This window comes from Schistocerca serialis, chromosome 7 (assembly GCF_023864345.2).
Source record: "Schistocerca serialis cubense isolate TAMUIC-IGC-003099 chromosome 7, iqSchSeri2.2, whole genome shotgun sequence".
Lineage (NCBI taxonomy): Eukaryota > Metazoa > Arthropoda > Insecta > Orthoptera > Acrididae > Schistocerca > Schistocerca serialis.
Window position 1 is genome coordinate 505,943,106 of NC_064644.1, and position 144,179 is coordinate 506,087,284.

General features: G+C 41.3%; 2 protein-coding genes and 1 non-coding gene across 4 annotated transcripts in view; 2 read left to right on the plus strand and 1 right to left on the minus strand.

The window, feature by feature from the left end:
* Positions 1 to 5,111: 5,111 nt before the first annotated feature.
* LOC126412409 (secretory carrier-associated membrane protein 1) lies at positions 5,112 to 69,920 on the plus strand. Its single transcript, XM_050081993.1, has 9 exons — positions 5,112 to 5,533; positions 5,644 to 5,745; positions 11,513 to 11,680; positions 21,416 to 21,494; positions 30,773 to 30,901; positions 65,757 to 65,913; positions 68,561 to 68,662; positions 68,744 to 68,870; positions 68,959 to 69,920. Exons 1-9 carry the CDS (start codon positions 5,480 to 5,482, stop codon positions 69,118 to 69,120), a joined length of 1,080 nt encoding a protein of 359 aa, XP_049937950.1. The 5' UTR covers positions 5,112 to 5,479; the 3' UTR covers positions 69,121 to 69,920.
* A 15,534-nt stretch (positions 69,921 to 85,454) lies between these two features.
* Positions 85,455 to 144,179, minus strand: part of LOC126412256 (tumor necrosis factor alpha-induced protein 8-like protein) — a 951,546-nt gene continuing 892,821 nt past the window's right edge. For both annotated transcript variants that reach the window (XM_050081759.1, XM_050081758.1), the window contains 3 exons: positions 120,401 to 120,555; positions 97,813 to 97,983; positions 85,455 to 91,023 (listed from right to left, as the gene is read on the minus strand). In XM_050081759.1, the coding sequence (XP_049937716.1) occupies positions 90,781 to 91,023; positions 97,813 to 97,983; positions 120,401 to 120,553 (567 nt within the window). In that variant the 5' untranslated portion in view covers positions 120,554 to 120,555 and the 3' untranslated portion in view covers positions 85,455 to 90,780. The remainder of the gene's footprint in view (positions 91,024 to 97,812; positions 97,984 to 120,400; positions 120,556 to 144,179) is intronic.
* On the plus strand, positions 101,685 to 101,756 carry Trnat-agu (transfer RNA threonine (anticodon AGU)). The gene has a single exon. It is a non-coding gene; the product is annotated as a tRNA-Thr (tRNA).

Here is a 144,179-nt window from a genome sequence, read left to right on the forward strand (position 1 = left end):
GCGAAATTTATTACATGATTGAGGATCTTGTGGTAGGGAGCATGGAGCATGTTACCTTGGATGGAAAGTCATCAACAGATGTAGAAGTTACGTCAGGTATGCCCATGGAAGTGTGTTAGGATCCCTGCTGTTCTCACTGTGTTCTCATGATCTTCCAGACAATATCTAGAGGAAACACAGTCTTTAAGCAGATCATGCAGTTAAATGTAATGGAGTACTGTTAGAGAAAGTCTGCAGAAATATTTAGTTAGCCCTTGATAAGGTTTCAAAGAGGTTCAAAGATTGGTAACTTGTTCTAAATCTTAAGAATTGTAAAATTTTACACTTCACAAAACAAAAATTATTGTCTCCTATGACTACAATATCAGTGAGTCAGTTGAAATCGGTCAACTCATACAAATACCCAGATGTATCAATTCATAGGGATATGAAATGGAACTATTATATGGGCTCAGTGGTATGTAATGCAGCTGGTAGACTCTGGTCGGTTTTAAAAGACTGGAGACATGCAGTCTACAAATGTGATTGCTTACAAAACACTCATGAGACCCATCTAACAATATTGTTCAAATATTGCTGTACCAAATAGGACTAAGAGGGGACACTGAATATAAGCAATGAAGGGTAGCAAAAATGATCATATGTTTCTTTGACTTATGGCAGAATGACACAGAAATGCTGAAAGAAGTGAATTGTCAGACGCTTAAAGGTAGATGCAAACTATCTCATGAAAGCCAACCAAAAACGTTTCAAGAAACAGCTTTAAGTGATGAATCTAGGATTACACTACAGCTCCTACGTATTGCTTCTGAAGGGATTGTGAAGACAAGATTAGACCATTTGCTGTGAGCAAGTAGGCCATTAATCAATCATTCTGCCCACACTTAATCTTGGATGGAAGTATGAAGTACGAGGAGCGCGTACTGCTCGATGGTCACATAATACCTTGTTGCAGCGTGACCTCAAAGTCAGCCTTTGCTACCACGACCCTACCGGGTGCAAGGCAATGTGGGCAGCACGAAATGGGAGAACCAGGCATGGTAATAATGTGTTCAAGTGTTATATTCTGAACTTCCCTCGGTGCTTCTGATAGGCAAGCAAATTCTGCTAATATCTTCAGGATGTTTGTGTACAGTATGGAGCAGGCCACAGATTTTATACTAAAGAACACTGCCTGCTGTCATTGTCCTGTTATCTTCAAACTCATTATGGAGCCGATCAGTTGGGCATTTGTGATGGCAGCAAGCAGCTTGTAGTGGCTGAAGAAATCCATGCCCAGGATCGGGTAATTGACATCGACCACAGTGGACCTCCACTTGAATGTGTGGTACAGTCCAAGGTCCACATTTCAGTGATGAGTACCATACGTTTTTATGGTGGAGTTGTTTGCTGTCATGAGACACAGAGTTTTCACGATCCTGCTGTATCTTAACATCGTCTGAGGGAAAATGGACAAATCTGGACCAATGTCGACGAGGTACCTTACACCCCCCCCCCACACCCTCACATTCCTGCTTTGATACTGTACTGCAACTAGGTAGGTCTAAGCCCACCCACGATTGGCTTTTAGGTGTGAACACGGTGAATGACACCTGGTCGCTTCATTGTCAAAACTGGTATGGTACCAACAGTAACCACTTGGAGGTGCTTCCATTGTCAGGAGAGACATGTTAGAATGTCTGTCGCTGTGTCACCGATTGCACAAGCTGTGTCACCTGTAGTCAGATCCGCTATTGCCCTCTGGCAATGAGGGTGCCAACTGATCAACCTGTACGGTGAGAGCCACCAATTAGGCAGCCAGGTCCTGTACTACTTGGTGTAAGCTGGAGTATGGGGCAGTGGATGCAGTAAATGTATGTCACTGTTGAGGTGTGGTGCACAGTGTCATACATGGCTGCGGCTATGGTACCAGGCGCCGTTATCAGCGCAACATGTACCTGGCTGGCCAAGTTTGCGATGGCGTCCAGCTGCATATCTGTCTACTCTGTCGCTGCTGCTTGCACCTTTGAGGATAGGCTGCACACCCAGATAGTGCACAATAGTGAGTCAGGATCACGTCAGACTGCACAAGGCTTCACAGGCAGTACAGGAACTGAAAAGGTCTCCAGTCACCACATTCCTCTTGGCTTAGCAATTTGTGCACCTGTTGTTCCTCTGAAGACAAAATCCTTCAGATTAATTCCTCCTTCAGCCGTTTATATGAGGAGTGTGTCAGTGGGGCAGTAATTATATCCTGCGGTTTGGCCAGGTAGTTCTGATTGAGCTGGCTCACTATGCATCCATATTTGGTGAGCTTGAAAGTAACGTTTTTACTTAGGAAAACCACCTGCACTTGACTAAATCACATGAATGGGTCAAGGGGCCAAAAGGAAGGCAGCCTAACCAGCATGCATCCTGTGCTACATGTCACCCCAGTGGCGATGTGGCACTGTTTCGCATGTACAAATTCTCATGAGCTGGCTCCAGGTGGGCAGTTCCCTGCATGCAGAGCATGTCTGTAGCTCGCTCTCCAGGAGCAGAATACATGCCAACAGCTCTTCTCTTCCCTTTTGGAGTTCACCATTAGTTGTCATAATGCAATAGCAAAGTTCTCAAGCACACGGAAAAACACTCACAAAGAAAACATGCACACAAAAAGAATAAATGTTCAATGTTCAAATCACGAACACATGTGGCTATGGAAAACACAGAAATGTTTGTGTGGGAATCGACTCATGGTTCAGCATCACTTCCACTGATCTAGTCCATCACCACTTGTTTGCCTACAGATCACGTCAGGGTGAAGCGGGAAACGGGTTATTTTCACTGCTTCCATGTCCGTTGCATGGTGAACTGACTTTTATTGCTACACCCACGTACTAAGTTAAGAATTTAGGCTCAGGTGACAGTAACTGATTAAACATTTGATTACGTAATAACACATTTATTTGCAAAGGTCGGTACACTAACAAACTCGCGAAGTATTGTCTGAATGTTCTCACACAGTTAACACTTGACTGCAGTAAATAGCTCAACCAGTGATCTCGGAGCATGCACTCTTTCAGTGATCAAGCACATAGTATGATCTTGCAGTCATGGAGAGACATGTGCCCAGCCAAATGCGCAAATTACCTCTCATCTCTAGGGCTCTGTGGCACAGAGCAAACGATCAGCACCTGATCAAACTTGTGAATGCATTGGGGGGAGTGGGTGTTGCACTCGTCCAACATGGTCCACAGTTGACATAATCTAGGTCTAGCTTGCACTGGCTTTCGCTTTGTCTCTTCCATGCCCACAGGTGTTACACCACGTTGGCCTAAGAATAAAATCTGTGATCAGGTGTGAATAATGGCGCGCCGCTGTACACATGGTTCTGTGGTATGGCTGCCACAAAATTATTTCTTTGTGGAAACTAATACTTTCTAGCAAACTTGTAAGTTTTCATAAAACTCATCTTTGATTTCTCTGTCAGCGTCATTTGCAGCCGCATAAGCCCCTATTTCTCTTCTCCTTGTCAAAATCACTTCATTGCTGGTCAAAGAAAAATGTCTAAAATAAATCTTTAAAACTGTTTGGGCAATTTAAATTTAAAGTCTTTTTCCTGTACTGGACATGTATAGGATTTTGCAGCCATAAATTATTTGAATCTGTCATTGTCACTTACTCTTCTCTGATCACTGGAGTCAATTACAATTTTCATCTGAAACTAAAATTGCATAGTGTTGTAGACAATTTTACATCATAATCTTTGTTTGAAATACATAATTTTTTGATGAATAACGTCAAACTGACTCTAGGGGTTATTTTCTATAAACCCATAAGCACATGCGTGGGTTAAAATATACGACCTGTGGCTTCAACATGTTAACAGCATTGTTAGATAAATACTACAACTACAATCTTCTACATAACTTTCAACCAACAGTCCCTCCTTGCAACAGTTTGTGAGATCCCGTTTCTCACATTGCCTTGTAGTGTCTGGGTAAAAGATACCCCAAGCCTGGGATAACTCAGACACTTAACTTTAGGAATAAGTTGCGGTTTCGAACATGATAACGACATGGCATCCTGTGTAAAAAATTGTGCAAACATTATAAGAATAATGAGCCTGAGAGCGAAAATGTCCACATTTCAGGGAAGTAGCATAGTTCACATACTGAGCAAGAGGTAGATAGTGATGATTCAGAGGATGTCTCTGCAATATCTCAAGCAAAATATAAGGGAAAGTATGGCAGTCGGTGAAAAAAATGCGCACTACCAAGAAAAACTTTCCCTAACTAATCAAATCTGCTGCGAGAGTGGAGCAGAAGAGCCAAGACAGAATACAGCTGGATTTTCTTCTGGGGGATGCAAAATGCGTCCATGGGAAAAGGACCAGAAAGCCGAAACTACCACCAACACTTGTTTCAGGTTAACATGTAAGGTACATTAATTTTCATTTTGTGAAGAATGTTCCGGCAACGGTTCTAATTAGATATAAAAGACAGACTCTTCAGAACGCACAGTCTTCCTGAGATTCATTTTTTGTCATTATGAGAAGTGAGTGTTTAAATCTTAAAAATCATTAATTACATCTTTAAAATACTCTAATGTTGTGATGTGTACATGTACATTCAAATTCCCTGAATAGTATAGTGCAATTTTTTTCTAATGGATAAAAAAATACCCCACGCTTGTAGCAACGTAACAGGAGTTAATGAAGTGAACAACGAGGCATGCTCATGTGATTCAGTTATGAGACTGTTGCCTGTAAAAGAGTAACACCCTATTTCGATTTCCAATTTTGCATACATTTTTGATCTATCACATTGAATTACAGAAGGATTTTTGTTAACTGTAGATGTTTTCAAATGAATTTCAGCTCCAGGTATCGCGACAGAACTCGACTTTTTTTGAGAATAAGTATATCTTTCCGCATAGTTAGTGTGGTCACTTGCTATCTGGACAAAACTCGCCCTAAGAATATTACTCTACACTCACGTTGTTCGCCATAGACAACCTAAACCCAGCTTATCATTTTATGAGGTGATCAGATATTATATGGACCATTGCTACTGGCTTCACCTAAAACCACACATAACTTGGAAATATATCAGTAAATTCAAATGTGGTAATACTGCGCCGTTGAAGTGCTCTGGAAGATAAGTTCTGACATGTAGGAGCAGTGAGCATTGCATAAGAAGTTGTTAGTTAACTGTCATACGGAGAGATATATATATTTACTTTAAAACTCCAGTTCTCTATGATAAACGTGCTTATGTGAAATGAGATTTGTGCTATATCTGGCATAGCCCAATTGTGTTGTTACTGCAATTTAAAGAAACCGCTCCATCAATCCCATTCGATACGTGATTGGAGTGTCGCTGTGACGACATAATCTTGCGCAGTGGTGTCTCGACATCATCTGATAATGGATTAAAACAGGATAAGCATATTATAGTATCGCGTTATTTGTAGTGAACACCACATTAAGTGTAGGGGCAAGTAAACAAAATTAAAAATGTCAGCTGGTTTTGATGAAAATCCCTTTGGGGAGCCAACAGAACCTTTTGCGGTAAGCAATGTGTATGGGCTGACTTTGTTTAGACGAATGTTTGACATACGTGTGCGAGAGTCATATGATCTAGTAACACTTTAACGTGTTTTCTTATTTTTCTTCTGTAGGATCCAGCAATTCAACAAGTGACCAGTAATACAAGCAGTGTACAGAGAGGTCTTGAAGATTATAATCCATTCGCCGACCAGGGAGATCAGAGATTTCCTGCAGTATGTTAATTTTTATCATCTGTGTTAGACTATGTTCAGATGTGTGCCACGTAGCATTATAATTGCCCATATTGTACGGTTGTTGAACAATGATATAAGCCTGTTGTGTCTCAGTGCCATCGTGTTAACAATAGGGGCGTTATTATTTCCGGAGAGGTAACGTCAGTGTTGATCTGTCACGTACGAAGTGCTATTTGTTGCAGACAGTTTACCATTGTTGATTTTAAGGATTATGGTCACTCCGCCACACAGTTTTTGATTTGGATGTCAATTTGTGTTAGACATGATATGCACGTATTGACAGCGTTAAAATATGGTATATGCGGTATTTTTTGACGATATAACACTCGTTGCATTAGACGTAATTAGCAGTAGATTGTCAGACTGGCCTTTCGATTGGGATCCAAACACAAGCATGAAAGTTGTGCCTTGCCCAATTGCATCACTTGAATTGCTGTATTGTGCTGTTAAATCCAGCTCGTGTGTTTTCTGTGTCGTGGGCACTACATGGTGGATATTGGCTGGAAGAAAAATCAGTATAAATGTAGTTATATCTCCCTTGAAGGGAAATAACTGATTTTAATTATGAAGGAATAATATAAGTTGTGTAGAGGCTGAGATTATTTTCCCTGCCAAACTGTATACTGGTATATACTAGGCTAGTGGTTTAGTATATCGGGTTTAATATTTGACATTGTATGTGGTAATTTCACCCTGGATTGTTAAATTTGACAAAGTGAAGCATGAAATGTCAGCTTAAGACAGAACTATAGCCATAACATTCAGGTATATTACTTGTTATTATGACACGAAATACTCAGTATTGAGTAAAGGTATAAAATCTGCTTGCACTGTAGAGCAGACATTTTTATATATCCTATACAGTGATTACTCCCACCCTGTGCTTAATGTTTTCGTTGGGTGTTGATTTATTTTAGTTTTTTTTGTAACCATAGAATATGGAAAAGGACTTTATGGTGTGTGTAAACCTCATGGGTTGCCAACATAGCAGTATACATAGTTGGGGTATTAAGTTTTTAAATGAAGCAATGGATGAGGCTGTAAGAGTGAGTAAAGGCATTAAAACAAAACAAGTGACTTTTATTGCATTGTGCAAAGTAATGAGAAATTGACATATAGGCTGCAAGCAATCTTGTTTACATTTATACACCAGATGCCTGAAGAAATTTATGTTGGAGGCATTTACTGAGTGAAAGTGATCCATAGTAGAGGGAAAAATGGCCTAATGATCAGTGTTCCTAATGTAGACTGGATTTCATGAGTGGCAAATAATATAATTATATTAGATATATTAGTCCATGACCAGAAGTGTGGAATTATAGTTGAACAATTCTTCTGTTGGAACAGTGCTTCCAATCAATTCTCCTCATATCATTGCTGCACCAAGCATATATTCAGTTCAGTTGTGATGAACAAGTCGGTTATGTTGCCCTGCTTGTTTATTGCTGCTCAGTGGGCAACAGTGCCTTTTGCCAGTGGTAATAACCTTCTCTCTTTGACAAAGGAGTAACGGACATGATGCAGCAAAGATGGTCCCCGTTATAGATATTGACTAACAAGAATTAGACATATACTATTGTGGCAGATAACAGAGTTGAGTAATGGACATAGTAAACTAAGAATGAGATGTGTGATTTCTGACTGTGTACAACAGTGATGATAATTATTTCAGTGGATGAAGTGCACGTCTGGTGGTGGACTGAAATTGCTCGTGTTTTCTGTGTGGTGTTGCATTTTACTAACAGACACAGTCATTTGGCACAAATGAAGTAGATGCTGTGTACGTCAATCAAGCAGTCATACTGTGTATGGTGAAGCAATTAATGTGACGGTGAAAAAGCAGTTGCGAAAGCTCTACAATATATCAGTATTATGTCTGTTAATAACATACAGCAACTCATAACAATAACATTCATATTACTTGGAAATTTAATGTAATGGTTTTAGGTGGGATGGGAAATTTGTTTTGAACTATGGTTGTGTAAGAAATTGCTAGAGATGGAGTTCGATCTACGAAGTTCATGACCCTGCCAATCTAAGCAAGCAGTTACTCAGTAGCCATTCCCAAATGCTTCGGGTTGTGTTGCTCATTATTTCTCTTCCTTCGGAAAGAGTGAAGAGGCTAATCCAGGTCCATCATATGTTTTGAATACAATACGAAGGAATCATTAAGCCCTATGACAGTGTGTCATTTCTGCTCTCATTGAAGCACTAAGCACAGGTGTCGAATGCCAGTCCTTGAGACGGAGGCAAGGTCTATGCTCCCATACTGCTTCTCTCACCACTGGTTGTCTAAATTCTCATTCGTTTATACTAGTCCCAAACTATTGTTAATGCCCACATTCTGTCTGTAAAATTTTTCTTGAACACACTGAAAATTATCTTCTTAATGTTTAGGACAGATGTTGACTATGCTACAAAAATCATAATGGATGTTCACATTGTTTGGTGACTAATGGCTTTGTGGTAGTTTGAAAGAAACTAATTATTGGAGTCCGATTCAAGTGCTCAACCAATTTGGTTTATTAGCGTTGTTGTATTATTTAGGATTTATCGTAGAGAGTAGTACATGAAACAGTTTTCCAATTGTGTTGGTTATTGATATGTTCTTATGTACAACATAAAGCCAGAAATAAGTCGGAATGTAAATTAGTATAGTCAAGTTTTCTTACAAGGGACAGTCAAATCAAAACGAGAAGGGTAAGAAAAAGTAAGTAAACTATTTATTATTTCAGAAGTATTCATCATATCTGTTACCAGAAATACATTCATCTCACTGTGACAAACCAGTTGTTTCCTCCATGGAAAAATGTCTGCAGTTGCATACAGAACTATGGTTGTACAGAGATGTGCACCTCTGTCCGGAACAAATCAATGGCTACATGTTACCAAGTTTGACTGTGAAGTCCCAAACTTTCCTCAAACAATTTCTATATTCTTGGAGTCCTAAGAAAGACATTTGTGGCAGTCGATTTGCTTTGTATGAAGTGCACCTCTGAGTACAGTTGTGGTTCCATAGGTAACCACACACATTTTTCCATAAGACAATGGCGAGTTTGTCTCAGAGCGATATAAATTATACTTTTAATTATTTCAAAAGTTTTCTTACTTTTCTATCTCATTTTCATTTGACTGCCCCCTTATATAAGTGTGCGAATACAATTATTATTTTAAAAAATAAGTATTTCAGTTATCTACAATGAAGGAAGTAGCTGCTATATTGTTATCACTGATATGTATTCTCCAATACTATGGAAATTTTGCTAACTAACATTTTTTAGTTCTTATTTTAAAAATGTCATTCTGCTGTTCTTTAACTTTGTTTGGCATTGAACTGACAAGAATTTTCTCTTACAGCACTTTTTTGTGTCACTTGGTGTATACTTAAGAAAACTGTTTCTAGTTCCTATTTCCTATCTTTGCGCTTGATTGTTTAACACTAACAATTCATGAGAATTCCTGGTGTACCTTTAGAAAACGTAATTCCATAAACGTAGATACATGGTAGGATCAAGATTTCAAGTACCGTGAAAAAGTACTTACCTGATTCTTGATGTGAGATTCATTTGATTATTTTTATTGTCCCCATTTGAAGAATAAATGAATGGTTTGCCAGACTGGAATTTCCTCATAACATTAGACCATATCTTTTAGGCTCTGTAATAGTGCAAAGTAGGTTCATGGCACTGCTCCAATATTATAGGCAGTTTTAATTATTCTTTGAACATGATATAACTGAATTGAGTGTTTTAACAATTTTGTATGTTCTTTCCACCTTTAATTTAAGAGCAAACGAGGCCATTATCACTCTGCATTTTGAGTGCTATTATTTACCTCCATCAGAAACATACGGCAATTATTGTTGCCAAAACCTCTTCACAAGTGTATAAAACGCCCGTAGACTTGCGTGGTAACTGTTGTAGAAGTGTAGGAGAAGTGGCTTAGCCATTACCTCATGTTTCCACAATGGTTCTGAGACTTAACAGTAGGTTGTTAGCACTGCACAAGGTATAAACAGCCATTGCCAAACTGTGATCAGAAACAAGCTTAGCCACCTGGTTGCAGATCATACTGCTAGAAACCACGTCATTACCCCCCCCCCCCCCCCCCCCCACACACACACACACACACACACACACACACACACACACACACACACACACACACCTCAAAAAAAGGGGGCAGCTGTGCCGACCCACTTTATCCAAACAGGCTCACTACCATTATAGTTTTTAATTACATTTTGAGTCTCAGCTAGGTTGTTTCCACACTAATTGTACTTATCTCCTACTCTTATTTTCTCACTATCCTAGCTTCGTGTTATGCTATGTGCATAACTGGCAACATTCAGGGTCAACCGAAGTGTCAGATTCCACCTGTCGGCTTTGACCTGTGACATAAGGTTGTTGTGGTGTGTGATGACATGACGGCACAGAGTTTAGTTTGTGGGAGTGGTGTGTTTGTAGGTGTTATTTTGATGTGATCGGTGGTGCTCTATGGTGGTGTTACGTGATGTTTTTGGTTTAGTTTGTATGTGTGGCGTGTTTATAGGTGGCGTATTGTTGCGGTCAGTGGTTCTCTTTGGTGGTGTGTTTATAGTTACGTCGACATTATTGTAGTTTTTTTTCTGTTCGTAGTATGTGAATTTTGGTAAATCACTTTGTTTATGTCTTTCGAAGGTATTGATATGACTGACAAGGTCAACAGTTTTCGTTTGCCGGCGATGATGGGGGACAGTGCGTTGTCTCTAATAAAATTTCTTCAGCTTATCGGCCTGTTGGCTGAAGTCGTGAAGTGTTCAATGTGCCGTGAAGAAATCAGGCTTATTAAAGTTCCGCCATCTCTGATCAGGGACGGCTACATGTGGAGATGTCGTAAGGATAACAGGTCGAGGAAAAGTGTTAGATTCCAATTTTGATTTTCTAGGTTTTTTAGGGGATTGTGGTGGTGGTGGTGGTGGTGGTGAAAGTTTTGAGACTTATAGTGTGGTATCGGTAGTTGTTGTTGACCTATATAGGTCAACGGAAGTGTTAGATTCCAATTTTGTTAGTTTGTTGCGCTTTTTGAAGTAGTGATGATTGTGGACGTGGTTGTAGTTTTGGGTTTCATGATTTGGTATTGGTAGTTTCTGTTGACCTATGTAGATCAAGGGAACTGTTATATTCCAGTGGATATTGTTTTTAGTAGATTTTGGGAAGGTTGTGGTCGTTTTATTTTATCGTTTTTGTCGTTTGGTTTAATGGCGTGTGTTTATTTTTAGTTTGTCCCCACCCAAAAAAAAAACCAGTTTCCACCGCTTGTCCCATTAGTGTCATTATATTTTTGGAGGAATATGTGTTTGATGGTTTTTAGATTTATTTTTGTGTTTGTTATGTTTACATAATGACGTCATAGTCGCGATATGGGAGTTGTTGTGAATGGTCGTTTCCACCATATTGGTGACGTCATTGGTCAAAGCAGACGGGTGGAATCGGATGTTTCCATTAACCTCTAGAACTGTGGGAACCATTGTCACTTCATCTCTCTCTCTCTCTCTCTCTCTCTCTCTCTCTCTCTCTCTCTCTCTCTCTCTCTCTCCCTCCCCCCCCCCCCCCCCCCCTACAGTAATAAGATCAATGTTTGTCACTCAGTGCATCTCAGTGGCTCTTGTTCCATGACATTTATTAACTCCCCTGCTAATTAGAAATAAGTATCTCCTTTGACAATTGCTGGAAGAAATTGTGTAATTTCATCTGTCATTTGGCAGGTACGAGGTGCAGCGAACCCTCCGCCATACCTAAATGCCAGTGCAACACAACCAGCAGCTCAGCCAGCCATCATGCAGCCAACGCATGAGGCTCCACCCCCGCCATATACTCGAAGTGGTCAGCAAACTCAGCAGCAACAGCCACAGATAACAACAGCAGAATTCCAGGTTTGGTTGTGTGTTGAGTGAATATTCTCATTAGTTACAGATGACTTGGATAAATGTGTGGTATTTGTCTGATTGATGAATTATCAGAAATAAATCTTTTCTGGAATGTTCAGAAGTTTAAGATTAAGTGATGTTAAAGATAGTTAGCTTTACTTCAAGAAATCTTATTTTTACATGCTTCTGTGCAGGAACTCAAGGTATGTATGTACTAAAATCACAGAATTTTATGGCATAATCATAAATCTTTGGAAGGCTGTTTAGACTAGCAATATATCTGATTACATGAAGATGATTTATTTGCTTCACAGCCCTGACATTGCAAATCTTGTAGATACTTAGTTTCTGTACCAGTTACAGTAGCTGTATTGTTTGTCACAAAGTACATTAGGTTAGCTCTTACTACACACTGTCAGCAAGATTAAACATTTATCCATTGAACTTAAATGTGTAAAGCAGCCTTCCAAAAACTTTGTAGTGTGTAGCTGCCATATTCAAAGAAGGTTAAAGCCATAATTGTTTTCCTGATCACGAAAATGATACAGCAAATTCTTTTGAGTTGCTCGCCAAAAATGCATGTGAAATTTCTATGCCAGACTGCGAACTTAAGAAATAACTGAAAGGTGATTGCTAAATTCTCACAACGGTTGTATTTGGACATCTCACAGAAAGCTCTCAGTACCATAACTGAATGATTGAGAAGTATTTCCAGTAATGTTGGTGAAGTTTCATTTCTTTCACTAATGGAGACAACGTTTCACTCACCAGTAAATTACCATAACACTCTAAATGGCAATTCAGTTTTACCATAGTCTGTTTGCTTTGTCAGTTGGCTGGATTGGAGGTTGCATTACACAAATTGTACACAGATTAAATGGGAAAAGAAAACAGAATGCTTTTTAGAATTTATTCTAATATTCGATCTTGGGCAGTCAAATAAATTAACAATTATAAACATCCAGTTAGAAATAAAACAAAAAAATCAAAGATAGAAGTCCAGGTTTTCCAGCCACTCAAATACTTTGGACCCAGTTTGACATAGCTTTTACAGGCAGTCAGTGAAAGTGCTCAAGGGGCAGACTTGTAGGGTATTGTGGCACTGCCTGTGCAGTCGCAGCTGTGGAGACTCATCACCAGCTGTATAAAATATCATATAATTAGATGGCTCCTAAAGGTGGCACATTTCTTTTCCTTAATGTCTATGTATTTTCTCCTGCCACTGCTTGGTGAGTAGATTTGTTATCAGCCAAGTTATATTTTCAGAAATGGATTATTTTCATTTATGTATAAAATATCAGTTGTTATCCCTGGCTTGCACCTGATTGGGTTCAGCTTTTACCATGTGACATGATGGAGTTTGATGGTTGTGTTTTTGACACTCAAGAATCTTGATATGGTGAAGATGCCCACTGAAATTTCTTATACCCATGGAATTGAAAGTGCTGGTTAATGGGCTCATGGCAATTATAAAAGTTGTTTTATGACATTTCAGTTTGCTAATAAATCCTTGCTGAAGGGTATAGTGTAAGACGACTGGTAGTTCTGCATTCGTGTCCATATTAGAATGATTACTTGCTTTCTTCTTACGTGAGGCGGAGTGATGCTGCTAAGTACTGAGAGCCACTGAGCTGGCTTATGCAGAGGTGTACTGGGTATAACGCACCCTGGTTGTCAAAGCTGAACATCTGGGTGTGTGTAGGAACTGTTGAGCCATACAACTGAACACGTTCCACATCATAAGTTTCTCCATGATATTGATCAATGGAACACGTAACTAACTAACTTCTCAAAATGTTTGTCAGTGTCCCACATAGTTACAGTTAACTTTTGTTATAAATTATTGCAGCTCTTCACCACTTTTGCAGCTGTGTTCTGAAGATGGTGTCGGTCTGCAAGTGGTCTAGTCAAAGTGATATCCCAGAGTCTTTGGATTACTGTTGTATTCAAATACACTGTCTCTGAATATTACATACGGACGGTAGTTTGCATATGTGTTACTAAGATGGAGTTCTGAAACTTCTGTCTTCAGTGATTTGGTTTTAGCTTTCATGTCCATCCAATACATGTGTATCCTCTATCATCATTTCTTCTGTCCCAGAGACAGCTCTTTTAGGTCACTTGACTGATATTGTCGGCTTACTTTCTTAAAGTGGATCTTCATCTAGAGAACTACTACTGTAGTTGCCTTTTATTGCTTTTTTTCTTAATAGTAGGAAGAGAAGTTGCAGGCTTCTTATAAATATTAAGCAATTAAATGACTGTACAATTAATCAAAATTTGAATATTCAGAAAATTCTGTGGTGTATGATTTCAAATAAGGTAGAACATACAAGCCAACTTCATTGTTTACAGTAGTAATTGGTAGTTTTTATGCATTACTCCTTACAGGTTTTAGTATTGAACAGTACTGGAGGAGTTCCTTCCTGAAGTTGTAAAGGTTTTTCTGCTTCATTTAACATTACCCTCAGGATTTTCTTAATTCATGGAGGGCAAGCACTCCTAGATTTTTTATATTATGAGTTTTGTTGCACTTACGTCCATTTAACAAGTCTTCCCATTGCTTCTTTATTTGTACTAAAACGTGTGTTTTGGTTTAAATGTCTCCACGTTGGTTTAGTAGTCTCCCCAGCTGATTCCATATCAGAATATGAAATGTAATCATATACATGTCTTCTTCATTGTTATTGTGACTGTTGTTAGAGATACTTCTGCTATCTTTAAGGGAAACGCACTCTAATTATCTAACCCATGTTAATTTAGGCAAGTATTTGACCCATTTCTGAAAAAAAAAACTATTTGATGCAGGACCTTAATATTTTTACTGTATGTTACTTGATGCTAATAGTCAACTGTACTAAAATCCACTTTATCCATATTATAGTTTTAAAGAAATACTTTTTAAATTTATTAACAAAAAAATATTAAGTTTTTTCTGCAGAAAATATTTTTTTGTGAACTTCCTAATGAGGAAATATTAATGAATATAGTAGCAGAGGTGGCTTTTTATGTTATGCAGAGTCTCTGAAAATTTCATTCATTTATCTATGATAGTTTCTGATGTAATGGGGCATATGTACTGAAAATTTTAGTTTGTGGGAAATTGGCTTTAAAGAAAAAACTTTTGAAATTTGTTACTTACAGTTAATTAAAACTGTCCTGCTGCATATGATGGCCCTTCTTTGGCCTCTAGAAGGTCTTCCAGCTTCTTTTTCACTTTCCTGGATGTTTGTGTTACTTCCATGGCCATATTAGATGGAGACCTGTCTGCATCAGCTATCCTCATTTTACCACAATGTTGCAGCCCTGTGATCACATTTTCACCAGGATTAATTCCCAGCTTTTTCAGTACCCAACACTTCCCAATATTAACACAATTGAATGTAATAACAGCATCAGGAACTCCTAGTTTCATTGTATGCATGCCTACAAATACAGTTTTAGGAAGGTGGTTCCAAATTATGCTGTTGAAACATTCATTTGGGTTCTGTGTCCGCCCATGCAAACATTTCCTTAGGTCAGGATGAGCTAAATCTCTGAAAATAGGTTTAATTGCTGTAATAACAGCAGCAGGAAGAGAATGCTGGTGAGAATAAGATTCTCCAGTTGCCTGTGCCCTATTGTATTTGCACCATGAATTTTCTCCTGATGGACACAATCCATGATATAGCATATTATCAGCAGAGGACTTATGGAAGAATATGGCCCAAACATCTCTCTTCATTGCCTTCAGATTTTCTTTATTTCTCCTATTTGCCTGCCCATAGTACACCTGCAAGTTTTCTATTTCAGTTTTAGTTAACCAACTCTGTCCAGTCAACAGTTTTTCATCTTCTAATTTTTTCCCTCTCATATCAACAGTTAGTTTTCTCAGCCTTGTTCCCAAACTTTTTAAACATGGCCTACACATTCTATTTTGCGATGTGTTCTTTATGTTCATTGACTTTACAACATTTAGACATTATCTCCACATCTAACACTTTACCGGTGTCTACACTCGTGGCAGTCACTACTCCATTCAGAGGAGTATGTCCTCTTTTCTGCCTACTTCCATCAAGTGCAACTGCAATATCTGAACATCCATCATTTTCTTCCACTGCTTCCCTAGCAGCCAGTTTCATGTTTTCCTTGCTGACTTCACATACAGCTTTCTCTAATATTGCAGTCAGTTGTTCAAATTCATTTGGTGGTTGATGTAAGTTAATCACTGAAGATGATGTTCTCCCTGCAGCCATGCCCTTGCCAATGGATCGTAAGGCATAAATTAATCTAGTATTGATTTCATAAGGGCCACTTGCATCTAGTTTTGAGGAACTCATAAATGAAATCACAGCTGAGCATTTAGTGCAAATTAAATCCAAAGCAATTGCTAGGCCTTTTCTCCCACTGGCACTCTCACAAATTTTCACACTCTGTGTCTCACCACACTGCCTACATTGTACAAATTTAGAAATTACATCTGAAAATATTCTCAAATTTGTGATGTTACTGCACCCCTTATCACTTATAGTAAATTCGTTGTAACTCCCTTGAAATGTTGAGAGCTTCTTTGATGATGCACTTGTAATTCTTCAACAATTAGAAACATCGTTGCCAGGTGACATTACCTCTTGTACAGAAAGCTTTGTAAATTTGTTTCCTCTAAACTGTCATTTCTTGAAAATGCCTTTACGTTTCGTCATTTTCAATAAACACATGTAAACAAGCACTGCAAACGTGAGTGTAACAACTACTTGCAATCACTTGAACAAAACTAACCGTGAGTTTGAAAGAGTGTTTTTTACAAACAGCAGAAGCAAAAGAATACCGGCTGTTGCATTCCAAGGATAGCCAACACACTCGGGAGTTGCTTGAAAAAAATTTTTCGGGAAGATCCTTTTCAGAGTACTTAAATAAAACCTTACTCATATTGAAATATGATGAAAACTAAAAAGCGTTGTATTACGGTGTGGTCCCCCTTACTTGGTGTGGTTTTGGATTATTTTTTTAAATTTAAAAAAAAAATTTTTTTTTTGTCTGGCATATATTCTTAATGTTCTAGTTCCTTAGTCATGCAAATATTGGCTGAAATAGTGATTTTGCTGCCAGTTCTCAGCATAAGTTTGTTCTCTCACCAGCTAAGAATTGGTCCTTCAAAATTTCCCTTTTTTTCCTATAAGACAAATGAAAACAAATTTTTAAAAAGGTCTTACTGTGAAAAAAGGTGATTTTTATCACAAAATGTCTCTTGTGCACTCTGTAAAGCCAAAGTACCTTTAAAAATGTGAAGTTTGACATTGCGGTTAATTTAAAAGGGTGTTGTAGACAGAGCACAGTGGAGTCTCCGTGACAGTATAATGCCATCTTCTAGTAGTTTACTGAATCTTCATTCTTGAACCTGCACTCATTCTTCAGCAAAAAATGTGAAAGAAATGAGGCATTGCAAAAAATTTCTAGTGTGTTGAAGCTACTGAAGTGTAGAATTTGTACTAGAATTGACAAATTTAATTCATGGGTTCTTGGACTCGACTCTGTTATCTTCTACAGGAAAGTGTCCACAGCCTCCCCTGCCCCCTTCTTTTATGCTATTAGTCTCTCTCTTCTTAGTCATCGGTTTTTACTTCTAATAAGTCATGAGTGAAACCTGTATGCCTTTAGTGTGCCCAGTTGAATATGAACTGAAATTTTCCATAAAAGTAGTTTCTTATTCTTAAATTGTCATAGCACATTTAAGAAACCTAAAACAGTTCAGTCACCACAAAATGCCATATTAAAAAAATCCTTGCCCTTGGATTTGCATTACTGAAGCTATGAGTGCCATTAGCAATTTCATGGAGTGCTTTGGCACATTTGTTAGTATCCCAAATAAAAATCAGTACATTAGTACTCATTGTGGATATGTCTTAAGTACTTTTACAAGATAAATGCATATAATTTATTCAAACTGTAATTACATCAGGAGGAATCTATATAGGAACAACAGCCCAGTGTATGTCGTCTTTAATGATGATGGCCTAACTGGAAAGTTTCTTGCTTCTCTCCCTTTTTCATTTTTTATTTTTCAAATTCTTTACTAATTGGGGTGGCACATACATCTAGGATGTCCTTATGATATTACTGTAGATAGGAATATGCAGGGCTTCAGCTCCAGTAACATCGAAGCTTAGAACTCCAATTTGTTCATTTCTCATCGAATTCACTGCTTTAGATCATCATGTGAAATTACTGTTCTCAAATTCTGCAGACTAGCAGGCATGAGCAATTGTCTTGAATAGAACATTGATGAACCAAATGTGGAAGAGCCATAAGGTATAGAGAATTTTTTACAGCTAGCAAAAGGAGTTGGAGGCTAGGAACATGTGGTCAGATAAAGCATGCTTGAAGGTATGTGGTGACAGTTGGATGTTGTGCTCCATGATTTAAGGAATTGAGTGGGGGGAGGGGGAGGGGAGATGGGAGTTACAAGATTCTTAGAAATGGTAAGAAAAATCTCTCACAAGGGGAGGGTCTGACAGGTGGGTCACAAATTCTGATGAAGTTTTGCAAGCGCATTCTACATTTAAAATAGACATGTTTTGGCTTTTAGACACTCCCTAGTTTTTGAAAAAAATGAGGTCAAAGCTGATGATGAAAACTGTATTTTCAATGTTGTACATTGAAATAGCATCTAAAAACAAACCTTTTTAGTGATATAATATGGAGTCCAAAGTTAATAATGTTAGTTATTAACCTTTTTTGCGTTTACCATTTCAGTTTGGGTATCAAATTGTTCTAAGTGTTCAGCAGTGTGATGTTGGTGGTAAAGGCGTTAGACAGTCAAAATGCTCGTCCATGTTCAGTTCTTGGTTGTTATTTTCATTTTATATTTCAGTGTAACTGTTAATCTACTGATAATCTGAATACTTTTCTTTGTCCCTTCCTTTTTTTTAGATAAAACATTGGGAGCTGTGATTAATAAAAAGTTAAGTCTGTATACGGTACTGACAGTAATTTTCATTCTGATACATAAAACTTGTCATAGAAGCAGGCAAAACAAATACTTCTTGCACCATGTGCAACACGTGAATGAAATATTACCCCATTGGTGTATTTTGCTTTACAGTGTTCATGGAAACGTATGATTCACATTGCTAAAAGCAGATCTTTCAGATATCAATTTGGATTTTGTACCAAGTGTATGAAAGCATATTTTGAAAGACAGTTGTGGACAACTGGTCATGGACCAGTCCATAAATTTTGATAGCATCCACCCTATCTTTTAATTCTGCACTCTGCTGTGAAATTTTGAAATGGCACAATAAAATTCTTTCTGTTGGAAAAGTAAATGTGACCCTGTTGACAAAAAGGGGTACATTTTGGTAGTATCACTCACAGTACAGGTCAGTTGAGCGTTGTCACCTAGCAAAGTCCTATTGTAGAGCTTCTTGTATTGCAATGAAAATAACTCTCAGTACATTATATACAGGGCTATTACAAATGACTGAAGCGATTTCATAAATTCACTGTAGCTCCATTCATTGACATATGGTCATGACACACTACAGATATGTAGAAAAACTCATAAAGTGTTGTTCGGCTGAAACCGCACTTCAGGTTTCTGCCGCCAGAGCGCTCGAGAGCGCAGTGAGACAAAATGGCGACAGGAACCGAGAAAGCGTATGTCGTGCTTGAAATGCACTCACATCAGTCAGTCATAACAGTGCAATGACACTTCAGGACGAAGTTCAACAAAGATCCACCAACTGCTAACTCCATTCGGCGATGGTATGCGCAGTTTAAAGCTTCTGGATGCCTCTGTAAGGGGAAAACCGATGGATCAGTCGTGGTGGAGATCATGATCAGCAATTCATGTCATGGCCTCCACGCTCTCCCGACTTAACCCCATGCGATTTCTTTCTGTGGGGTTATGTGAAAGATTCAGTGTTTAAACCTCCTCTACCAAGAAACGTGCCAGAACTGCGAGCTCGCATCAACGATGCTTTCGAATTCATTGATGGGGACATGCTGTGCCGAGTGTGGGAGGAACTTGATTATCGGCTTGATGTCTGCCGAATCACTAAAGGGACACATATCGAACATCTGTGAATGCCTAAAAAAAAACTTTTTGAGTTTTTGTATATTTGTGCAAAGCATTGTGAAAATATCTCAAATAATAAAGTTATTGTAGAGCTGTGAAATCGCTTCAATCATTTGTAATAACCCTGTATACTTATTTGACTATCGGACACACCTGATTTTTTTGCTTAAAAAAAAAAGGAAAGATAGGTACTCCCATTATCACATACACTGAAAAAATTATTGAATGGAAAAAGCCACTACCAAGAACTGAACAGGGACCAGTAGTTTGGTAGCCTAATGCCTTGATCACTTGACTGCCAATCTCTCTCTGGCAACATGTTGAATTATGGGTATTGAGTCCGTCCCGGTAGCTGAGTGGTCAGCGTGACAGACTGTCAATCCTAAGGGCCCGGGTTCGATTCCCGGCTGGGTCGGAAATTTTCTCCGCTCAGGGACTGGGTGTTGTGTTGTCCTAATCATCATCATTTCATCCCCATCGACACGCAGGTCGCCGAAGTGGCGTCAAATCGAAAGACCTGCACCAGGTGAACGGTCTACCCGACGGGAGGCCCTAGCCACATGACATTTCCATTTTTTCCATGGGTATTGAAGCTACAGCATGAAAACTTCAAAACATTAGTAACACAGACTTTACAAACTTTGGACCATATGATACATTCATAAATAAATTTTGTTTCTAGACAATATTGTGATGTATAACATTGAAAATACCATTTTCTGTCATTGACTGTGACCTCGATTTATTTATTTTTCAGAGATAAGGGAGTGTCTAGCAAAAAGCTGTGGAACATCCTTGCAAAACTTCATCAAAATCGGTGGCCCAAATTTCAGACACCCCCCACCCCCCTGTCAGCACTCTGCACCTTGAATACAATTTCTTGAGATGCAATGCTCAAAATAGTTCATGTGGCAGTACTACTTTTTTAGTATTTTGTGGCCTACATATCAGACCAACTTCACTTTTTTCTTGGAATTGGTTTTATGGCTGTTGGGGGCAGGGAAGGAATTATTTTTTGCCATTGATCATCCTTCCATCAATAACACTCACATTTTTATTTAGAGACATCAGTGAACCATTATTATCTTTTGTTATTGGATAGATGACACTCTTCTGCAATTAAGATGGAGAGTAGAAAATCAGGTGTTACATGTCCCTAACTTGGAAGTCTTCATAAGTGGGTACAAGTAATTTACGCCTACAATTAAGTGCACAAGTTAATGATTTTCCAAAGTTACAATCCGCTGTGAATTGTTCACATATAATAGCAAGGTTGCTGACAAGGACTGTTTTATGAAAAGTTGACAGGTGTAGTCTTCAAAATTCATTGTAACAGTTGGCGAGTTGCCACTTCCATGTGTGGCAAAATTTGAAATAGATTGTGAATATATGCCTAGAAAGTGAAATAAAAATGTTTACCACAATATTCCTTAGAATCATTTCTAAGACTTATGCCGTGCATCAGAACATTAGTATGAGCATAGTTTATCTTATTAATAGCATAGTTTATTCTTCTTATTTAGCAAAAATTTAGAAAATGCTTTTCATTTACGCATGAATGTCTGACAGTATTCATGTTAAGAAAATTATTGGCAAGTTCAAATTTTGTTTGCTATTAGGATGTTCGAGGAAATAGTTACTTTCTTTCCAATAGTAATTTAATATTTTTTCTGATTTTTCCACAGCGAAGACAGGAAGAACTTGAAAGAAAAGCCCAGGAGTTGGCACGCAGAGAAGAGGAGTTGAAGAATGCACCATATAATGGTAAATTGCTTTAATAATTTTAATTCTGATGGAACATTTATCTAATCTGATGAAGTTATGTAGTGGTTGTTACATGTATTACTTGTAGAAAATGTAAGGGAATTGTGGAGCATTCGCCTGGAGCTGTCCAAAAGTGGGTGAAAATGCTGTTCACCGAAATTACTGACATTCTTAAGGCAGGTACACAGTAGAATTAAAATTTGTTCATGAATATCCATTTCATTACTGTGCTACAATTAAAGTTATTGGTAATGAGTGACAAAGGAGATGGACTCAGCATGAAGGCCATGGGGATGGGCCCCAAGTAAATTAAGTGGTGCGTCTTGGATTAAATCAGTATACATTGTTTATAGGTGAGAGTCTGACAGCTTACCTTCTGCCACGTAATCTTGGCAATGGTGGAACCTTTGTTCACTAGAAAGATGATTGAGGCCTGTTTAAAGTTGTGGATGGCTGTTTTCTGTGCTGGTAAGTTAGTTTTTAGGAAGAGTTCGGGGAAGTGAGGATGAGAGGACACAGGCAAACTACCAAGAGCAGTGTGGATGTGCATAGCTGAAAGACTGTAGTGCATGTAAAATCTCTATAGGAGGCTTTGATTCAGAAATTGGGTCCAGGTATGAACTGTGAGAGGCTAGGTTCAATTTGGATTTTGGCTGGTTTTGGTCAAAGGAGTTGGTGCCAAAAAATTGGATGAATGAGAGATCATGGTAGAGGTCAGCATGATTGAATTTTGGTGTACGACTGCAGGTGAGACATTAGGAAAAGACTGAAATATCAGTGGGATATAGGTTTTTGGCAGGTGGCGCACCGACATTTTTCTAGGTTTGGTTGCATGTGGGGTTTTAAAGTAAGTTGGGATGGTGTTCTGGGGGGATGCTGCAATTAGTAAGTTGACAGCAAAGTACGGTATTAAATGCCTCATGTGCACAGTCAGTTCTGTTATTTATACAGTATCTTACAGATGGGATGAAGCAGAGCAGTGTGTGTAAAGCACCAACTTACCTCCATACAGTGGAGAAGTTGGAAGGTTGTCAAAAGCGCTGTAGTTGCATAAATGCTTTTAAAACAGATGCCTGTATAAGAATGCAAGGAAATTCATGGTAAAATTTAAATAATTCAGATGTAAATGAAACCACTCACCAAATAGTAGCGTCGAGGCATCGACAGGCACACGCAGAAGGGAAAGAAAACTAGCTAGCTTTACCTACATTTATACGCTGCAACCACTGTGACGTGTACAAATTGTTGGGGGTTTTTTCCTGTTCTGTTCACATATGGAGGGCAGAAATAATGATTAAATGAATGCTTCTGGGCATGCTGTAATTACTCTAATCTTGCACTCACAATCCCTATATGAGTGATCTGTAGGGGGTTGTAGTATATTCGTAGAGTCGTCACTTAAAGGCAGTTCTTGAAACTAGGTTAGAAGATGTTCTCGGATTAGTTTATGCCTGTCTTCAAGAGTCTGTCAGTGCAGCTTCTTCAGCATCTTGGTAACATACTCCCATCACTGACAAACCTGTGACTATACATGCTGCCTTTCTCTATATACATTCAATATCCCCTGTTAGTCCTACGTGGTACAAATAGCACACACTTGAGCAATATGCTACATTGATTTCACAAGCGATGTGTAAGCAATCTCCTTAGTAGACTGATCGCAATTCCCCAGTATTCTACCAATAAACCAAAGTCAGCCACCTGCTTTACCCACAGCTGAGCCTGTGTGATCATTCCTTTTCATATCCCTGCAAAGTGTTACTCTCAGGTATTTGTATGAGTTGGTAGATTCCATCTGTGACTCACTGATATTAGTCGCAGGATACTATGTTTTTTTGTTTCATGAAGTGCATAGTTTTACATTTCTGAACATCTAAAGTAAGTTGACAGATTTGCACCAGATAGAAATCTTTTCGAGATCTGACTGTACATTTAAGCAGCTTCTTTTGGACTGTACTTTATTATTAGATAACTGCATAATCTGCAAAAAAAGTCTCGCGTTACTATTAATATAGTCTACAAGGTCATTAACATAGAGCATGAACAGCAAAGATCCAAACACACTTCACTGGGGCACACCTTAAGCTACTTCTACAGCTGATGATGATTCTCCATCCAAAATAACATGCTGTGTCCTCTCTACCAAAAAGTCCTCAATCCAGTCACCGATTTCACTTGACACCCCCATGTGATCATACTTCAGCATAGGTGTGGTACTGTATCAAATGTTTTTTGGAAATCAAGAAATATAGCATCCGCCAAGTTGCCTGGAACCAAGGCTTTCGGTGTATCATGTGAGAAAAGTGTGTTGGGTTTAACATGATCGATATTTACAGTATCCATGCTGTTTTGCATGGTGGAGGTCATTCTGTTAAGGATATCTCATTGCATTTGAGCTCTACAACAAATTGATGTCGAGGACATTGGACGTAGTTTTGTGGATCACTTCTATTACCCTTCTTGTAACCAGCTGTGACCCACACTTTATTCTCACTAATTAGCATAGTTTTTTGTTAGAAGGCTCTGCAATAGAGTATAGTTAGAAGAGGGGGCTAGCTCAGCTGCATGTTGGGTGTAGATTCTGATTGGATTCCATTGACCCTGGAGCTTTGTTCAGATTTAACACTTTCAGCTGTTTCTCAACACCATTGACACTAACACTTATTTCATCCATGTTTGCAGTGGTACAAGGATTAAACTGGGGCAGTTCTCCTGGGTTTTCCTTTGTAAAAGGGATGTTTGAAAATTGAGTAAGCATTTCAGCTTTTGCTTTGCTGCCCTTAATTTCAGTTGTCTCCTTCACTAGTGACTGATAGTAACTTCGGTGCCACCAACAGCCCGTACTTGTATACAACCAGAATTTCTTTTGGGTTTTGTTTCATTTGACAGTATTTATCTGCATAAACTTGAGCTGTAGTTCTTCTACATGCTCCTGCCCTGTATTGAAAGTTTAAAGTTCCTTGTTGAGATATGACACTACTGATTTTTATCTAGTTCACTGAACATACATATCTTTTTGCTTATTTTAGTTGTCACACTGATCTCAGTTTCAATGTGGACATCCTCAAAGACATAAGGTCTATTTGTTGCTGTTAGGTCTGGTATACACTGAAGGGGAAAAAAAAATCACAACACCAAAAAATTTTTAGTGCAGAGTAATGAAATTTCGGGAATACATTTGTCTATTTAACATATTTAAGACCATTGGTTAATTTAAGCAAGAGATAAGCCATTGAAAATGTGAAATGCTGGTATATTGATAACAGGTATAACAGCCAGGATGTGGAATGTGAGCATGCAAATGTGCATGCATTGTGTTGTACAGGTGCCGGATGTCAGTTTTGTGGGATGGAGTTCCGTGCATGTTGGACTTGGTGGTTAGTTAATACAGGGACAGTTAACTGTCTGTGGATGACACTGGAGTTGTTGTCTGATGGTGTACCATATGTGTTGTTAATTAACTTTTTATACCTGGGATTCACAGTCGTGTAGAACTTTATAAAAGACATCATATTTATGCCAGTGACTGTAACACTTTCTTTATTTCACGATTGCAATTTTAACCTTTGGCCATTATCAAGTGAACATGTTATGGCTATTGGGCCATGTCAACCTAAAATGGGCTAACACATATGTCATCATCATTACTATTAAATACATTGGTGACACTGTTACATATTGCAAGCACACACATCCATATGTCATAAGACAACATAGTCTGTAGACACTAAGGTTCGTTAGCCTGTCACTAGTCACCTAGTTCACCAAAACAGTAATCTGCCACTGCAGTTTAGAGCATATGTGACTAGTGGTGGGCTGACGAACATGAGTGTCTACAGATTATGTTGTTTCATGACATATGGATATGTGTATTCACAATATGTAACGGTGTCAGCAATGTGTTTTATGGTAATGACGACATATAAATGTCTCAGCTCATTTTAGGTTGACATGGCCTAATAGCCATAACATCTTCACTTGATAACGGCCTAAGGCCAAAATTGCAATCGTGAAATAAAGAAAGTGTTACAGTCGCTGGCATAAATATGTCTTTCATATGTGTTGTATTAGAGATAGACCTGGTGATAGTGACTCAAGGCAGCATGTAGACACGCTGTAGAGCATGTTGGGTTACAACAGTGGTATATGGGGGACTGTTATCCTTTCGGAAAAGACCCTCTGGAATGCTGTTCAGGAATGGCAACGTAACAGGCCAGATCAGTATAATGTTGTACAAATTTCTAGCCATGCTGCATGGGATAACCACGAGAGTACTCCGGGTGTCATAAGAAGTCACATCCCGACCATAACTCCAGGTGTAGGCCCAGTGTGTCTAGCACACAGACAGGTTGGTTGCAAGTCCTCAACTGGCCTAATCCTAACACACACACACACACAGCCATCACTGGCACCAACGCAGAACCAGCTTTCATCAGAGAACAGAACAGACCTCTACCCTACTCTCCAATGAGCTCTCACTTGATACCAGCTGAAGTCGCAAATGGCAGCGATTAGGAGTCAGTTTAATGCATGCTACAGGGCATCTGTCTCATAGCTGTCCTAAAAGTAACTGACTGGTAACAGTTTGTTATGTCACGGTGGTGCCAACTGCTGCTCCCATTGCTGCTGCAGATGCAGCCATATGCTGAATATGACAAGTCTTATCTTTCGGTAGTGCCACATGGTCATCGGAACCTGGATTTCTTGCAACTATACATTCTTGTGACCACTGCTGCCAGCAGTCATGTACAGTGGCTACAGTCTTGCCAAGACTTTGTGCAATATTGCAAAAGGAACATCCACCTTCTCATAGCCCTATTACACTACTTCGTTCACTCATTGAGGTGTTGATAACGACGTCTTTGTCACCTTACAGGCATTCTTGACAAGCGTCAACTCACCATGTCCAGTCTCAAAGGTAACTAATGCTCACGACTGTTGCAGTGTGTATTTAAAGCAAACCTTATTTACATCCTCATAGTGGTGCTACTAGCACCACTCTTACGTGACTGGCACAAAATTTGAAAAGACATCATCTTTCAGATGTAGAAACACTCTTAGCAATTTTCGTTTGTCGCAGAACTACTTCTTGGTGTTTGAAATTTTTTTCTGATCAGTGTATTTCCAATATAAGTAGGGTTCCAAACTATCTGTTCTAGGTGGTTTTCAGAGAAGGCATTTAATTATGTTCCACAGGATGCCTTATTGTATCCATCACTAACAAAACTGTTCTTTTCGCAATTTCATCTACATCTATACTCCGCAAGCCACCCAACGGTATGTGGCAGAGGGCACTTTACGTGCCACTGTCATTACTTCCCTTTCCTGTGCCAGTCGCGTATGGTTCGCGGGAAGAACGACTGTCTGAAAGCCTCCGTGCGCGCTCTAATCTCTCTAATTTTACATTAGTGATCTCCTCAGGAGGTATAAATAGGGGGAAGCAATATATTCGATACCTCATCCAGAAACGCACCCTCTCGAAACCTGGCGAGCAAGCTACACCGCGATGCAGAGCGCCTCTCTTGCAGAGTCTGCCACTCGAGTTTGCTAAACATCTCCGTAACGCTATCACGGTTACCAAATAACCCTGTGACGAAACGCGCTGCTCTTCTTTGGATCTTCTCTATCTCCTCCATCAACCCGACCTGGTACGGATCCCACACTGATGAGCAATACTCAAGTATAGGTCGAACGAGTGTTTTGTAAGCCACCTCCTTTGTTGATGGGCTACATTTTCTAAGGACTCTCCCAATGAATCTCAACCTGGTACCCGCCTTACCAACAATTAATTTTATATGATCATTCCACTTCAAATCATTCCGCACGCTTACTCCCAGATATTTTACAGAAGTAACTGCTACCAGTGTTCGTTCCGCTATCATATAATCATACAATAAAGGATCCTTCTTTCTATGTATTCGCAATACATTACATTTGTCTGTGTTAAGGGTCAGTTACCACTCCCTGCACCAAGTGCCTATCTGCTGCAGATCTTCCTGCATTTCGCTACAATTTTCTAATGCTGCAACTTCTCTGTATACTACAGCATCATCCGCGAAAAGCCGCATGGAACTTCAGACACTATCTACTAGGTCATTTATATATATTGTGAAAAGCAATGGTCCCATAACACTCCCCTGTGGCACGCCAGAGGTTACTTTGTCTGTAGACGTCTCCATTGATAACAACATGCTGTGTTCTGTTTGCTAAAAACTCTTCAATCCAGCCGCACAGCTGGTCTAATATTCCGTAGGCTCTTACTTTATCAGGCGACAGTGCGGAACTGTATCGAACGCCTTCCGGAAATCAAGGAAAATAGCATCTACCTGGGAGCCTGTATCTAATATTTTCTGGGTCTCATGAACAAATAAAGCGAGTTGGGTCTCATACGATCACTGTTTCCGGAATCCATGTTGATTCCTACAGAGTAGATTTTGGGTTTCCAAAAACGACATGACGCTCAAGCAAAAAACGTGTTCTAAAATTCTACAACAGATAGACGTCAGAGATATAGGTCTATAGTTTTACACATCTGCTCGACGACCCTTCTTGAAGACTGGGACTACCTGTGCTCTTTTCCAATCATTTGGAACCTTCCGTTCCTCTAGAGATTTGTAGTACACAGCTGTTAGAAGGGGGGCAAGTTCTTTCGCGTACTCTGTGTAGAATCGAATTGGTATCCTGTCAGGTCCAGTGGACTTTCCTCTGTTGAGTGATTAAAGTCCCCAGTGGTGATTATGGTTTTACTGGGGAAATTATGTACAAAAGAACTGTTGTTTTCTCTAAAGTTTTTGATCACATCAGGGGATGTGTGGTGGGTGATAGAAGGATCCAATTACCGTTTTATGCTAACCCTTGATACTGAGTCTTGCACAAACAGTCTCAGATGCGGCTTCAATTTCTATCTCTAAGGATTCAAATTTATTGTGTACTGCGACAAATACATCAGCTCCATTTCCCACCTGCTTATCCTTCCGATACACACATTAATTTTCACCAAAAATCTCACTATCAGTTTCAGGTTCCAACCAGTTTTCTGAACCTAGTATTATGTAAGCTTCACTGCTTTCCAGGAGCACTTCAAACTCAGGCACTTTGTTGTGAATGCTTTGGCAGTTAACCAATAGGATTTTAATGTTTCTACTTGTGGGAGACATTTCTTTAAATTTTACACTGATACCTCTGGGTTATGTACAGCTGTCTTTACCTGGATGGGATACAGCTATTTTTACCTGGATGGGATGGAGAGTCACCTAATCTAAAAAACCATTGTGTGCACCCCACACACAAGTCAGCTGCTGATGTGTAGTGTGCAGCTGACCCACTTAAGGGGACCCTACAGTTCTTAATGCTATGGCGCAATTCCAGTAAGTTGTAACCTAGCTCATCACACAACCTTTGAAGTCTCTGGTCCATTCAGAACCAAGGGGCCAGGATCACTTCTGTGGACAGTGCTGCAGATAGTGAGCTTTGTTGAAATTCGGTGCGCACAGCTGATCTTCTCGACCTTCTCTCCCAGTTGCTGGAATTACCCAAGTATGACTTCAGAGCCTAGATGGCGGGCATCTTTTGTTCCGAAGTGCGGCAAAACCTTCAGTTGTTTGTATCCTATTCCCTCAGTGGCTGCCAGAATAGCCTCTTCGGCATGTTGAATGAGTCCCCAAGGCATACACACAGTCCATCCAGTGTCCTTTCCTGTCCCTTGATGCCATTTCTCTCTGTAAGAGGTACCACCATTTGCTGTTCGTTTGAACTGCCAACAGTTAATAGACCATACCCTTTCACATTTGCCACCTCTTGACACCGGACAAAACAGGATTGCCCAAAACAGGTGAAATGAGTCCCACTGGCTCACTTTCAGAGACACTGTACCTCAAACTTGTTGATTACAGGAATTGGTATAACACCTCGAGTCGTCCTATTCTCTGTTCACATTGTACAGGAACGCCCTGATCTACCATTGAAGCATCACTCACAGTTAAGTGGAAAAGTAATGAGAGATCCTGCACCTTCTGCAGAGCGTCAGGCTCCACAGGAGGGGTTAGTACTGGAGGTGCCTTTGGTACCAGTACCACAGGTACCAGTCTCCTGGGAGCTCTTCCAACACACAGATATGCCAATCATTTGGCAGTAATCAGGGCATTTTCCAGCAGCTTACGAATGTTGACCAACTCGTCCTGCATTTAAGAACAGCATTTTCACTGGTGCATTGTATTACAGGATAGTGAACAAATAACTTTAAACCTGCTAATTATCTTTTACTCTGTTGAGCTAAAAAACACTAATTCCTATAAGAATTTAAGCAAATAAACAAAATAGATTTCTGTTAAGACAACAGGAAAACCTTTGGTGAAAATTACTAGTTTGCTAAAACTTTTTTAGGTTAGTTACAGTTGTTGGTAAACTTGAAAATAGAGTTAATTTATGATAAATATAGATACTCATCCTTCAGGTGAAACTAAATGTAACACAGTATGTTAGTTACAATATTTGCTGCAAATTAGATTACGCACATTCTCAGAAATGCACATTTATTTATTTGGGGTGAGTTATTCTTTGGCAGTAACTGTGAATCGCAAACGCTTATTTGCTACAAAATAAGTTATCCAAAACACTCATACCAGTAACTTACGAAAATATGGTTTTTTAAGCATCCAAAAATTTTCAAAAGTGCTTCTCACATAATTATACAATGAAGTTAGAGAAAGATTGTTTTGAAAGAGGACAGGCCTAAGATAAGTTTATAAGCTGCTACAAGCATACAGTTAATAACAGTAAGAGTTCTTGGTGGCACTGGCGAATGTTCAAAATTTCACAATGTATCACAATACAAAGGAGTAATGATACAACAGTGAAAGATTATGTAAAAGTTATACAAACAGTAAAATATGTGAATCTACAATTTCCAGTCAGCACATGAATCTTTTACATGTGGTCTCACTCAAAGGAATATTCAGACATCGGCTTTTACATATAAATAAATGTGCAAATTGTACATAATTTTTACTTAGATGTTTCTGTGTCAATTCTACACTCGCGTGCCAAATAAAAACATTACAGTGTGAATTTGTCAGCTGAAATCATGAAAATGTGCAGCGCCAACAAAGCAAGTCTTCTGCCTGTTGCACCTAACAATGCAGCAATGCAGTGTGTGTGTGTGTGTGTGTGTGTGTGTGTGTGTGTGTGTGTGTGTGCGTGTGTGTGTGTGTGAGGGGGGGGGGGGGGAGGGTTGAATATAGGAATGTAGATTTCAATTAACTCTTGTTTCTCTTCCACAGCTCGTCGTAACAATTGGCCACCTCTACCAGAGAAGTGCTGTTTCCAACCATGTTTCTACCAAGATATTAATGTTGACATACCACTAGAGTTCCAGAAGATTGTTCGTTACCTGTATTATCTTTGGATGTGTAAGTTTCCTCAGATCTTTTTATTCATTTTAAACTGTTATGTGTTAGCTGTAATTATCCTCCCTTCCTCACCTCTTCCTGAACTTCTTGGCATGTTTGAGCATCCCATTATGCCTGTTCAGTTTATATGAATTTCTTAGTTTCTTTCACTTATTTTATGGATTAGCATTGGATGTTAATTGAAGACAACAACAACCTACACTGATGACCCAAAATATTATGACCACCATAAGATTGAATGCTCTTTTGTGGAGTTGTGGGCACATGACACAGAAAGTAGTAGCACATAAACAGAATAGTGGTGAATGGGGAATCACTAGCTGCAATACAACCTTCAAATGAGGAAATAAACTGGAATAAGTGACTGTGAGAAATATTAGACTGTTAAGGCTTGTACCCTTGGAATGATCATTTTGGAAATGGTGAAGCTAGTTAACTGTTCGCGTTGTCATTAGCGTCTATGGGAAAGTCAGTGAGTGCCAGTGAAACCATGGGTAGGACACAAGGTATTAGATGTAAACACTTCATCACAGAACATACAGATCAAAGGTTTTCCTGCTCCATACGGCAGGGTAGGTGGTGACCTATGACAGATCTGATGACGAGTACAGTGCTACTACAGGCGCAAATGTTCCAGAGCACAATGTTCAGCATACATTGTTGATCATGTGGTTATTCAGCAGACAACCTGTACATGTTCCTTAATTGACATAGTGACAGTCAATTACAAATGCAGTGGGCACTGGGTCATAGGAATTTGACCAAGGACAAGTAAAAATTTGCTCTGGATTCCATGAATCACATTTCCTGTTACACCAGGTCGCAAGTCGTAGCCGGATACACCATAAAGACGAGTAGCTGCTTGAAACATGCACATAATCCCAGATGCAGACCAATGGATGCAGTATTATGCTGTGGAGGGGGAAGGGGGGCGGGGTTAGATCCACATGGATTGCTACAGGATCTGTGGTAGTAATCAAAGGCAGCATGACAACTGAGGATTACATGAACTGTATTCACACACACACTAGCGTGTGTTCGTGCCAGGCTTGGGCAAGATTAAATTCATCTGAACCTGATGGAACAAATGAGGGACACTGTTGGGTGTCAACACCATACCTATAAACCACTGGCTCATAATTTATGGGAACTGCTTGACCTGTGCGTTGACACGTAGTGCCACAAACCTCCAAAATTTACCAAGGACTTGATGAATTGATGCCATGCAGAATCACTTCTGTAGAGTATTCTCAAGCTGGACCAGCACACTAGTAAGCACTTTTAATGTACTGGCTTGTCATTATACAAAAGTGCAGGTCCAGATTCACGTGACATTCAGTTGAAATAAGTTTTACATGCAGATACCACTTTTACGCTCTGTGTGAACTGCTACTGGCAGTGCAGTAAATAGTTGTAATAACTGAAACTGAATTTTTTAATGGAACACTCTGCACAGCATGAGGAAGCATGTTTAAATAAAAAATGTGCAAAACTAAATTGAAAAATAAGGAATACATTTCATTTTTTGCAATCCATCATATAGTTATTCTACTTTAGTATAGTTATTCTATTTGTCTTTAAGAGCACGATGCAATTTCAAGAAATTTCACATTTTCAGGAGTATTGATCCTCCCTAGGATCTCTTAGAATGATGCCTTTTCTTGCTCTCCTAACCCCTGATGTTATTAGACATTCTCAAAAAAGTGTCAATAATTTTGTGTGATGTAATAGTAATTTTGCTTGTAAGGAAATTGTGTTTGTTCATTTCTCTAAATGAACATGCTCATATTCGGAAAGGTGCTAATAACCTTTTTATTGAGCACCCTCAAGCCAGAGTCATCAAGAAATCTCAAGCATCATCAGTTTCATAAGCATGTGGTCTCTTTAGTAACATGTTTATTGGATAAATCACTTAGAGTGTAATAAAAATGTCATTTAGCAATTAAAAATTATGTCATGTTTATTTCTAAGGACTTAATGACATTTGAGTACCTCAGCTAAGCTGCCTGCTCTGTCTTCTGTTAAGACACACTGTCTAAGGCTGGCCACCCCTTGACAGGGCTTATTCCTGAGTATGCCACCAGATTCAAGATTCCTCCAGGCCACTGGACACACTCCCCACGAACTGCCCCATATAGTCCCAATTTGACATGCTTCTAAATTGTTCATGATGAAGTAACTGCCATATCATTGAATTTTCCACCATTGCAGCTATAGAATCTTCTGGGTGAAAGCTTCATGGTGTTTTGGAGATGGTTATATCATTTTGATGTGTAGTCATGGTGCTTTCCAAGGAAATGATAGTCATGAGCTGTTCTCAAGTGTTCAGCTGAGTGTCATTTTACAAATGGTGCAAAATTTCAGCAACCTGTTTTTTTGCCATACTCAGTAGTTGTGACAACTGAAAGTTATAGTGTGGGTGGCCTGGAATTGTTACTTTGTTTAGATGGAAGGGAAACTATTGAGGCATCAGCTTCAGCCCTCAATTGCCTTGCCATGCTGCTATGTTCTTGATATTTCTTGAGTGGTGGAGGTGGTGTGTAATTATGGTATTCTCTTCATTTGTCATAGTGTGAACCAGTCTTCAAGTGGCTGTTGTACTTTGAGTAGGTTCAAAGCTGCGTTCTACCTTATATTAAACTGGAAAGCGTTGTCATTACCACAGGTATTTTCCCCGCAAATGGTATATAATTTGGTTCTACCCTAGACATTAGTAGCCTTCCTTAGGCTCTTGGTAAGGCCTCTGAAAATGTAATGGGCAGTCAGATGAAACTGAGATATATGGGGGAAAAAGTAAGTAAACCGTTCATTATTTACGGTATGGATACTCCTCATTGGAAATCAGTTGGAATAATTAATAACTCAAGACAAATGTTTTAAGAATAGTTTGCAGATAGAATGAAATTTATAATGAACCAAATGCTAACATAAAATTTAATCTATTCCATGGTAAATTCATATAATTACTTGAAAATAGCTTTCCACACAAGCTGGTTGGGGGAGACACTAAACAGCCAGATAAAAAGCTGTGGATCACTAGAGGGATTGATGTATCTCGTGAAAGGAAAAGGGAAATGTATCTTTTGGCAAGAACAAGTAGGAATCCTGCAGTAGTTGCACACTACAAAAAATACTCAGTTACTGAGAAAGGTTATTAAAAATCAAAGAACATGCACGTAATGTTGGAAATTAGTATATCCAATAACAGACTTGAGGCAATATGGAATGTAGTGAAGCAAGAGACAGGATAACCAGTCAGAGAACTCCACAGCAGTGCTATTAAACTGAATGGAAAGGCTATAAAAGACTAATCAGAGGTAGCAAATGCAGTTCATAACACGTCTTAAATATTGTAGAAAGCATAGGGACAGACAGTTAAAGAGCAGTATATTGAAAGTGTAACCTTCATAAAATTCAATCATATGAATGTATCACCAACTTCTTCTGTAATTCAAAAAAATATACATTCTCTGAAAAATAAAAGCTCACGTGTTTAGATGGTATTTTCAATAGAATAGTAAAAATTTATTCCTTCGTTATAACGGGGTGTATACGACCCGGGACAACCGGGAAAAGCCCGGGATCTTTTCCGAATTCCAGGAATTTTTCATTGTTTTAGCTTTCAGTTAAATTTTTGTAATTTTGACTGGTAAGAATTTATTTCCTAGCAAAGAATATTAATGTAGCCTGCTACTGGAGAATTTTACTGCAGCAGTAAAGTATGAATGAGAGGGGAAAAAAATAAAACTTGCGGGCAAAGGAAATGCGCCATTTACAACAAAACACTGTGCATGCACGAGAGTCAGCAAATAGCAAAAATATGCCCAAGGCCGTAGGGCGAAGACTATGTAATACTTCGTAACAATAAACTGCTTTTTATGAGCGTGACGTGACAACTGTTTACATTAGTCTCATGTGACCAGTTGCCAGCGGGCTCATGTGCATGCACAGTTGACTCGTATATGATCGCTTTTTGAAGTGTGGCTGCACGTGTCCTATGCTCTGAGTATATGCTGTCATTGGTTGACGAAGTGATGTGGCATGAGATACAACTGGCTTACAAAAGGACATCGCAATCTCGATTTCAACACTCCAGAAACTAACGCACTGTTTGGTGCAATTCTAATTTATACTTCTGTAATACGAACAGCATATATGTTGCTGCAAATCAAAGGTCATTTCAAAACTTCTCTACCCATTTGTTTGGTTAGTTGGTTGGTATTTTTATGCCCCTGGGAAGTTCTATGCCAGTGTATAAAACATTAGCCATTCAAAGGAATGACAAGTTTTACAGTTCCGAGGGAAAACCTGACACTTAGCACAGAAAAAGTGTATTTTTGCCCTGGAAAAAGTATATTTTTTAAATGGGATACCTGGGAATTTTTTCCTTGTCCCTCTATACACCCTGTATAAGCTCAGTCTTACCTGAAATATGTAATGCATCACTAAATTGAGACATTTTTCCAGAGAGACTGAATTAGTCATTGTTAAAACCCTTGTTTAAGAATAGAGGTAAGAGAGGTGTCAGTAATTCTCAAACATTTTTGAGGAGATAATGTATTCGATAATAGTATTTCACTTTAGCAACAATAGTATCCTTAGCAAATCACAGTTTGGGTTTTAGAAGGGTTGCTCTACTGAGAATGCTATTTACATGTTCACTCATCAGATTTTACAAGCATTAAATAATGAAATCGCACCAGAGGGTATTTTCTGTGTCCTGTTTAAGGCATTTGACTGTGCGAATCACAGTATTATAGATACATTTTTATGGGGTTGATAGTATAGGCAACCAGTAGATAATGTCATACCTAACCACAACCAAGAGAATGCAGAAAGCTGTACTTAGTCATTCAAGCAATAGTGTCTAGGGATAAAATTCTGACTGGGGAGAAATCACGTATGGGGTTCTCCAAGGTTCAATGTTAGATCCATTACTGTTTCCCATATACGGGAACGATCCTCCATCTTGTATACAATAAACAAAATTAGTTCTTTTTGTAATCAATCCAAGCATTCATACAGAAACAGAGGAAATGATAAATAAAGTTCTTAAAAGTATCATTGACTGGTTTTCTTTGAATGGTCTCATCCTCAGCTTAAGACCCAACATACTCAGTTCTGCACATCTAGAGGTACTACACCAATTATGCGTGTAGCACATGGTGAGAAATTAATAATTAGGATGAAACTTCAAAATTCTTAGGTGTTCATATTGATGAGAATTTAAATTTGGAAAAACACATTTTGGAACTCCTAAAACAACTCAGTTCAGCCACAGTCACACTAGAATCATTGCAAATCTTGGGGAGAGAAAAAACAGTAAATTGACATATTTCGTATATATTCATTCAGGTCATATGGACTAATGTTTTGGGGTAACTCATCTTCAAGAAAATGAGTTTTCGTTGTGCAAAAATATGCTGTGAAAATGATATGTGGTGCTCACCCTCGATCATCTTGCAGACATACGTTTAAGGAGTTGGGCATTTTGACTACTGCTTCACAGTATATTTGTTCCCTCATGAAGTTAGTTGTAAATAATCGATTACAATTCCAGAGGAACAATGAGGTACATAAATAAAATATCAGAAAGAAAAAGCAACATCATGGCTCCACATTCAGGTTGTCTTTAGCACAAAAAGCTGCGCATACACTGCTGCAAAAAAAATTTGGATCATTTACCCAGTGATATAAAATGTCTGACAGACAGCAAAGTAAAATTTGAAAACAAACTGAGAAAGATTCTCCTTCACAACTCCTTTCATACCATAGAATAATTTCTATTATTGCAATGTGTGAAAGGTGGCAGATAGGAATTACTGACCTTCTTTTACAAAAAATGTTCAGAATGTAACTGTACGTACAAATTAATGTGTGATGTTGAATATATAATGATTTGTTCCACATCATTACAATCTATTGTGCAAAATGACCCATGGAACGTGTTACTGACTAACTCGTAAGTGAGCAGGCCCCCATGTTGCCAAGGTTGTTCAGACCATATTGCAGAAGTTTCATGGGGAACCCCTTACATATCCTCCTTACAGTCCCATTCTCTACCCATGTGATTTCTGTATTTTTGGAGCCTTGGAGAGAGACATTCATAGCCATTGATTTGCTCTGGATGAAGAGGTGCATGCCTTGGTACAGTCACGGTTCCGTAGGCAACTGCAAACATTTTTCTGTGAAAGGGTTGACCGTCTTGTCTCGCTGTGGGATAAATGTATTAACAGTTATGGCAATTACTTTTGAAATAATACACAATTTACTTGTTGTCCATCTGTTTCATTTTCCTTGACTGCCACTTATAAATCTAAATCCAATGACCATGGAAATGGGTTGTTTTCTCTTTCAAAATAACAGAAATTAAATTGACTCATATTCCAGCATTAAATATCAAAAAAAACATTTCATTTCCATTTAAGGTAATTCATGAGACCTTTAAAAGTTTTCGGTGAGAGCAGATAAAGCTAGACTTGTCATATTGTTCTAGCTTAAAAAAAAAAAAAATGCTCTCTATTAAACTGAGAGGGGGAAGAATGAAAATATGGAAGTAAAAAGTTTCATTTGAAACTAAAGGACTAACAGTCTATAATTCACAAATTACATAACAACTATTGGAAAAGTGGGACAGAAATACAAAATATAATGTAATTTTATATTGACATGTTAAACGTGAGGCACTGTATAACTGCATAAATTGTATATAATAGAGGAAAACATTCCACGTGGGAAAAATATATCTAAAAACACAGATGATGTGACTTACCGAACGAAAGTGCTGGCAGGTCGATAGACACACAAACAAACACAAACATACACACAAAATTCAAGCTTTCGCAACAAACTTGCCTCATCAGGAAAGAGGGAAGGAGAGGGAAAGACGAAAGGATGTGGGTTTTAAGGGAGAGGGTAAGGAGTCATTCCAATCCCAGGAGCGGAAAGACTTACCTTAGGGGGGGAAAAAGGACATGTATACACTCTCTCTCGCTCGTGCGCACACACACACACACACACACACACACACACACACACACACACACACACACACACACACACACACCCATCTGCACATACACAGACACAAGCAGACATATGTAAAGGCAAAGAGTTTGGGCAGAGATCAAACTCTTTGCCTTCACAAATGTCTGCTTGTGTCTGTGTATGTGCGGATGGATATATATATGTGTGTGTGCGTGCGTGCGTGCGTGTGCGCGCGCGCGCTCGCGCTAGTGTATACCTGTCCTTTTTTTCCCCTAAGGTAAGTCTTTCCGCTCCTGGGATTGGAATGACTCCTTACCCTCTCCCTTAAAACCCACATCCTTTTGTCTTTCCCTCTCCTTCCCTCTTTCCTGATGAGTGAACAGTTTGTTGCGAAAGCTTGAATTTTGTGTGTATGTTTGTGTTTGTCTGTGTGTCTATCGACCTGCCAACACTTTCGTTCGGTAAGTCACATCATCTGTGTTTTTAGATGCATAAATTGTATGTTTTATTTGAAGATGTAAGAAGTTAAATTATAGGAAATCTACCATAGAAATAATTAAGAATTGAAAACATGATCAGAATTTTTATTTATGCAACTGAAAAGAGAGCCACAGATCTTTCTGATAATGTACGGGAGTTCTGGACAAGAATAAGGAATTATTTAGGAGTAAAGGAGGTTGTTGTTGTTGTTGTTGTTGTTGTTGTTGTTGTGGTCTTCAGTCCTGAGACTGGTTTGATGCAGCTCTCCATGCTACCCTAACTTGTGCAAGTTTCTTCATTTCCCAGTATCTACTGCAACCTACATCCTCCTGAATCTGCTTAGTGTATTCATCTCTTGGTCTCCCTCTACGATTTTTACCCTCCACGCTGCCCTCCAATGCTAAATTTGTGATCCCTTGATGCCTCGGAACATGTCCTACCAACTGATCCCTTCTTCTACTCAAGTTGTGCCACAAACTTCTCTTCTCCCCAATCCTATTCAATACTTCCTCATTAGTTATGTGATCTACCCATCTAATCTTCAGCATTCTTCTGTAGCACCACATTTCGAAAGCTTCTATTCTCTTCTTGTCTAAGCTATTTATCATCCACGTTTCACTTCCATACATGGCTACACTCCCTACAAATACTCTCAGAAACGACTTCCTGACACTTAAATCTATACTCGATGTTAACAAATTTTTCTTCTTCAGAAACGCTTTCCTTGCCATTGCCAGTCTACATTTTATATCCTCTCTACTTCGACCATCATCAGTTATTTTGCTCCCCAAATAGCAAAACTCCTTTACTACTTTGTCTCATTTCCTAATCTAATTCCCTCAGCATCACCCGACTTAATTCGACTACATTCCATTATCCTCGTTTTACTTTTGTTGATGTTCGTATTATTTCCTCCTTTCAAGACACTGTCCATTCCGTTCAACTGTTCTTCCAAGTCCTTTGCTGTCTCTAACAGAATTACAATGTCATCGGCAAACCTCAAAGTTTTTATTTCTTCTTCATGTATTTTAATACCTACTCCGAATTTTTCTTTTGTTTCCTTTACTGCTTGCTCAATGTACAGATTGAATAACATTGGGGATAGGCTACAACCCTGTCTCACTCCCTTCCCAACCACTGCTTCCCTTTTGTGTCCCTCGACTCTTATAACTGCCATCTGGTTTCTGTACAAATTGTAAATAGCCTTTCGCTCCCTGTATTTTACCCCTGCCACCTTTAGAATTTGAAAGAGAGTGTTCCAGTCAACATTGTCAAAAGCTTTCTCTAAGTCTACAAATGCTAGAAACATAGGTTTGCCTTTCCTAAATCTTTCTTCGAAGATAAGTCGTAAGGTCAGTATTGCCTCACGTGTTCCAATATTTCTACGGAATCCAAACTGATCTTCCCCGATGTCGGCTTCTACCAGTTTTCCATTTATCTGTAAAAAATTCGTGTTAGTATTTTGCAGCTGTGGCTTATTAAACTGATAGTTCGGTAATTTTCACATCTGTCAACACCTGCTTTCTTTGGGATTGCAATTATTATATTCTTCTTTAAGTCTGAGGGTACTTCGCCTGTCTCATACATCTTGCTCACCAGATGGTAGAGTTTTGTCAGGACTGGCTCTCCCAAGGCCGTCAGTAGTTCTAATGGAATGTTGTCTACTCCCGGGGCCTTGTTTCGGCTCAGGTCTTTCAGTGCTCTGTCAAACTCTTCACGCAGTATCGTATCTCCCATTTCATCATCATCTACATTCTCTTCCATTTCTATAATATTGTCCTCAAGTACATCGCCCTTGTATAGACCCTCTATATACTCCTTCCATCTTTCTGCTTTCCCTTCTTTGGTTAGAACTGGGTTTCCATCTGAGCTCTTGATATTCATACAAGTGGTTCTCCTTTCTCCAAAGGTCTCTATAATTTTCCTGTAGGCAGTATCTATCTTACCCCTAATGAGATAAACCTCTACATCCTTACATTTGTCCTCTAGCCATCCCTTCTTAGCCATTTAGCACTTCCTGTCGACCTCATTTTTAATACTTTTGTATTCCTTTTTGCCTGCTTCATTTACTGCATTTTTATATTTTCTCCTTTCATCAATTAAACTCAATATTTCTTCTGTTACCCAAGGATTTCTACTAGCCCTTGTCTTTTTACCTACTTGATCCTCTGCTGCCTTCACTACTTCATCCCTCAGAGCTACCCATTCTTCTTCTACTGTACTTCTTTTCCCCACTGCTGTCAATTGTTCCCTTATGCTCTCCCTGAAACTCTGTACAACCTCTGGTTCTTTCAGTTTATCCAGGTCCCATCTCCTTAAATTCCCACCTTTTTGGAGATGACTCACCTGAAGGCAGAAGTGCTGCATCATCGATGGGTGCATTAACAAAAGGTACAGACTCGGCTAGCTTTCAGAATGAAATTCCTTTTTCATGCTTGTAGGAGAAGTATGCTCACGTGCAACCCCCCCCCCCCCCTCCACGCATGCATGCGTCTCCCTACATTCCCTCCCTGTTGCTCCTGCACCACCTACTCACCTACTTCTGGAGCAACCCCCCCCCTTCCCCCCCCCCAACCATTAGGGATATCAGTCCCCACTTCTGAGCCGGAGAATCGTAAGTCTTCTTCAGCTCCTCTCACCAGGAAGTAGTCCCTTGGGTCACTCCCTTCCCAGGTTTCTGCTAGTGGGGAAGATGAAACTTACCAGTGGCTGAAGAGCCCAAAAGTAGCTGGTCATAAGGCTCCACGCTCATCCTCAGTTCTGGAGACTGAATCAATGAAGTCCTCCCAGCCAGGGAAACCGAAGGAGCAGCAAGAGAAATCCAAAAGTAAGGTCCCCAAGGCCAAGGGAATTGTGGTGGCACCCACACCACCGCTACTTAGCTCTGCAGGTGAGATGGAAATTCCGGGGTCCGCTGAGGACCTAGATCTCGCCGGACTCTCAGACCCAATGTATATAGAGTGCCCAGTCAAAAAGTCGGTGGCAACAGGTCACCCTGAGGTGTAAACTGCCCCATTGAATGTTCCATGCCTTCTCAGTCTTACGATGACATCATCCCTCAGTGGAATTGCGGCGGTCTTTTCCACTACCTGGCTGAGCTACGGCAGCTGTTCAGCTTTACACCTGCTTTCTACATTGCCCTCCAGGAAACCTGGTTCCCCTCAATGCGGACCCCTGCCCTCCGCAGATATAAGGGATACTACAGGAACCTAGTGACTATAATAGTGTGTCAGGTGGAGTTTGTGTTTATGTCCTAAACTCAGTCTGTAGTGAACCTGTGCCCCTTCAAACCCCTCTTGAAGCTGTGACTGTCAGAATAACGACAATACAGGAAATAACTGTGTGCAATGTAATCTTTCTCCAGATGGTGCAGTATCCCTGAATTTTTAAGCTGCACTGATTGATCAACTCCCTAAACTTTTCCTACCTTTGGGAGATTTTAATGCCCATAACCCCTTGCGGAGTGGCTCCGTGCTTACTGGCCGAAACTTTGCTGTCTCAGTTCGACCTCTGCCTCTTAAATACTGGGGCCACACATTTCGATGTGGCTCATGATAGTTATGCGGCCATTGATTTATTAATTTGCAGCCCAGGAATTTTCCCATCTGTCCACTGGAGAGCACATGGTGTGTGTGTGTGTGTGTGTGTGTGTGTGTGTGTGTGTGTGTGTGTGTGTGTGTGTGTGTGTGTGTGTGTGACCATTTCCCCCTCTTCCTGTGCACCCATGGACTCCTGCCCAGATGGGCTTTAAACAATGTGGACTGGGAAACTTCCACATCCCTTGTCACCGTTGAATCTCCCCCACATGGTAACATCGATATGATGGTTGAGCAGGTGACTACAACAGTCGTTTCTGTGGCAGAAAACACGATTCTCCCCCTTTAAGACTGGTTTTCGACGCCCAATTGACTTGACTTCCTCACCTTCCTCAGCTTAAGTAGAAGTGCTTGCAGCAACACCAACTGGGGTGGAGATCACTCAGCTGCAGCTCTACAGAGCCCTTGTCCAATCCCGCTTTGACTATGAGAGTGTGGTTTATGGTTGGGCGGCACCCTCAGCATTGCGTTTACTCGACCCAGTGCACCACTGTGGTGTTCGCCTAGTGACATGAGCTTTTAGGACTAGTCTGGTGACCAGCATCCTTGTGGAGGCCGGAATCCCTCCATTGCGGGTTAGGCATGCACAACTGCTGGCCAGTTACACATGTTCGTAGTTCTCCTGCACATCCGAATCAATGTCTCCATTTCCCACCCACGGCAGTTCATCTCCCTCATCGGCAGCCCAGGTCCAGGGTTTCCAATTGCAGTTAGTGTCCGATCCCTTCTTTCTGAACTGGAGTTCTTGCCTTTACCACCTATACTTGAGGTCTGTTAACATACAGCTCCATGGTGTACACCTAGGCTGTGGCTTTGCCTGGACTTTTCGCATGGCCCTAAGGACTCAGTTAACCCCATGGCTCTCCGTTGTCACTTCCTCTCGATCCTTGTCAAGTACCAAGGCCACGAAGTGGTTTACACAGATGGATCGATGGCTGATGGTCACCTCGGTTTCGTGTATGTCCATGGAGGACATATTGAACAGCATTCCTTGCCTGAAGGATGCAGTGTTTTCACTGCCGAGCTGGTGGCTGCATCTCATGCTCTTGAGCACATCCGTTTATTCCCTGGTGAGTCGTTTCTTCTGTGTACTGACTCCTTGAGCAGCCTGAAAGCTATCGACCAGTGCTACTTTGTCATCCTTTGGTAGCGATCATCCAGGAGTACATCTATGCACTGGAATGGTCTGGTCATTCAGTGGTATTTGTCTGGACCCCAGGTCACGTCGGAATCTCAGGCAACGAACTTGTCGACAGGCTGGCCAAACAGGCTATGCGGAAACCACTTAGGGAAATTGGCTTTTCTGCAACTGACCTGCGTTCAGTACTACACCGTACGGTTTTGGAGCTCTGGGAGACAAAGTGGCATAACCTCAGCACACACAACAAACTGCGTGCCATTAAGGAGACTGAATGTGTGGCAGTCCTCCATGTGGGCCTCTGACAGGGACTCAGTACTCCTGACGGCTCCACAGTGGCCACGCTTGGCTGACACACAGCTACATCTGGCGCCATAATAACCCACCTCAGTATTGGTGCAGCGCCTGGCTGTCATTTGCCCATATCTTGGTGAGCTGCCCTTCTTTGGCTGCCATGCAACAGACTCTTCAGTTACCGGACTCATTGCCGTTAATTTTAGCTGACGACGCATCATCGGCTAGTTCAGTTTTACGTTTTATAGGTGAGGGTGGGTTTTATCATAAGTTTTAGCTCATGTTCTTTGTTCCTTTGTCTTCTCCACTCTAATGTTTGTGGGATGGATGTTTTAAAGTCACAGAGTGGCTGGCTTTCCCTTTTTATTCTCATGGTCGGCCAGCCACAGTCATCTGCTGTCTTGTTTTTAACCCCTCTACCTTTTTATTTCATCTCTCCGTGGTTTTCTTGTCCTGTTTTGTCCAAGGTAGTGTCAGTTGTCCTTCTGTCGTTCTTCTGATTCTTCCTTTATTCGTTCCTTTCTTTTCTTCTTTCATTGTGTAATTATTTTACTGGGAACAAGGGACCAATGACCTCAGTTTCGTTCCTTCCCCTCTCACTTTTAAACCAACCAACCTTCTTCCGCAATTACCTTCACCTTTTCAGATTCCACTGGTCCCTTTCCCTCACAAGCCTTGTTCTACAAAAACATGACTCCATGGCATAGGCATCCCTGAACCACCTCCACTCCCTCCACAAAATACTATTACTATGCAATCCCCACTACCTACACCTCATCGCCCAAATTGAAACCCTGAGACCCCAGTGCCTAGAACAACATCCAAAACATCACCTCCACAACTTATCCACCCTGCTGAAATCCTTCTCCTCGGGGGCAGCACTGCCCACCCCAACCCTACTCCCAGTGTTCCTTCTCATCAACTCCTCACAGCACCCAGACTCTGCCTAGCTGACCTTTTCAACCTACCACATCCTCCAAAACTCCCTACTTACACACCACAAAATCCAGAACCAAAACAATCCCTGGACACCATTGGTAACCTCTCCACCAAAATCCTCAGCTCCACATAAGTTTGTCCTATCTAAAAGTCTCACATTCAACCCTATTCCAAGATTTCACAATGTTGGACTTGTGAAAGACCTACTGTCCTCCGGCTCCCCACAGGCAAAACAATTCTTTGCCCCCTACCCCTTGAACCAAAGCCAATCCAATCCTAACATTGAACCCTGCGTGCCCGAAGTTCTAACACCATTCAACTGTGACCCTTTCACACTCCTGCCTAACCATCCCTTGGTCACCTTCCAGGAATTCCTAACTTTCAACATGGCCTCACCATCCTTCCCCAGTCCCTCCCTAAAAACAACAAACCTTGAGAAGCAAGGACTGCCCTGTACTATCTAAAAACAGATCCTGACCTGACCCGGCAGACAAAGGTTCCACCATTGTTGCGATGAACTGGATTGACTTCCTGACAGAGGATCTCCACCAGTTGTCGGACACCTCCACCTACAAGCTCTGCCAAAGTGGCCCCATCCCAGAAGTCCAACATATCCGCCCTCCCCTGCCCCTCAGTGGGCCCACCACACTTTGGTGAGTTCGTGCTTGGCTACCACGGGGTGCCAGCTTTGCAATATCTTTTCCCTTCCATGCTGCATGTCTCTCCTCTTGTTATTCTTTTTCCCCTCCCTTGGGGAATATGTCTGGGATATTTTTGGGAATGTGTTCTTCATTTTCAGTGGTCTGATATCAGAACAGTCTCTCCAATGTTTTTTTTTTTTTTTTTTTTCCTTCGTTCCCTTTCTCCTATCCTTCCTCCACTTCAGCGTTTGAGGTTCCTCTTTTCCTTCTTCCTCCCTGTGTGCTTCTGAAGGCCAGCCCACAAGTCTGAAGCATAACACGCGACTGGGTAACGCATAATTCCCAGCCCTGGATCAGCAGGTAGGGTTCACACATACCCCCTGATACAGGCCAGTACTAGGGGGGGGGGGGGGGATGATTGCCTGAGCTATTACCTTCCCAAATTGCCAATTGGTCCCTCTGTCAGGTGTTCACAAGGTATGAACAATCACCTAAGGTGGGTGAGCCCACCTCTGAGGGCACCTCACATACCCACCTCCCCCTCCCCACTTCCTACTGGAAGGAGTGTGCCACTGCAGACGGAGTGGGGCTAACGATTCAAAGACCCTCCCAGCTGCACCTCAGTTCCTCATAGTTTTGCATACTGAAGACAGTCAGCCTTTTCTACAGTCCACCTGTTTATTATTCAGAAAGCTGTTTGTGCAATTGCCAGCCCTGTGAAATCCTGCTCTCGTTTACCCAGTTATGCTTTGGTTTCTAGGGACTTCTTGGAATTCTCAAGCACACAAATTGCTTGCAGCTTCATTCCTCCATGGCTATCCTGTTCCTATCGAGGCCCATCGAATGCTGAATTCTTCGTATGGTGTTATTTACACTAGGCTGCTTGATGGTCTGACCAAGGCAGAAATCCAAACTTTCAGATCAGAGTGTCATTGCCCCCTGCAGGTTTGGGGGTTAGAATAGGCCCGCAATATTCCTGCCTGTCGTAAGAGGCAACTAAAATCAGTCTCAAACATTTCGGCCTATATGTGATGGTCCCCTGTCGGGTTTGACCCCCATATTTCCAGATTCTTCCGAAGAGCGAGCTAATTGTGGAAGGGCGCCTTACATGGTGCATTGTGTTCATTGTGCATTAAGACCGTTAGCCAGCTTTCTCGTCGTAACATTGCCGTCCCGCTTGTTCTCCATCTCTTGGGCGAGGATACATTCCTGGGTGTGATTTCCACCATGCACTATATAGTGTTGCTTTTTTGCGGTGACGACAACCATGGACTTCCTTGCGCCTAATATCCAGCACGGTAGCCAGTCCGTTGTGGTGGGGCTGCCATGTACCCTGTTGGTTGTAGCCCCCTGACAACACAGGGATCGCTCTGCTGATGCCTGCGCCATTAATTCCCAATGTATGCCAAGGAGTCGATGCTTATCTCCCTGGGGCATCGGACACTGGACTCGCATTTGGAAGGACGACGGTTCAATCCCACGTCCGGCCATCCTGATTTAGGTTTTCCGTGATTTCCCTAAATCACTCCAGGCAAATGCTGGGATGGTTCCTCTGAAAGGGCACGGCCGACTTCGTTCCCCATCCTTCCCTACTCCGATGAGACCGATGACCACGCTGTCTGGTCTCCTTCCCCAAACAAACCAACCAACCAACCAACCTGGGGCATCGGGACTCCCAGCAATGGCCATCCTGCCAGGTGGCTCTTGCTGAGGCTGGGTGGCACCCTTAGGGAGGGCCCTTGGTTGGAGTGGGTGGTGTCAGGGCGGATGACCCACAATGAAGTGTGGTACATCATCTCTTGCTGGTGGCCATCTGCCAGCAGTCTCTAAACGTTCTCAGGCTCAATTAAACGCTCAGAAATACGATCCCAAATCATTCCCCTCCCTGGCCACACTGTGGGAGGAGTGTAAGGCTCAGGATGGCAGTGACACTTATTCGCCATGGTTCCTAGTTTGAACAAGAGCTGATGGGGAGTCTTTCGTGACAACAAAGCCTCAATTCTTCATAGAGCATTTGGAGGACAAGTTTGGGGAGGTGGAGGGCTTGTCCAAAATGCTCTCTGGGTCAGTATTGATAAAAACAGCATCCTCTGCTCAGTCATGAAGGTTACTTGCTTGTGACGAGTTGGGGGATGTTTGTTACCTTCACACCCCATAAGAGTTTGAATATGGTCCAGGGTATTATTTTCCATAGGGACCTTCTTTTGCAGTCTGATGACTAGCTATGTTCCAGTTTAGTGTGTCGAGGTGTTCATTTCGTCCAGCGCGTTCATCGGGGTTCGAATGATAATCAGATTGCTACCGGTGCCTTCATCTTGGCCTTGGAGGGTGATACTTCACCGGAGAAGGTCAAGGTGATGGTCTGCCGCTGTGATGTCAAGCCCTATATCTCTCCCCCGATGCGGTGCTTTAAGTGCTGGAAGTTCGACCATATGTCTTCCCGCTGTACTTCCAGCCTCACATGTCGAGATTGCGGACTCCCATCACATCCTAATACTCCATGTGCCTCGGCTCCCATGTGTGTCAACTGCAGAGAGCATCATTCACATTGCTCGCCAGACTGCAGGATCTTACAGGCTAAGAGGTAATTTGAACGACTCCATCCTGTGCGAATGACTTCATCATATGCCGCCGCTACGACAACCATGATAGCCCCATCAGTTCAGCGAATCCGATTCGGCTCACAGAGCCCTACAACTCCACATGGCCCCTTGCCTATGGGGGGCACTACCCACCCTGTTGCTCCTGCACCACCTACCTTGGGAGCAACACCCCCCCACCCATCGGGGAAGTCCGTCCCCGCTTCTAAGCCGGAGCAGCGTGCAACTTCTTCGGCTCTTCTCACTCACAAGGGGTCCCTTCGGTCCCGCCCTTCCCAGGTTTCCATAAGTGGTGAAGGATGACACCCGGCAGTGGCATAAGTGCCCTCAAGCAGCTGGTCATAGGGCTTCGCCTTCCTCCTCCGTCCCGGAGACTGAATCGGTGAAGTCCTCCCAGCCAGTGAAACCCAAGGAGCAGTGAGAAAAGTCCAAGAAAAAGACCTTTAAGATGAAGGAACTTGAGGTGGCATCCACCCAACCGCAACCTACAAGCTCTGCATCTGAGGGTGAGGTAGAGATTCTGGCGTCCACTGAGGACCTATATCTCGCCGGACTCTGACACAATGGATGTCACTCGCACAGGTACTCAATCGGTGGCAGCAGGTGACCCAGCGGCGTAATCTGCCTCCTCGGTCCCTTCACGCCTTTCTTGGCCTTGGACAATGTCATCCTCCAGTGGAACTGCAGCGGTTTTTCCACAGTCTTTCTGAGCTCTGACAACTTCTCAGCCTTCGCCCTTTCCTCTACATTGCTCTTCAGGAAACTTGGTTTCCGGCAATGCGAACCCCCACCCTCCGTGGCTATCAGGGTTATTATAGGAACCGGGCAGCTTATGAGAGGGTATCTGGTGGCTTCTGCATCTACGTCCTTTACTCCCTTTACAGTGAATCTGTCCCTCTGCAAACACCTTTAGAGGCTGTCGCTGTTTGGGTGTGGGCGCCTCAGGCTGTTACTGTCTGCAGTCTCAATCTTCCACCGGATGGTGATGTCCCGCAGCATGTCCTGGCTGCGCTGATAGCCCAATTGCCGCCACCTTTTCTGTTACTGGGCGACCTCAACGCCCATAACCCCCTGTGGGGTGGATCAGTGGCAACAGGCCGCGGCAGCATCGTTGAGCAAGTATTGGCCCCGCTCGACCTTTCTCTTTTAAATAATGCTACCTTCACACATTTCAGTGTGGCGCATGGCACGTACTCAGCCATCGACCTTTCGATCTGCAGCTCTAGCCTGTTACCATCTGTCCAACGGAGTGTGCATGACGACTTGTGCGGTAGTGACCACTTTCCGATCTTTCTGCCACTGCCACAGCATCACTCTTGTGGACGGCCCTGCAGATGGGCTATGAATAAGGCTGACTGGGACTTGTTCACCTCCATTGCCACTGTTGGGCCTCATTCCAATGACGCCATTGTTGCGGTGATTCACTCGGTCACCACCGGCATCCTTACTGCTGCAGAATCTGCCATTCCCTGTTCTTCTGGGTCCCCACCCCCTGCGGGTCCGGGATAAGAATAGGCCCGAGGTATTCCTGCCTGTCGTAAGAGGCGACTAAAAGGAGTTTCAACCGTTTCGGCCTTCCATGTAATGGTCCCCCTTGGGGTTTGACCTCCATTTTTCAAAATTCTACAGAAGTACGAGCCTTTTGGGGAAGGACACCTTACATGGTGTACCACTGGTCCTAAGTGCACTAAGACCTTGGCACTCAGCATTGCACCGGCGTTGTAACCATACCCACTATCCCTCAAATTGGGCCTAAACGCCTGATGGGTTGTCCAAGTTACGCCCATAGTGCATCTCCATCTGCATCAGCGATCATGATGGACTTTCATTGGCACCAGAAATCCAGCACGGTAGCCAGCCCGTTGTGGTGGGGTCGTCATGTACCCTCTAGGTTGTAGCCCCCTGACAACACAGGGATCGTACTGCCGATACCTGAGCTGCACCCTCCCCACGTCGGCCAAGGAGTAGATGCCCGTCTCCTTGGGGCATCAGGACTCCCGGCAATGGTCATCCTGCCAGGTGGCCCTTGCTGCGGCTGGGTGGCGCCCGTGGGGAGAGCCCCTGGTCGGAGTGGGTGGTATCGGGGCGGACGTTTTGCAGATGAAACGTCAACATGTATCAGGTTGCTCTGCGGCCGAGTCTTTCAAAAGAAAAGGTACCGTTTCTAGTTCTGGTTCTCCTGCCCTTTCCCCCTTGGCCACTCCATGGGAGGAGGGACAGGCCCGCCGGCTTGGGGCGAAGTACTTCCCCCGCTATTTGGTCTGTTCTCGAACCGATGGGGGGACGTTCGCCACCTCCAAGCCCATGTTCTTTGTTCAGCACATTGAGGACGTCTTCGGGGAAATCGAGGCTCTCAGCAAGATGCGTTCAGGGTCCGTCCTTATCAAGACCACCTCCACCACACAGTCGGCGGCGCTCCAGGCGTGCGACCGCCTAGGGGACATCCCAGTATCCATTGTCCCACATCTGGCACTAAATAGGATGCAGGGGGTTATTTTTCATCGTGACCTCCTGCTACAATCTGATGAGGAGCTCAGGGCCAACCTGGAGCGCCGAGGCGTGCATTTCGTCCGGCGAGTATAGTGCGGCCCCAAAGACCGTCGCATCGACACCGGGGCCTTTATCCTCGCCTTCGAGGGGGACGTTCTCCCAGAGAAGGTAAAGGTGATGTGCTACACGTGCGACCTTACGTCCCGCCTCCTATGCGCTGTTTTAGGTGTTTGCGCTTTGGGCACATGTCATCACGGTGTGAGGCTGAGCCCCTTTGTGGCGATTGTGGACGTCCTCTTCGTGAGGAACATACATGCACCCCACCACCTCGGTGCGTTAATTGTCCTGGCGTCCACTCGCCTCAATCCTCGGACTGCCCCGCTTATCAGAAGGAGAAGAAGATACAAGAAATCAAAACTTTGGATCGGCTCTCTTATTCTGAGGCCCGGAAGAAGTACGACCGCCTCCATCCCGTGCCATTGACCACTTCGTTTGCCTCAGTTGTGTCCACTCCTTCCGCGGTATCCTCACCCCTATCCTGTCCCCCCTCCGCCTCCTCCGCCCATCAGGGGGCTCTGCCTCCGCCTCCCAAATTCCTCCCTTCCAGATCCTCCTCCCCCGTGGCCCCCACCCCCTCTGCCCCAGGGGCCACCCTTCCTCCTCCTCCTCCCCCCACGCCACCTGAGAAGCGATCCTCTTCTCAGGTGTCCATCGGGGAAACGTTCCGGACCCCAGCTTCCGAGGTCCGGCGTTCCAAAACGGACCCCGCGCGTGAGGACCTTCTTCGGGTCCAGCCCACCATCCCTGTGCCTCCTCGGCCTTCCAAGAAGGCCTCCAAGAAGAAGTCTCTATCCCCCTCTCCACCCCGGCGCGTTTCGTCTGACGCTCCATCTGTGAGTCGCTGCTCCCGGCCGTCCTCAGTTTCGCCGGGACGCTCTGCTGCCAGGCGCTCCGCCGGCCTTTCGTCGGCAAATGATGCGGCCCGTCCTACACAACCAGGGACAGCGGCCGCAGCTGGCGACGAGTCGATGGAACCGGATCCGCCTCCCGTCGGTTGTAGCGTAGTTCCCTCGCAACCTGGCCCTCCGCGGCCGTCGAGGTGACCAGCTCTTCCCCCATCTCGTTCCCCCGACCTTTTGACTAGCGATGGCGTTGTTTCATTGGAACATAAGAGGTATTCGATCTAATCGGGAGGAATTACAACTGCTCCTCCGCCTGCACTGTCCGCTCGTCCTTGGTCTCCAGGAAACCAAGTTGCGCCCAACTGACCGTATTGCCTTTACCCACTATACCTCGGAGCGGTATGACCTCACCCCTGTGGACGGTATCCCAGTTCATGGTGGGGTCATGTTGCTCGTTCGGGACGATGTTTATTACCATCCCATCCCATTGACCACCCCACTCCAAGCAATAGCTGTCCGCATTACTCTTTCTGCTTTTACTTTTTCAGTTTGTACCATCTACACTCCACCGTCATCTGCTGTTAGTCGGGCTGACATGATGCACCTGATCGTTCAGCTTCCCCCGCCGTTTTTATTGTTTGGCGACTTCAATGCCCATCATCCCCTTTGGGGCTCTCCTGCGTCCTGTCCAAGAGGCTCACTCTTGGCGGATGTCTTCAACCATCTCAATCTTGTCTGCCTCAATACCGGCACCCCGACTTTCCTTTTGGACTCTACTCATACCTACTCCCACTTGGACCTCTCGATCTGTTCTACCACTCTTGCCCATCGGTTCGAGTGGTATGTCCTTTCTGACACCTATTCGAGCGACCACTTCCCCTGTGTCGTTCGTCTCCTGCACCACACCCCATCCCCACGTCCTTTGAGCTGGAACATACTGAAAGCTGACTGGGGACTGTACTCCTCCCTGGCGACCTTTCCGGACCACGATTTTCCCAGTTGTGACAGTCAGGTCGAATACCTCGCCGCTGTTATCATCAATGCTGCCGAACGTTCCATTCCTCGTACTACTTCTTCTTCACGTCGCGTTTCCGTCCCCTGGTGGAACGAGGCTTGTAGGGACGCTATCCGTGCTCGACGATGTGCTTTACGCACCTTTCGCCGCCATCCTACGTTGGCGAATTGTATAGAATACAAACGACTCCGAGCGCAATGCCGTAGAGTCATCAAAGACAGCAAAAAAGCTTGTTGGGCCTCTTTCACCAGCTCCTTTAACAGTTTTACTCACTCTTCCGTCGTTTGGGGTAGCCTGCGCCGGCTGTCGGGCATTAAGGCCCACTCCTCGCTACCTGGCCTGACCTCAGGTAATGAGGTCCTTGTTGATCCTGTGGCTGTCTCCAACGCCTTTGGCCGCTTTTTCGCGGAGGTTTCAAGCTCCGCCCATTACCATCCTGCCTTCCTTCCCAGGAAAGGGGCAGAAGAGGCTCGGCGACCTTCCTTCCACTCGCTGAATCTGGAAACTTATAATGCCCCCTTTACTATGCGGGAACTCGAACGTGCGCTTGCACTGTCCCGGTCCTCTGCCCCGGGGCCAGATGCCATTCACGTTCAGATGCTGGCACACCTTTCTCCGGCGGGCAAAAGCTTCCTTCTTCGTACCTACAATCGCGTCTGGACCGAAGGTCAAGTCCCCATGCGTTGGCGTGACGCCGTTGTTGTTCCTATACCCAAACCCGGAAGGATAGACACCTTCCTTCTAGTTACCGCCCCATTTCTCTTACAAGCTGTGTCTGTAAGGTGATGGAGCGCATGGTTAATGCTCGGTTAGTCTGGATTCTTGAATCTCGACGACTACTTACTAATGTCCAATGCGGCTTTCGTCGCCGCCGCTCCGCTGTTGACCACCTTATGACCTTGTCGACATTCATCATGAACAACTTTTTGCGAAGGCGCCAAACGGTAGCCGTGTTCTTCGACTTTGAGAAGGCTTATGATACCTGTTGGAGAGTAGGTATCCTCCGCACTATGCACAGGTGGGGCCTACGCGGTCGCCTGCCCCTTTTTATTGATTCCTTTTTAACGGATCGAAAGTTTAGGGTACGTGTGGGTTCCGTATTGTCCGACGTCTTCCTCCAGGAGAACGGAGTACCTCAGGGCTCCATCTTGAACGTAACCCTTTTTGCCATCGCGATCAATCCAATTATGGATTGCATTCCACCTAATGTCTCAGGCTCTCTCTTTGTCGATGACTTCGCGATCTACTGCAGTGCCCAGAGAACATGCCTCCTGGAGTGCTGCCTTCAGCGTTGTCTAGACAGCCTCTACTCATGGAGCGTGGCAAATGGCTTCCGGTTCTCTGAAGAGAAGACAGTTTGTATCAACTTTTGGCGATATAAAGCGTTGCTTCCGCCATCCTTACATCTCGGTCCCATTGTTCTCCCATTCGTGGACACAACTAAGTTTCTAGGGCTCACGTTGGACAGGAAACTGTGTTGGTCTCCACATGTCTCTTATTTGGCGGCCCGTTGTACACGTTCCCTCAATGTCCTCAGAGTTCTTAGCGGTTCATCTTGGGGAGCGGATCGCACTGTCCTGCTTCGCTTGTATCGGTCCATAGTCCGATCGAAGGTGGATTATGGGAGCTTCGTCTACTCGTCCGCTCGGCCGTCCCTCTTACGCCGGCTCAACTCCGTCCACCATCGGGGGATACGTCTTGCGACCGGAGCCTTCTACACTAGTCCTGTGGAGAGTCTTTATGCTGAAGCTGCTGAGTTACCATTGACCAACCGGCGCGACGTACTGCTGTGTCGGTATGCCTGCCGGCTGTTGTCTATGCCCGACCACCCCTCTTACGAGTCCTTCTTCGCCGATTCTCTCGACCGTCAGTACGGGTTGTATGTGTCTGCCCTGCTGCCCCCCAGAGTCCGCTTCCGTCGCCTGCTTCGACAATTGGATTTTGCCCTCCCTACCACCTTCAGAGAGGGTGAGAGCCCGACACCACCTTGGCTCCAGGCTCTGGTTCCTATTTATCTCAACCTCAGCTCACTCCCGAAGGAGGGTACTCCGGCTGCAGTGTATTGCTCACGGTTTGTCGAACTTCGTGCTCGACTTGCTGGTCACACCTTTATTTACACCGATGGCTCCAAAACTGACGATGGTGTCGGCTGTGCCTTTGTCGTCGGGGCCGCCACCTTTAAATACCGGGTCCTCGACCAATGTTCCAGCTTTACGGCCGAGCTTTTTGCTCTCCATCAGGCCGTTCAGTATGCCCGCCGCCACTGCCATTCATTGTATGTACTTTGCTCTGACTCACTCAGTGCTCTTCAGAGCCTTGTAGCTCCCTATCCGGTCCATCCCTTGATTCAACGGATACAGCAGTCCCTCCATTCTTTCGCTGATAATGGTGGTTCTGTCAGCTTTCTGTGGGTTCCCGGACATGTAGGAGTGCCTGGGAATGAGGCTGTGGATGCTGCAGCCAAGGCTGCAGTCCTCCTGCCTCGGCCAGCCTCCCATTGTATCCCGTCATCTGACATTCGTGGGGATGTATGTAAGAGGCTTGTGTCGTTGTGGTGGGATGCTTGGTCATCCCTCCAAGGAAACAAGCTCCGGGCAGTAAAACCGCTCCCAACTGCTTGGACAACATCCTCCCGACCATCTCGGCGCGAGGAGGTCCTTCTGATCAGGTTGCGGATTGGGCATTGCCGGTTTAGCCACCGCTACCTGCTCTCCGGTGATCCAGCCCCGCAGTGCCCTTGTGGTCAGGCATTAACCGTGCGCCATGTTTTATTGTCGTGTCCCCGTTTTAGTCAATTTCGTGTTATCCTGTCCCTGCCATCTACTTTACCGGATGTTTTAGCTGATGACGCTCGAGCAGCTGCTCGTATTCTGCGTTTTATAACTTTAACTGGCTTGTCCAAAGACATTTAACCTTTTTACTTATTTTATGTGCATCTTTGTCAGGTACTTCTGGTGTCCCCCCATCCCCTTGAGTTTTAGCAGATTCCATGTGCTCTAACACCAGTGACTGGGCCCTAATGACCTCAGCAGTTGAGCGCCCTTAAACCCTGCAAAAAAAAAAAAAAAAACAACTTCTGGGTCCCCTTGGCGGATGACTGTGCCTTCATAGTCGCCCGAGATCGCTGAGGCAATTAAAGATCGCAAGCAGGCACTCCAGCATCACAAGCGGCATCCCTTATTGGAACACCTCATCGCCTTTAAACGACTCCGTGCGCGAGCCCGCCACCTCATTCACCAACACAAGCAGGAGTGCTGGAAAAGGTACATCTCCACCATTGGCCTCCGTACCTATCCATCACAGGTTTGGGACGAGATTAGGTGACTCTGTGGCTATCAGACCCCAATAAGCATACCTGCACTTTCACTGAATGGAGCAGTCAGTACAGACTCTGACACAATTCCAAACTGCTTAGTGGAGCATTTTGCTCAGTGTTTCACTTCTGCGAATTACGCACTGGACTTCTGCTCCCTGAAAGAGCGGTTAGAACGTTGGAGTCTTTCATTTCACACTCACCACCCTGAATCGTACAATGCTCTGTTCAGTGAGTGGGAATTCCAAAGTGCCCTAGCCGCTTGCCCTGTGCAACAATCCACCAAAGCGGCGAAATCACCTGCTACACAAATGGCAGGCTGGAAAGGACAGAAGGAATACTCCCACGAAGACTTTTCATGTCCTTCCAGCCATCAACATCCTAATCATCATGTGCCAACTGCAAAGGCTCCAAGAAACCAAACAAAGGCAAACGGTCTTCTCCTTTGCTGACTCTGAGATCCTCTTTAATCGTGTCGCCGCAGGATATCCTCACTCTGCTGACCTCAGTGTCGCCTGTGCACAGTGCCAACTGTTTTTCTGCCCTGGACTCCCCAGACCAACCAAGGTAGAATGCCAACACCTCTATAGATCACGTGAAGCAGGATCCTCTGGCGTCTGCACCCTGTAGCAGTGTGTCTTCAAAGGCTGGCACATGGCAGCTGCCAAGGTGACATCCCCTCATTCTTTCCTTCCTCCCTTTTCTTCATCATGACTCTCCTCCAATGGAATGTTTGTGGCCATAGATCCAACGAGGAATTATTGCTGCTCTTGGAATTGCAGTGTCCTCATGTTCTACGCCTCCAGGAAACAAAATTTCCTCCTCACTGCCAATTTGATCTCCTGCATTTCTTCCCGGTCTGCTTTGACCTTCACCTGAGAACGGCACTTCACCTCATCGGGGAGTCATGCTGTCTCTGAACACTCCGCTGCAAGCTGTTGCAGTCCGAATTTTCCTTCCTCACTCCACCTTCTCTATTTGTACAGTTTACATCCCTCTGTCATTTGGTGTCACCAGGGCAGATTTCCTCCAGCTTGTTGGGCAATTCCCTCACCCCTGTTTTGCTGCTTGGTGACTTTAATGTGCACCATCCCTGTGGGGCTCTCCCAGAACCTGTCAGAGAGGTGCCCTCTTGGCTGACCTTCTCAATCAACTTAACCTCGTCTGCCTTAACATGGGAGCAACCACGTTCCTTTCAGATTCCACGCACACTTATTCTCATTTGGACCTCCCACTCTGCACTGCACAGCTTGCCTGTCGTCTCTAGTGGTCCGTTCTCTCTGGCGCTGTGCCATCCATTTGCTGACTCCTATCCCACCTATGTGCAAACCCAAATTTCAGCTTTCTAAGACCGACTGGAGGCTTTACACCTCTCTGGTGGCCTTCGACAAACATCACTTCCTCCGTTGTGGTGACCAGGTAGAATACCTCACAAATTTTATCCTTACCACATCAGAACGTTCCATTCCTCACACTCCATCTTTACCGTTCCACGACCTGGTCCCTTGGTGGACTGAGGAATGCCATGACGCAATTCACGTGTGGAGACATGCTGTCCACGTTTTTAACCATCCTCCTACAATGGCGAACTGTATTTGTCACTGTGTTCTTTGATATAGCAAAAAAGCTAGCTGGATTTCATTGACTAGTTCCTTTAACAGTTCCACTTCCTCTTCCGTCATGGCCAAACTCCAATGGCTCTCTGGGACCAAGGTCCAGTCCCCAATTTCTGGCCTGACAGTAGCAGACTGTCATAGTGGACCCTATTGCTATCTCCAACACCTTGGGCTCCTATTTTGTGCAGATTTTGTGCTCCACCCAATATCACACTGCCTTCCTCATTGGAAATGAGTGAAGGAGGGTGGGGCGATACCCTTCTCTTGTCAGAATCATGGGTGCTACAATGCTGCTTTTACTATGAGGAAGCTAGATCATGCTCTCACTTCATCCCGATCCTCCATCCCAGGGTCAGATGATGTTCACATTCAGATGTTGCAGCCCCTTTCCCTCGCAGCAAGCACTTTCTCCTTCATAAATAAAATTGCATATGGGCAGGGAGCAACATTTCCCAGTAGCTGGTGTGAAGCCACTGTCATACCCATGCCTAAGCCCAGTAAGGACAAACCTCTTCCTTCTTGTTACCATCCCATTTCTCTCACCAGCTATGTTTGCAAGGTGATGGAACATATGATTCATGCCTAGCTGGTATCGTGGCTCGAGTCTCGCAATTTACTGACCACTGCTCAATGCAGATTTCAAGCATGCCATTCTGCAGTTGACTATCTCGTCACTTTTGTCAACCCATGTCACAATGGTTTTCTGCAGGAATACCAGACTGGTTGTTTTTTCAGATTGGGAGAAAGCCTATGATGCCTGCTGGAGGACTTGTATCCTCCATACTCTCTACACATAGGCTGCTTGCCTTTTCCTTCAGGAATTTTTTAAAAAGACAGAGTTTGAGTGTCATTTTCATTGTATCACCATTAACCCTATTATGGCTTGTCTTCCACCAGGCATCTCCAGCTCCCTTTCCATTCACGATTTTGCCATCTATTGCAGTTCTCCATGGATTTGTCTCCTTGAGCCACATCTTCAGCATTGTCTCAATCATCTTTACTTGTGGAGCACCAACAGTGGGTTTCACTTTTCCAATGACAAAACCGTTTGTATGAGTTTCTGGTGGTGGAATTGGTTCCCTTTATCATCTTTACATCTTGTGCCTGTTGCTCTTCCATTCATTGAAACTAGGAAATTCTTGAGGGTAATGCTTGATAGGAAACTTTCTTGGTCCTCCCACATGTCTTACCTGGCCACCCACTGTGCCCGGTTCCTCAGTGTCCCACGTGTCCTCAGTGGTACTTTCTGGGGAGCTGATCGGACCACTGTCCTCCATTTGCACCAATCCCTTATCTGTTTTAACTAGACTATGGGTGTTTCATTTATTCATGGGCATCCATTTTACGCCATCTGAATACAATCCACTATTATGGCACCCGTTCAGCCACTGGCACCTTTTACACTAGCCCGGTTGAGAGTTTGTATGCAGAAGCTGCCAAACTCCCACTGTCAAACCACCGTGATTTTCTCCTCAGTAGATTCGCATGCCTTTTGTTTTGCATGCCTCGCCATCCATCTACTTCTTCCTTCTTCGGTGATCACCGGTATGGGGCATGTCCCTCTTCTTTGTTACCTTCATGAGTTCACTTCTGGCTATTGCTCAGACAACTTAACTTCATGCTACCTGCCAGTTTCCTGAGGGGGTGTGAATCTTCACCGCCTTGCCTTCGTGCAGTGGCCCAAGTTCACCTGGTCTTTGTTCGCTTCCTAAGGACACTACTTCAGACTTGCTCTATTGCCATAAGTTTCTCGACCTTCGCTCGGAAATTTGTGATTGTACCTTTGTGTATACTGATGGCTCTTCGCCTGACTGTGGTGTTGGATGTACCGTCATCATTGGCACCGACAATTTTCTGTATCGGCTTCCAGAACAGTGCTCTGTACTAATAGCAAGTGCCCATATCCGTGTATCAGGCCACGCAGTACATCTGGTGTCACAGGATTTTAAATTGTCATTTGCTCTGAATCTATGTGCCCTTCAGAGCCTCCGTGTGCTGTACACCATCCATCCCTTACTGAAAAGGGACCAGGTAAGCCTTCACTTACTCACTCTTGATGAAGCCATTGTGATGTTTATGTGGGTCCCTGGTCACGTCTGTCTGGTGGGAAATGATGTGCTGACACTACTGCCAAGGCTACAGTCCTTGTACCTCAGCCTGGTAGTTCTTCCACTGCCTCTGATGATCTCTTGCCATCTGTCAGCAGGTGGTGTCACTTTGGCATTTCCATGGCTCTTTTCTTCATGGGAACAAGCTTTGGGAAATTAAGCCTCTCCCAGTGGCGTGGCCAACCTCATCTCACCTCGAGGAGATCATTTTAGCTAGGTTGTATGTTGGGCATGTCTCGTTAGCCATTGCCATTTGTTGAGTTGTGACCCCCCACCACTTGGTGCACATTGTCATCAATCTTTGACAGTTCGCCATATTGACACTGGCTGTCAACCGCATTTTACTTTTTGTCGATACTAGCAATATGGCGAAGGACGTTTAATCTTTAGTTCCGCACCTCTGTTTCTCGCGGTGTGTTTTGTGGCACTTTCTCCAAGAGAAAGTTCCTATTTCTAGCTGACTTTCCTTCCGTTGCTTGGGCTTAATGAGTAGTCTTTTTAACTCCTTTTTCATCTTCGTGCTCTACAGTTCTGACGTGGGTGTGTATGACCGTACTTATTTTCATGCCCTAAAACGAAACAAACAAACAAGCATACATACATAACCTCAATCACTACTGAAATCCTTAGGCCCTTCCAGAACCTCTCCCGCAAATCCATCTCCGTACTCACCCTAACAGCAACCTGCACACCTACCCTCTGTATCCCTCCCAAAATCCACAAACCTAACAGTCTGGTTGGCCCCATTAAGGCCGGTCACAGTGTTCCCACCAAAAAGATCTCTGCCCTCGTTGACCAACATCTGCAACCAATTGTCCAAAACCTGACCTCCCACATTAGATATCAACCACTTCCTGTACCGGCTCTTCACCATCCTCACAACCTTACCGTCAGGGTCCGTACTCTCCCTGTAGAAGCAACCTCCTTATACACCAATATCCCTCATGGCCATGGCCTTGCCGGGATTGAACACTTCCTCTCCCAGTGCCCTGCAGTATCCAAACCTTCCAGTTCATACACCTAACCAACTACATCCTAACCCGTAACTACTTCATCTTTTAAGGGAAGGTATACAGATAAATTCGTGGCACAGCGTGGGCACCCACAAGGCAGCCCCCTATGTCAACCTCTTCATGGGCCGCTTAGAGGAAACATTCCTAGTTTCCCAAAACACCAATCCCCTAGTCTGGTTCAGTTTTATTGATGACATCTTTATAATTTGGACCCAAGGCCAGGACACCTTATCCTCATTCTTCCAGTTTCAAGACCACCTCTCCCATCCACTTCATCGGGTCTTACTCCATCTATCCTATCACCTCCCTGGGCATAAATCCTCTTCTCAGATGCCTCCACCCTACTAATCACCAACAGTACCTGCACTTAGACAGCTGCCACCCCATCCACACCAAAAAATCCCTCCGTACTATGTGGCCACCCGTGGTAGACACATCTGCAGTAATAACTCCCACCGAGTACTACCTGGGACTGGAACAACTGAACCACATCCTTCGTTATGGCTTTAATTACCTTTCATGATGTCCTGAAATGAGTGATGTCCTACCCAAGATACTTCCATTCCCTCCTGAAGTGATGTTCTGCTGCCCATCCAACCTCCACCTTATAGTCCTCCCTATGCTTCTCTCATCTCCAATGCGCTGACACAGGGATTGTACTCTTGTGGAAGACGCAAATGCAAGACCTGCCCAATCCACCAACCTGGGGCCACATGTGAAATCAGCCATGTTATATACCGGCTCTGCTGGAACCACTGAATGGTGTTTCACATTGGTATGACGAGCCAGCTGTCAACCAGAATGAATGGCCACTGCCAAACTGTTGCCAAAAACAAAGTGGACCACCCAGTGTCACAACATGCAGCAGAGCATAACATGATAGATTTCAGTGGCTGCTTCACAACCTATGCCATCTGGATCCTCCCCACCATCAGCAGCTTTCCTGAGCTGCACATATGGGAGTATCCTTTCAGCACTTCCTTTGCTCCCGTAACCTCCCAGGCCTAAACCTAACTCACTGTCATTCTACCCCCCACACAATAGTTGTGTGTGTGTGTGTGTGTGTGTGTGTGTGTGTGTGTGTGTGTGTGTGTACACACGCATGTACGTACCTGCACCCCTAGCTGGACCACAGACGGCTCCCCCCTCCCGTCTGCCACGAGTTGCTAGACGCTTCCTCCCTGCCTCCGGCCTCTCTCCACCCTCGCATCACTCCAGAACACTCACCAAGGGCCAGGAAAGAGCTGGCAGTGGATTGAGCACAGTGTGGGAAGATAGGTGTGCGTGTACACACACGTGCATGTTTCTCCCACAAGCTTAAAAAGGGATTTCATTCTGAAAGCTAGCTAATTCTATACCTTTTGATGTCACACATTTTTCTGAGATACAAAAGAGAGATATTAATGTAAGTTGTGTAAAATTCCCATAGTTTTGCAGTATATGTACTGACAATTTCTCCCCTCTATAAAAACATTGTATTGTAATGTAATATTTCTAGCGTAGCAAAATCATTCAAAATAGAATCGGAATTTGTTGACTTAAAGTTATTGCTTTCAATGGCCAAAGTTAAGTCCATGAAATTGTTATTCAAAGGGTGTTGCTCTAAGATATGCCATTATCAGCTTGTTTTGAAAAATTCATTTTATGACTAGCTATAGATACGGGTGAAGTCAGTATGATTCATAAGCTTGCTGAAGTATTGGGGAAAAGTTAATAAAATTGCATTACAAGATAATGAGCCTCGTGGCTGGAAGAATGGGCTGTAACATCAAAACTTAATCATTTAGTTCCTTTCCATTGAAGTGACATTCTTCACCTTCACTTAAGTCTCAAATCAATGCATGTGGCTTTGTTTTCCACCATTTCATATCTGCAGATCATAAATAAAATCTGAAGCTCTTATTATGACAGTCCATAAGATGAAATCCGTCTTTTAGTGAGCTGCTAGCTGTATTGACGATGTTCGAAAAAATGTACTTTAATGAGCATTCTACTACACCTTCAAAAACAGGTTCATTGTTAAACTTGTAGTTTAATTGCTTCTTCTCTCCCATGTGACAAATTTTCCTTTGTTTTCCTACGCATGACTGAGATCAAATGATAATTAATTGAAACCCTCAGCTGGTGACAGGTGTTGTTGATATACCTCAATGGGGGACAGCTGAAAATGTGTGCCCCGACCGGGACTCGAACCCAGGATCTCCTGCTTACATGGCACACGCTCTATCCATCTGAACCACCAAGGACACAGGCAAATAGTGAGACTGCAGGGACTTATCCCTTGCATGCTTCCCGTGAGACCCACATTCCCAACTGTCCACAATCTACATTCGTAGTGTTCCTAATATAACACCTGTTGGCAGCTGAGGATTTCAATTATTGTTTATTCTAGAGAAGCTGCACGGTCATCAATGGTATCTGTCCTTTCGAGAACAGTTACTATCTTCAACTGAGATCAAAGTTTGTCAGTTAGCACTTTTGCATCCATTATGTTGTTGAAGCCCTCTTCCAACTTCTTTAAGAACTGCCAACAGCTCCAGTGAGATCCATAGATCACTGTACAGCAAAGAAATTGGAGTTCTTGTAGCTTTTTGAAAAAGTGTTACTGTTCCTTCCAGCAGCATCTGCTTCAGAATCTTTGCTAACTTCATAAACATAAGCGTAAGGAGGGCTATGCATGAAGCGTTCAGTGAATTCGAAAGTAAAATTCTATGTACCAACTTGACAGAAAATCCTAGGAAGTTCTGGTCTTACGTTAAATCAGTAAGTGGCTTGAAACAGCATATCTAGACTCTCCGGGATGATGATGGCATTGAAACAGAGGATGACACGCGTAAAGCTGAAATACTAAACACCTTTTTCCAAAGCTGTTTCACAGAGGAAGACTGCACTGCAGTTCCTTCTCTAAATCCTCGCACAAACGAAAAAATGACTGACATCGAAATAAGTGTCCAAGGAATAGAAAAGCAACTGGAATCACTCAACAGAAGAAAGTCCACTGGACCTGATGGGATACCAATTCGATTCTACACAGAGTACGCGAAAGAACTTGCCCTCCTTCTAACAGCCATGTACCGCAAGTCTCTAGAGGAACGGAAGGTTCCAAATGACTGGAAAAGAGCACAGGTAGTCCCAGCCTTCAAGAAAGGTCGTCGAGCAGATGCGCAAAACTATAGACCTATATCTCTGACGTCGATCTGTTGTAGAATTTTAGAACATGTTTTTTGCTCGAGTATCATGTCGTTTTTGGAAACCCAGAATCTACTATGTAGGAATCAACATAGATTCCGGAAACAGCGATCGTGTGAGACCCAACTCGCTTTATTTGTTCATGAGACCCAGAAAATATTAGATACAGGCTCCCAGGTAGATGCTATTTTTCTTGACTTCCGGAAGGCGTTCGATACAGTTCTGCACTGTCGCCTGATAAAGTAAGAGCCTACGGAATATCAGACCAGCTGTGTGGCTGGATTGAAGAGTTTTTAGCAAACAGAACACAGCATGTTGTTATCAATGGAGAGACGTCTACAGACGTTAAAGTAACCTCTGGCATGCCACAGGGGAGTATTATGGGACCATTGCTTTTCACAATATATATAAATGACCTAGTAGATAGTGTCGGAATTCCATGCGGCTTTTTGCGGATGATGCTGTAGTATACAGAGAAGTTGCAGCATTAGAAAATTGTAGCGAAATGCAGGAAGATCTGCAGTGGATAGGCATTTGGTGCAGGGAGTGGCAACTGACCCTTAACATAGACAAATGTAATGTATTGCGAATACATAGAAAGAAGGATCCTTTATTGTATGATTATATGATAGCGGAACAAACACTGGTAGCAGTTACGTCTGTAAAATATCTGGGAGTATGCGTGCGGAACGATTTGAAGTGGAATGGTCATATAAAATTAATTGTTGGTAAGGTGGGTACCAGGTTGAGATTCATTGGGAGAGTCCTTAGAAAATGTAGTCCATTAACAAAGGAAGTGGCTTACAAAACACTCGTTCGACCTATACTTGAGTATTGCTCATCAGTGTGGGATCCGTACCAGATCGGGTTGATGGAGGAGATAGAGAAGATCCAAAGAAGAGCGGCGTGTTTAGTCACAGGGTTATTTGGTAACCGTGATAGCGTTATGGAGATGTTTAACAAACTAAAGTGGCAGACTCTGCAAGAGAGGCGCTCTGCATTGCGGTCTAGCTTGCTCGCCAGGTTTCGAGAGGGTGCGTTTCTGGATGAGGTATTGAATATATTGCTTCCCCCTACTTATACCTCCCGAGGAGATCACGAATGTAAAATTAGAGAGATTAGAGCGCACACGGAGGCTTTCAGACAGTCGTTCTTCCAGCGAACCATACGCGACTGGAACAGGAAAGGGAGGTAATGACAGTGGCACGTAAAGTGCCCTCTGCCACACACCGTTGGGTGGCTTGCGGATTATAAATGTAGATGTAGATGTGGAACATCGTCACACACTTCTTACACTTCTTCAGTGTATTATATGAAGCAATGAGGCAAGTGTTCAGCTATGCCAAAGGGTACCACTGAGACATAGTAAAACGGGTTTAGATAAATGTTTCTTCAGAATACTTTATCGATAGCTGGATGCTGAAAAGAAATGGAAAACTTCTTGAACTGAAAAAGTTGACAGGCCATACAGTAATCCATAAGATTTAACTAATAAGTGCCACATCGACCAAAAATGCATGTTGGTTAAAGTGATTTCATCAAATATGAGCATGCAAATGAGCCATTGTGGTTATGAACAGCCACTGACATCAGTACAAAATGCTATTTTAACTAGGACAAATGTATTTGAAATTTAAACTTTTTGACCCTCATCTGTTTGGGCTCAAATTTCATCCATAGTCTACTTTACCTTGGGAAACATAGGGGAATGTGGCACATGAATTATAGGCACAAGTAAATTTTTCTGCTTCATATAGGACATCTAACATGCCAATATGGTCCAAAACAGACAGGTAGAGCAAAGCCTGTACCTTGGCCTCAAAGACCACCCAACCTCAGTCCATGGGATTTTTCTAGTTGGATCATCTCAAAGACAATGTAACCAGCTTGTATAATAAATACTCCCATTACCTGTCCCCATGACATGCTACAGATTGCATAGTGCAAACTGGGATGCCTTTATAAACTTTTATCATTCACTTATGTTTGTTAGTGGCTGTTTAGGCACAGTGTAGCAAAGTTTAAAACTTGTGATTTGCTGATATGTTTCATTACACAACCATATCAAGCAAGTCATGCTAATTGCCAGTAAACTAGCATATTATACAAATGTTCTCACTTTTACTTTTAACAAAATGGGTTTATGTAACCAAAGATACATATTTTGATGATGATTTGAGTTCTAGTCAAGACTAATGATTTATAATATGTAAGTAAGAAAACCCATACATTGAGTCAATTGTTTGCTGTGCTATTTTTCTGATACTTGTACTTTTATTGTGCTTGAATCTGTTGCAATTATAACACTTGATAATGGCCTAAGGCCAAAATCTTGATTGTGGAATAAAACCTGTTGTACAGACAAATGGCAGTCACATCTTTCAGAAAAATTTTATTATTAATTTAGATTTTTAAGATTGAGATTCTAAGCCAGATAATGTTTCATTTTAATGTTAAATGTAATTTGCTAGTGATCTTGTTGGTATTTTTCCCTTGAAAGAGAATAATGTTAGGAATGCACACCACTGTTCCAGTTCACGCATGTATAATGCTGCTGAATGTGTTTGGTGGCCTGCTGCTAATGTTTAGTGTGGCTGACTTCACAACATTTGGACTGGGACTGTTGTATCTAATTCTGTTCACACCATTCTCATTCCTATGCTGGTACAGACCAGCTTATAAGGCCTTCAGGTATGACTTATTCGTAGTGCAAACACTTAGTGTATTTGAAATCAGATTTGATGTGTTTTGAATAGTCACCAATGCCAAGGCATTAATCATTCATAATTCATAATTTTATATATCCCCCTTCTTTCTCACTTCCCCTTTCCATCCAGATTTTATCCAGACTGCAAAACTGTTAAACTCATTTTTGTTGTTTTTGATTTTTTTTTTTCCCCTAGTTGTTTAACACCACGGGTATTGGTGCCTTCTTTTTTGGGGGCAGGGGGGGGGGGGGGAGAGTTGGAGGGGAAATGATGATGAATTGTTACAACAACTCATAGGTTTGAGTGAGCCATGAGTAATTGATTTTTAAAATATACATGTTGGATGAGTGTATAAATATTAAGCCTATGTACTTAGTTTGGGCAGTGTAAATTTCAGCATCTGTGACAAGCAAAAACTCTGTGCTGAGCTTGGACTCATATAGACATTCTTTCTTGGGAAGTAAATTTTCATTTCACATAATGTGGAAAAAACACGCGCGCGCGCGCGCGCGCACACACACACACACACACACACACACACACACACACACACACACACACACACACACACACACACACCTTATCACAAATACTCAAGTAGATGTTCTGGCATAAAGTAACACATTTAGAACAATAGAAAAGATATCTGCAAATAGCTTTGTGTAACGTAATGTTTTCAGTATGCATTACATACTTTTTAATTGGGGCACTGATGAGTTAACTACATGGGTCAGTGGAGAAAGATGTAAGTTTTATGGGTTGAAGTTGGCATGTTTCAGTGAAAATAATTTAAGAAGCTGTCCCTCAAGTAAGGGAGTTTGAGGGAAAGTAAGTATGAAAGCATTCTGGAGATGTTCAACAAACTCTTAAGGCCAGACACTACAAGGGACTTAGTGAAGTAAGGAGAAGTTAACAGTTAATGCAGAGTGCATGTAACTACAATGATTTCTGTTGTGTTTGTTTGGTTGCTTATGATTGGATTTCAGAGCCTATTAAAGAAGGTAAGACTAATATGGAGAATAATATGTTTAAGGTGTATGGTAGGAGTATCTGTTACATAAAGTATAGGGAAAAAAGATCACCATATGTTCGAATTACGAGGAGATGCTGGCAGAGGAATATTGAGATGATTTCGAAGACTGGTCAAAGTGTTAAGATTCTTGCAGTAGGTGGAAGGTTCTACCATAACTAAAGTTGTGATGATGGTATATATAAGAAGACAACAAAAAAGAAGTTTGCTGGGGTAGAATCGCTGAGAGGAGCAGTTTCCCTGTAGAATTAACAACATGCCAACAAGATTTCTGTATAAAGAATGCAATGTACATTGTTATCTAGCTTCTGCAAACATGCAGATACTGTAATAATTGAAAATCGAAGCAAGCATAAAAGTACAGCCTTACATCCAGTTCCTGCCCATAACTGAAGTCAAGAGTGGCAAATCATGTTGGTATATAGTTCCTCGTAGTAATTCTAATAACTTTATCAACATAAAAATCTATCTCTAGAAGTTTAAACTATGATCAATATAATGTTATAAAAGGGCATTAAAAGTAAAAGATGTTGAATATTTTTGTGTAAATTGTTTCTCTCTACTGTATTCTCAGTGTGATTAATGGTATGCTTTAGTGTGTTCAGCTGAGTTGTTCGTTTCATTTCCCTGCGAGATACTTAGATGACACACACTGTGGTCTTCTTCAGGTGCAGTGAGCTTTGTTATGTGTACTCACTGCCTGGACTCCAACCATAAAATGAAATCAGTAGCTTGGCTTGACACCTGAAAGCATTCCATTAGTTAGAGCCATTCATAAAATACACACTCAAGTACTTGTGATGGATAATTAATGGAAGGATTGGCTGCAGGAAAAAGAAGTGCTCAGTATGTATTCTTCAAAGAGAACTCGCAAAGTAGTAAGGTATTTAGACAGAGGACACACTGTACAAAGTAGGCTTTCACAGCTGGTTTTAACATCCTTGGTGATTTTAGATGTTTGGGCAGTAGGCCTTGGTCTGACGCATTTTTCTGTGCCTAACATTTAATCTCCTAATGGTGGAGGCATACTCACATGCGGTGAAGACAAAATTGCACATTTTTTGTTACTGGAATAAGTGGTGGCTTGTAACCACACATTTGCAGTTTTCTTGTAAATAACTTATTTGCAGATCGATATTTAGTGGAAGCTGTTTGCTTCTAATATAATATATGCGTGTTAGTTTTCACTGCAACTTCATAATTGCTTTTCTAACTAAAACTTCTTAGGTGCAGAAACATGCCTTAAAGCCCAGTGTAATGCCCTCAGCATTGAGGATAATAGTTAATGAATCTGTTGGAATCAGTGGAAATGTTGATAATGATTGCAGCAGTATATTGAGAAGGAAGGAAAATTTAATGAATGAGGAAAAAAAGAATGATGAAAAATAAATAACCTTGCAGTAAAGAGAAGAGTTCTGTACTAGAGTTAGAGAAGTGAGGGCAATTGTATATTTTGACTCACTAATGTATATTGTTGCTATTTGCAACACAGTACCAGTAATCCTATTTGTTCAATATATTTTAGGGTTATAACTTTTATGTATGGATTGTGGATTTTGGAGCATTTGGAACTATTGTTTCTTTGCTTTCTGCTTTTCAGGAGTGATAGCTCTTTCAACTTCATGGTATTTTTCTTCGTTTTCTTTTTTCAATTTATTGTGACTGTAATACAAGCAATTGGCATCCACGGATCAGGTACTTGGTAAGTAGTAACATCACTTATGTCTGTGTGACTCTTCTAATTTTGAAAGGGAATAAACAAAAAAATGTGTTGTTCTTGCAGTGGTATCCTCCTTGCTGTACAGCAGTTTAGTACTGGTGGAGCAGGTGTTGCAGTGGGTGTGATATTATTAATTGTTGCTATTGGTTTTGTTGGGGCCGCATGCGTTGATTTGCTGCTGTTGTCAAAGGCAAGTAGTTCTTATAAACACAATATTGTTTGCATTTTTGTGACCTTTAGTTGCAGACTGTCCTGACTTAAATTTCTGGTAAATACAGATCCATCGGATTTATCGGAGTACTGGTGCAAGCTTTGCTAAAGCTCAGCAGGAGTTCACATCGGAGTTCCTACGCAATGAACATGTTCAGAATGCTGCAACCAGTGCTGCTGCTGCTACCGTCCGTGCCCAGATGAACAATAGCAACAGCAGCCGTTACTGAATGAAGACTGAGAAGGAATGTATGCTATTCAAATTGTCCATGTAGTAGACAAAATGTACACCTTTCTAGCTTATCTTGGTGTACGGAAATAATCAAATTCTCATGAGCTCCCTTGGTTGTACATCAGTGACTCAAAGTGTGTTCAGTTGACTTTACACAATTTTTTATACATATATTCGTGAAAATGTGTACTTACGTACAGAGGTTTATCAGCTGTTTCTTAACACAGTTTTGTATTGAATTTTGTTATTGAAAGCACATGTTAATTATAAAATTATTATGAAGTCTGTGCTTACTAATCGTAGTGTCGTTATTGAAGAAAAACTGTTGACTAATTCACACGTTTGAGCTGTGGCGAAGGTAGCATTTCTGTGTGTCATGTGTAACATTGGTACTGAGAATTTGTATATAAGTATCATCGGCACATAACAGAATTTAAAATGGAAATATTATATAGTTCTGTATGTAGTATTTCCACATTTATCCCTCCATTACAGTTTTGACATTTCTAAAGTTGTAATTAACTTTATGTAATAAATCCGTAATATAATGTATTTGTCTTTTGCCCTTTGGTATTAATATGTCAGTTGAGTATTTCATTGGTACTTAGTTTTCTTTAGAAAGCTCATATGCTTTCCTAGTGGCGATCAAAGAGAAAATATGATATGGCTTATTGTGCTTGTGCTTTATTTTGTGCCACAGAAGTTGTACAAGTGATTATGATCATAAAGGCAGGCATGAACTTTGAACTTATATTGCAATTTTATTTTTAATAAAGTTAATATTTTTTATTAAGCATATTGTGTGAGCATGTCTTATTTTTTCATTCAAATGCCTGACTTTTCAGTATTTCACATTTTGATATATCTTTCTAAAAACTGACGGAAACTCTGAAAACAGGGAAACTGGATATTACTGAAACAATTTGGTTACTGAAGGGAAAGTTAAGGCATTGCAAACCCCATATAAAGAAGCAGAAATTGTTGGAATTGATCTGGAAATAACAAGGTACCAGGAACTTTTTCTTTTCCAGAACTCTAACAATGCACAGTAGGTGGTCCATCAGTCCCAGAAGAATTTCAGGTGGCAACTTTTGCACAAGCCACGGAGGAGTTCCACTTGTTGCCCAGTTATGTGGTTTCCCTTTCTTTGCCAACTGTTGTCATTGTTGTGTGTTGAAATGTGGACCTTAGCTCGTGTCAAATTGTGCAGTGATGACCAAATATGAATGCATTGTTTTTAGTGTTTCTGATAAGCTTAAAATAATGGAGCAGTTGAAGAAATGTGTTAATGGACCAAGCTTGGCTCAGAAATATGGAATTGTAAATGACGTTGTGCTGAACATTAAAAAGAACAGTAATGCCATTACAAAATTTACACATGTATTTGACAGTAAAGATGGAAAATTGCACAGAAAAATGGCAGAGAACCAGGATTTAAACACTGCTCAAAGCTTGGAATAAACTCCTTCCTAAAGATGAATGTATTGCTACAGCTGAAGAGTCGCCAGTCAGTTTGTATGTTAACTGGGTGGACGATTAAAGAATCTTCAGGATTTGAAGGCTGTGATTAGGAAAATATTAAAGACTGGCTTAAATGTGATGTTGGTAACACTGGCTAACAAGTATAGACAGGTGATGGAATAAGCCCCAGTGTCATCAGTGACCAAAATCCTTGCAATGAAGAAGGGTCCAGTGATAATGTGCTGAGAAAGTGACATCCAGTGAGGAAGCTTTTCACTGCCTTGAGGCAGCTATCCAGAACTGCCTTAAAAATAAAAAATTTAGCAACACAAAAAAAGTTGTGGCCTAGAAGCAAAAACGAATTGTGGACTTATCATAACTGTAGTGTAGTGTAATGGCTATATTGATCTTTTCAGCCTTGCTTATGCAGTCAGTTTTGTGTGTTGTGTAAGATGTGTGATAAAAAGATATATGCAAAAGTGTGTGTTTAATTCTGTTTTTCTTTGTTTTATGTCCCTACAAGTACTGGTACAACATGTATAAGCAAGTAATTGATTATCCGACAAATTAGTTATCAGAACACACCACTCTCCAACTGCTTTGTTAATTGATGCTCTACTGTAAACACAAATGTAGAAGAAAATGTAAGGGAAAGTAGAAACACTGTGGGTTTTATTTTTTTCTCTAGAGCTTTAGTTTCTTTCTTGTAGTGAATGAAATAATCGCAGGTAATTAAAGTGTTCTAATGGTAAAATCGGTGTTTATTGTCAAATAAAGTTTGTTACAAATAAATAATAGATGTGTGTGTCACATCTTAGTACTGTAGAATGCCATTAAGTGATAGTGTTCGGGGATGTAAAAGGGTGGAATATGAGAGGTAGTTAAAAGGGTGGGAGAAAATAGGTTGCCAGATTGTTGTGATGCACTTCCCTCCAACATAGGTCTGCAAACCAAAGAGAGCAGGGTTCCCACCTATCTGCTGCACCAAGTCACAAATAGCAGCAACAGGATGTTAAACAAAGTTATACGAATGCTTCCATAGCTCGCCTTCTGAATCACTGACGACAGTGTGCACACACTCCCATGGGTATTTACTTTCCACAAAGTGCATTAGCACTATATGCAATACAGATTTGTTACTTGTAACAGTAATACAAGTAGTACACACAAACAGAATATACATAAATCCCTGCACACTTTTCTAAACTGCCAGGGGCAGTTGATTTTTTAGTCATCCTGTACAACAGCATGAGTATTTTCTGGGAAAGGCAATTTTCTGAACCCCAAACACTTCTTGATTTTCAGTTTAGACAGACTATACCACCTCAGCATTTCCTGTCCAGTTCTCTCATGTGACTAGGCGAAATAACTTCACTGAGCTTGTGTTTATATAATGGCATTATTTGCAGCTGTTAAGTAAGCTATTGTCAACTATCACAAGTAAGTCTGCACCAAGTGTAACACAATAGTGATATGTATTAGACAGTGTCGATTTCATGGCCTCTACTATCAGTGTATGGAATATCTTTCCCGTTAGGAGATATATAAAATGCACCATCCCAGCCTCGGCTCCCTCTACATTTGAAGGCCCAGAGATTAAGTTGGTTTCCTCTGCAGCAGGAGGAGGTCACATACGGACTAGGGGCTTCAGAAATTTCAGCCTAAGTCAAGCAATGCATTATAGCAAATTACTGTTCTAGAGCTGAACATGATCAACCCTATTCCATCAGATACATTGACACCCTCCATGCAATATATTCTGTGGATGTATGGTAGGTGACTACACTCAGTTGAGCCTGCTCTAAAAGTGCCAGCAGTCTCATGGAAGAGGTTTATGTGGTCTACCAGTGAGAGTGGTGCAGTAACTTTTTGGTCATTCATTAATTCACCACCAGGTGATCACTGTGGTTACACACCTCTGTAATACACTGTAAATAACACTGCCAAGATGTTAAATTACCAATCAGATCCCTTTCCCACCAACAGTACATGTTTATGGGAACATACTTTACATAAAAGCTCACTTAACAACTTAAAATAGGTACTCTTAATAAACTGAAAAGAACTCCACTGTACACTGAGGTGACAAGTCATGGGATATCTCCTAATATCAGTTCCAGATGTCCTTTTGTGTGACGGAGTGCAGCTACTTGATGTGACTTAGCCTCAGTAAGTCATTGGAAGACCCCAGCAGAAATATTGAGTCAGGCTATCCCTATAGCCACAAATAATTGCAAAAGGCAGGGCAGGAGATTGTGCATGACCTGAGCTTTGAGTTGTCTCCCCTAAATGTTTAATGGGGTTCATCTCAGGTGATCTGAACGGCCAGCTCATATGCTCGAATTGCCCAGAATGTTCTTCAAACAACTGTGACCCAGTGACATGGTGCATTGTCATCCACAAGAATTCCACTGTTGTTTTGAACATGGAGTCCATAAAAAGCTGCAAATGGTCTCTTAAGTAGTCAAACATAACAATTCCCTGTCAATGATCGGATTGGGTTGGTTGGACCAGGGGACAAAGTCCATTCCATGTAAACTCGGTCCACACCATCGTGGAGCCACCATCAGCTTGTACAGTGCCTTGTTGACAACTTCAGTCCATGGCTTTGTGGGGTTTGTGCCACACTTGAACTCTAAGCCTTTACCAAATGAAATAGAGACTTATCTGACTGGCCCCCAGTTTTTCGGTCATCTAGGGCCCAACCCCAGGAGAGGCGCTACAGTCAATGTTTTGCTGTTAGCAAAGGCACTCGCACCAGTTGCCTGGTGCCATAGGCCATTAATGCCAAAGTTCATCACACTGTTCTAAAGGATACATTCATACATCCCACATTGATTTCTGCAGTTATTTCACGCAGTGTTGATCATCTGTTAGCACTGACAATTCTATGCCATCAGACAGGTATTGTCCAGGGTAAAAGGTAATGCTTGAAATTTGGTACTCTAGGCACATTCTTGGCACTGTGGATCTCAGCATATTGAATTTCTAACAATTTCCAAAACAGAATGTACCATGAATCTAGCCCACCTTTGAGCAGCCATAATCATGTCGGAAACCATTTCACATGAATCACCTGAGTAAAAATTACTGCTTTGCCTATGCACTGCCCTTTTATAACTTGTGTATGTGATACAACCTCCTTCTGTATATGTGCACATCACTTTTCCATGACTTTTGTCGCCTCAGTGTATAAACGTGAGTTCAGTAAGTTATTGTGTCTCCTTACATAAAAAGAACAGGATGGGAAATGCTAGGGAGGTATAGGAGGTATAGTCTGTAAACTCCAGGAGCACTCATGGTGGAAGGAGTCACTTTTACTGGAAGACTGTTCCTGTCAGGATGACTAAGAGTCAATTTTGCCTCACATTGTGATACAGTGTGTGGGGATTTACGTGGAATCTGTCCTATTCTTGCATCTGTATTCATTGTAGTGTTAACAGACTTTGTGGAAAGTAAAACACTCCCAGAAGTGGCTGTATACTGCTCAGTGATTCATAAGGCGAGCTGCAGAAGGTTTGGATAACTTTGTGCAACACTCTTTAGGTGTTTCTTGTGACTTAGTTCGCAGACTTGCAAGGGAGGAGGGATGTGCGTGACCACAGTTAGGCACCACGCCTTCCACTCTCATGCATCTTCTAACCCCCACCACCTTCTGCACTCCCACAGGACACAATCTGTCCCTTAGTGCAGTTCTGTTGCACTTAGATGGAGTACACACATTTAATTTTTGTTCTTAATCTGCTATTTTTAATAATCTATGGTTTTTTCCTGTCTTCTGCAAGAAAAATATGATCTTAAATGGCCCCCACTCTCACACTCAAATTCCAGCAGTCAAGATTTTTAGTATGTTGTTCATGACATTCCTCCCTACTACTACACAAAAATGCGACTACATGAATTTTTCCCCTATTTGTCCATTATTGGTCCTCTTTGACTGGGCTGCAAGTAAAACAATCTAGTGGGTAAAGACAGTGTACTTGCATCTGGAAGGTAACAAGCTTCCTCCATGGTCAGTCATAAATCTGCCCAACAGTTGTAACAATGAGCAGTAATAATGGCACTATAGAATGCTCTGCCAGGAATGTCTCTCAGAACTACAGTTTAGATAAAATACTTACTGTGCTAAACTGTGAGCTGATATCTGTGACATGCATACCATTTAATCAGGTACTTGAAATAATAATCTTTTGTATGTGGTTGACTGGTTATGGTGCAATGATCCTGAATAACAAGGTAGGTCATTAACTGGTATTTATTCAAGGCAGCAAAATGTAATGTCAAATTGAACTCTATCTACACCAGTCAACACGCCAGCTGCATCACACAAAAATCACACTTGACATGACAAAATTCAAATTCCTGTTGTTCCAATAGCTACAAGCACACAAAAATCAAAATATTATCCCACGCAAAATATGTCCCAGACCAAACCAAAGAGTTTATAGGCTTCATACAGTGCAAAATTTCAGTATTAAATTTTTCACAACCTCCTTACCATTGTCCACGTTTCTGACTCAACAATATGCCTGCAATTGCTTTATAAAACTTTCATTTTTGTGAAATTAGTACAAGGTGTACTCCAGCTCAGGAGCAAACAGCTAGAACCCTTCATATCATTTGGGAAGGAAGTGGTCTTGAATAGGGAATTGCTCTTGGCTTTGAAATATCAAGGAGTGACTCTGAACAGTATGTACGTATAAGAAATAATACCTAAACATGAAACAGAAAGTGTCTGCCAGAAATAACATTGCGGATACTGATGAGTACCACATGCGAAGATCACCTCTACAGTGTGAGAACTAGCCATGTGTTCCTCAAGTGCTGAATATGCATGTTTGGTGTGTTCCAAGTCGAGCCATGCCAGAAACATAGATGTGGTGCTTAATGAGACGTATTGCATTGTCATGGGTTGTTTAAAACCTACACCCATAAATAAACTTTACTGCACACGGCTGCAGTCTGTGGCAGCTGAAGTCACACTGCGAGCAGCGATGGGAGTGGAAATTGGGTGGGAGTAAGGGGGAGGCTGGGGCTGGGGGACAGTGAAGTGCTGGTGGGGAGCAGGGATATCATATTTGGCAGTGTGCTCAGATAAAGGGTAGTCCACTTGTTTCCTGGCCACATTTTTTCGGTGGCCATTTATGCGCATGAATGGCCACCAACAAACTGTGGACAAGAAATAAGTGGACCAACTTGTTGTTGATCACGCTGCCCAACATGACATTCTTCATTTCAGCGACTGCTTGACATCCTGTGCCATATGGATCCTCCCCACCAACACCAGCTTTTCTGAATTGCACAGGTGGGAATTGTCTCTGCAATATATCACATGTTCCCATAACCCTTCTGGCCTCAATCTTCATTAGTCATTGTTCTCACACATTCAGCCCCTTCTCTGTTCCCATTGTAGCACTAAACAGCCCTCATTTCACCAACACATGCAGTCTTTTTACTTTTCTCCTTTTCCGCTAATCCTCCACACCTCTCGCCTGGTCTCCGTCTAACCCCCTGACTGCGCCTAGCTGCCCTACCCTCTCTCCACCTCGTCCCTGCATGCTTCCCAGCAGCACTTTACTGCCCCCCCCCCTCCCCCCACCCCACCCATATCCTACTATCCCTTTCCCTCCCTGCACCAGCCTCTTATTTATCCCAAACACTGCTGCTGCTTGCAGTGTGGCTTCAGCTGCCAGAGACTGTCGTCGTGTGTGTGTGTGTGTGTGTGTGTGTGTGTGTGTGTGTGTGTCATTTATTTTAAATAAAGGTGTTGTTGCCTGAAAGCTTATTTGTGACAGTCGTTTTGTTGGGCCTATCTGGGACTCAGCATCTGTGCTATATGGTTAGTAGCAACTTTCCTTCTCCTAAGGCTGAGATTTAAATATTTAAACATAGCCTCAGAACTGCTGGTCCATTTATGGACAGAGGTAATCAAGATGATGTGACATTTCTAGATTTCGTAGGTTTTTGACTCTTGGCTATTGGTTTAGTCTTGGCTGTTAGTTTTTCATTACTCCAATGCCTATTAAGGAAAGTACATTCACATAGGACACAAGTAGGTATTTGACTGAATTGAAGACTTCCATGAGAGCAGTGCACATCATGCAAGTGCAAATAGTCCTTCCCCATACAAGTGAATTTTGTGTGCATTTCAAGGAAACATAACAGATCCATAACTTTTCCTGTTGTGTGTAAATGAGCTAGTGGATAATATTCCTTGCAATCTGACATTTTGTGAATAATGTGGATGCCTGTCAGTGTAATTACAGTTAAATAATGTCAAGTCTGATCTAGACAAAATATCAGTGTGGTACAAGTCGGCTATTAATTGAGACAAATAATAAACTTGTTGAGGTCTTGAATACTTAATTTTGAGGAAACTGTGATATCATAATCCAATGAAATATTTTTGCTCATTACTTGTATTTATTATTGACTATGAATGGTTCTCAAAATTTTGAGAACATAAATGTCTTGGTAGTGAGTGTTGAGCAATCCTGTGAATAATACCAGTCAGCTGTAGTAGACAGAGGTGTGTGATGCATTTCAATAGATAAGATTGGTTGCTGTGAGACATGAATCAGGGTGCACAGGTAAGTACAGACTTTGCATTCGGGAAGAAATAAGCATATGTGCTGGACAATTGAGCATTGTGTGGGGGGACTTGGATGAATAAACAATTTGAACTGATTGCTGATAAAAAGTTAGGATGTGAGACGCTAAAGAACAACATCCAGTGCAAGTTGAAAGAGGCTCATAATCTCACTGGGGAAACTGTATTTTCTACTGGCTCTATTCAAATGACTGGTAAAAAGGTCTATTTCTTCAGGATCTTTGTTTTGAATACTACTACTGTGTACTTAGATGTACTGAGCTTTGTCAACAGAAAGATAGCAACAGTTGAATTAGTTATTTCTTTTGTACAGGGATTTTTTAAAATATATATCTTTCAGATGAATACCATGGACATCATACTGTTCCTCCATATCCGCAGTGCCTAAGGCAGGCTGTTCCAAAACTCCCCCATAAGGCTGGGGTTCTCAGTTTGCCCGCAGGCAGACATGTGTAATATATACAGCCCACCAGGTGACCCTATTGCACACGCTATGTGGATATGCGCGTTACTTGGTGATTGCTGCCACTTGGCCAGGGCAGCATGATCCCCTATGCTGTGGCCCATCTGCTGAACTGTATGTGCATCATCTGTTTACTCACCTGTGCCTGGCTGCCCACAAGTGGGCATTCAAGTTGGAACAGCTCAGCCTAAAGTCTGGACAAGAACTGTTGAAGTTCCTATAATTTCCATATCATTGTAAAAAATGTTGTTGGCAGCAGCACCAGCTGCATCTTGACATGCCATTGCCAAAAAGCTCCTATAGTTCTGAAACATCAGATTCCAAGAGCTGATTCTTCTAATTTCCTTAGTAGCTCTTAAGCAATCAAAGCATTCTTGTAATTTAATACAACAATTATTGTCCATGGCATGCTCCATGCATGAGTAGCAGTCTTTGCCATCAGGAGCCTCCCCACCAACACAAACTGTAGGAACTCGTCCTGAAACTAATCACATTTGCGGTCTTGCCTCAACCTTCACTAGTCCCTGTCCTCCACCTGTGTGTCTTCCATCCTGTGCTCCTATTCCAGCCTCACACGTACCTGTCCCAACAACTCACCTGCAAAGTCATTTCTCCATACCTACCCCCTCCCACCCCAGCCTAGCAATCCCAATGCTTCACCTAGCAGGCCCCCATTTTTTCCCAACCACATCCCTTCATGCTTCTACAGCATCTGTCCATATCCCTGCTATGTTATCTGTCCCTATTCCTGCCTCTTCTGCACTCCTACCCTGGCCAAGGTCACTACTCAACCCAGTGGAACCTCAGCACCCAGATATGATATGGCCTCTGTGTGTGTGTGTGTGTGTGTGTGTGTGTGTGTGTGTGTTTTCTCTCTCTCTGTCTTTTTTCATCTAATGGACTTTGTGCAATAACTAAAGAATGTAATATGCCTTTCAGCTCTTCAATGGCTATGATGAGTAGCAATCTATCATAATTCATATTGTCATGTTAAACTTAAAACACTTTCACCCTACATCAAATTTTGACTGAAGTTTTGCATGTGCAAAAGGTTTGTGCAAAAAAAAAAGCAAGCTTTAATGAGCAAATTAGAGATGAAAACAACACTCATTTGCTTTTTTGACAGTAGGGGTCCCGTGCATAAAGAATTTGTTCCTTCAGAACAAACTGCAACCAAGATATCCATGAAATGAAATGCTCAGGAAATGTGTAAATCAAGTGAGATCGCAGACAAGTGGATGCTGTATCATGACAAAAGCGCCTCATGTCTGACGGCCACTTTCATCGTGGAATTTTTGACCTCAAAAGACATTCCTGTTGTTCCACAGCCCTCTTCCCCCCCCCCCCCCCCCCCCCCATTCACCTGATCTGAGTCCTTGTGATTCAAAAGAATGTGACCAACATTTAAAAGCCCCCAACCAGTTGATGCCTTTCAGCACTGCTACTGAGACTGGGAACAAAAATTCCCCTGGTGTGTATAGCTGTTGAGTGGAACTACTTTGAAGGGGACAATATTGTTTGAAAAAATAAAAACTTTTCTTAGATAAAAAAAATCTGTCTCATTACTTCCCTCACACACCTAATAGTGACCCTGTGTTGTATACCGAGGCACAACAAAATATGAACCCCTACATCGTACTGATATGACCTATTATGCAAAAGTCACAGTCATCACACCCACTATCTCTTTTTTTCCTAACTACTTCTCCCACCACCCTCCTCTCTTTGGGAACTATTACCTGCATCCGGTCTGAGGAACAGCTCCCTATTGCAGCCTCTAATGGTGACAGGGCTCTCTCATGGGACTCCTTTCCCTGGAAACGGATCAAGAGGGCCGACACCAGACAGTGCCTGAAGCAACTGCGGTCTGTGGGTCCTAGGAATGCCTGCTCTTCATTTGTTCCTACACTCATTGTGGATAGTCCCTTACAAGAATCCCAGCCACCAAAGGACTAAAAGAAGAAGAATGGGAACAAGGCTTCTCTGGTGAATCCGGAGGTGCCAGATCCCCCATGTAATCGGATTCTGAGCCAATTCTCATTTAAGGGGTTCCATTCCCTTTGGTGTTAGGCAATGATCCTGGGGCATGACTGGTCCCTGTGGCCCCTTCATGCCTAACTTTGGCAGCAGTAACACGATCATTAAGTGGAACTGTAGCTTGTCACCTGTCAGAACTACTACAACTTACGTCGTCCTCTTCTGCAGTTTGCATTGCTCTACAAGGAATGCACTTCACTGATAACTATTCCACAACATTTCGTGGTTATTGTGCATTCTGTTGGAACCATACTGGCCCTGTGGCCCTGAGAGGGCATCTGGAGGAGCCTGTACATTGGTTGCACAGATTTCATCAGTTAGTGGATTCCCATTTGTACCACATTGAAAGTAATAGTGGTGCGGGTGCAAACAACCTCAGCGGTTATCATTTGCAAAGTTTATTTACCTCCAGGTAGGCTACAGGACTTCAGTGCACAGCACCCTTTGAAGGAGTATCACTTTGTCTGGTAGGAGCTTTCTGACAGACCAGCTTAACAACTGTGCCCCTCCCCCCCCTTTTCTCCCCACGGCACCTTTCCAGCTACCTGATAATGATGTGTTCTCTCAACCTTGTGGCTGTGCTATTTCAGTCACTACATCAAAACTTTGTAACGCCTACCACTTTCGATACTGTTGCTTCCTTGTCACTGCTAGAATGACCAATTACAATACAGAGGGTGCTTTGAAGAGCGAAGTGACAGTTGCGAGCCTCCGGTTACTTTTGCCGCTCTCACCCACCTCCTTGTCAGATTGTACTGACAACATTGTGCAAGATGTCTCCAATGTAGTTACCCATGCCACTGGAACTGCTATTCCCCTTTCTACAGCCCCCCCCCCCCCCTCCAATTCTACAGGTTCCCCTACATTGCCAGCCAGTGCCTTGGTGGACCAAGGACATTGCAATAACTACTCAGAATCACCGAAGAGCCCTGCGACGTTTCGAATGACGTTCTTCATAGATCAACTTTATCACTTTCAAGTGGCTTCATGCTGAGGATGACTATCTAACTAAACACAGTAAGAAGGAATGATGGAAGCACTACATCTTCTCCATGCAACTGTATACCTCTTTCTTAACTAGAGGGAGAAGATAAGTAATTGCAAGCATCTGACTTAAGACAATGAATGAACATCATTTAGGTTGAGTATGATTGATGTAGAGGAATTATGGACAAAGTTTAAACTTTTTGTAAATCACACCCTGGGGAAGTTCATGCTGAGTAAGTGGATTAAGGACGGAAAAGAGCCACAGTTATTTGATAACAAAATTTGGAAAATGCTGAGGAAGCAGACTGTTGCACCCTCAGTTCAAAAAAGAGCGCAGAAATTACGACATGCAAAAGTTAGAAGAAACTCGTGCATATGTAAAATGATCGATGCACGAAGCATACAACTTCCACTGTCACACCTTAGCAAAAGATCTTGATGAGAACCCGAGAAAATCCTGGTCCTACACGAAATCCCTAAATGGATGGAAGGCTTCTATTCAGTCACTCGTTGACCAGTCTGCTGTGGCAACAGAAGACAGCAAAAGGAAAGCTGAAGTTAAAGAAATCATTCATACAGGAAGGTTGTACAGCTAAATGAGAAAAAAGAAAATATGCAGACGACTTCCGAATATGAGATGGGTAAAAGGAAGGACCCACAAAATCGCAAATCAATATCCTTAATATCAGTTTACTTCAGAGTTCTTAAATATGTTCCAAGTTAGAATATAAGAAATTTCTTTGGAACAGAAAAGCTTCTGTCCACAAATCAGCATGGATTTATGAAACACAATGCCCTTTTCTCACGTGATGTGGCGACAGGCAGATTCTATATTCCTAGACTAATGGAAAGCACTTGACATGACGCCCCCCCCCCCCCCCCCCTCTCTCTAGACTGTCAATGAAGGTCCAAGCGTATGAATTAGGAATTCCCAGCTATGCGAGTGAGCGCCTCAAAGACTTACTAAATAATAGAACCTAGTTTAATGTCCTCGACAGCGAGTGTTCATCAGAGACAAGGATATCATCAGGAGTGCCCTAGGAAAGTGTGATACAACTGCTCTTCTTCTCTGTATACTTTTAATTATCTGATGGACAGGGTGAGTAGCAATCTGCAGCTGTTTGCTGATGACAGTGTGGTGTATGGGAAGTTGTCATCATTGAGTGAGTGTAGAAGGATACAACTTGACTTAGACAAAATTGTTTGTTGATTTGATGGAGGACAGCTTGCTCTGAATGTAGAAAAATGTAAGTTAATGCAGATGGGTAGGAAAAACAATTCCATATTGTTCTAATATAGTAGTAGTGTGCTGCTTGACACAGTCATATCAATAAAATATGCATGTGCAATGTTTCAATTCAGTATGAAATGGATTAAGCACATAAGGGAGGTAGTAGGGAAGACAAATGGTCGATTTTAGTTTCTTGGGGAAATTTAGTAAAGAGTAGCTCAATCTATAAAGGAGACTGTATACAGACACACTGTAAATATATAGCATTATATTTTGTGATGTTACTTGATAATGCCCAAGGGGGTGACATTGGCTAATCTAAAATGACACTTTTTAATTTTTTTTTTTCAAATGAGAAATAGCTTCATGCGGAAAAGATGCATTTAAAATGATTTTTTAAAATCCAATTTCTCTCTCGTTTCACTGACATTTGTGTAAGAAAAGGTTTCTTAAAAAACTGGCCAGGTGCTAGTAGAACTCTAACACCAAGGGTCCCCCACCAATTTAATTATGTACATAGACAGTCAATCCTTTCCAGGAATTGAGAATTTAAATTATTTTTGAATTATCGACATTGATACTGAAAAGATCTCAGTCCCAGGGATTCCGGGACTTTCGAGAAAGCTAATTTCAAGTTTGAAGTGGGATTACAAATGACAAAAGAAATAACAGTTTGTTTGATATAATTACAAATTAACAACTTCCTGTTTTTTTCCCTCATTACTTGTCCTGTGACACCTTTCTTCTTGCAAATTGTGTGATTCTACGTCAAGGAGAAGTAGGCATAAGTTTTTAATGAGAGAGTAAAGCAACTTAAAATCATTTAATAAAAGCAAGTCTTCTGGTCCAGACTGTATACCAATTAGGTTCCTTTCGGAGTATGCTGATGCATTAGCTCCATACTTAACAATCATATACAACCGTTTGCTCGATGAAAGATCTGTACCCAAAGACTGGAAAGTTGCACAGGTCACACAAATATTCAAAAAAGGTAGTAGGAGTAATCCACTAAATTACAGGCCCATATCGTTAACGTCGATATGCAGCAGGATTTATAACATATATTGTGTTCGAACATTATGAATTACCTCGAAGAAAATGGTCTACTGACACACAGTCAACCTGGGTTTAAAGAACATCATTCCTGCGAAACACAACTAGTTCTTCATTCACATGAAGTGTTGAGTGCTATTAACAAGGGTTTTCAGATTGATTCCGTATTTCTGGATTTCCGGAAGGCTTTTGACAGTGTACCACACAAGTGGCTCGTAGTGAAATTGCGTGCTTATGGAATATCATCACAGTTATGTGACTGGATCTGTGATTTCCTGTCAGAGGGGTCACAGTTCATTGTAATTGACAGAAAGTCATCGAGTAAAACAGAAATGATTTTTGGTGTTCCCCTAGGTAGTGTTAATAGACCCTTTGCTGTTCCTTATCTATATAAACTATTTGGGAGACAATCTGAGCAACCACCTTCGGTTGTTTGCAGATGACGCTGTCGTTTATCGACTAATAAAGTCATCAGAAGATCAAAACAAACTGCAGAACGATTTAGAAGAAATATCTAAATGGTGTGAAAAGGGGCTGTTGACCTTAAATAACGAAAAGTGTGAGGTCGTCCACATGAGTGCTAAAAAGAACGCGTTAAACTTTGGTTACACGATAAATCAGTCTAATCTAAAATCCGTAAATTCAACTAAATACCTAGGAATTACAATTACGAACAATTTAAATTGGAAGGAACACACAGAAAATGTTGTGGGGAAGGCTAACCAAAGACTGTGTTTTATAGGCAGGACACTTAGAAAATGTAACAGATCTACTAGGGAGGCTGCCTACACTACGCTTGTCCGTCCTCTTTTTAGAATACAGCTGCGCGCTGTGGTATCCTTACCAGATAGGACTGACTGAGTACATCGAAAAAGTTCAAAGAAAGGCAGCATGTTTTGTATTATCGCGAAGTATGGGAGAGAGTGTCACAGAAATGATACAGGATTTGGGATGGACATCATTAAAAGAAAGGCGTTTTTCGTTGCGATGGAATCTTCTCACGAAATTCCAATCACCAACTTTCTCCTCTGAATGCGAAAATATTTTGTTGACACCGACTTACATAGGGTGGAACAATTACAAAAATAAAATAAGGGAAATCAGAGCTCGTATGGAAAGATATAGGTGTTCATTCTTCCCGTGCGCTATACGAGATTGGAATAAAAGAGAATTGTGAAGGTGGTTTGTGAACCCTCTGCCAGGCACTTACATGTGATTGGCAGAGTATCCTTGTAGATGTAGATGTAGATGTAGATGTAGATGTAGAGTATCAATGTATGTCACAAATGGTCATATCTTTTGATAGCATTGACTTAGAAGCTTTGACAGATCTAACTGTACCTGAGAAAAGGGTTTGAGAAGTCAGTACAGAAACCTACAAATCATATAAATATTTAAAAGATTGTGCAATTAGTACATAGTAAAATTATGAAGTCAACTATTATAATATAACAATTATTGATCGGTCTTTCCTTATCCCCTCCAGTAAGTCTGCCCTGATCCAAGATTTTGGCCAACTTTTCTGTAACTCTTCCCATTTCCTAAACCTTTTTCTTCATCCCCATTCCTTTCACTTGAATCTTTCTGCCAGAAGGAGCCACTGCCTCCAAAATATCATGTGTTTCCATATGTTTTTGTGTTTTTTCGTGCCACTCTTTATCACCATTTTTTTTATCTATTCTACTGAAATATTGATCTTCGTTTGGCCTAGTTTTCGGTTTTTATCCATCCTATTAAAATACTGATCTTTGTTTGGCAAAGTTTTTACTTCACAAAGCTGAGTTGGTAAATGCATGCTTTATGTTAAAAATGTCTGCACGATTAGGTGTTCAGTAGGTAGGTGTTCAGTTTGTGCTTCATTGCGTGATCACATGATGAAGATTCGCCATAATGGCTGCTTATTCTTAAATCCAGTAACTGAACTAAAGCCCATTTTTGTAGGCTCATTTCTCCTCATGGGGAGATAGTTTCTATTTCTTATTTTCACTGCTAATTTACAGGAAATGTGAAAAAGAAAGCTGTTTTTAAGCAATGGATCTTTGCTGTCCTGGTGTTAGTGGCTGAGTGTCTGATGCTATTTTCTTCTCTCCCTTTACCCCCCTCCCCCAATTTTGCTGCACCTTACTATTGCCAAACAAAGTAGGAAAAGAAAAGTTTAATGAGCATAGCATTACTTTGTAGTTGTTATGAGTTTTGCAAATCTGCTGTGGGAAGTGTAAGGTTTGAGTGATGTCCAACATAAAATGTACACCTCATGTACCAATTAATCATCACTAATTGAATTGCTTCACATGAAGTCAGCAATACCTGGATGCCCGTGGCCACCACTTCCAGCATCTCTTATAAACAGGGAACTACATGTTTTTGAACATTACTATTACCTATTCTTTTTTTGTTAGTTCATTGTTACTAGAATCTCAAGCATGAGGCATGTTTTATGTGGAACACCCTGTACTTTCAGGTCAGAAGTTATAACTTTTAACTGACTGGTTTAATAACAATAAAATACAAACAGTGCTTTACAAAAGTTTACAAATATCATACATTTACAAGCATCCTACCAGACTTATAAACATTCATTACAATAGTGAGATTACTGTGATACACTTTTTCATACAAAAGAGTCTTATACTAGATATGGTCTTTTTTTGGTCAAATGTATAAATATGGATCTTCACACTAGAAGCAGTGCTAAAGTGTTTTCAGTGTACACTGATATTTAGCACACTAATAAAATTCGTCCTCGAAAACTGTCAGTTAACTTGTGGAGCACGTAGCCAATAAATAATAAAAGCGAAAATGATTTGGTATTGTTGGCATTACAAAATTCCATACGTATTTCGGTATATAGACCAGTGTTGACAACATAAGTAACAAAATATTGAGCAATTAATTACATTCACAACAAACAATCTTTTATGCCTCTAGGAATAACATACATATTTCCTTTACAGCATTTTCACTTCCATTCAATTACTGAAAGAAACATAACATCCAATGTTATTTACATAGTTTTCTTGGTAGTAGGAACTGCATAAAAAGCTAAAAAAAATTACTTGCTTGCAATTATTCACAGGATGATTTTCAAACTTTTTGGTTGACTTGGTGTTTTACATACAAGGGTAATCCCAAAAGTAAGGTCTCCTATTTTTTTATAGGTACATAGATCTGTTTATTTCTACAATGGTTTACATCAGTTTACAGCTTGAACATTTAGCTATTTTTCGACATAATCACCATTTCTGTCGAAGCATTATTGTAGACACTGTGGCAGTTTTTGTATGCCCATGTCATACTAGCTCGTTGCCATGCTGTTCAGAAAGTTATGATTCTCTGCTTTCACCTCGTCGTCGGAGCAGAATCGCTGGGATCGCAATTAACGCTGACAGGTACTGTGAGACTCTGAAAAAACTCAAATCGGCAATTCAGAACCAGAGAATAGGAATGTTGAGGAAGGGCGTACACATTCTCCGTGACAACGCTTGCCCATGCATCGCCCGGCAAACCATTGCTCTCCTCCAACGGTTTTAGTGGAACGTAATCACCCGCCCACCCTATAGTCCTGACTGGGCACCCAGTTCCCTAGGTTAAAGGAACATTTGGCCGGAAAGCGATTCAGCTCTGATGACGAGGTGAAAGAAGAGGTTCATAACTTTCTGAACAGCATGGCAGTGAGCTGGTATGACATGGGCATACGAAAACTGCCACAGCGTCTACAAAATTGCATTGACAGAAATAGTGATTATATTGAAAAATATCTAAATTTTCAAGATGTAAACTGATATAAACCACTGTAGAAATAAACAGGTCTACGTACTTATAAAAAAAATAGGAGACCTTACTTTTGGGATTATCCTCGTATATACCCTACGACCGTAGCCTTGTCAAAGACTAGGTGCTGTGATAGCTGCCAACTCCACTAAGAGACTGATGGTGTTGTATTGATTTGCTGATGCGAGGTCTACGAGGAGCAGCAAAGGCTTTACGTAATGGCATCTACACCATTCATTTTTATACTGTTTCTGTCAAAGTTGGCAACATGTTAACAGATTTAGTGGCATCCCCAAATAAACTGGGGTAGTAACTGTCAAAATTGGGCATGACAATGTGTGTTACTGTTATGTACAAGAGTACCACTATGAAAATTATCCTGTGCATTACAATTCATTTGATGATCAGGGTTGCCTGAGTAATTGGCATGAGTTGTTAATTAAAAGCTTCATAAAAATGGAATCAATAAGAACTTTTCTATGAATGTTCTGTAATGGTTTTGTTTTTAAAAATACAAAGATGCCTTAGACCAATGAGAAGTAGAATAAAAAATATGTTTCCGTGTAAGAACAAAACTACTAAAAAAAGGATAAAACTGAAATCAAAGGTATTTTGATGGGAGATATTAAGAAACATCCACAATAAAGATGCTATACTTTCAAAGGATATGAAAGTTACAGCATCACTTCTCTGTTACCTTATTTTGCCCACTTAGTATAATATTTTATTTTGGTCTTGTATCTAAGTTTCAAGCTTTTAACTTCAGCTTTCTATTTCAGTTTTTTATGTAAATATTCATCATAGACCTCAAAATTGTTCCAATGATTTTAGTTAGTAAAAACTGCAACAGGAAAATTAATGTGAATGGTCTATGGTAATATTAATTTATAAAGAAATTACTATTTTTACAAGCCTGTTTCTCAATGTGGAACAGTATCCGTCTGCGGACTCTTTATTGTCTTATTTTGAAGTGCAGTATCAAAATATAGTATCTTATTTTGTCTTTACTAGCTGAAAATGCAATTTAAAGTTACTGAAATTGCTGAAAGTGACATATTAATAAGAAGTTATCCAGTATACGGGTCCTGTATTCTTATTTTTAACAAAAATCGTAACTTTGCACTATAAAAACACTAGCATAGAATGGAAGTGGAATGTACTGCCTTCATTTTGTATATGGTCACAGGTATGGAGTAATATAATATGCACAAAGGATAACAGTTACATTACATTAATGAGTAGACATACAGGAAAAAATAACTATGTGCATTGTGTACTACACCTGATAACAAGCAGGATCAAATATAATAAATAGTTATAGACATAGTAATACAATTTCGTACAAGATATGCACTCCCCTCTACACTGTAGTCGCTAGGCTTAACAATAATTCATTTGACAGATGAAGAAAGCACAAAAAATATCCTGTATATCTTGGAACATAAATCTAGATCTGACTATGCTTCTGCATGAGCTTTAACAGTTAATTAAAAATAGCTATTGCATTGTTGTACCAGCAACCATTTGTTCCCCTTGAGCCTCGTAAAATAGAAGCATCAAATTTTGAAGTTCATAATTTTTGTTCTTTCTTTTCCCTTTCAATCCCCCCCCCCCCGCCCCCCCCAATTTATAACGTGAATGGTGCGTAAACAGTAAATCAAGTTATTACAAAGGACAGCTACACTCTTATTATTATGTCACAATGCATATCATTTCATCAAGTCTCAAATACAGCAAAGTAAAATTTTCACTGTAGTTTACAAAGTATCTTTTGACAGAATAAAATTTTACTGATGTTTGGTTAGCTGATCTACAGAATTCATTTATGCCTGTAGTTATGACAAGTGTCAAATCTGTCATCAGTACAAGCAGCAGAAGGCCAATGGCGTGCACCATTTGGTTTCCAGAAGGTAGTCTCTTACTTGCATGCTTATGAAATAAAATGGGTTGATGTCTGCAATATTACACGATACATGTGACTATTCTATTCAAATCGATTTTAACTAGATTTTTAACAGAGTCAATGGAATTAGGAAGGTATTTAAAAATTACTGCCTTCTTTACTGGAGTGATCAGGAGTTACAACTACATATTAGCAGAATACACACATGCTTTGAACCGGATGCATACAACTTGGAAAACAAATAGCTACTTGTGTCATACTACTTGATTTCACTACCAATGAGCAAAATGAGTGGGGCAGTTCCATTACAGCAAGGATCACAAATGAGCATGCATTCCTATATCGTTGTAAGGTTTTTAAATTAACTTGTAAGATATGAAAACTATCCCAGCTAGTGTTTCCCATGTTTGGTTGTATTTTCATACATGCAAGATAAGCTCTCTTAGTCCAATGCCATTACACTAGGAGATGGAAAGTAAGCACACTCATAGAAAATATTTTCAAACAAAGGCATTACCAGATATTAAGATAGGACAGGCAGTAGAATTAGCAGAAAGAGAGAGAGAGAGAGAGAGAGAGAGAGAGAGAGAGAGAGAGAGTGTGTGTGTGTGTGTGTGTGTGTGTGTGTGTGTGTGTGTGTGCGCGCGCGCGCGCGCGCGCCTTGGTTAACTGTTGTAATTTTTTGTAAAACTGTGAAAGTGTAAGACTTTTATTCAAAATGTCCACAGGGCTTTAGCACAATGTTGCTGATCAAACAGATTCCTATTGTTTCACTGAGATACATACCTTTTCTGAAAGTATTTTTTTTTTTTGTTTCTTTTGACACTTCTAAACTATTTAATGCATTTTATAATACTACATGGTTACATTGTATAGATGCATTACAAAACTTTGGATGTACCTTGGTCATTTGTGATATGTATGTACATAAATTAACAGATGCAAAATGTTATCTTACACGTTTATGAGTTACTCTAATAAATTTATCTTATCTCATTTCTCTGTGAATTTCACTTGCTTGAACAAACATCAGCAAAACAAAGGCAGTGACTTGTATGAGGTTTTTATAAAATGACACAGTGCATAAACAGTTTGATGTGCACATTACTAGAAGACTAGTCAAATAGTTTATCAAAATATATGCAGCAAATATTTGTTTATTGACACAACTTTATAATCAAATAAATTCTCAAAATATGGCAGTGACTTCTTGCAATGAAAGGTGCTGATATTGTATAGGGATTGCATGTAGATTAGTTTATGTACAATTGTAAGTTCTTTAATGAAATGTTATATTACACAAATTTTTATCTGGGAAGTATAGCTCGAACTGTGGGGAAAACTAGGTGCAAAATTCAGAACATGACAATTATTGTAGTTGTAGGAGTGACAAATAACTTCACTTGTGACAATCATACGGTGGGTTCAAAAACTGATGAATCCATATTCAGTATATTTTTTCTTTGCCAGTTGTATCTCCATTTGTGATTTAAGTATTCACTTACCTGTAGCCCTCTTATTCAAGTACTTTTTCTTACACAAAGCTGAAATGAGTCATTACAGACTATTTAAAAACAAGCTTTGAGCAACATTTTGAAATTCGTAGATTTTTTTACTGAGTTATAAAACTTTAGCAAATTTTTTAAGCAAAATCAAACTGATTTTGTGAAATTTGCCAGTGAAATGTAAGAAGGATGTGAGGATGCATTAGTGAGTTATTTGAAAAAATCAAAGCACACAGCAAAAGAACTGGGACCTGCATTCATGCTACTTAGTTCAGCAGACAACTATACCACTCTACAACAATGATATGGAATGTGGCTGCCTACAAGGCCATATCTTTGGGGAGAAAAATTAATTCTGTACTTCTACAGAGGTAGTACAGAAATTTGCAAAAACCAACCTCTTTTTCACAATGTATATACCTGGCAAGATATTTAAAAATGCTGATACAATTTATGGCAATATTAACACCATGTGGTACTAATTCAATAAGCAATAGATTCATTTGTTCCAGCTAGTGGTATATAATCTTCATCGCTGGTGATAAGCTGTCCCAACAGTCTAGTGTACCTTTACTTTTATTGGTGCACACACAACTACCTGAGGCTGACAGACAACCAGAAGGGAATGTCACAGTCACTACATGCCACCTTCATCCATTGCTCGGTTCATGTCTTCAACCACTCGCCCTAGTTCTGGCCGAAGTTCAGAATCTCGTCGAAATACTGTGTCGAGGAACTGGGGATCACCAAAGAAGTTGAAAATTGAGTCAATTCGTGTGATGCTCTTGTCAGTAAGGTGACGTCCAACCAGTAAACCCAGCGCTGTACGAGCTTCAGCCAGGGCAGTTAGAAGATACATACGATCATAACTGAAATCCACCTGAAATATGAAATAAGAATAAGTGTGGAAAAAAATATGACAACTATATCATGTGCACTTGCGCAGGAAATCAATGTGCCACTTAATCTTTTTTTTACTTGGTGGCAGTTTTGTTTTAAAAATCTAATATCCTAAATTTCTAGTATTATTCTCTAAATGAACAAGTTAACTATCCTCTTTATAAAATACGTAAATATAATAAGACACACAATAACAAATTATCATTTATTACTACACATCGGAAACACTAGTAACTAGGGATGCCATCTTTCAAGAAAGCCTCAATCAAATGAAGTGAAGAAAATGCTAATATTTTACAATAAATATCATTAGTAATGTACTGAATTTGTTGTATGTATAATTTCGAAACATACCAAAATGTAGTTTTAATATTGTGTTAACACAAAAATAAAAGAGAAAGTCTTCTCTTTTTCACTCTTACTTGTAATGTACAGATTTGCCATTTAAACAAGGAATGAATTTTTTAATGAACATTTAAATGCAATATATAACAAGTCCAGTTCAAAGTCTAGACAAAAAAACACAGAGAAAAAAATCTTGAAGAAAATGTCCAAAAGTAACATGACCACTGTTTTGTATTTTTGAATGCCTATTTTGTGTAGTTCTTTGCTGCTTTCAGAAGTCCTTTACTGCACTCCCCCCCCCCCCCCCCCCTTTTCCTTTTTAAGAAGATTCAGGAATTCACCACAACATTCAGAAAAGTTCACTTTTATTGGAAGTTCTCTTTTCACCACAGCCCTGGACATCCAGTTTCTTTATTCTGATCGCTGGTTCTAGATCATATTGAAAATTCTTTCACCAAATGATTTACTGGCAGGAACTGAAATTATGTGTAACGTACACTAAGCAACTGAGAATGGGAGATGTCAATTGTGGTCTGCTGCTTAAAGAAATCTACCCAAACCTGGTCTTCTGCTTTACTTTTTGTCATGCCCAGATTATGCCTTCTGGAAATCACAGAATTCACTGCATAACTGATCTTCATCGAGGGTGAAATTCAATTTGTTGGTAACCTTTAAAACACAGTACCATTGCAGATGAAAATCTTCCTGTTCCTTAAGCAAAAAGACTGAACACATTGTTCTCATAAAAGTCATATTTTTGTGACAAATAATTAATGCAATGCGTCAAAAAAGATTGTGACTCGTTTTCAACGTCTGTGATTTGCTATTTCTTCCACAGCTTCATTATATTTCTTTCCTAATAGTTTATCTTGCTTCCTGCTATCTAAGGTTGCTCTAAAGGTAGCTTATTATTAAGTCCAACTCAACTGAAGTAACTAAGCTGTTTTCCAGTTTTCTAATGGCAGTTTCAAACTGGGGCAAAATACAGCGCAGAAAACCAATAGCTTTCAGGAAAAGAAGTTCAGTATCTTCAGTGTCATGCTGCACATTTGATGCCACAAACTACCAAATCAGTCTTGAACAATCTTTTTCAAGCTCTGAAATAAAATAGTTGCTGGTAGGCCAGCAGTATACAATTCTGTCAATTGCAGGATGTAGTGAGTGCCATTTTAAACATCTCCACTAACTCTAAAATTCTCTCAGTGACTGAACATGTGGAACAGAGAAACAAAATTCACTGTCAATTTTGAGAACTCGAGCATCGTAATCAAATGTGTTAAGACCAAGTTTTACGGTATTATAAATTTATGATGAGGCAGTTTCAACTGGCTCTCAAAGTCAATGGATTTTTGTTTTTCAGTAAGACAAAAACAGATTTTTTTGCCATAGTTCACTAGAGCACTGTCAGCATTGTTGGACCTCACTTGGTTAAGATGAAAGACATTGGATTCTTTAATGTTCTCTATTCCATGAAAAATATCTTTGTGGGTTTCTTTGGAGTCTTCATAAAAATCTAGCAATCTCTGATGTATCCTGCAGTTTTATATTTCCTCGGTTTGAAGTGACTGAGGACACAAAAAAAGAAAAAAAGAAAAAAAAAACTTTATGAAGCTCATCATGACTATATGAGCCAAGAATTTTTTCGATATAGTTGTTGTCTTAGTTCTCCACACGAAATTTTAGATGCAGTATTACTATCTGGAAACAAGGAATGATGCAATGACAATCCTGTGACTTGTAGCTAAGACCATGTTTTACACTGCGATAAACAGATGCAACTTCAGCACGTATCATGACATTGGACATATGTTTCTTCACAAAGAAAGTTGTGATTGTTTTTAGCGTTCCATACATGAATCAGTAAAATCGGAACTCTTATAGGGTCACTTTGTTGTCAGTCAGTCTGTCTGTCTATTAAGATCCCTTTTTCTCTGGAATGGGTATATGTACGAAGATGAAATTTATGTCACATACTAAAGTATGTGGTCCTTGGCAGCATAAAAGCTTACAAGTCAGTGTAGTCTAAAGATATGGCCAATTAGGTCACGTTTTTTGTACTCGTAAACTCACTCATCAAAAGTTATAGGATGCTTCCCACTGACATAGAATTATGAAATTTGTCAAAAAGCAAAGTTTTATAGTATCAGTTAAAGAAAAAAAATCTGAAAATTGTTAATTCATAATTATATCATACGACATTCATGGAATTCCAAGGACCAATATCTTGCCAGTATCAAAACTGTAGATATTCTCGATTCTTCGGATAGAATTACTATCTGTATACATAATTAAGTTTGTATGGAACCCTGAGAGTGTGAGTCGTACTAGCACTTGGCCAATTTTATTTTTGTGGCACTGCTGTTGTGCCAGAATGTGTTTTTGTGTCTTCTGATGAGCCACTACAACTTTTCTTCATTGAAATTTGATCACAAACATGATGGGGCAAATTTACACATTTTGCTGTGAAGTCTTTTTCTTTCATCTGTCATGTGAAAAAATCTTTGTTTTCTAACCAATTTTTGTTGAAACTTCTTGGTTCTTTGTTATAACATTTTTCATGAGAACAAACTTGATGAACTGTTTTCATCATCAGAGGAAGCACAAAACACCTTTTCAGAACAATGATCATTTCCAATTCGTAAATGTTCAAGCTGGACATGAAATGTGCTGCTGGCAACTTCACTACCCAATAATATCCAATTTAACAGGAAATTGTGTGTTCTGAACCATGTTTAGCACCTGAGGGAGGAAAGCCACATATCACTGTTTCACTTTGTGCTCATGAAGTGTAAATTCAGCACAAAGGTTCCTGGACAGTACTCTAATATGTAGACAATCCTGTCAAAAATTGGTGAGGTGGCAATGCTACCAATAATCCTAATAAACTTCACATTCACCTTCAAGAAACATAAGCCATGGTACGTTCCATAATATTTCATTTAGAATACATTGTTGAGGCATGCTAACAAAGATAAATTAAAATGCGGTTCAAAAAATATTTTTTTTAGCATTTATACAAGTGTTTCTAAATCAGCTTATCCGTTTCAGTGAGTTACCTGTTTGGAAATGATATTGTTAATCATTGATAATTGTTTAGAATTATGTAATATGAGTTTTTTTAGATCACAGTTGTTTCCTATTCGATAATTGTCTTTGCCGTGAGTGTTGTGTTTGATTTAGACCCCTATCTATAGACTCTTAACTTTTTGGCCGAACTTACCCATGTGGGAACTCCAGACGATGAATGCCGTATGATCATTTCATTTCATTTTATTTGTATCATCAGGAAACATCAATTAAAAAATAGAGAGAGAAAACTTGAATTCCCTTAAATGAGAACTACTTCAGTCAAGACCATTTGTGGGTCAGCAACGGAATCTTGGGGGGCGCAAATTTGATTCTGAGTTGTTGTTATTCCAGCAGTGTGGGCTAATCTCTTTGTGGGTATCAATACATTTTATTGGTTATAATTTCAACAAAACATCATTGTTTTTAAATGACATCTGCAAAGACGATATGGGTAAGGAAGGTGAGTCAGAAATGGTAATGGTAATGGTACACGACGTACTCCTTGCTACAGGCCATATAGATGTACATGTAAATGACAATTGGGCAAACTTCCCATTGCAACCAAATGAAATCAGTTAACAGCCATACGCAGAAATGTTCATGTTCATGATTTTACTTAAGCGAGCTGATAAATGCAATGGAAAGAAAACATGAGAGGACGTAGGACGGGAGGGCAGTGGAATACCACTTTAGGAAGAGTGGGAAAGATCTTGGGTAGAAACTCCCTTAATTCCAAGTGTGATGATACATAGTCAAAAATTCCTGTCATACGATATTGTTCAGTTTTATAGGTGAGGGTGATGAGGGGGACAGTTCTTTGTAGCTGATTCTTGGGGGAGGTGGGAGGATTAGGGGAGTGTGATCATGTGGCATGAGAAAACTGTTTGCAGACTAGGTTTGGGGGGGAGGGGGTAGTGCCTGTCTGTAGAGTCCCTAGTGAGACTTTCAGCATACTAGGCAAGAGAATTCTTGTCACTGCGGATACACCACCCATGGTTGGCTAGCATGTATGGGAGAGAATTTTTGCTGTAGAAGAGATGTTTCCACATGGTTAACCTTGGGTGCAGGGCTGAAGGTGACACCTTTGGATAGGATTAATACTTGGGGGAGGGGGGTTGAGTTTTTTTGTGGAAAGTTAATAACAGTATTTTGGGTCCGTTTGGGTTCTGAATTTCAAGGGAGAGTGTTTTGGAGGATGTGGCAAATTTAAAATGTCAGCTAGGCAAGATCTGGGTGCTATGAGGGATTGGTGAGGGGTTTCACTATGGGTAGGATAGGTAAGTTGAGGGTAGAATGTCCGTATGTTGGAAGATTAACTGAGTTGATGTCTGGGATGATCTTCCAGGTGTTGCAGGGCAAGGATTTCAAACATGGAAAAAAGATGCATGTAGTCAGGATTGCACAGTAACAGTATTTTTCAGAGGGAGCAGAGATGGTTCTGGATTGCCTGTGCCATGGAGTTGGGCTTTTGCAGTACCAGGTTTGTGAGGAATAGGGACTGGTAGAATTTGAAAAGATAAGATCACTGTGAAAGGAAGGCTCAGTTCCTGAAAAGGGATTTTTATGGTTAGGTATTTGGGACAGGGGGATTCTATGGCTTAGGCTGCATTTAAGGAACATGTTGTGGCACTGGGCTTCAGCTAGGAAAAGGGGCACTTTTCTGAACTGATTCAGATAGATGGAGCAGGGTCCATTTAGGCTGGGATGGTGCTAGGAAAATATGAAATGACATGGGGAAATAGACAACTGAAAGCTTTAAATAGTTGTAAAGGGAACTGGATAACAAAGCATGAGTTTAGGAAATGAAAAGGGTGGAAGAAATTGTGCCGAGGGCAATAAAATAGTCCTGTAACTTAACTCGTGTCACTGCCCTCACCACAATTTCTTCCATCCTTTTGTATGTGGTTTATTGCATGTAAGTTATAGTCAGTGTGGAAACCAAAAAGGAAAGACATAAAATTCTGACGGAAGCAATGTGTGAAAAGGGCTGGGTCAACTGGAGATGAAATTTTGTGGTTTGTTACTAGAATAGTGTTGTAGCTGTGATCTGGTTGATGGGTGGTTCATAGAATAGCACGCAACACTGTTGAAATGGCCCTGACTGGTGCCACAAGGTCTCACAAGTCACACATGACCACGGTGGTCAGGCCCGGAGACGTGAGAAGAAAAAGGTAGGAACAGATGAGGATGGACAATAAAGGAGAGACAATATAAATGTAAACTGCAGGACAGATGATGTGAGATGTAGGATGGAAGGGAGCCACTAGGCAGTATAAATATAGGCATGTGATGGCTATGACATTCCAGCTCCCACACACTTGCCACTGGTATCACAACTCTGTGGAAGACCCAAGTGAAGATCTGCTCAATCCATCCACTAAGCACTTCCTCCTACTCCAGTCCTGTCACAGGCTTATCCTGTCTCATAACAGACAGGGCCACCTATGAAGCATGTATGACACATACCAACTCTGGTGCAATTGCTGAACAGCTGTTTATGTTGGTGTGATAACCAGCTGCCCACCAGAATGAGTGGCCACTGCCAAACTATGGCTGAAAATAAAGTTACCACCCAGTGGCACAACAAGCAGCTGAGCACAACACGCTCAAGTTCAGTGGTTGCTTCAGAACCCGTGGCAACTGGATCCTTCCTTCCAGCACCAGCTTATGTGAGCTACACAAATGGGAGTGATCCTTGCACCACATCTTCCGCTTCCATTACCCTCCTGGCCTCAGTCTCTGCTGATCCACTGTCCCCATAACCTCCACCCACCAATTTCCCTTTCCTGTCTCCCCTCCCAATCCATGTCTCCACATCACCCTCACTGTGCGCTGCACCTCACCGGCTCTCGTACCCGTATATCTTATTCCTAGCCCGTGCAGCTGCCACCCCTGTTTGGAATTCCGAGGATCTCTCTCTCTCTCTCTCTCTCTCTCTCTCCCTCTGTGTATGTGGGGGGGGGGGGGGGGGAGGGGGGTTTACAATATTTTGTAAAATGCAGACTGAATAAGGACAAATAGTTTATAGCAGTTTTAACAAAAGTAAATTATTAATGCAGTTTTTAATAGTTACTTCTGTTTGTATGTGCATGATTTGACTCATAGCATGTCCCTGCATGTTCTTTTTCATGGCAAGGTCTACAAAAAACAATTACTGAATGAATTAACATTAATGAATCACTGTGAACAACATCCTTAACACTTTTTCCAAAATCTATCTCTTTTAAGGTTAGTCACATTTTTCATACATTCTTCTCCTTCTCATCTTCGATGTTATGTGATAATCATACAAATACAAAGTATCCACCAGAACACAGGTTCTGCTGTCACTGTATATTTTTAGATATATACATACCTCATAAAATGAAACAACAGCCATGGCAGTTGAATGAAACCGCTGTTTGAAGCGTTCTGCATGATGCAGCTCCTCATTGCTGAACTGCCCATTTCTGTAGAGCACTCCTAACTTCACAACCAGTTTTATGATGTTCTTCACCAACTTTTCCGCTTCTTTGCGATTTCCAGTCTGTTGAAAAGAAAAAGAATAAATGTAAATTTAGCTTATCTGTAAACCACTGTAAAGGTAAATAGATAATATGTGGTAGAAGCAATGTAAATCATGGAAAAAGTTAACAGCAAAACATAAGTAAATGAAATTAAATATGGTAAATAATTATAAGGCAGGAACAAATATAAGAACAGCAATAATTCACTTTAAAAATAAAATAAAAGTGAGAAATATATAAAATAATCATTTCCTGTTTGACTTACTGGTAATATTATGTAACGGCTGTATTGCTATTCACCATATAGAGGAGATGTTGAGTCACAGACAGGCACAACAAAAAGACTGCTATACATTGGCAATGAGCAGAGACATTCGTCATGTGTGTGAGAGTTGTGCTTGTGTGATGGTGTGTGTGTATTTTCTGCTTTAGAAGAAAGCCTTTTGGCTGAAAGCTCAAATGTATTGCAGTCTTTTTGTTATGCCTGTCTGTGACTCAACATCTCCTCTATATGGTGAGCACTGATCTACCCTTCTCATAATATTGTAATTATTCCATCCTGTATTTTCAAAGGAAAAGGAACCGTACAAACGTTTGCATAAAATGATTCGGAAAGATAGTGCATCTATGAGCAAAGTCCCATTCTATTCCATTGTCCTGACTGAACAATCTCATCAAGTTTAGTGTCCTGGCCAAGCCTACTAACATGCTACAAGTTTTTAACATGAGAAATATACATGTGGTACAACAGTTTTTATAATAATTATGGAGGCTTGACGGTGGAAAGTCAGGAGATGCCAGTGCCAATAATGAGGTATCTTTTTAAATGGCGAAAAGCTTCAGATTCTGAAGTGATACTATATTAAAACCTTCTGATTATCTTTTATGACAACACACTGCACTATATGTTGATGACTTCATTACATGTTTTTGTATAGTACTGCATCCTCACTATAGGTGAGTCTTTCTCAATTGATGCTCCAAGTGATCTTTCCTTCTTTTCCTACCTGCCACAACCTATCCCTCCTTCCTTCCTGAGGGAGGTATTATAATTTCCAAAAGTTACATATTGTTGTTAACACTTTTAAATGTATCTATCAGTAGTGCTACAAATTTCACTTCTTGGAAGTAAGCACTAGCCAGCTGTTCTATCTGCTTGCAATTCTTCTTGTCTATTAAAACTCTGAGTAAATTAAATATATAAACTTGTATATGAGAATTCCAGCAAATAGAAGAATTTTAAATAAAAAAGGGAGATCATGTAGTGCCAATAATTTTCTCAGCATCACTTGGAAGTCACAAAAACTTTTTACTCCTTGAGAGTTAGATGCTAGTATCATGTTAACAATTACTCGAGAGGTGGACTGTCTATATGCACGAACAGCAGAACCAAGTTCCTATGCCCAAGGTGTAATAAGCCTGTGGTCAACAGCATTTATAATGTTGTGAAACAACCCACTAACCATGCCAAAGAACTGCTGTTCTTCTCATTTTCAAGTGATTCATAATGAGATGAATATTGGGGTTTTGGAAAAATGTTATGAAACAGGGATTTTCTAGTCTATAATATATCTTAACCATATAACTAATTAAGAGTTGTTGGTGGTGTATCTTTAAAGGTGGAATATCTCTTTCAACAAGGAGATTACCAATAATGTTCATGCAAACACCTCCATGATGCCTCAGTTGTGGTGTACAGGGTGTAGTAGGTCTAAAACAGAATGTGCTGCTGACCTGTAAGCAACATATCTATAGTTTAATTAGATTACAACGAATAGCTGGTAATCTGAACATCTATCCTGGTTCATGGGTCAAGGTCATATTGCAGTCTCCCAAGCTAACGTCTTCCAGAGGCAGCAAAACTTTTATTTTCAATATTTTGCACAGTTGAACAAACTTAACGATTTAAATCACTTTCATAATCTACTCATTAAAAGATATAATCTTTGTTAAAGTTTTAATGCGGTAAGACAAATATAACAGTTAGAAAGTGAGTATGTCTCAAGGCAGCTTAACTAACGACAAGCAAATACCCAGCTAATTTTTGTAGAAAATTTACGTGTACATTGGAAGTATAGGTTAATGGGAAATGCAAGTGGCTTATCTGTCACAGTAGACAAGAAACTCAAATCCTCCAAGATAGAAGCTGAAGTTGCATGCGAGTCTGTTTGGGCAGGACTCAGTATCAGGAGTGGGCATAAAATGGTAAGTGGATCCTTTTGTTGCCCATCATACACACCTCATGACCTAACCAAAAACTTTAGAGAGAACTTCAGTTCATTCGTGTGTAAGTTCGCCTGTCATACTGTAATCATTGGTTGAGACTTTAATCAAACAACAATCAATTGAGAAAATTACAGTTTTGTTAGTCATGGGTGTGACAATACATACTGCAAAACATTACTAAATGTCTTCTCTGAAAACTACCGAGAACAGATAGATTGGAGCCCCACTCACGATGGAAATATATTAGATCTAATGACAACAAATATACCTGACCTCTTTGAGGATGTCCCCATGAAGACTGGTATCAGTGAGCATGGCACGATTATGGCAACAATCCTTACCAAATACACAGGATAATTAAAACATGTAGAAAGATATACATACCTTCAGCAAACTATCAGTAGACTCATAGCTCAATGAGGAACTTCAAACTTTTAGCACAGGACAGGAATATGTAGAGGAACTATGGCTCAAGTTTAAAAGAATAACTGATCATGCACTGGACAGATATGTATCCAGATGAACAATTCATAATATGAGGGACCCTCCATGGGATTCAGTCACAGCAAAGAAACTTCTAAAGAAACAAAGACTACCGCACAATAGGTAAAACAAAGCACTGAGCTATAGAAAGAAAGACACTGAATGAAATGCATTTAGCTACCAAGTGAGCAATGCGTGAAGCTTTGAATGTTAACTGTAACAGAATCTTGTCAAATGATCTTTTACAAAACCCAAAGAAATTCTGGCTGTATGTAAGGGTTTATTATTGGGATCTAGATTACTGTCAGTCACTCACAAATGAGGTGGGAACTGAAATTAAGGGTAGTAAAGCAAAAGCTGAAGTGCTTAACTCCATCTTAAAATGTTCCTTTGCAATGGAAAAACCAAGAATTGTCTCAATTTAATCCTCATTCCACTGAAAAGATGAGTGTAATAAGTGTTAGTGTCAGTGATGTTAAGAAACGGTTGAAATCGTTAAAACTGAACGAAGCTCCAGGGTTGATGGCATCCCTATCACATTCTATAGTGAATTTGCGGCTGAGTTAGCTCCCCTTTTAACTACAATCTACAGGAGCTCGTTGGGGGGGGGGGGGGGGGGGAGGAGCACTCAGCATTTGGAAGAAAGCACAGTTCACATCCATTTACAAGAAGGATAGTAGAAGCTGATCTGATGGAATTACATTTTCCTGGAGACATATGAGTCTAAACTCTATCTTTGATAAGGATAGAAACTGAAGCAATAGATTAAAATTTGTGCCACGGCTGGGACTTGAACAGGAGTCTCCCACTTACTAGGCAGATGTGCTAACCACTACATTATCACAGCATTATGGCTACCACAGGCTACCCTAGACCAATGTTCTCCCTAACACAAACTTCAGTTCACACCTTCAGCCCAATTTCCTCTTCTTAAGTCATCAGTATTGCTGAGGCTCTCCAGCACTGGAATAGCACCTCAGCCTTGTATATAATGGGGAAATATTGTCACAATGCTATGGTGGTGTAGTGGTTAGCACATCTGCCTAGTAAGCAGAAGACCCATGTTCGAGTCCTGTCTGCAGCACAGATTTTAATTCATTGCTTCAGCTTCTATCCTTATTGATGATGGAGGTACACGCAGGATTTAACCCAAAATGTAGCTTTGGTAGCCCTACTGCTTCAGTGAAGTAGGGGTTAACCCATTTGCCTAGTGGGCAGGAGAACTGGGTTCAAGTGCCAGCCGTGGCACAAATTTTAATTCACTGCTTCAGCTTCTAGCCTTATCGAAGATAGAGGAAATGATCCACAAAACTACCACCCAATATCCTAGACATCACTTTGTTGTAAAATCTTATAGCATATTCTGAACTCAAACATAATGAGGTATTTCGAACAGAATGACCTCCTCCATGCCAACCAGCATGGATTTCAAAAATATCGATCATGCGGACCCCAGCTTTTCTGACATGATATACTGAAAGCTTTGGATCAAGGCAGTCAGGTAGAGGCAACATTTCTTGAGTTCTGAAAAGCATTTGACTCAACAGCACATCCAGACTTCTTGTCAAAACTATGATCAAATGAGGTAGCAAGCACAAAATGTCACTCGACTGAGGATTTTTTGGTAGGGAGCACGCAGCATGTTATCTTGGATGGACAGTCATTGACAGATGTAGATGCAACTTTGGGGGCACACTAGGAAAGTGTGTTGGGACTCTTACTGTTCATGTTTATATTAATGACCTTGCAGATGATATTAATAGTAACCTTAGAATTTTTGTAGATGGTGCAGTCTTCTATAATAAAGTACTATCTGAAAGAAGGTGCACAAATATTCAGTCAGATCTTGATAAGATTCCAATGTGGTGCAAAGATTGGCAATTTGCTTTAAATGTTCAGAAATGCAAAATTGTGTACTCCACAAAACAAAAAAGTAACATACACTGAAGAGCCAAATAAACTGGTACACCTGCCTAATATTGTGTAGGGTCTCTGCGAGCTTGCAGAAGTGCCACAACACAATGTGGCATGGACTTAACTACCTGAAATAGTGCTGGAGGCAACTGACACCATGTATCCTGCAGGGCAGTCCATATATCTGTAAGAGTACGAGGTGGTGGAGATCTCTTCTGAATAGCACATTGCATGGCATCCCAGTTTGGCTCAATAATAATCATGTCTGGGGAGTTTGGTGGCCAGCGGAAGTGTTTAAACTCAGAAGAGTGTTCCTTGAGCCACTCTATAGCAAATATGGAGTGTTGGGGTGCCGCACTGTCTTGCTGGAATGCCCAAGTCCTTCAGAATGCATGATGGACATTAACTGATGCAGGTGATCAGACAGGATGGTTGTATAAGTGTCACCTGTCAGGATCGTATCTAGACATATCAGGGGTCCCATATCACTCCAACTTCATAAGCCCCCGCCATTACAGAGCCTTAAACAGTCCCCTGCTGACATTCAGGATCCATGAATTCATGAGGTTGTCTCCATACTCGTACACGTCCATCCACTCGATACAATTTGAAACAAGACTCATCCGACCAGGCAACATGTTTCTAGTAATCAACAGATCAACAGTCCAATGTCGGTGTTGATGGGCCCAGGCAGCTTTGTGCTGTACAGTTATGAAGGGTACACGAGTGGGCCTTTGGCTCCAAAAGTCCAAATCGATGATGTTCCATTGAATGGTTCGCACACTGACGCTTGTTGATGGCCCAGCATTGAAATCTGCAGCAATTTGCGGAAAGGTTGTACTTCTGTCACATTGAACAATTCTCTTCAGTCATCGTTGGTTCCGTTCTTGCAGGATCTTTTTCTGGCCGCAGCGATGTCGGAGATTTGATGTTTTACAGGATTCCTGATATTCACGGTAGACCCATGAAATAGTCATACGAGAGAACCCCACTTCATTGCTACCTCAGAGATGCTGTGTCCCATCACTCATGTACCGACTATAACACCAAGTTTAAACTCACTTAAATCTTGATAACCTGCCACTGTGGCAGCAGTAACTGATCAAATAACTGCACCAGACACTTGTTTTTCATATAGGCATTGCCGACCGCAACACTGTATCCTGCCTGTTTTCATATCTCTGTAACTGAATATGCATGCCTATACCAGTTTCTTTGGTGCTTCGGTGTAGAATCCTACGATTGTAATATCAATGAGTCACAGCTGGAATTAGACAACTCAAATAAATACCCGGGTGTAACACTTAGTAGGGATATGAAATGAAACAATCATGCAGGCTTAGTCACATGTAAAGTAAAAGGGCAGCACAAGTAGTCACAAGTTTGTTTGATCCATGGGAAAGTGTCACACAAATGCTGAAGAAACTGAACTGCAGACTTTGGAGGATAAACATAATGGTGAAGAAACTGAACTACAGACTTTGGAGGATAAACATAAACTACCCCAAGGAAGCCTACTTACAAAGTTTCAAGAACTGACTCTAGGAATTTACTACTACTCCCTTTGTATCACTCACACAGGGATCATGATAGCAAGATTAGATTAATTACAGCACACACAGAGACATTAAACAATAATTCTTCCCATGCTCCATACATAAATGGAATGGGACATACCCTCTCCCATGCACTTCACAGTGGCTTGCAGAGTGTAGGTGTAGACAATGTGCAGATCATATTCGTCCAGCATTTCAGAATAAGAGCAGTTAGTGACTTGCATCAAACTTTACACATAATTTCAAACTTCATTAAATATTTCCTCTACTTTAAATAAGAACATTTTAGGTTAGGCTTTACTGTGACTGTTATTGACATTGAATGAAACAACAAGTTTACTATTACCAGTCACTGTTTATTTCTCTCCACGATGCATTTCGAAGGTTTAAACCTCCATCATCAGATGGATTTACATGTGTTAGTATGACATTTGTATGTCTTTGTGTGTGTGTGTGTGTGTGTGTGTGTGTGTGTGTGTGTGTGTGTGTGTGTGTGTGTACACTATTTCAGAACATTGTTTTGGGTTACTTTTGACAATAAACTACAGGTTTATCTAACAGTAAAAATAAAATAAGTAAAATAGAATACCTACAGAGGTCACAGGTTTTTTTCACTGTTGTAACACATCATATGTATATTGTCATATTTTATAAAAAAAATATGGCGTTTGGAAACTATATGATGCAGATATCATATAGCAGAAGAGAAAACATTATCACAAAGTACAAATAATATACATAGTAACAACATTATCACAGAATAAATTTTTTAAGGATTTTGGAGATGTTTGTTTTGAGGCGTCGAATGCATGTGATGGAATAAATATTTCTGGTGATATATAAATCCTATTTTGACAAGTTAATGTAGCTTAAACTTCATACTCATTTATACAACCAGGTGGCACGTTATAAACTTCCAGTACAATAAGTATGTTGGCTACAGTGGTAAAATTATACACAAATAACAATTTTAGTTGGGATTCACAGTTAGGCTGGAGGCAGAGGGAGAGGAAGAGAAAGAGAAAGTGAGACGCAGGGAGAAGGTGGAAAGAGTGATTGTATGAGAGCAAACTCTACAAAGCAGGGGGGGGTCTTAAGATTACATCTGTTACATGTAATAACTGCCTAAAGGTTGGGGCTATACATTGGTTAATGCTTTAAAATATGCAGATGGAAGTACAATTTTGGCCAGGAGTTGCTGTACATAGTTTCAAGCTGACAGGGGGTACAAGCTGTTGGTGTGATGATATATTTGCAAATGAGGTCAATCCCTTCAACATTTGGGGGCTATCGTGGTAACATAACTAAATATTTATGCTAAATGTTAAGGTGTCCACCATAATGCCACCTACACTGGTCAAGGGCTAACACCATGGCCATCACCCAGCATGTCCACCTAGATTGATAGTCGTTGCTCAGAGTCCTGGTGGCATAAAAGGATAGGCATCTACCTACTCTTTCCCTTATGTAAGAAGGGATGGGGTGGGTTTAACAGCTCGGGCACCAACTGTACGGGTCATGGATTGTCAGTGAGCTATGGTCGAGAGGACATACGACGACCCCCATCACATTGGATTCATTACTGCTTGGGCTGCTTGGCAGAAGTAGTTGTCCACGTATGGGGGATGTGGTGGTGGTCATGATATGCTATGCATTTGGTGCCATCTGAAGTGTCCTTTCGTAAATGACCTGCACTACCATCAAAATTTTGAAAAAAGAGAAAAGGTGGTTGAAACCCGAAAATGGGGATTAGATTTTAATTTACCGGAATTGTGATAGAAGAAAGCAAAGGGTGCGGTCCAGTTCAGAACTTAAGGATCAGGATGACATGAAGACTTAACACAGGGTTCAGAAGAATCTGATAGATATTTGAAAGAGGGGAACAGAGAACTGCTACATGGGAAATGATAAAAATACTACAATAGCTCTGAGCCTCACACCAGCCATATACACACCCGTGTAGTAGAGAGACAACCCCTGGAGTGAATGTAATTTAGGGTCTTTGTGACAGAGAAAGAAAAATTCAGTGGAATGGCGATAATTCATTTACTTCTGTCAGCTGCTAGTGGTTTGGCATTTTCATAATTACATTGAATTAGTGAATGGATTCCAGAAACGTCAGGCAGCAGTTGCAAGAAGCAGGTCCGACTGCAATTTCATAATTGTCTGATGCAAAACAGAAAACACAGCTGTCAAACACAACCACTGCACCAAGCACCTGGAGATGGCACAACAGAAAAGAAAAACACAGTTTGTGTTATACTTTGAGGGAAAAGAAGGTCATTACACTAGATTTAAGTAATCTGCCATTTAATACTGAACAGAAGATAAGAACAATAATGGGGAAATATTGTTTCTGTGTGTCATTTGTTTTGGGTTGAGAAGATAGACATATTGTGCTAGAAAACTGAATGGTGCAGTTTATCACTGTCGCTACATCATGATGGGAAATCTGCAACTACATTTACAATTATACTCTGCAAAATACCGTGACGTGCATGGCAGATGGTACGTCCCATAGTACCAGTTATTAGTGTTTCTTTCTCTTCCATTCATATATTGAGCATGGGAAGAATTATTGTCTGAATGCCTCCGTGCATGCGGTAATTATTTTAATCTTACCCTCACAATCCCTACTGAGCGATACATAGGGGGTTGTAGTATATCCCTAGAGTAATCATTTAAAGCCGGGTCTTGAAACTTTGTTAATAAACTTTCTCGGGATAGTTTATGCCTGTCTTCAAGAGTCTGCCAGTTCAGTTCCTTCAGTATATCTGTGACACTCTCCCACAGATTAAACAAACTGTGACCATTCATGCTGTCCTTCTCTGTATAAGTTCAATACCCACTGTTAGTCCTATCTGGTATGACTCACCCAAATGCTTGAGTAATATTCTAGGATGGGCCACAAGAGTGATTTGCAAGCATTCTCTTTTGTAGACAGATTGCATTCCCCCAGTATTCTACCAATAAACCAAAAACTAACACCTGCTCTACCCACAACAGAAGCGATGTGAGCACCCCATTCCACATCCTTACAAAGTGTTGCACCCAGGTAGTTATATCAGTTGACCAATTCCAACAGTGACTCACTGATATTATAGTCATAGGGTACTACATTTTTTCGTATTGTGAAGTGCAAAATTTTAGATTTCTGAACATTTAGAGCAAGTTGTCAATCTCTGCACCACGTTGATATCTTATCAAGATCTGACTGAATATTTATGCAGCTTCTCTCAGATGGTATTTCATTATAAATAACTGTATCATCTGCAAAAAGCCTGAGTTTACTATTAATATTATCTGCAAGGTCATTAATATACAACATGAACAGCAAGGGTCCCAACACACATCTCTGGGGCAGAGCCAAAGTTACTTCTACATCTGATGATGACTCTCCATCCAAGATAACATGCTGTGTCCTCCCTACCAAAAAGCCCTTAATTCAGTCACAAATTTCGCTTGATACTCCATATGATTGTACTTTTGACAACGAGCATACATGCAGTACTGAGTCAAATGCTTTGAAAATAGAGAAACACTGCATCTACCTGGTTGCCTTCATCCAAAGCTTTCAGTATATCACGTGAGAAAAGTTCGAGTTGGGTTTCACATGATCGATGTTTTCAAAATCCATGCCAGTTGGCATTGAGGAGGTTGTTCTGTTCAAGATTCCTCATTATGTTAGAGCTCAGAATATGTTGTAAGATACTACAACAAATCGATGACGAGGATTTTGAATGGTAGTTTTGAAGATCACTTCTACTACTCTTCTTGAAGACAGGTGTGACCTGTGCCTTTTCCCAAGAAGTGGGCATGGGTTTTTTGCTCAAGGGATCTAAGATAAATTATAATTAGAAGAGAGACTAACTTAGCCGCAAATTCAATATAGAATCTGACAGGGATTCCATTGGGGCCTGGAGATTTGTTCAATTTTAACAATTTCAGCTGTTTCTTATCTCCACTGACACTAATACTTGTCATTCATCTTTTCAGTGGTACAAGAACTAAATTGGGGCAGTTCTCATGGGTTTTTCTTTGCAAAGGAACATTTGAAAACAGAGTTAAGCATTTAAACTGTTGCTGTGCTAGCATCAGTTTCAGTTCCTGCAGTGGCTGGGACAATAGAAGCAGCAGAGAGGCTGGTCGGTTCTCTCATGAACACATCGTTCACTCATGTTTCCTCACAGTGATTTTTTTCTGTTTCAATAACAATTATTCTCCATTGTTGCTACAAACAAACATATTTGTAAAACAGGACAAATGCATATAATCTTAAAGTTTTGTTCTAACTGTGACATGTAAACAAACAGTGACGTACTCTAACTGCGTGAGAATCTCAGGGTAGTGCTAAGCTGCTAGCAAGGCTGCAGTGACGTGGTACAGAGGTAAAGGTACTGGACTTGTATTCGAGAGGAGCGGGCATCAAATTTCTTTGTGAACACAGGCTTTGTGTTGAAGTTTACACTTACTAACAGTCTTTAGTACATATTCACTGTACACACAAGCAGTGAACAAGAGGTACAGAATCACACTGTATACTGAAGCTAAGCTCATGGCAAAGTTGTTTTTTTTCCCTATGACCCCCTGCTTGCCTCATATGGACAATGGGTGGGCTGGCAGTAGGACAATACTACACTCTTTGGCCAAGAGCGTTCTTAAAAATCTACCAAAGATGAGGGAAAAAGCAACATGAGGACCTTTTTCATTTTAAATTAAAAAGATTAATGATGGACTGCTAAAAGGACAAAAAAATACATAACATTTTAAAAAACACAATTTCTATGTGCTGATATTCTTCTATGAAAAGGCTCTGAAGCACTGTACTTTCACTTAAAATGTGGAGGACCTGCACTGAGTGAGAAGCATTGTGACAGTACAAAATATGTTCCATAGGATTGAGGGGTGTGGGTAAAAAGATAAGGGTCTGTCAGGGAGGGAAACAATGCTCATTCCAATGGTATATCTGTACCTAGTGTCACAAGCAGCTGACAGTGCTTGCCATCTTTTTTCATTAGTTCATGCCTTTTCTGCTTTGACCGATCAAATACATGAAGACTAACGTGTCCTCCAAACAATATGTTTATACAATTTAGAAGGCAAAAAGGACGATTACGATTTAATGTCCAGGTACAAGCAGATTACCAGAAATTGAATACATATTCAGACTGAACATGGACAAGACAGGCAATTGGTCACATCGTTTTCAAAGGAACCATCCTGTCATAAGGCTTAGGTGGTTTGGGGGAATTGTGGAGAAACAAAGCATGTAACTGATTCAGACAGTGAAACAGGAATTATCACAATGTCTGAAATCAGTCCATATTTGCTGCCAATAGTGCCGTGAGCTGCGAGTGGCTGCCACAAGACAAGTGCTGGGAAGAGGCCACACCCTTGAAGTGTTTGCTGTGTCGCCTGGTAGGATCCCATGACTGAACTGCTTGACATAAGTGAGCACTGTTTTGGGAATGGTAGTTTTCGTTGGTGCTCCCTGTATCTGCATATTAGACCGGTTGCTTTGTGATAACAACTGCCGCCTAAGACCTGGACTACTCTTGGACAGTACGATTCTTTACTTCTTGTTCACTGCTAGCATACTCAGTGAATACGCAATACAGGGTGTTAGTAAGTGTAAACATCAACACAAAGCCTGGGTGTTCACACAGAAATCTCATGCCCGCTCCTCCTGAATGCAAGTACAATACCTTTACCTCTGCACCACATCACTCCTTTTATAAAATTTAAAAATTCAAGCCTTGCTAGCAGGAGAAATAATTAATGTATATGTTGATTATTTATCAGCCTTTCATATGCATCCAGAAAGGGGAGGGAGGGCAAGATAAGGCACTGGCCACATCCTTTAATTCAGGGGGCGGGGGGCAAGATGAGACTTGTAAGTAGCCATAAAAAAGTTCCTGTTCCGAACCTGTTAAAAAGATACGTAACACCACTATTAAATAACTTTCTTTAGAGAAAAGCAGCTGACTGCACTATATTTTTTCCTTTCACTAAGAGCTGGAGGGAGAGGGGGGATGGGGGAAGGCTTGTGTGGCTGTCACTTCATTCAGAATAAATTGCGCCGGTTCCTTGGCATGGTGGTAGCTTCACAGATGCCCGGCAGGAAGGACCAGTTCAAAGTCCACGGTAAAGCTAAAAGTGGCTACATTATACATACACCCCAGTCTGACGGTTGTTTTCTAGCATTCGTCACCCATGGTTCATTCTTTACTCAAAAAGTTCAAAAATTTAGCTTTCAAACCACTTTTATTAATATGTAAGTCAACCTCAAAAATAGAAATTATGAAGATAATGAAATAAAACCGTTAATATGACGAGTTTTATAAGAAAACATTGTTTTTCAGTATCAACCCAAGATTACTTGTAAACAAATAAAAATACCTTTTGTAACTATTTTCTAGCTCTATTTCCTAATTTGTTGGATGTGCTGCAGATAAGCATATGAGTGTCTAATTACAGATCATTAACTGAAAAAGTGGTTTACATATTCATATTGATTATATCAAATAACATACTTTGCATGTATGCTTCAATTTGGGAATCAAAATAATTTACACTGGGGTGTCAAAAGTCATGGGATAGCGATACGCACATATACAGATGGCAGTAGTGTGGTGTCACCGCCAGACACCACACTTGCTAGGTGGTAGCCTTTAAATCGGCCGCGGTCCGTTAGTATACGTCGGACCCGCGTGTCACCACTGTCAGTGATTGCAGACCGAGCGCTGCCACACGGCAGGTCTAGAGAGCCGTCCTAGCACTCGCCCCAGTTGTACAGCCGACTTTGCTAGGAAAGGTTCACTGACAAATACACTCTCATTTGCCGAGACAATAGTTAGCATAGCCTTCAGCTACGTCATTTGCTACGACCTAGCAAGGCGCCATTACCAGTTTGTATTGAGATTATTATTGATGTATCAACAAGAGCGATGTACACCAATTATGGATTAAAGTTAAGTATTACATCAACTACGTACTTTATTTGCTACTATTAATTCCCTTAACTGTTCCAGACCTCGCGCCAGCCTGCGTGAGCTTAAGCGCGTGCCTTTCTGCTTCACCTCATAGTGACTTGGCTGTCTTGCCAAGTCACAACAAGTAGCATACTGTACACTGTATTGATGTGATTCATATGAAAAGGTTTCAGACGTGATTATGGCCACATAATTGAGAATCAACATACCTTGAACATGGAATGGTAGTTGAGGCTAAATGCATGGAGCATTCAATTTCACAAGTTGTTATGGAATACAGTATTCCAAGATCCACAGTGTCAAAAGAATGCCGAACACAAATTTCAGGCATTACATATCACAAAGGACAATACAATGATGAACTTCACTTAACAACCAAGAGCAGCGTTGTTTGCTTAGAGTTGTTAGAGCTACCATACGAGCAACACTTCATAAAATAATGACAGAAATCAATGTGGGACATAAAACGAATGTATCTGTTAGGACAGTGCAGTGACATGGTAGCAGATGACCACGTAAGTGCCTCTGCTAACAGCATGACATTATCTTCAGTACCTCTCCTGGGCTCATGAACCCTAGATGACTGGAAAATTGTGGCCTGGTCACATGAGTCTTGATTTCAGTTGGTAGGAGCTGGCGGTAGGGTTTGAGTGTGGTGCAGATCCCTCAAAGCCATGGACTCAGACTGCCATAAAAGCAATGTGCACACTGGCGTTGGCTCACATGGAATGGACTGGGTCCTCTGGTCCAACTGAACTGATCACTGATTGGAAGTGTTTATGTTCAGCTACTTGGAGACCATTTGCAGGAAATCATGGACTTTATGCTCCCAAATAATGATGGAATTTTCACGTCATCGTGCCACAACTGTTTGCGACTGGTTTAAAGAACATTCCGGACAATTCAAATGGATGATCTGGCTACCCAGATCACCCGACATGAATCCCATCAAACATTTATGGGGTTTAATCGAGAGGTCAGTTTGTGCACAAAATTCAGCACTGGCAGCACTTTTGCAATTATGGACAGCTATAAAGGCACCATGACTCAATATTTCTCCAGAAGACTTCCAACAACTTGCTGAGCCCATGCCACTTCAAGGTTCTGCACTACACCAGGCAAAAGGAGATCTGTCATGGTATTAGAAGGTATTCCATGACTTTTGTCACCTCTGTGTAGTTTCAAAACAATACTGAGTAGCTAATATTTGAGATATATTATGTTTTATGAGCTTCGTGTCAAATTCAGTTCTGAGGTTCTGACCATCCACTGATTCATCGAATCAGTCTCATAAAAAGTAACAATTTCAAAATCTGCCCCCTACTATATAAATTTCTGCAGATGCCTATACCACTTTCATGGACTTTTACCATTTCTTTTGTAACAATATTCACATTATTAACTGTCATTTTTGAATGAGGGCATATTGTGGCTGTAACATTTAGGTTAGGGTATTTAATGATATTAAAATGTTCACACTAGTGAATGAAAAGTTTTAATAAGCACACCAGACAAACTTTAGGTGTGCCCCAGGGCAGCGTAATAGGTCCGCTGCTTTTTACGATTTACATAAACTATCTGGTTGATGGTATTGAAGCAGCATTAGACTGTTTGCCAATGATGCTGTAGTCTACAAGAAAGTAGTACCACACAAAAGTTTTCAGTGAGGATTTGCAGACAATAAATGCGTGGTGTAATGACTGGCAGTTATCCCTCAATATTAGTAAGTGTAATCTACTGTGTATAACAAGGTGAAAATACCCATTATAGTACGAGTAAAAAATAAATGCCCAGTCTTTGGGAGCGGTAACATCTGTAAAGTATCTGGGTGTGACTATTCAAAATGATCTCAAATGGAATGATCAGATTACACAAGTAATGGGCAAGGTAAACTCTAGATTGCTGTTTATTGGTAGAATCCTGAAGCGATGCAGTCCTTCAACAAAGAAGATTGCTTACAACACGTTAGTTCGTCCAGTCTTACGAGTATTGTTTGTCTGTATGGGACCCTTACCAGTTGATTCAAGAGATTCAGAAGGTCCAAAGAAGAGGGACAAGATTCGTGTCTGGTGCATTTAGCCATCGGGAGAGCATTACAAATCTCATATAAAGTTTGAAGTGGCACACACTCGCAAATAGGCGACGCGCTAAACGGAAGGGGCTGCTCACTAACTTCAGAAATCCGATCTTCGCTGAGGATGTAGAGCATATATTATTATCTCCAACTTTCAGATCCCGGAATGATCACCATTCAAAGAAAAGGGAAATTAGAGCTTGTACTGAGGCGCTCAGACAGTCGTTTGTTCCCTCGCGCGATCCGCGAGTGGAACAGAGGGGGGGGGGGGGGGGGATATGACTTTGGCGCGAATTGTGCCCTCCGCCACACACTGTGGAGTATATATGTAGATGTAGTCACCTCAGGAGAGATCACGCTACTACCACCATCTCTAGCCTGGGCAATGGCCTCAATTCGGCAAGGAAGAGGTTACACAAGTTTCTTCATGCATGCTAAATCCAGGTGAAGTCACTCAGTGATAATTAGATCCTGTACACCTACAAAACTAGGGCGATGTTCAGAACGAATTTTCACTATGGGGCAGAGAGTAAGTGATTTAAAACTTCTCAGAAGATTAAAACTGTGTGCCATACTGGGACTCAAACCTGGAACCTTTGCCTTTCGCAGGTAAGTGCTCCAAACTGAACTATCTAGAGGAGCATGAGAGCTCTTGGCCACAAAATGTCAAGGTGCCACATTTGAGTCAAAGTCTGGCACACAGTAATATGATGCCAGAAAGTTTTGAATCATAAAGATGTTGATTGCTACATTTTACCCACTGTTCCAAATAGTCCCAGACATTTTCTGTGGATTGAAGTCAGGTAGTTTAGTGGGTCAGCCAAGGTATGATAGGGCACCTGAGAGACAAACCAGTTCTGTGAACAAAGCTGTTCTGATGTTAGAAGACGGGAGTGTTTGCAGAACACTCCTCGTGAAAATGTAGTCTTGTACATTTTCATGATGAGTGCACTGCAAACACGCCCATACTGGTCAACCAGAATGATGGAATAAACACCTTGGTTCATGTTAACAGTAAACTTAGTGAGTGGGTCAAAATCATGGTGCAAAAACTCCCCTAAAACACCTCCAGTCTGAGCCACATGATCTACACACTGCAGGTTAAGCACCACACTAGGCAGTCAGTTCACTCTATGCCTTATATCACATGAGAAGAGGCAAAATTGCAGTTTGCCAGACCACTCTACACCCCTACGTTCAATTACTATCGTGTTTCTGTGTTGTTTGGCCTATTCAAGACGTGCAGCTGTACGTTCCAATGTTGGCATTGACCTGTTGCAAAGTACCTGACTCCAAATGTCAGCTGCACGCAGTTCCCTTCACAACTTTTGTTGGGAAATTGGCTGACGTGTTCACTGACGGAAGCCACTTCTGCTGGTCATATTCACGGATTCTTCTGTCAGTTTTTGGTCAGCCCGTTAGTTTTTCAACCGTGAATAATTCCTGTTATGGTTGACATTGACTGTCACTAGAGGACATATCACTCATCTCATGTCCCTGTCAATTAGCATCTTTTTACATTCAGTTTTTTACACCGTGTTAAATGGCTGTTAGTGAACGCCATTCCTTGTAGGTATGTTGGAGAGTCTGCAATGATACATCAACAAATCGCGAACCTTCATTCTCAGTGTGGGGAGGGGCACGTCTATACACCATACCTCCTCTCTTGCCACTCCGTCACATCTCCACATCTTACTGCGCTGATTCCATACAACCAGCGTGCACATACTGCACGCGCAAACAAAGTTGACACCATGCGATGGCTGATGGGAGCAACAGTAAAGGCATTTCCCATTTACAGTCGCTCCCATTGGCCACTGCACTGAGTGTCAGCTTTGTTTGCATGATTAATACACACCACTTCACTGCCATAACTCACGACAGCAGTAGCGGGTTATGTGACCACTTGGTACCAGTTCTAAACCATCTGCAGCGTTTCAGATCAACCACTTTGTTCTTTTGAAGACTAGGCAACGTTCCATTAGAACTACTAATAGTCTTGGGAGAGCCAGCCATGACAAAACTCTACCATCTGCTGAGCAATATATATGAGCCAGGTGAAATACCCTCAGATTTCAAGAAGAATATAATAATTCAAATCCCAAAAAAGCTGGTGTCGATATGTATGAAAATTACCAAACTATCAGTTTAATAAGTCATGGCTGTAAAATACTAACACAAATTCTGTACAGACGAATGGAAAAACTGGTAGAAGCCAGCCTCGGGGAAGATCAGTTTGGATTCTGTAGAAATGTTAGAACACGTGAGGCAATACTGGTCCCACATCATATCTTAGAAGATAGATTAAGGAAAGGCAAACCTACGTTTCTAGCATTTTTAGACTTACAGAAAGCTTTTGAAATGTTGACTGGAATATTCTCTTTCAAATTCTGAAGGTGTCAGGAGGAAAACACGGGGAGCGAAAGACTATTTACAATTTGTACAGAAACCAGATGGCAGTTATAAGTGTCCAGGGGCACGAAAGGGAAGCAGTGATTGAAAAGGGAGTGAGACAGGGTTGTAGCCTATCCCTGATGTTATTCAATGTGTATATTGAGCAAGCAGTAAAGGAAACAAACGAAAAATTTGGAGAAGGAATTAAAATCCACGGAGAAGAAAGAAAAACTTTGAGGTTTGCCGATGACTTTGTAATTCTGTCAGAGACAGCAAAGGACCTGGAAGAGCTGTTGAACGGAATGGTCAGTGTCCTGAAACTAGGATATAAGATGATGGAATGTAGTCGAATCAAATCAGGCGATGCTGAGGGAATTAGATTTGGAAATGAGACACTTGAAGTAGTACGAGGGCTATCCACAAAGTAGATTACGTTTTGGAATTAAAAATAAATAAAGTATTGGAAATTTTTCTTATTATATACAGATGAAAGCCACATTTAAATACTACTTTTCTACATAGTTGCCATTTAAATTAAGGCACTTATCGTAGCGATGGACGAGCTTGGAAATTCCTTCGTCGTAAAATTCGGCCCCCTGCGCCTTCAACCATGTGGTTACCTCTCCTTGAAGCTGTGCGTCGTCATCAAAACGTTGCATAGCCAACCACTTCTTCATTGCTGGGAATAAGTGGAAGTCGCTCGGTGCCAGGTCGGGACTGTACGGCGGATGAGGAAACAACTCCCACTTACAAGATTCGAGAACCTCACGAGTGGAATTTGCCATGTGGGCCCGGGCGTTGTCGTGAATCAGCAAGATCTTTGAGCCCAACTTTCCCCTGCGCTTGTTTTGTATTGCTCTTCTGAGGTTGTGCAGAGTTTGGCAATACCTTTGAGAGTTTATTGTAGTGACTCTTTCCAGGAAATCCACAAAAAGCACACCTTTTCTGTCCCAAAAGAGGTAACCACGTGGTTGAAGGCGCAGGCGGCCGAATTTGACGACGAAGGATTTTCCAAGCTCGTCCATCGCTACGATAAGTGCCTTAATTTAAATGGCAACTACGTAGAAAAGTAGTATTTAAGTGTGGCTTTCATCTGCATATAATAAAAAAATTTCCAATACTTTATTTATTTTTAATTCCAAAACGTAATGTGCTTTGTGGATAGCCCTCGTAGATGAGTTTTGCTTTTGGGGGGACAAAATAACTGATGATGGTCGAAGTAGAGAGGATATAAAATGTAGAATGACTCTGGCAAGGAAAGCGTTTCTGAAGAAGAGAAATTTGTTAACATCGAGTATAGATTTAAGTGTCAGGATGTCTTTTCTGAAAACATTTGTATGGAGTATGGCCACGAATGGAAGCGAAACATGGACGATAAATGGTTTAGACAAGAAGAGAATGGAAATATGGTGCTACATAAGAATGCTGAAGATTAGGTGGGCAGTCCCTCCATGAACCATGGACCTTGCCGTTGGTGAGGAGGCTTGCGTGCCTCAGCTATACAGATAGCCGTACCTTAGGTGCAACCACAACAGGGGGGTATCTGTTGAGAGGCCAGACAAACGTGTGGTTCCTGAAGAGGGGCAGCAGCCGTAGTTGCAGGGGCAACAGTCTGGATGATTGACTGATCTGGCCTTGTAACACTAACCAAAATAGCCTTGCTGTGCTGGTACTGCGAACGGCTGAAAGCAAGAGTTGCAGGGGCAACAGTCTGGATGATTGACTGATCTGGCCTTGTAACACTAACCAAAATAGCCTTGCTGTGCTGGTACTGCGAACGGCTGAAAGCAAGCGGAAACTACGGCCGTAATTTTTCCTGAGGGCATGCAGCTTTACTGTATGGATAAATGATGATGGCGTCCTCTTGGGTAAAATATTCCGGAGTTAAAATAGTCCCCCATACGGATCTTCAGGCGGAGACTACTCAGGAGGACGTTATCAGGAGAAAGAAAACTGGCGTTCTACGGATCGGAGTGTGGAATGTCAGATCCCTTAATCGAGCAAGTAGGTTAGAAAATTTAAAAAGGGAAATGGATAGGTTAAAGTTAGATATAAAGGGAATTAGTGAAGTTCGGTGGCAGGAGGAACAATACTTTTGGTCAGGTGAATACAGGGTTATAAATACAAAATCAAATAGGGATAATGCAAGAGTAGGTTTAATAATGAATAAAAAATAGGAATGCCGGTAAGCTACTACAAACAGCATAGTGAACGCATTATTCTGGCCAAGATAAATATGAAGCCCACCCCTACCACTGTAGTACAAGTTTATATGCCAACTAGCTCCGCAGATGACGAAGAGATTGATGAAATGTATGATGAGATAAAAGAAATTATTCAGATAGTGGAGGGAGACGAAAATTTAATAGTCATGTGAGACTGGAACTCGACAGTAGGAAAAGGAAGAAAAGGAAATGTAGTAGGTGAATATGGAATGGGAGTAAGAAATGAAAGAGGAAGCCGTCTGGTAGAATTTTGCAGAGGGCATAACTTAATCATAGCTAACACTTGGTTCAAGAGTCATGAAAGAAGGTTGTATACATGGAAGAAGCCTGAAGATACTGGAAAGTATCACATAGATTATATAATGGTAAAACAGAGATTCAGGAACCAGGTTTTAAATTGTAAGACATTTCCAGGGGCAGATGTGGACTCTGACCACAATCTATTGGTTATGAACTGTAGATTAAAACTGAAGAAACTGCAAAAAGGTGGGAATTTGAGGAGATGAGACCTGGATAAACTGAAAGAACCAGAGGTTGTAGAGAGTTTCAGGGAGAGCATTAGGGAACAACTGACAGGAATGGGGGAAAGAAATACAGTAGATGAAGAATAGGTAGCTTTGAGAGACGAAATAGTGAAGGTAGCAGAGGATCAAGTAGGTAAAAATACGAGGGGTAATAGAAATCCTTGGGTAATAGAAGAGATATAAAATTTAATTGATGAAAGGCGAAAACACAAAAATGCAGTAAATGAAGCAGGCAAAAAAGAATACAAACGTCTCAAAAATGAGATCAACAGGAAGTGCAAAGTGGCTAAGCAGGGATGGCTAAAGGACAAATGTAAGGATATAGAGGCGCATATCACTAGGGGTAACATAGATACTGCCTACAGGAAAAATAAAGAGATCTTTGGAGAAAAAAGAACGACCTGCATGAATATCAAGAGCTCAGATGGAAATTCAGTAATAAGCAAAGAGGGGAAAGCAGAAAGGTGGAAGGGGTATATAGAGGATCTATACAAGGGCGATGTTCTTGAGGACAATATCATAGAAATGGAAGAGAATGTAGAAGAAGATGAAATAGGAGATATGATACAGCATGAAGAGTTTGGCAGAGCACTGAAAGACCTGAGTCGCAACAAAGCTCCGGGAGTAGACAACATCCCATTAGAACTAATGAAAGCCTTGGGAGAGAGAGGCCTAACAAAACTCTAGCATCTAGTGAGCAAGATGTATGAGACAGGCCAAATACCCTCAGACGTCAAGAAGAATATAATAATTTCAATCCCAAGGAAAGCAGGAGTTGACAGATGTGAAAATTACCGAACTACCAGTTTAATAAGCCACGGCTGCAAAATACTAACACGAATTCTTTACAGACGAATGGAAAAACTGGTAGAAGCCGACCTCGGGGTAGATCAGTTTGGATTTCGTAGAAAGACTTAGAGAAAGCTTTTGACAATTTTGACTGGAATACTCTCTTTCAAATTCTGAAGGTGGCAGGGGTAAAGTACAGGGAGCGAAAGGCTATTTACTATTTGTACAGAAACCAGGTGGCAGTTATAAGAGCCGAGGAGCATGAAAGGGAAGCAGTGGTTGGGAAGGAAGACAAGGTTGTAGCCTATCCCCGATGTTATTGAATTTGTATATTGAGCAAGCAGTAAAGGAAATAAAAGAAAAATTCGGAGTAGGGATTAAAATCCATGGAGAAGAAATAAAGACTTTGAGGTTCGCCGATGACATTGTAATTCTGTCAGAGACAGCAAAGGACCTAGAAGAGCAGCTGAACGGAATGGACAGTGTCTTGAAAGGAGGATATAAGATGAACATCAACAGAAGCAAAACGAGGATAATGGAATGTAGTCGAATTAAAACGGGTGATGCTGCGGGAATTAGATTAGGAAATGAGACAAAGTAGTAAAGGAGTTTTGCTATTTGGGGAGCAAAATAACTGATGACGGTCGAAGTAGAGAGGATATGAAATGTAGACTGGCAATGGCAAGGAAAGCGTCTCTGAAGAAGAGAAATTTGTTAACATCGAGTATAGATTTAAGTGTCAAGAAGTCGTTTCTGAAAGTATTTGTGTGGAATGTAGTATGTATGGAAACGAAACGTGGACGATACATAGTTTGGACAAGAAGAGAATAGAAGCTTTTGAAATGTGGTGCTACAGAAGAATGCTGAAGATTAGATGGGTAGATCACATAACTAATGAGGAGGTATTGAATAGAAGCGAAATTTGTGGCACAACTTGACTAGAAGAAGGGATCGGTTAGTAGGGCACATTCTGAGGCATCAAGGGATCACCAATTTAGTATTGGAGGGCAGCGTGGAGGGTAAAAATCGTAGAGGGAGACCAAGAAATGAATATACTAAACAGATTCAGAAGGATGTAGGTTGCAGTAGGTAGTGGGAGATGAAGCTTGCACAGGATAGAGCAGCATGGAGAGCTGCATCAAACCAGTCTCTGGACTGAAGACCACAACAAGAAGAGCGTGCCATTCAACACTGTTATTATGCTGCGTTCGTTGTATGAACGACGTGGACGACGCTAAATTGATCTGTAGTGGTACTCACGTATGCTTTGGCCAGCCGGTAAACGTTGTCGAGTAGCGAGCCCGTGGTTTCGTCAATGAAGACTTTCGCCACCGACTTGTTGCTGGCCATGCGGCCGAGGATCTTCTTCTGGGCGCGCAGGCCAATGTCCCGCGCGCGGAAGCCCTCCGACATGGCTGCAACAGTGGAAGGATGCACTCACTCACGGTAGCTGAAATTGACCTCTTTGCAGGCGCTACATGAAGAAACAACGACGATTAGTAAAATATGTTTACGGAACAACATCGCACAGCACACAGAAAGTACTGACAAAGACACTACTGGCCATTAAAATAGCCACACCAAGAAGAAATGCAGATTATAAACGAGTATTCATTGGACAAATATATTATACTAGAACTGGCATGTCATTACACTTTCACGCAATGTGGGTGCATAGAGCCTGAGAAATCAGTACCCAGAACAACCATCTCTGGCAGTAATAACGGCCTTGATACGCCCGAGCATTGAGTCAAACAGAGCTTGGATGGCATGTACAGGTACAGCTGCCCATGCAGCTTCAACACAATACCACAGTTCATCAAGAGTATTGTGACGAGCCAGTTGCTCGGCCATCATTGATCAGACGTTTTCAATTGGTGAGAGATCTGGAGAATGTGCTGGCCAGGGCAGGACCTGCAACATGCGATCGTGCATTATCCTGCTGAAATGTAGGGTTTCGCAGGGATCGAATGAAGGGGAGAACCACGGGTCGTAACACATCTGAAATGTAAATTCCACTGTTCAAAGTGCCGTCAATGCGAACAAGAGGTGACCGAGACGTGTAACCAAATGCACCCCATATCATCACGCCGGGTGATACGCCAGTATGGCGATGACGAATACACGCTTCCAATGTGCGTTCACCGCGATGTTGCTAGACACGGATGCGACCATCATGATGCTGTAAACAGAATCTGGATTCATTGGTTTGCCATTCGTGCACCCAGGTTCGTCGTTGAGTACACCATCATAGGCGCACCTGTCTGTGATGCAGATCAAGGGTAACCGCAGCCATGGTCTCTGAGCTGATAGTCCATGCTGCTGCAAACGTCGTCGAACTGTTCGTGCAGATGGTTGTTGTCTTGGAAACGCCCCATCTGTCGACTCAGTGATCGAGACGTGGCTGTGCGATCCGTTACAGCCATGCGCATAAGATGCCTGTCATCTCGACTGCTAGTGATACGAGGCCGTTGGGATCCACCACGGCGTTCCGTACTATCCTCCTGAACGCACTGATTCCATATTCTGCTAACAGTCATTGGATCTCGACCAACGCGAGCAGCAATGTCGCGATACGATAAACAGCAATCGCGATAGACTACAATACGGCCCTTATCAAAGTCGGAAACGTGATGGTATGCATTTCTCCTCCTTACACGAGGCATCACAACAACGTTTCACCAGGCAACTCCGGTCAACTGCTGTTTGTGTACGAGAAATCGGTTGGAAACTTTCCTCATGTCAGCACATTGTCGGTGTCGCCACCGGCGCCAACCTTGTGTGAATGCTCTGAAAAGTTAATCATTTGCATATCACAGCATCTTCTTCCTCTCGGTTAAATTTCGCGTCTGTAGCACGTCATCTTTGTGGTGTAGCAATTTTAATGGCCAGTAGAGTAAGTCTTTATTTACAGATAAGGTACACAGCAGCTGCGCAGAGTGGCCGCGCGGTTAGAGGCGTCATGTCACTGATTGTGCGGCCACTCCCGCCGGAGGTTCGAGTCCTCCCTCGGGCATGGGTGTGTTTGTTGTTCTTAGTATAAGTTAGTTTAATCAGTGTGTAAGTCTAGGGACCGATAACCTCAGCAGTTTGGTCCCTTAGGAATTCACACACATTTGAACATCAGCTACACAACAAAACATTATTGCTATCCCCGCGCCATGAGATGCCCCAACTCGTGCTGACACTATAGCCTGAACTACAGATCGCACGCTTTTACTTGGCCCCTGGCGCAGGGTGCTGGGTGCTGGGAGTGTAAGTTTGCGATCGTCTCGCAGCGCTCTGGCTGCTGGGACAAGCCCCGCCTCCTTCTTCCAGAGCAGCCACCTTCGCACATAGATCAGCACTAATTCACAACGGCTACTTATCGTTACGCTGCACAATACTGTGTGGCAGGGACACTAAGAAATTCGGAGAGGCACGAAGTCAGCCGACTTTCATCAATCACAGAGGGGCCAAGCAGAAGTGCGCGAACAACAATGAGCTACTTACTACCTAACAATGAGAAGACTTACGAGGGTCACTCCAAAAGAAATGCACAATATTTTTGTAGAAATACAGTTTTCATTCTGCATGTGTGAAAGTTTTACAGTGTGTAGGTACATCCTTCCCGCTTGTTTTCAAACTTAGTTCAACCTGTTCCCGTGAGTGGCGCCGTCACAGCATGCCTTCAAGATGGCTGCTACACTTGACGTTCGTCACAAGCAACGTGCTGTCATAGAATTCCTGTGCTGTGAAAACGAGACAGTGGGAAACATCCACAACAGGTATGGAGATGCTGCTGTCGATCGCACAGTTAGTCGGTGGGCAAGTTGTTTACATGATGAAAGCGGGCACGGCAATATTGAGGATTGCCCTGCGGCGGCAGGCTTCGTACTGGACACACTCCAGACAATGTGCACAGAGTACATGAATTGGTGACTGCTGACAGACGCATCACAGTGAAAGAATTGTCACGCTACATTGGGATAGGGGAAGGAAGTGTTTGCAGAATATTGAAAGTGTTGGCGTTAAAAAAGGTTTGTGCCAGGTGGGATCCCAAGATGCTGACAGTGGCTCACGAAGAATCAAGAAAAACGGTACGTATCGAACTTTTTGAACAGTACAAGAATGGTGGAGATGAATATATCGGAAGAATTGCGACAGGTGATGAAACATGGCTCCATCATTTTTCACCAGAGACGAAGAGGCAATCAATGGAGTGGCATCACGCAAATTCACCCAAGAAAAAAAAATTCAAAACCACACCTTCTGCTCGAAAAGTTATGGCTACAGCGTTTTTCGATTCCGAAAGACTCTTGCTTGTGGACATCATGCCAAGTGGGACCACTATAAATTCTGATATATATGTGACGACACTGAAGAAACTTCAAGCTCGACTGAGTCGTGTTCGACCACATCGGCAAAACCAGGATGTTTTGCTGTTGCACGACAATGCACGGCAACATGTCAGTCAAAAAACCATGGAAGCGATCGCAAAACTCGGATGGACAACACTGAAACACCCGCCTTGCAGTCCTGACCTGGCTCGATGTGACTATCATTTCTTTGAGAAACTGAGAGACTCTCTTCGTGGAACAATGTTTGAAGATGATGACTCCCTTGTGCACGCTGCCAAACAGTGGCTCAAACAGGTTGGTCCAGAATTTTACCATGTGGGTATACAGGCGCTGGTTGCAAGATGGCATAAGGCAGTTGAGTGGGATGGAAATTATGTGGAGAAATGAAAATATTGTTCCTAAAGGATGTATCTACACACTGTAAAACTTTCAATCATGTAGAATAAAAAATGGATTTAAGAAAAAATAGTGTGCTTTTCTTTTGGAGTGACCCTCGTATGTTTACCGCAAGGACTTGGCTACCAGTGTTGCGCGTTTCCGTAAGAGAATCTCATCTCCTCTCGCCGCTGACCGCGACCTCCCCACGGTGCAGGGGTAGCGGATGCATTATTCTAAACAAAAATTTACATATTATGTCGAAAGCAAAAGGGCAAATCTGTTCATACAGACATGTGCGGAATCGAGGTTCAGTTATTGGGGATGGGCTACAGTTCGTATTGACGATAATTCTGCTATACCAGTTTAAAACTAGAGTGAAATCTGGATCACACAACTGATTTTTTTCCCCTAGTGCATTACTCATTCATTCCATTGCCCTGTAGACACCACGAGATGCTGTAGAAATCGACAAATTAAACACTAATTTAGCAAAATATCGTGAAACTAGAAGAATCAAGTGTCGCACACAACGTAGTCACCTCTTGAACAAAGCTGACTTCCTTATCCAAGACATATCGCTACTGATAATAAAAATTATAAATGATCTATATGTAAGTACTCTTTAAGAAGAAACTTGCAGTTCTTTAAAGAATCAAGTTCCCATGTATAAAACAGCTTCAGAGACCTGGTTACTTTACAAATGAGTTAGTGTGTTAAATAATTGATGTTAAACACGTAAAACCTTTATGGCCGAAGATGCAAAAAATCTATTTTTCACCTCAATGTTTATGCCTTCCCCCATGAACCATGGACCTTGCCGTTGGTGGGGAGGCTTGCGTGCCTCAGCGATACAGATGGCCATACCGTAGGTGCAACCACAACGGAGGGGTACCTGTTGAGAGGCCAGACAAACATGTGGTTCCTGAGGAGGGGCAGTAGCCTTTTCAGTAGTTGCAGGGGCAACAGTCTGGATGATTGACTGATCTGGCCTTGTGACATTAACCAAAACGGCCTTGCTGTTCTGGTACTGCGAACGGCTGAAAGCAAGGGGAAACTACAGCTGTAATTTTTCCCGAGGACATGCAGCTTTACTGTATGATTAAATGATGATGGCGTCCTCTTGGGTAAAATATTCCGGAGGTAAAATAGTCCCCCATTCGGATCTCCGGGCGGGGACTACTCAAGAGGACGTCTTTATCAGGAGAAAGAAAACTGGCATTCTACGGATCGGAGCGTGGAATGTCAGATCCCTTAATCGGGCAGGTCGGTTAGAAAATTTAAAAAGGGAAATGGATAGGTTAAAGTTAGATATAGTGGGAATTAGTGAAGTTCGGTGGCAGGAGGAACAAGACTTTTGGTCAGGTGATTACAGGGTTATAAATACAAAATCAAATAGGGGTAATGCAGGAGTAGGTTTAATAATGAATAAAAAAATAGGAGTGCGGGTTAGCTACTACAAACAGCATAGTGAACGCATTATTGTGGCCAAGATAGACACAAAGCCCATGCCTACTACAGTAGTACAAGTTTATATGCCAACTAGCTCTGCAGATGATGAAGAAATTGATGAAATGTATGACGAGATAAAAGAAATTATTCAGGTAGTGAAGGGAGACGAAAATTTAATAGTCATGGGTGACTGGAATTCGTCAGTAGGAAAAGGGAGAGAAGGAAACATAGTAGGTGAATATGGATTGGGGGGAAGAAATGAAAGAGGAAGCCGCCTTGTAGAATTTTGCACAGAGCATAACTTAATCATAGCTAACACTTGGTTCAAGAATCATAAAAGAAGGTTGTATACCTGGAAGAATCCTGGAGATACTAATAGGTATCAGATAGATTATATAATGGTAAGACAGAGATTTAGGAACCAGGTTCTAAATTGTAAGACATTTCCAGGGGCAGATGTGGATTCTGACCACAATCTATTGGTTATGAACTGCAGATTGAAACTGAAGAAACTGCAAAAAGGTGGGAATTTAAGGAGATGGGACCTGGATAAACTGAAAGAACGAGAGGTTGTAGAGAGTTTCAGGGAGAGCATAAGGGAACAATTGACAGGAATGGGGGAAAGAAATACAGTAGAAGAAGAATGGGTAGCTCTGAGGGATGAAGTAGTGAAGGCAGCAGAGGATCAAGTAGGTAAAAAGACGAGGGCTAATAGAAATCCTTGGGTAACAGAAGAAATATTGAATTTAATTGGTGAAAGGAGAAAATATAAAAATGCAGTAAATGAAGCAGGCAAAAGGGAATACAAACGTCTCAAAAATGCGATCGACAGAAAGTGCAAAATGGCTAAGCAGGGATGGCTAGAGGACAAATGTAAGGATGTAGAGGCTTGTCTCACTAGGGGTAAGATAGATACTGCCTACAGGAAAATTAAAGAGACCTTTGGAGAGAAGAGAACCACTTGTATGAATATCAAGAGCTCAGATGGCAACCCAGTTCTAAGCAAAGAAGGGAAGGCAGAAAGGTGGAAGGAGTATATAGAGGGTTTATACAAGGGCGATGTACTTGAGGACAATATTATGGAAATGGAAGAGGATGTAGATGAAGGTGAAATGGGAGATAAGATACTGCGTGAAGAGTTTGACAGAGCACTGAAAGACCTGAGTCGAAACAAGGCCCCGGGAGTAGACAACATTCCATTAGAACTACTGATGGCCTTGGGAGAGCCAGTCATGACAAAACTCTACCATCTGGTGAGCAAGATGTATGAGACAGGCGAAATACCCACAGACTTCAAGAAGAATATAATAATTCCAATACCAAAGAAAGCAGGTGTTGACAGATGTGAAAATTACCGAACTATCAGTTTAATAAGTCACAGCTGCAAAATACTAACGCGAATTCTTTATAGACGAATGGAAAAACTGGTAGAAGCGGACCTCGGGGAAGATCAGTTTGGATTCCGTAGAAATGTTGGAACACGTGAGGCAATACTAACCTTACGACTTATCTTAGAAGAAAGATTAAGGAAAGGCAAACCTACGTTTCTAGCATTTGTAGACTTAGAGAAAGCTTTTGACAACGTTAACTGGAATACTCTCTTTCAAATTCTGAAGGTGGCAGGGGTAAAATACAGGGAGCGAAAGGCTATTTACAATTTGTACAGAAACCAGATGGCAGTTATAAGAGTCGAGGGGCATGAAAGGGAAGCAGCGGTTGGGAAAGGAGTGAGACAGGGTTGTAGCCTCTCCCCGATGTTATTCAATCTGTATATTGAGCAAGCAGTAAAGGAAACAAAAGAAAAATTCGGAGTAGGTATTAAAATTCATGGAGAAGAAATAAAAACTTTGAGGTTCGCCGATGACATTGTAATTCTGTCAGAGACAGCAAAGGACTTGGAAGAGCAGTTGAACGGAATGGACAGTGTCTTGAAAGGAGGATATAAGATGAAAATCAACAAAAGCAAAACGAGGATAATGGAATGTAGTCAAATTAAATCGGGTGATGCTGAGGGGATTAGATTAGGAAATGAGACACTTAAAGTAGTAAAGGAGTTTTGCTATTTAGGGAGTAAAATAAGTGATGATGGTCGAAGTAGAGAGGATATAAAATGTAGACTGGCAATGGCAAGGAAATCGTTTCTGAAGAAGAGAAATTTGTTAACATCGAGTATAGATTTAAGTGTCAGGAAGTCGTTTCTGAAAGTATTTGTATGGAGTGTAGCCATGTATGGAAGTGAAACATGGACGATAACCAGTTTGGACAAGAAGAGAATAGAAGCTTTCGAAATGTGGTGCTACAGAAGAATGCTGAAGATAAGGTGGGTAGATCACGTAACTAATGAGGAGGTATTGAATAGGATTGGGGAGAAGAGAAGTTTGTGGCACAACTTGACTAGAAGAAGGGATCGGTTGGTAGGACATGTTTTGAGGCATCAAGGGATCACAAATTTAGCATTGGAGGGCAGCGTGGAGGGTAAAAACTGTAGAGGGAGACCAAGAGGTCAATACACTAAGCAGATTCAGAAGGATGTGGGTTGCAGTGGGTACTGGGAGATGAAGAAGCTTGCACAGGATAGAGTAGCATGGAGAGCTGCATCAAACCAGTCTCAGGACTGAAGACCACAACAACAACAATGTTTATGCAGTGCTGATACTGTTGTGTGGCACATAACTATCCCTATATATAAAAGGCATTTCCTGACTGACGCATCAACGCCCAGCCGAAACCGCTAAGGACAAAAATTTGAAATTTGGAGGTGGTGACCTTACACTGTACGCATCGTTTAAATTGTGATTTTTCGAAATTCCATCCCTAGGGAGTGGGATATTGGATTAATGGTTTCTTGAAAACATTTCGCTAGTAAGGCAATGTCGAAGCTAGAACTGTGACTATTGGTATTTGGTTTCTCACCCAGAAATAATGAAAAAAGTCCAGGTGTTTCAGCATTTTTGGAAAATTCAACCCCTAAGGGACTGAAATAGTGGATGACTACTAATGTGTTCTTAAACCTGCACCTATGAAACTTGGTATGTGAGTTCTGAATAAGAAACACGTGTGTCAGCGTTTTTGAAAATTCAAGCCCTAAGAAGGTAAAACAGTAGACGAACAGATTTATGAAAATATTTCATTATGAAAGCAGAATCTTTCGGAAAAGACCATGCTCCTATACCTTAATTAGTTCAAATGGTGCAAATGGCTCTGAGCACTACGGGACGTAACTTCTGAGGTCATCAGACCCCTAGAACTTAGAACTACTTAAACTGAACTAACCTAAGGACATCATACACATGCATGCCCGAGGCAGGATCCGAACCTGCGACCGTAGCGGTCGCGCAGTTCCAGACTGTAGCGCCTAAAACCGCTCGGCCACAACGCCGGCCCTCAATTAGTGTGAAAAGTTTAGAAGGTATTGCAATTTGCGAACTAAATCAAAGAAAGCTATTTAACAGTCACCACAACAATCAGCTTTTTCTGAATTGCATGGAAAAAGAAATGGATCTTTAATACATTAATTTTTCGTTAGGCCTAATATATGTTTATAAAATTATTTTTGTTGTAATTACTACGCAAACTAATAATTAGTAATGACAAAATAGAAACCACGTTTAAATGCTATTCCATGTACAGGCATATCCGTTAGAGATGTGCTGAATTCAGTACTGGGTGTAAGACGAGCTAATAACTATAGCCCCGCTTATCCGATTCGTCTCTTTCTTTTTTTTTTTTTTAACTAGCTACGTGAAATTAAATTGGAACCGTTGGAACGCTTTTTGTTTATGCAAAGCTTGGCATCCATGTAAAGAGTAAAAAAAAAAAAAATGGTTGAAATGGTTCTGAGCACTATGGGACTTAACTTCTGAGGTCATCAGTCCCCTAGAACTTAGAACTACTTAAACCTAACTAACCTAAGGACATCACACACATCCATGCCCGAGGCAGGAATCGAACCTGCGACCGTAGCGGTCGCGCGGTGCCAGACTGTAGCGCCTAGAACCGCTCGCCCACTCCGGCCGGCTGTAAAGAGTCATTAACTTATATAGCGTGTAGATTTACACAAGCGCTTCACACAGAAAGCAGAAAGTGAACTCTTCTTCTAGTAAGAAGCTACGATAGCGAAATCTCTTACAGGACATGATATTATTTTGGTTTCGGCATCCGTTTGGCATCTTCTTTAATGCTGTTCCAGTGTAACACTTCCGATACGATTTAAAAGCACAGATGTCTCTAACACGGAACAGAGACTGGATTATATCTCTCCTTCGGTCTCTCTAATTGCACCTATCAAATGACCACACACTCACATCCATTTATATACATACACTCCTGGAAATTGAAATAAGAACACCATGAATTCATTGTCCCAGGAAGGGGAAACTTTATTGACACATTCCTGGGGTCAGATACATCACATAATAACACTGACAGAACCACAGGCACATAGACACAGGCAACAGAGCATGCACAATGTCGGCACTAGTACAGTGTATATCCACCTTTCGCAGCAATGCAGGCTGCTATTCTCCCATGGCGACGATCGTAGAGATGCTGGATGTAGTCCTGTGGAACGGCTTGCCATGCCATTTCCACCTGGCGCCTCAGTTGGACCAGCGTTCGTGCTGGACGTGCAGACCGCGTGAGACGACGCTTCATCCAGTCCCAAACATGCTCAATGGGGGACAGATCCGGAGATCTTGCTGGCCAGGGTAGCTGACTTACACCTTCTAGAGCACGTTGGGTGGCACGGGATACATGCGGACGTGCATTGTCCTGTTGGAACAGCAAGTTCCCTTGCCGGTCTAGGAATGGTAGAACGATGGGTTCGATGACGGTTTGGATGTACCGTGCACTATTCAGTGTCCCCTCGACGATCACCAGTGGTGTACGGCCAGTGTAGGAGATCGCTCCCCACACCATGATGCCGGGTGTTGGCCCTGTGTGCCTCGGTCGTATGCAGTCCTGATTGTGGCGCTCACCTGCACGGCGCCAAACACGCATACGACCATCATTGGCACCAAGGCAGAAGCGGCTCTCATCGCTGAAGACGACACGTCTCCATTCGTCCCTCCATTCACGCCTGTCGCGACACCACTGGAGGCGGGCTGCACGATGTTGGGGCGTGAGCGGAAGACGGCCTAACGGTGTGCGGGACCGTAGCCCAGCTTCATGGAGACGGTTGCGAATGGTCCTCGCCGATATCCCAGGAGCAACAGTGTCCCTAATTTGCTGGGAAGTGGCGGTGCGGTCCCCTACGGCACTGCGTAGGATCCTACGGTCTTGGCGTGCATCCGTGCGTCGCTGCGGTCCGGTCCCAGGTCGACGGGCACGTGCACCTTCCGCCGACCACTGGCGACAACATCGATGTACTGTGGAGACCTCACGCCCCACGTGTTGAGCAATTCGGCGGTACGTCCACCCGGCCTCCCGCATGCCCACTATACGCCCTCGCTCAAAGTCCGTCAACTGCACATACGGTTCACGTCCACGCTGTCTCGGCATGCTACCAGTGTTAAAGACTGCGATGGAGCTCCGTATGCCACGGCAAACTGGCTGACACTGACGGCGGCGGTGCACAAATGCTGCGCAGCTAGCGCCATTCGACGGCCAACACCGCGGTTCCTGGTGTGTCCGCTGTGCCGTGCGTGTGATCATTGCTTGTACAGCCCTCTCGCAGTGTCCGGAGCAAGTATGGTGGGTCTGACACACCGGTGTCAATGTGTTCTTTTTTCCATTTCCAGGAGTGTATATCCAAAATTCGACAAACAGTCTGACTCATACATTTAGGATATATTGGAAGCCATCAAAGAAGGAAGAAAAATGACACAGATGTCCACTTGCTGTGAATAAACAGGCATCATCGAATTTTACGTAACAAAGTAACGGAGCACGCGGCGAGGAGAAACATCACTGAAGGGCAATTCTGTCTAACACCAGTCCCTCATACCGATTTGAAACCTACGATCAAGAAAGCTGTTTACCATAACTGGAGCCCCATAAAACCGGACATTTGTCCTCGACCGTGGTTTGACTATCCGAGGCTGGGACACGGACATTGCCCCTCACATTTACATCGAATAAAAATTCTAGTTTTTAGACATTGTGAAGAGGATCAAAATTGACGTGGCAGATTGAATCACGTAATACTGTCATTCACGATGCACGAAGCACAAGAAGAACTGTACAGGAATCTGTTTGCATGAGGTTTTGCCCTTCCTACAGGCGTGACCTCTTTACTCTACCGATTCGATGCAAATACGCGTAGCTTCAATAGCGGGATACTTAAAAGATGCTGGCATAAAAATTGAATGTTGGTACTCTAAGTTCACGTTGCTCAAGTACTCTTATGGAAACAGCTTGGATAGAACCAAACTATCTTGAATAAGGTACGCCACATGAAAATACTGTAAGGACATACTTGTATGTAATGTAATCTCCTTGGTATATTGGTCATCCCCAAAGTTAAGCTTACTCTGTCATTGTACTCCAACTTAAAGTTCTATGTTAACTATGTACTGTTTGTAACTATTGTTGGCTGTAAGGTAAATGTTGCCTAAAGAGAAAATAAATAAATAAAATAAAAAGCTTCGAAGCCTCCCATTCTCTAGGAAACTGACTGGCACGCCAGTAGTACTCTCTTTCCATGCCGGTGACACTTTCTAACCTCGATTCCTTGTTCGTTCTGTGCTTTCGACAGTAGTGAGAAATGAAAGGCGGGAGGCGGGTGACTTTTAGGTGTGCGCTGAACGCCTATCGACGTTCTCAATTCACTCACTCAATGAAAATATGACTCGAAATTGTTTTATAGGATATGTGTCTAATTCGAAACACGGAAAATACAAACAATTTGAATGAAGCCACATGCTGCTTAGGTATATTAAATATTACACTAACAGCCTTAAACATCGGCCCATCTTACGTGAGTTCCATTATTACTCTTACAAAACGCGGAGCATGTAATTCTTTAGCGTACGTGTGTTTCTTCTATTCAACCATTTAATGAGCAGCGGTTTTTTTATTTAGGATTTTATGTAAATCTTTATTTATACCTAGCATGTGCAAAGATGTACGTAAAAATTTATTCTCGTACTCTTATCGTTTCTCCAATTTATTACGTTTTAACAGATTTCAAAACAGTTAGAACTCCGCTATCTACGCTTTGTGCAGCCATGACAGTGTTGCTACGAGAAAAGCACTGTTTGCATACAAAGTGGTCAGAACAGTCTGAAAAGCTTATCAGAGTGTTGCAGGGTAGATTGTGCTGAGAAATAATTGTTAAGAATAAAATTCCATACGTTGCGCCGTTATGAGTTAATTAGCATTGAAGTTAGCGAATCAGGTCGTTACGCGCGCGAACTGAAGCGTCTCGCCAGACACAATTAGTGTTAGTTGTTCACGCTGCATAAATGATAGCGCATGAGACTGCTCAAATTTTTGCGTTGGGTTCGATCCTTATTACCGTCCCATGTCCAATTCTCGTGTCTCTCCTGTTCGGTTTTAGGAAACTAAATGAAGAATACGTTTGGCGACAACGTCTCTGGCGGGCCGCTTGAATTTGTGCGCTCGGCATCCTGTTTGTTGGTTAACTTCAGTGCTAATTAACTCGGAAACGGCGCAACGAGTCGAATTTTTTTCCTGAAAATTATGTCTCAGCGCATCCTACCCTGCAACACCCTTACAAGCTTGAGATGATTTCATACCATTCTGCATATGGTTTGTGAAATAAGTTTGTTTTTTATAATTACATCTACAGCAAAACGCAAAACACAACTATTTTATCAATAAATTTTTCGGTCCCTATGTGCTTCCTTTTGTGGGTCCAACTTTATTTCTTAATGTGTGTCATTAATGTCTTAAATTAACTCTGTGACATCCCTAGGTAAACCGTAGGAACTAAGAATATGTTCTGATGTCATAACATGCTTCGCGAATATGCTGAATATCAAAATTTTCTGAATACTTGCGTTGTTCCTTTTTCACGTAGTTTCGTTAGCATACGATGAAAAAATGGACGAAGAAACGTTGGTTAAACAGCACAGCCAGAGAGCTTCGCTGCTGTTTTGTGTGTTTATTGAATATCAGTAGCAAAGCAGGCATTTACAGATAACACATTTTAACTTGGGCCCTGAGCGAATAATGCTGGGGGAGGAAGCTTGCGCACTGGCTGCCGGTACAAGTCTCGCCTCCTCCTGCCAGAGCAGACATTTTATAGTTTGCACAGGATCCGTCACCGAAATCGCATGTTTTTATATTGGATAGTACGCCCGAGCGATTGGCTTCAGAGAGTGGAAACTGGTCTTGATTTGTCCATTAGAGCTAGAAACTCGTTATCGCGATGTCGTCGAACCTGAAGCATCTTGCATTCATTCGATGGCGGTTAACCATAATACGAGAGACACTCCAAAAGAAATGCACACTATTTTTGTAAAAATACAGTTTTCATTCTGCAAGTGTGAAAGTTTTACAGTGTGTAGATACATCCTTCCCGCTTGTTTTCAAACATAGTTCAAACTGTTCCCGTGTGTGGCGCCGTCACAGCATGTCTTGAAGATGGCTGCTACACTTGACGTTCGTCAGAAGCAACGTGCTGTCATAGGATTCCTGTGCTGTGAAAACGAGACAGTGGAAAACATCCACAACAAGTTGAAAAAGGTGTATGGAGATGCTGCTGTCGATTGCAGTACAGTTAGTCGGTGGGCAAGCATTTTACGTGATGAAAGCGGGAACGGCAATATTGAGGATTGTCCTCGCAGCGGCAGGCTTCGTACTGGACACACTCCAGACAATGTGCAGAGAGTTAACGATTTGGTGACTGCTGACAGACGCATCAAAGTGAAAGAATTGTCACGCTACGTTGGGATAGGGGAAGGAAGTGTTTGCAGAATACTGAAAGTGTTGGCGTTAAAAACGGTTTGTGCCAGGTGAGTTCCCAGGATGTTGACAGTGGCTCACAAAGAAGCAAGAAAAACCGTATGCAGCGAACTTTTGGAACAGTACGAGAATGGTGGAGATGAATATCTTGGAAGAATTGTGACAGGTGATGAAACATGACTCCATTATTTTTCACCAGAGACGAAGAGGCAATCAATGGAGTGACATCACGCAAATTCACCCAAGAAAAAAAAATTCAAAACCACACCATCTGCTGGAAAAGTTATGGCTAAGTTGTTCTTCGATTCCGAAGGGCTCTTGCCTGTGGACATCATGCCAAGTGGAACCACCATAAATTCTGATGCATATGTGACGACACTGAAGAAACTTCAAGCTCGACTGAGTCGTGTTCGACCACATCGGCAAAACCAGGATGTTTTGCTGTTGCACGACAATGCACAGCCACATGTCAGTCAAAAAACCATGAAAGCGATCACAAAACTCGGATGGACAACACTGAAACACCTACCTAACAGTCCTGGCCTGGCTCGATGTGACTATCATCTCTTTGGGAAACTGAAAGACTCTCTTCGTGGAACAATGTTTGAAGATGATGACTCCCTTGTGCACGCTGCCAAACAGTGGCTCCAACAGGTTGATCCAGAACTTTACCGTGTGGGTATACAGGCGCTGGTTCCAAGATGGCGTAAGGCAGTTGAGAGGGATGGAAATTATGTGGAGAAATGAAAATATTGTTCCTAAAGGATGCATTTACACACAGTAAAACTTTCAAACATTTAGAATAAAAGATGGATTTTTAAAAAAATAATGTGCATTTGTTTTGGAGTGACCCTCGTACAATGAATCTGGACGCATACACATCATGACTTTGCACCCATTTCAATATTCCCCTCCGCCAACCTGTTCAAGACTGCAACACCATTTTGAGATGAGTTGAAAACTTAAACAAACTCCATAATGAAGAAAAAGCTACCTGGCCCTGTCAACACTGCACATACGCCCGAATGCGCTGAGCGAGTTACGGGTGTCTGCACTTGAGCCGAACGACCGGTTCGCTCGCGTGTTGCTAGTGCTACATACACGGTAGGGATCACAAGGTGTATGCGTAGTAGCAATCCACGCCACTGACGTCAGAGTGAACCCAACCAGCACTCGGTACCTCGCGATTGCCGTAACGTATTGTGTTGTAATTTGGTTTACGAGCGAAAACAATGTTGTTTACGGCAGTGTGGATTTTTATTAGTAACTGGCGGCTGAGTTCGGAGTTACGCCATAATTATCAGTGTACTGTGGGATTTTTAGAGTAAGTTTTCAAGTGAAAAATAATGGTTTGCTGCGCGATCGCCAGTTGTACTGATCACTGCAGACAACTAAGTAAGTTAGGAATTAAATTTCACATGTTTCCTAAAAACAATGAAATGAAACGAAAGTGGATAAATGCTTGTAAACATTGATATTCGTTTTCTGTCAAAAATGCTCATGTCTGTTCAATAATTTCACTGATTCGGATTATGAAACGGATCTGAATATTCCTTCGAAACGCAAGTTTAATACTGGATGCTGTTCCAGCTCTACATCTACCATCCCCTGGTGCTGTCTTAGGGCGTAGTAATGGACCTAATAATGTGAGAAATATTCGGGCACATCATCATCATCAGTTATCTGCTATATTAGCAGGTCCTTTGCCTCTCCATTTTCTGCGATCCATTGCTTCCTTCTTAAGGCTGCTGTATGTTGTACCGTCCATCATGTGATCCAGTATCTCTTCCTTCCTCGCTTCCTTTTCCCTTCTACATGACCATCTAAAACTGTTTTTATCAGTTCGTCATTCTTTCTTAATATATGCCCAATCCAATTTCTTTTTCTTCTCTTTATTACATCTAGTAACCGCCTTTTCTCTCCCACTCTTCTCAGTACTTCTTCATTTTTTACTCTGTCCATCCAACTTATTCTTTCCATCTTCCGCCATGTCCAGATCTCAAAAGCCTCCAGCCTTTCTCTGTCTTTTTTCCTCATAGTCCATGTTTCAGCGCCATATAGAAGAACACTCCATACAAGACATTTTATGAGTCTCTTTCTGAGTTCTCTGTCCAGACCGCTGCAGAAGATTCTCCTTTTCTTATAAAACGCCTCTTTTGCCATTGCTATCCTTGTTTTAATTTCTGTGGTGCGCTTCCAGTCGGTGTCTATCCTGCTTCCAAGTTACTTAAAATTTTGCACCTGTTCTAGTGTTTCTCCATTCAGCACAATTTTTATTTCCTTATTTCCTCCTATTGCCAATACTTTTGTTTTATTTGTGTTAATTTTCATTCCATATTTTTTTTCCGTTAGTTGCAATGGTGTCCACCAAATCCTGTAATTCTTTTTCCCCTATGGCTAGAAGGACCATGTCATCAGCAAATCTCAAGCACCCTACTCTTCTTCCTCCAATTTCTACTCCTTTGTCATCTAATGAGCATTGGTCAATCATATTTTCCAAGTACAGGTTGAAAAGAGTAGGTGATAAACAGCATCCTTGTCTTACTCCTTTCCCTAGTCTGATCCAGTTTGTACTTTCTCCTCTCACTTTAACTGAAACTTTTTAATTAAGGTACAATGAGTTTATAAGTCTTCTGGTTTTCCAGTCCACTCTCTTTTCCCTCATAACAGTCGCCAGCTTGTCCCAAACCACATTGTCAAATGCCTTTTCTAAATTGATGAAACACATATATAGGTCTCTTCCTTTTTCAATAAACCTTTCTCCCAAGATTCGTAGGAGCCCTATTGCATCTCTGGTGCCCGTATTCCGTCTAAAGCCAAACTGCTCCTCGCCGAGATTCTCCTCTATTACTTTTTCAAGTATTTTATTAATTATTCTTAACATCAAATGGCTCAAATGGCTCTGAGCACTATGGGACTCAACTGCTGAGGTCATTAGTCCCCTAGAACTTAGAACTAGTTAAACCTAACTAACCTAAGGACATCACAAACATCCATGCCCGAGGCAGGATTCGAACCTGCGACCGTAGTGGTCTTGCGGTTCCAGACTGCAGCTCCTTTAACCGCACGGCCACTTCGGCCGGCTCTTAACATCACTTTGGCTGCATGTGAAATGAGGCTGATTGTCCTGTGCTCGCTGCATTTCTTGGTTCCTTGTTTTTTCGGTAATGGAATCATTACTGTTGTCAAAAAGTTCTCAGGCCATTCACCACTGTCATATATTTTATTACATAACCTCAATATTTCTCTTATTCCATTGTGGTTCAAGCATTTTAGTGGGCACAGGTTACCGTAAAGAAGTAGAAAATATTTTAGAGGTAAATACATTACTAACTATTGAAGAAGCTACAACTAGACAATAACTGTGAAAACAAACACTGTTGCAAATGCGCCGATGTGAGGTTACGCCAACATTTTGAAATTATGAAAACTGAAATAAGACCCCCGAGGCAAAAGAACGCAGATTTTTGGGATCGTCTCTCACGACGTAGGACTGAGTTACATGAAATTAAACATGTTCAAAAAGTGATTCAAGACTCTTTTTCTACCAGTCAACAATAAGTGGTTATGAAAGAACGGTTTAAAAACTGGTCCTCTGAGGATATTGCAAAGGGTGCGACTTTATACCACCTACGTTATAAACTGTTATCTTTCGTCAGAGGTGTACAGAAATAGCCTTTACCTTGTGAAGTCACTATTAGAGAAAAGACTCACGCAACTTAGCGTTCCATCCCTTTTTCCTGATTTAAGCCTTAGTGTTTTGGAAACGCAAACTTTTAAACAAAATTTCAAAAAGACGTAGCTCGGAAGTATTGCATTAGCATTTCACCGAACACAGAAAAAAACTGTCTAACTAATACAGAGCGACTAATAATAACAATAATAACTAAAACATGGAAAATCTCGATTACATTCATACCTGCGTATCAGGTAAATATTTGTGCGCGTACTTATATGCTTCAATGCAGCGCGGGAAGGTTCACGGTGACGTCACAGCTCACAGTCCGCCTGTGCGTCACTCCTACCGAGTATTCTAGTAACCGTGGCTGCCATATTACGATGCTCCATACCTCCGAGTTCCTAATTTCATGGCTGTCTTACGACGTCATTTTCCAGGCCATATTATCTCCAGATATGGCAATCTTCTCTGACCTACTCGCTTCCCTAATCTAAGCTTAATTCAGTTATTTTTGTGGAGATACCTCCTGTCCCGAGTATATATTAACTAGCCACACTGCCTTGAATATCTTAAGATGACAGCCAAAGAAGAAATCGTTCGCATTCCACGCCAGATGCCAATCGATGCTACTTTTCGGTTTTCAGAACCGCTTAGAATCAAGGATAAACCTAAATACCGGTAGTCAAAATCTGAGATCTTCAAATCATAAATGACGCAATGGAATTCCCAACATAAACTTAGCCTATGCACTATCATAAATGAAACTATTTTTACGCAAAACTAACTGCATCATATTTGAAAATCATGACGGACTATAATGGTTGCAAATTCATCGACCTCCGTTATTGGGTGGAGAACTGTAGGGCCCCCCTAGACAGGTCAGGCGTGCACTACACACCGGAAGCAGCTACTAGGGTAGCAGAGTACGTGTGGCGTGCACACGGGGGTTTTTTAGGTTAGAGGGACCCCCCCTTGGGCGAAACGATAAAATACCTGACGGCTTACCAGAGACGACATTATCATCGTTGATAAAGAACGTCCGTCCTCAGAGACCAAAAACAGGAAAAGTTAACGTAATATTGGTAAACTGCAGGAGTATCCAGGGCAAGGTTCCTGAATTAGTATCTCTTATTGAAGGAAATAGTGCGCATATAGTATTAGGAACGGAAAGTTGGTTAAAACCGGAAGTGAACAGTAACGAAATCCTAGACACAGAATGGAATATATACCGCAAGGATAGGATAAACGCCAATGGTGGAGGAGTATTTATAGCAGTAAAGAATTCAATAATATCCAGTGAAGTTATTAGCGAATGCGAATGTGAAATAATCTGGGTTAAGTTAAGTATCAAAGGTGGGTCAGATATGATAGTCGGATGCTTCTATAGACCACCTGCATCAGCAACCGTAGTAGTTGAGCGCCTCAGAGAGAACCTGCAGAACGTCGTGAAGAAGTTTCGTGATCATACTATTGTAATAGGGGAGACTTCAATCTACCAGGTATAGAATGGGATAGTCACACAATCAGAACTGGAGCCAGGGACAGAGACTCTTGTGACATTATCCTGACTGCCTTGTCCGAGAATTACTTCGAGCAGATAGTTAGAGAACCAACTCGTGAAGCTAACGTTTTAGACCTCATAGCAACAAATAGTGTAACCTCCCCACCGTAATTTTTTTTTTAAAGGAAAATGACAATACTTAATAGAAATGCGAGCCAAGTGTAACCTCCCTAGCAATTACATTTAATGACAATAAAAGTGAGAATCGCAATCTGACTCAAATATAAGTTCTTCACAAAAAAATTAAAGTCCATTCAGTGATAAGAAAATCTCAGTGATAATGATAATCCAATTAAACCGAAATATCGGTCTTTGGCCCTGTGCAAAAATCAAAATTAAATTCTTACCTCATTGCAACATCTAGTCAAATTTCTGCTCTTGTTGTTGCGCACCGCTTGGAGGAACTGCATTGCAAATAATAATATTCCCTTTTTTCTTTCTTTTGTAATCTAATTGAAAACTGAAACTTTTGTTTAGCGGAAGTGGAACGAAATAGTTACTTCAATTAAATGAAAATTTTATGTAAAATTGCTTTTGAAATCAAAGTTATTATTGGGGGCACTTGTTGAAAATTAGTTACAATAATTAAACTTTACATTATCCGATGATTATCTTAATTAACAGTATACCTCATTCAGCATCTTGACCAGTGTTGTAGCCAGACCACATCACGCAATCCCACTGGGCTGCTACCACTGACCGACCGCTCTGCATGACGACTACTAGCGTACTGCACGCCACTGAACAGAGCTACTACTCGCAACGACTGACAGAGTACTGCCCTCAACTAGACAGAGCTACAGACTCGCAACGACTACTGACAGAGTACTGCCCTCAACTAGACAGAGCTACAGACTCGCAACGACTGACTGACAGACTGAGAACCGCTCGCAACACTCGCGCGGTCAAGCGCATACTCTCTGGTCACAGATGCTACAATGCCTCGCCATCGCTGCTATGTTACATACGTGTTTCATAACCCTCCACTGGGGGGGCAAAAATTTGGCAGCGATGGTGAGTCATTTGGACTTGCCAAGCGCGTCAAAATTTTTCTTTAATTAACAAAATTCTACAACTTACAGAATATTTAAATGTTGTGCACACGCACTAAGTACAAAATATATCAGACAAAGACAAAATGTGAGTACAAAACATAGTAGCAAATCAGAAAAATGTATATACAAATTATTTGACAGATAACAAAGTGCACAGGCACTGAAAAAAATTCTTTAGCATATTCAGAACAAATAAACAGACTGGCAAAATATTATGTTGACAAGTGACATGAGTGCACATGCACTGCAGTTGAGAACATATCAGTAATTGATGAAATGTATGTACAATTAGTAACAAATGACATAAGTGCATACGCATTAAAATATTGAATATACAGAATAGTAGAAATCATATTGAAAAATGAGAAAAGTGTACAGGCACTGAAGTTCAGTAGAAGACATATTAACACCTAACAGAAGTGCTCATGCACTGTAGTTCAGAAAATAAAAAATGTATATACAATATAAAAGACAAAAGTGCACATATACTGTACTTCAGAACAAATCAAAAAAATGTCTTTAGCATTTTGGCAATAAATAAACATAATAGCAAAAAAATCATGTCGACCAGTGACATAAGTGTACTCGCACTGGAGTTTAGCAAATTGAAAAAATGTATAGCCATGAACATAAATAATGTTAGCAAAAATGATTTTCACTATGTGACAAGAATTAGGATAGGAAAGGGAAGGATTGCATCATGGTTGTAGCACTTTAGATTGCACACAGCTGTTTTGAAAGTCCATATCTTTCCACAGAAGTACAACACCAAGTGACACAACTTGAAGTTCTTTTCCCCTCAGAATTTATCAGCGTAGCCAAGACACTGAACTGTCGTAGTAATATTCCATTTTTTTTTTATTTTGGCAGTATATTAGGTACACCAAACAGTGGGACCATAATAACGTCTTCATCGCTCACGGTGGTGGACAGCATGTCGTGTCAACACCACGCTCTTACACGGCACATCAACGTAGAATTAGTGCAAAACCAAATACAGTGCTCCATGATCACTAGGATAAACAGGACAAACGGACATTGCAGTAATTCAGGGTAGTTAGCTCATAAGGTGAAGGACATTAAGTCACATAATATTGTCAATTACAGTAGTAGTTTGCGGCATTCATAGCCCAGTTATTGAACATTTCTGTACCATGTATGTAGTATTACAGAAAAATGTTCATTAATTGTTTTACATAGAATCAGTAGTCTTCATTTCCTAGTTACAAAGCATTATGAAATAATCGCGTTCTTTTCCAGTTACAAAGCATAGCATAGTTAATTAATCATTTGTCATTCCAATATAGTATGAATCATTAGCCTTCTACTAATTACAAAGCATTATTAAATAATCACATTCTTTCCCAATTATAAAGCATAGCATAATTAATTAATCATTTGTCATTCCATTAGTAATAATCATTAGCTTTACCCTAATTACAAAGCATTATTAACAGTCACATTCATTTCCAATTATAAAGCATAGTTAATTAATCATTTGTCATTTCAATAGTAATAATCATTAGCTTTTTCCTAATTACAAGGCATTATTAAACAGTCACATTCATTTCCAATTATAAAGCATAATTAATTAATCATTTGTCATTTCAATATAGTAAGAATCATTAGCCTTCTAATTACAAAGCATTATGAAACAATCGCATTCTTTTCCAGTTACAAAGTATGGCATAGTTAATTAATCATTTGTCATTTCAATAGTAATAATCATTAGCTTTTTCCTAATCACAAAGCATTATGAAACAATAGCATAGTTAATTAATTATGTGTCATTCCAATCTAGTAAGAATCATTAGCCTTCTTCTAATTACAAAGCATTATTAAACAGTCACATTCATCTCCAATTACAAAGTATGAACATTGAAAACAAGAGCTAATTAATGGCATAATTAATAACAATTCATTAAGTGACACTAATTATTGGCACTCAGTGGCCATCAGGTATCGAATAGTATAAAGCATTGTTCCTCATTCATTATTATTCAGATCATTACGAAGTCATTATTAAAAATCAGTTAATGATAGTCATAGCATTAATAATCATGGGGATTATAAGTAGTCTCATTACAATAACAGTGGCAGTTACTAGCCAGTTACTAAGCATTATTTTATATATATGTGTATTTTTGTTGTCTCATTAAGAAGTCATTACTCAAGTGACATACTATTCAGAGCTAATCAGTATTATTCAGAATTTTCTCAAACTGGTATCACTATTTGGGACTGTTAATACATTTTTTTTGTTAGCAATGCATTGTGTTGGGATCGATAATTAATTGCTGAGGCATAACACTATTTGCTTTTGACCTATTGCTGCAAATGAGGATAGGTAACGTCATTCGTCATGAGTCAGCTGTAGCAAGGTTATGTAACAAGGCAGTATATGTGATTACATTTATAAATGGTAAACACAAATGGGTAAAAAAAAATGCAAGTACTAGAACAGGTATAATAAGTAACAGTTTTAGTAAGTATCATGACAAGCATCTCCTGGAAAAAATACAAAATGGATTATAATTATCATTGTACTACTCTTATAATCTCTATTTTTTTCTTTAACATTAATACTGTATAACATGTTATATGTCCTAATTTTCTGTAGACACTGAAATTTGTTGAATCTGAGTATGCCTGGTTAGGTGTAAGAGAGGGCCTGAAGGCCCTAATCTTGCCAGGTAAAATAAATGCATAAATAAATAAAAATAAAATTATTGACCTGAAAGAAGAAACGCACACTATGCTGAAAAGTAGTGAACTTCGAATTAACAAGTAGTGAAATGTGTATAAAATGTGTTCCATAGCTGTCCTTTCCAAAACTTTCCGTCATCCTACTATGCAATATAACATCTGCTGTCAAAACAAACTGCAACAAATACTTAAATAACTACATAGCATAAATATAAAACTCCAACATTATCCTCATCTGTAAAGAAAAAAACTTCATTATCAATCACTTCATTATCCATATTATCATAACTTCATTATTATCATCACCTGTAAATAAAAACTTCATTATTCATAATACCATATTCTTCATCATTATTCATCAGTATTCATTATCATCTGCAAAAAATCACTTCATTACTCATTATACAACTATTCCTTATCTCTAGCATATTTCATCACTAAAACTAAGATGTGTAGTTCAGTCTGACAGCCTGCATCAATCACCTTGTATTCTGAAAGAAATAATTAGTTAAGACTGCTATTCTACGATGAGTATAGTATATTCTTGTTAATGCTTGTTAATCCTGATCCATTTACTCTTCCTCATAAAGTTATTGCATCTTCTTTCGTTTATTCCGTAGGTGAAATTCCCATTTCTGTTGAATTTATTTCTTACACGCATCATTTCTTTCTGAAATTGATGAACAAAGATTAATGTCCTGCATTTAAATCATATACCCACTAGATAATGACTGGTTTATGGTAACATAATTAACCATACAGCATAACATGACAGAAAACGTAATATGTCAAAGGCATTGACAGTGTTCAGAGGCAAAATGTACACAGAATAATACAATGCAGCAGCAAAATGTAAAACAGTCACGATGTTGAGATGTCATAAGGCAAAAAAAATGTCAAAGTCAACTGGTGTGTGTTATATCTTAACTATTTCACAGTGCATATAAACAAAACTGGAATACAATCATATACACAAAAAAGTGGAAAATGTGCACAGTCTGAT

Bases quoted from the DNA above. Each gene is read 5' to 3' on its own strand.
- LOC126412409 (XM_050081993.1), top strand. From the start codon at position 5,480: ATGTCAGCTGGTTTTGATGAAAATCCCTTTGGGGAGCCAACAGAACCT. The intron at 5,534-5,643 runs GTAAGCAATGTG...TTTCTTCTGTAG, and splicing joins AGCCAACAGAACCTTTTGCG to GATCCAGCAATTCAACAAGT. The intron at 65,914-68,560 runs GTATGACTTATT...TCTGCTTTTCAG, and splicing joins CCAGCTTATAAGGCCTTCAG to GAGTGATAGCTCTTTCAACT.